General features: G+C 34.7%; 10 protein-coding genes and 1 long non-coding RNA gene across 19 annotated transcripts; 5 read left to right on the top strand and 6 right to left on the bottom strand.

Moving 5' to 3' along the window:
- Window positions 1-30,257: 30,257 nt before the first annotated feature.
- On the bottom strand, window positions 30,258-32,838 carry LOC110804015 (F-box/LRR-repeat protein At4g14103-like). The gene is made up of 4 exons (XM_022009568.2): window positions 32,641-32,838; window positions 31,123-32,276; window positions 30,878-31,030; window positions 30,258-30,728 (listed from the first exon to the last, which is right to left on the bottom strand). Exons 2-4 carry the CDS (start codon window positions 32,203-32,205, stop codon window positions 30,390-30,392), a joined length of 1,575 nt encoding a protein of 524 aa, XP_021865260.2. The 5' UTR covers window positions 32,206-32,276; window positions 32,641-32,838; the 3' UTR covers window positions 30,258-30,389.
- A 2,593-nt stretch (window positions 32,839-35,431) lies between these two features.
- Window positions 35,432-38,426, bottom strand: LOC110781053 (F-box/LRR-repeat protein At4g14103-like). The gene is made up of 4 exons (XM_056834919.1): window positions 37,709-38,426; window positions 36,190-37,343; window positions 35,945-36,097; window positions 35,432-35,851 (listed from the first exon to the last, which is right to left on the bottom strand). Exons 2-4 carry the CDS (start codon window positions 37,270-37,272, stop codon window positions 35,504-35,506), a joined length of 1,584 nt encoding a protein of 527 aa, XP_056690897.1. The 5' UTR covers window positions 37,273-37,343; window positions 37,709-38,426; the 3' UTR covers window positions 35,432-35,503.
- An 866-nt stretch (window positions 38,427-39,292) lies between these two features.
- Window positions 39,293-42,928, bottom strand: LOC110804025 (RING-box protein 1a). Its single transcript, XM_022009582.2, has 5 exons — window positions 42,717-42,928; window positions 42,573-42,623; window positions 42,420-42,479; window positions 39,639-39,710; window positions 39,293-39,533 (listed from the first exon to the last, which is right to left on the bottom strand). Exons 1-5 carry the CDS (start codon window positions 42,838-42,840, stop codon window positions 39,496-39,498), a joined length of 345 nt encoding a protein of 114 aa, XP_021865274.1. The 5' UTR covers window positions 42,841-42,928; the 3' UTR covers window positions 39,293-39,495.
- Window positions 42,929-44,993: 2,065 nt separating this feature from the next.
- LOC110804032 (aldehyde dehydrogenase family 7 member B4) lies at window positions 44,994-54,027 on the bottom strand. Of its 3 annotated transcripts, none has more exons than XM_022009599.2 (16): window positions 53,871-54,027; window positions 53,610-53,746; window positions 52,783-52,869; window positions 51,173-51,304; window positions 49,118-49,190; window positions 48,866-48,888; window positions 48,704-48,767; window positions 48,517-48,562; window positions 47,692-47,872; window positions 46,573-46,749; window positions 46,296-46,460; window positions 45,883-46,023; window positions 45,651-45,748; window positions 45,388-45,537; window positions 45,214-45,284; window positions 44,994-45,132 (listed from the first exon to the last, which is right to left on the bottom strand). In XM_022009599.2, the coding sequence occupies exons 2-15, from the start codon at window positions 53,742-53,744 to the stop codon at window positions 45,230-45,232; spliced, it is 1,527 nt and encodes a 508-aa protein (XP_021865291.1). In that variant the 5' UTR covers window positions 53,745-53,746; window positions 53,871-54,027; the 3' UTR covers window positions 44,994-45,132; window positions 45,214-45,229. The 3 variants fall into 3 exon arrangements, with proteins under 3 accessions (XP_021865291.1, XP_021865286.1, XP_056684718.1); XM_022009594.2 differs by having other exon boundaries at window positions 44,994-45,139; XM_056828740.1 differs by lacking the exons at window positions 51,173-51,304; window positions 52,783-52,869 and having other exon boundaries at window positions 44,994-45,139.
- Window positions 54,028-54,866: 839 nt separating this feature from the next.
- On the top strand, window positions 54,867-57,684 carry LOC110804046 (cation/calcium exchanger 4). The gene has a single exon (XM_022009606.2). It carries the CDS (start codon window positions 55,364-55,366, stop codon window positions 57,320-57,322), a length of 1,959 nt encoding a protein of 652 aa, XP_021865298.1. The 5' UTR covers window positions 54,867-55,363; the 3' UTR covers window positions 57,323-57,684.
- A 98-nt stretch (window positions 57,685-57,782) lies between these two features.
- Window positions 57,783-61,151, top strand: LOC110804076 (guanine nucleotide-binding protein subunit gamma 3). 2 transcript variants are annotated; one of them, XM_056828754.1, is made up of 5 exons: window positions 57,783-58,924; window positions 60,419-60,471; window positions 60,602-60,646; window positions 60,744-60,794; window positions 60,941-61,151. In XM_056828754.1, the coding sequence occupies exons 1-5, from the start codon at window positions 58,823-58,825 to the stop codon at window positions 61,149-61,151; spliced, it is 462 nt and encodes a 153-aa protein (XP_056684732.1). In that variant the 5' UTR covers window positions 57,783-58,822. The 2 variants fall into 2 exon arrangements, with proteins under 2 accessions (XP_056684732.1, XP_021865334.1); XM_022009642.2 differs by having other exon boundaries at window positions 57,803-58,924; window positions 60,899-61,151.
- LOC110804065 (uncharacterized) lies at window positions 59,059-60,334 on the top strand. Its single transcript, XM_022009634.2, has one exon. The coding sequence runs from the start codon at window positions 59,544-59,546 to the stop codon at window positions 60,084-60,086; it is 543 nt and encodes a 180-aa protein (XP_021865326.1). The 5' UTR covers window positions 59,059-59,543; the 3' UTR covers window positions 60,087-60,334.
- Window positions 61,152-62,026: 875 nt separating the features above from the next.
- Window positions 62,027-67,479, top strand: LOC110804054 (subtilisin-like protease SBT1.4). Of its 2 annotated transcripts, none has more exons than XR_008921150.1 (4): window positions 62,027-62,600; window positions 63,530-64,125; window positions 64,766-65,632; window positions 65,728-65,864. XR_008921150.1 is itself a non-coding variant. In XM_022009624.2 (4 exons), the coding sequence occupies exons 1-4, from the start codon at window positions 62,038-62,040 to the stop codon at window positions 67,108-67,110; spliced, it is 2,316 nt and encodes a 771-aa protein (XP_021865316.2). In that variant the 5' UTR covers window positions 62,027-62,037; the 3' UTR covers window positions 67,111-67,479. The 2 variants fall into 2 exon arrangements, 1 of the variants encoding a protein (XP_021865316.2); XM_022009624.2 differs by lacking the exon at window positions 65,728-65,864 and adding an exon at window positions 66,249-67,479 and having other exon boundaries at window positions 64,766-65,060.
- A 1,003-nt stretch (window positions 67,480-68,482) lies between these two features.
- Window positions 68,483-72,393, top strand: LOC110804085 (subtilisin-like protease SBT1.4). Its single transcript, XM_022009651.2, has 3 exons — window positions 68,483-69,230; window positions 69,855-70,450; window positions 70,973-72,393. Exons 1-3 carry the CDS (start codon window positions 68,665-68,667, stop codon window positions 72,148-72,150), a joined length of 2,340 nt encoding a protein of 779 aa, XP_021865343.2. The 5' UTR covers window positions 68,483-68,664; the 3' UTR covers window positions 72,151-72,393.
- A 12,995-nt stretch (window positions 72,394-85,388) lies between these two features.
- Window positions 85,389-87,296, bottom strand: LOC130460935 (uncharacterized). Its single transcript, XR_008921161.1, has 2 exons — window positions 86,781-87,296; window positions 85,389-86,332 (listed from the first exon to the last, which is right to left on the bottom strand). It is a non-coding gene; the product is annotated as an uncharacterized lncRNA (long non-coding RNA).
- A 14,593-nt stretch (window positions 87,297-101,889) lies between these two features.
- LOC110804091 (uncharacterized) lies at window positions 101,890-109,960 on the bottom strand. Of its 5 annotated transcripts, none has more exons than XM_022009679.2 (8): window positions 109,830-109,960; window positions 108,921-109,239; window positions 106,404-106,601; window positions 104,955-105,227; window positions 104,177-104,279; window positions 103,906-104,024; window positions 103,613-103,771; window positions 101,890-103,132 (listed from the first exon to the last, which is right to left on the bottom strand). In XM_022009679.2, the coding sequence occupies exons 2-8, from the start codon at window positions 109,221-109,223 to the stop codon at window positions 102,323-102,325; spliced, it is 1,965 nt and encodes a 654-aa protein (XP_021865371.1). In that variant the 5' UTR covers window positions 109,224-109,239; window positions 109,830-109,960; the 3' UTR covers window positions 101,890-102,322. The 5 variants fall into 5 exon arrangements, with proteins under 5 accessions (XP_021865371.1, XP_021865378.1, XP_021865364.1 ...); XM_022009686.2 differs by having other exon boundaries at window positions 109,798-109,937; XM_022009672.2 differs by lacking the exon at window positions 109,830-109,960 and adding an exon at window positions 109,682-109,821.
- Between the last annotated feature and the right edge of the window lie 9,761 nt (window positions 109,961-119,721).

Below are 119,721 nucleotides of genomic sequence, written 5' to 3' on the forward strand. Positions count from 1 at the left end.
TCAGTAACCCTCTCACCAAAGAAACCAAGAAAATCTCAGTCCCGTTTCCTATAACAGTCGGTTTCGTCGAAATCAACGACGTTTCGTGGTTCGGGTTCGTTCCCTCTATCAATGACTACATAATCTGGGTAGTAATAGGCAAACCAGTAGTAAACCTAAGTATGTATGTATACTCAATGAGGGATAATGATAACACAATATTATACGCATTTTATATGTCATATTAGTCCATTGTTTGTCATATTTCTTTCATATTTTAATCTTAAAGTGTTATTATTCGTTATTTTCGATGTTTCTCTCCTCGTGTTTGTTTTATTTTGTTTTGTAGGAAATAGCTCAAGTTGGTAGACCTCGGAGGAGATGTTGATAGCGTGAGTACGAAAGTACGATGTCTAGGAGCCATCCACGTTTACAAGGTGTTTACGTTGTGATACAAACAAGAGTTCAAGACAAATACAAGATCACCGGGCAGCCAATACCACGGCGTACCCGTGGCCTACTTTACATCCCACACCCGAGCCGTGACACTCTTCTTTCGACCCCGTATTAAACGTTTAATGAGCTAATTACTAGAGTTTAATAGTTAGTATACTTCTTATTATAATTAGGTATAAATACAAGTAGTATAGAAGACCTAAAGCTTCTTCGGTCATTATAAAATTTCGAACGCCGCTTATTGATTTGGGGGACGTGCTCTTTGTTCGTATTTTTATTGCTCATTGACGTGAGCTTTGGTGTGGGTGCTGAACATTTTGAGAACAAACGAATTAAGTGTTCGTTGACCTTCATATAGTTAACATAAATCTACAAGTATTCTTCTTTTCCTTCTTCTCTTTTATTTTATCTAATTAGTTATATTTTCTTTTTGTTTTAATTATTAATCATGTTTTCCTTCTTAGCTTATTTTGTTTGTTTAATTAATATGTGTGAGTAGATTTATAATCTAGGGTTGAGTAAACCCTAATTATGATTAATGTATGATCTATTCTTTTAAATCCCCAATTTAATTATTTAATTGTTCTTGCTTAATTGATTGTACAATCTCCAATACTAGATTAGGGATAATTAGTATTGTTATCATTCCATTGTCTTTATCGTAACGGGAGTTGGGTTTTGACGGATTTGAATATTTCAATTAAGGACATGAAATTCTCCACGGGAGTAGGTAGAAGGGATTGTTAGGAAATTATGGTATTGAGTTTAATGTCTTTAATTTGCATGATTCCACGGGAGTAGGTCTTGATTGCATATTAGGGAAGCCATTGATACTCGGGAGAGGTTTATGGTATTATTTAAGGTTTACCTTTCCTCGTGAACATTTATTTAATTAATTTGGGGTATGAATTTATCTTTGCATTAATTATGCTAGTGGTGATACTTAACTCTAGGTGTTTTTAATCCTTGATTTTAGTCTTATTATTAATTACGTTCTTAGCTAGAATTAGTTTGATAATCCATTCTCAATCGTTGATTGGTTACTCGCTTAGTATAAATTCAAGTCAGTTTAGCTAGTTTTCAATACATTAGTCTCTTGGGATTCGACCCTTACTTGCCCGACTACATAGTTAGGAGGTCTAGTTAGGTTAGTCGTTTTAGGTCATGTTGTTTCTCATAGGGGCATCGAAGTTGATAGAGCAAAGATAGAGGTCATTGAGCGCTTACCACCTCCCAACTCCGTAAAAGGGGTAAGGAGTTTCCTTGGTCATGCGGGCTTTTATCGTCGTTTTATCAAGGACTTTTCAAAAATTGCTCGGCCTCTAACCGAACTCTTATGCAGAGATGTCCCCTTTGTTTTTACTGATGCTTGCACTGAGGCTTTTGACAGGTTAAAGCAAGCTCTCATATCTGCCCCTATCATTCAGTCACCTGACTGGAATCTTCCATTTGAGATCATGCGTGATGCCAGTGACTATGCAGTGGGGGCAGTGTTGGGCCAGAGGAAGGATGGCAAGCTACATGCAATCTACTATACGAGCAAGACTCTTGCTCCAGCACAAATGAACTATGCCACAACAGAGAAAGAGTTATTAGCAGTGGTGTATGCTATGGAGAAGTTTCGGTCCTATCTGGTTGGATCGAAGGTGATAGTTCACACGGATCACGCAACACTGAAGTATTTGATGAGCAAGAAAGATGCTAAGCCTCGTTTGATTCGTTGGATTTTGCTACTCCAAGAATTTGACTTGGAAATTAGAGACAAGAAGGGAGCCGAAAATGTTGTTGCTGATCATCTCTCCCGACTTGTCCTTGAGTGTGAAAGTGACGAGGATCTCCCGATTGATGATTCATTTCCTGATGAGAAACTCTTAGTTATAGCTACTACAGAGATCCCATGGTATGCTGATATAGCCAACTATCTGGCTTGTGGTACTATTCCTCACGGTTATTCATCACAGCAAAAGAAAAAATTCTTTAAGGAGGTGAGAAGACATTTCTGGGACGACCCTTTTCTTTATAAGTCTTGTGCAGATGGGGTGATTCGGAGGTGCATTCCAGAAAATGAGGTACCATTTATTATTTCACATTGTCATGAATTACCTTGTGGAGGACATGCGGGTACTACTAAGACTTCTGCGAAGATTCTACAGTGTGGTTTTCACTGGCCAAGCCTTTTCAAAGATGTTCATCAACATGTCAAGTCTTGCGATCGTTGTCAACGAACCGGCAACATCTCTAAGAGGAATGAAATGCCTCTTAATAATATTCTCGAGGTTGAACTGTTTGATGTATGGGGAATTGATTTCATGGGGCCGTTCCCTTCTTCCTATGGGAACAAGTATATCTTGGTTGCTGTGGACTATGTCTCGAAATGGGTTGAAGCGATAGCTACTCCAACCAACGATGCTCGTGTGGTAAGCAAGTTCTTTAAGAAAACTATTTTTCCTCGTTTCGGCATACCACGAGTGTTGATCAGTGACGGAGGCCAGCATTTCTTGGAAAATCGGTTTGAGGCGATGCTTAAGAAATATGGAGTACATCATCGTGTGGGGTTATCATACCACCCACAAACTAGTGGTCAAGTAGAAATTTCTAACCGGGAAATCAAAACCATCTTGGAAAAGACGGTTGCGAGAACAAGGAAAGATTGGTCTGCGAAAATTGATGATGCACTTTGGGCGTACAGGACTGCTTTTAAAACGCCTATTGGTACGACTCCGTATAGACTTGTGTATGGCAAGGCTTGTCATCTTCCTGTTGAGTTGGAACACCGTGCGTTTAGGGCTATCAAAGCTCTTAATTTTGACTCTCAAGCAGCAGGCGAGAAGAGACTCCTACAACTTAATGAGCTAGATGGGCTTCGACTAGATGCTTATGAAAGTTCAAGGTTGTACAAGGAGAAAACGAAAAGATGGCATGACAAGCATATTTTGAGAAGAGAGTTTAAGGGAGGCGACTTAGTTCTCCTCTTTAACTCTAGATTAAAACTTTTTCCTGGCAAACTCCGCTCTAGATGGTCGGGACCGTTCTGAGTCAATAAGGTTTTCCCGTATGGTTCGATAGAGCTCTGGAACAGACAGAATGGAACTTTTAAGGTGAACGGTCAAAGAGTGAAACACTACAGAGTTGGAGACCCCATTGACGAGAGTGTTGACATTACACTTTCCGAACCTTCACCGGAATGAATTGCAAAGGAGGTCGAGCTTATGACCTTATAAACAAGCGCTTTTGGGAGGCAACCCAATTGATTTCTAACCAATTTAATCTATTTTTTTTAATTTATTTATTTGTTTATTTACTTTCTGCATTTATAAATAAAAAAAAAAAAATTAGAAAACCAAAAAAACCCAAAGCATTTTGTTTTATACTAACATTTCCTACGTTAGATTAATAAGTAGGATTCACTTTAGTATCTTTCATCTTCTTTTTATTATTTACCTTTTTATTTATTTATTAATTTTTTATCCTTAGGATTACAATATAGTGTTCATTTGTCCTTTAGTGTAGTAACTTAATTTCTTTTCTCTGTTTTTCTCCTTTATTTATTAGAATACTACTAGGATTTACTTTAGTTAGTAGACTACTTTATTTTCCTTCTTTCTTTAGGATCAGCATATATGAAGTGGTATTATTTTGTCTTCTACTGTTTGTTTTCTTTTACTTTTGTTTATTTTTCGTGTCGTTTTTGCTGTTGTTGCAGATTGGCCATTATGACTTTATGTATGAGCAATAGTAGTGAATTCCTACATTATAGGATCAGGCCTAGTGTTTACTCTATTTTTTTTTATTATTTCTTTTATATTATTTTCTCTTTATTTAATGTTAGTCTAATTCAGTTGTGCGTTTAATTTTTTGTTTTTTTTAGTTGGTGCCTTCGTCTTCTCTATTTCTGTTGCAGGTAGCAAGCTACGACTCGCAGACCCCTGTGGGTTATCAGTAGTAGCAGCTACGGAAGCCAGTACAACCCACTGTGGTACCGCGGCCCAAAGCATCTCGCCACTGGGTGGCTGTGATTCTAACTGGTGCTTGATAGTATTAAAGAAAAGAAAAAGAGAGAGATTAAGAGAAAACTACAGCAAAGTTCGCGGACTCACCGTGGCATGGAGATACAAGCCCCGGCCCGACTGTGGCCCATCGTAAATCAACATAAAAAAAGGGGGTAATGAGTCCTAACATTAGTGAATCTCTTGGCATCCTATTCTCTTCAAGTTCTCCTCCTCCTTTAAAGATATCTGTGATTTCTTGACTTTAAATGTTGACACAAGAACCGCCGCAGCAGCAGTGTAGCATTCTGATTTCACCCCTAATCCAGACCAATTGAAAGAATTCGAACCCTAAGTCTTGAACTCCCTGTTCGATTATCGATAAATTGCTGGAATTATTTGTGCCTTATCTGGTTTGCTTTAATCAATATCTACTTCTGGCTGAAAACCAATATAATCGGTACGAGTATATAGCATAAATCCAGAATTCTTGAGAAGAATATTTGTAGGCGGTGGTGCACACTTTCAATTTCGGTGAACAAGGTGAGTGGGCCCTTTAAGTTTTGAGTGCCTGGGATAGTCTCAAATTGTGCTATACCTATTTGTGGGGCACGTGCAGAGCATTTAAGTTTGGCACTTTGATTTTAATTATTGTGATCTGGGCTCGAGTATTGCATCCATGGCTCCATCTAAGCAAAAAACGTCCCTTGCATCTTCAAATCCTAGGGTGAAAAAAATTTCTAAGGGTAAAAGCTCCGTTTCTAAAGCTACATCTTGTGTATCTAAGGGTAAAGTATCAACTCCATCATCAAGTGAAAAGGAACAAGTGGTAATTAATTACTACGATATTAAATTTGTGGATGATGAACATAAGAAGAAGTATGAGAGATTATTTCTGAGAGGAGTAACTACTACTCGTTACTGTGACATTGATGTCATAAATTCCTTGCATATTGAAGATGATATTAATTGGTTATTCTCTAATGTTGGTTGGGGTAAATTTCTCATGAATAAATACCCAACATATAAGAGAGTTACATTGGAATTTTTGAGCTCCTTAAAGGCAGTTACGTATGCGGATTCACGTTGTGGTGATGGCATGATCACTTTCCAGATGTACAACGAGACACACACATGGACTGTAGCAAAATTTAATGAAGTTCTCGGTTTACCCACTACTGGACCCCGACTGACACCTAAGCATTGGTCTGCTGTACCTCTTTGGCGAATTTTAACTGGTGAAAATGACTATGACTCGAAGGAGAGCTCGATAACTTCAGTTCGTCACCCAGCTCTACGGTATATCCTTAAGGTATTCGCGAGTACCATCTTTGGCCGAAAAGAATGGGGTAAGGTTCGCAAGGCAGAATTATATATGCTCCATCATATGCTTCATGCTCAACCCATCGATGCAGGTGCTTTCTTAGTACGACAAATGCAAACTTTGGCAAACACGACCACCGGTGGAGGAGTCTTTGTGCAAGGGGGACTCATAACCCCAATTGCGCTTTACTTGGGTCATGCGTCTCTACTTAAGAGAGATGGGGCTATTGACGGTCAGGATGCTGTAGACGTTCCTTCGAGCTGGTTAAAAAAGAAAGAGGGTACTACTATTTGGTGTATCAAAAACGTTGAGGATGAACTTCCTTCCCAGGAGGACATGTCTTTACGTAATGCGGCTAATTGGTCTTTTGATGACACCCAACCAAGCGTTCGAGTACCTATTCTTCCCGAGTCGTTGGTCATACCTAGCACTACTGAGGGTGCTAGCTCCTCCTCTAGCTCGATCGAGAGAGCACTTGCAAAACTCCAAGGATCAGTTGACACAATCATGCAGGAGCAATGCACTATTAAGGAAGACATCTCATCCATGTTCGCACTCTTGGAGAATTTAAACACTTGGATGAAGTCACAAGGGTTTCCAAACCCTTCTCTTACCCCTCCTCAGTGAGGCTTTGTGAGTACCTTTCCCCTTTTACTTACGTTTATGCTTTACTTTTGCACTGCGGACATTGCAACATTTAAGTGTGGGGGAGGGTACCAATATGTACATATTAGTTTTTGTGTTTATTTTACTATTTTATTTGTTAGTTTGTTTTTTTTAGAGTCTTAGAGTCCAAAAATAATGATCATTCCAAACCGATTCATGGAACAAGTAAATTTAAAAGAATATAAATGTTTTTCTATGTTTTTGTCGTGAGTTGATTGACATTGATATGAGTAATTCGGTAAGATGAGTAAATCCTTTCTTGGCAATGGTTTGTGGTAAGAATTATCTTCCGGGCCCCGACTCGACTGATGCATGTATCTTGAGTAACTGGTGAGATCTTTGAGCCATATAGACTGACACATTCAAATCAGTCTCTATTTTTCATGTGTGATTAGATATTTTTCCTCTTTTGTGGTACGATTCTTGGACTTGCCTTGGTACTATTCGAGACTTTGTGATACACGTGCGGGGGGATGACTGGAGATTCCTTTAGTTAGCTAGAGCTTCAGATTTTAGGAATAGGTTTGCTCAAGCAAATTATCGTTTTTTTTATTTTACATTCTCCCCTAGGATGAACCATGTTGAGCTTTAATCCCATTTCTTGACGCCCTACATTACATGCCTTAGAGCCTTTTCTTAGGTTTTGTTCGGGTTTTTGCGGAGTAATGCTACCATTGTGTATGATTTTTATGGAGGTATGGAGATTGTGATATGAAAGAAAAGTTCTGTAATTCGTTGCTCAAATAAAGTTCTATTTTATTGAAAAAAAAAAAGAGAGTTCGAGAAATAAATCATTTCAAATTTCTCGAAGCAAAAAAAAAAAAACAAAAAAAAAAAAAAAAAAGAGAAAAAAAAAAAACAAAAAACAAAAAAAAAAGAAAAAAGAAAAAAAAAAAAAAAAAAAAAAAAAAATTGTCGTGAATAAATAAAGGGTCGTTTTGGTTGTTTAGAAGTAAGAAGGGAGGAAATTGAACCTAAAATTTGGAATTTGTAGTGTTGATCGGAGTATAATTTATTTTCCTTGTTAGGAAATGAGCACCACATTCCCAAATGACATCGTCTCACCCTATTTTAACCAAGCCTACCCTTTTTGAGGAACTCATGATCCCCGTGTATGTATCACCCAATAAGTGGAGAAAGACGAGAGGCAAGTCTAAAGATGAAGACTACATAGAGTCGACGTGCTTGAACGATAAATAGGTTGAGTAATAATTCTACTACCTTTTAAACACATGAGAGACACTATTTGTTTTCTTTTGCACAACTAAAGTGAGAAATTACATGCGTATGACTGAGTTAGGGGAAGGAAGCGGTAAGACTGGTTGGTCGTTGAAGGGTGTCATCAATTTACTGTTTCATTTGATGTTCGTTGAATTGTGACATTTAACATAGTTCTTAAAACAAATGATTTCATGTTTTCAAATTTGTTACTTGATTTCATCTATTGGTTTGGATGTTCACTATTTGGCTTTGTAGGTATGCCTTCTGAAAACCTTCACGAGACCTTACTCGTCCACTAGGGTAGCTTAGGGGTTTAAAGGGCTTGTTGCACATGCTAAGTGCAATCGTGATTCCTACGACAGTGAGTTAGGATTTTATTGCTTTATTAGTGTAGTTTTTAGTTTTGTTTACTCGAGGACGAGCAAAGGTTAAGTGTGGGGGAATTTGATAACACAATATTATACGCATTTTATATGTCATATTAGTCCATTGTTTGTCATATTTCTTTCATATTTTAATCTTAAAGTGTTATTATTCGTTATTTTCGATGTTTCTCTCCTCGTGTTTGTTTTATTTTGTTTTGTAGGAAATAGCTCAAGTTGGTAGACCTCGGAGGAGATGTTGATAGCGTGAGTACGAAAGTACGATGTCTAGGAGCCATCCACGTTTACAAGGTGTTTACGTTGTGATACAAACAAGAGTTCAAGACAAATACAAGATCACCGGGCAGCCAATACCACGGCGTACCCGTGGCCTACTTTACATCCCACACCCGAGCCGTGACACTCTTCTTTCGACCCCGTATTAAACGTTTAATGAGCTAATTACTAGAGTTTAATAGTTAGTATACTTCTTATTATAATTAGGTATAAATACAAGTAGTATAGAAGACCTAAAGCTTCTTCGGTCATTATAAAATTTCGAACGCCGCTTATTGATTTGGGGGACGTGCTCTTTGTTCGTATTTTTATTGCTCATTGACGTGAGCTTTGGTGTGGGTGCTGAACATTTTGAGAACAAACGAATTAAGTGTTCGTTGACCTTCATATAGTTAACATAAATCTACAAGTATTCTTCTTTTCCTTCTTCTCTTTTATTTTATCTAATTAGTTATATTTTCTTTTTGTTTTAATTATTAATCATGTTTTCCTTCTTAGCTTATTTTGTTTGTTTAATTAATATGTGTGAGTAGATTTATAATCTAGGGTTGAGTAAACCCTAATTATGATTAATGTATGATCTATTCTTTTAAATCCCCAATTTAATTATTTAATTGTTCTTGCTTAATTGATTGTACAATCTCCAATACTAGATTAGGGATAATTAGTATTGTTATCATTCCATTGTCTTTATCGTAACGGGAGTTGGGTTTTGACGGATTTGAATATTTCAATTAAGGACATGAAATTCTCCACGGGAGTAGGTAGAAGGGATTGTTAGGAAATTATGGTATTGAGTTTAATGTCTTTAATTTGCATGATTCCACGGGAGTAGGTCTTGATTGCATATTAGGGAAGCCATTGGTACTCGGGAGAGGTTTATGGTATTATTTAAGGTTTACCTTTCCTCGTGAACATTTAATTAATTAATTTGGGGTATGAATTTATCTTTGCATTAATTATGCTAGTGGTGATACTTAACTCTAGGTGTTTTTAATCCTTGATTTTAGTCTTATTATTAATTACGTTCTTAGCTAGAATTAGTTTGATAATCCATTCTCAATCGTTGATTGGTTACTCGCTTAGTATAAATTCAAGTCAGTTTAGCTAGTTTTCAATACATTAGTCTCTTGGGATTCGACCCTTACTTGCCCGACTACATATTAGGAGGTCTAGTTAGGTTATTTTTGATAGGCACGCGACAGCTTTGTCAGATAATACATTGGTGGTTTGGAGTGGTGGGCCGTAACCCTGAAACAAACAATTTCATGGTTAAATATGATATAGTCCAAGGTACTTTGGGACCTGTACGGATTAGTTTGGTTGATAATCAAGGTATCTTGGGTAATAAACCATCTATTGGTATCCTTCAAGATTCAAGTATCTGCATTCTAAGATTCTTTTGGGAAAAATACCTACCTATGATGACATGAGGGTGTAAATGTGTTGTTTACAAAGTCTATGACCTTGAATCTCAATATCTCATAGAACAATAGATTCCAAGAGCTGCATCCACTAAGTGGTTCCTCTCCACTACACTGTTGTGTCCTCTGCTGTTTCTGCTTCCTGGCTGTCTTTTTCCTCTTCTTCTGTATGTCGGTAAAATAGGGCGGTTAGGTGGATTTATAGCAACTTACTATGAAGTATGTAACTAGACATGTTATTTTTCATGAAATTACCTTCGCTTCTCAAAATTATGAAAAATCATCTTTCAACTTAGAACCGACTGTGATGCATATTATTGATAATCTTATTCTAGAATCGACCTCCAATGAATATTCCTACAACGCAGAACGTTCCTGTGGTGCAAACTACAGAACAAAATTCAACAAAGAACATCCCACAAAATGTCACAGTTGGTGTTACTGATCACCGCCGCCAGTTTCATCGCCGTCGCCGACGTCATCGCCGCCATCTCCAAAGTTCATAGTCTTCGCAGCCGACCTAGATTTCAGCAGAGCAAGGGTCTTCGACGCTTTACGGGTCGCCGACCTAGCCAACAGTAAAGAAAGATCCGGCGTCTTTGGCAGATTACGTTGGCACAACTCTCGTGTCGCCGCCACTGGTCCTTTACCAGCGACTAGTCTCGCCATTGCAATCCTTGATCTGGAATGCAATCAAAAAGAGGAATTGACCACCACTGTTTCACCGGATTTATTTATTAATTGGGAAAGACACTTAAATCCGCTGGATTCAAATCGACAGTAATAGTACCACATTTTAGGCAGCTTCTGGTACGATCTTGAAATTAAATTGATTTGAGAGAAGCATGCCATAGCATCCGCGACTATGCTAACACCCACCATTTTTTATTCGAATGACCAAGCATTCTGGCACAAAATTTAGAACTAACAGATTCAATTTCAATCAACTTCAATTCAAACGATAGCACACAAGATTTTCTCCATTACCATTATAATTTGGACATCGGATCGAACTAAGAACTACGATTTAGGAGAAAGAAAATTGTTTATTATAGAGAGTATTAATAAAGAGAAACGCACGGTTATTACTATTCCGTAAATATTTTTATGTAATACTTTTAATAATTTAATAATTATTTACAGAAAAGTTAATAACATAAAATATATTTCTTGAATGAGCTCATCAACACTAATTGATTTAATTTTTCATAAATAAATAATTAAAATAAAATAAGTTAAATGATATAGATTGAATACTATAATTTGAATTGCAATTCAAACCCTACATTAAAATGTTTGATTTATTATATTGCATTATTTTAATTTCCCATAAAAATTAATAAATATACAAAAACTTTTCCCTTTTTTTACAATATTTTAATCAAATAAAAAATATAATGATGAACAAACATATTATTTAATAACTTTTTAATGAAATAATACAATGATTATCATGAAAAAACGATATATATCAATTCCAAATCATCTCGTATGTTAATGCTTTTTTTTTTATTGTCATAAGTTTAGGACATGTACAATGTACGATGATTAATACTCTGTAAATATTATTAATACTTTTAATAATTGGAAAATTATTTACAGAAAAGTTAAAAAACAAACTATATTTCGTAAATTAATGTTTTATATACCAATTGATTTGATTTTTTTAGACATATACTCCCTCCGTTCCATAATGATGTTCCAATTGAGGTTTTTGACACTATTCACAATACAAGAGAATCTTCTAAATTATTTCCACCATATAAGAAAAAACATATTCATGTGGGATCTTGTTTGATTCGTCTTCATGAATATTTTAAAAATATCAAAAAATTATAATTTTTAATATTGTGTAACTATAGATAAATACGATACAAAACATACGTTGGCAAACGTGAAAAAAGAAATTGGAACATCATTGTGGAACGGAAGGAGTAATAAATAAAAAAATTAAGTTGAATTGTGAATTGATATTATAATTCAACTGCATTTCAAAACCATAGTGTAATCCCCCGCAAATTTATAAAGTATTAATATATTTTAACGTTTAATTAATTATATTTAAATGAAATTTGCGATTTTTAGTAATATATACATATATTAAATGTATATTTATTTTAATTAAATGCATTTCAAATATTTTAATGATTTATGAAATCAAACATTTTTAGAATCATAATTCGAAAGCAATTTGAAACATAGAAACACATCGGTTTTGGAAAAGTATTTCTAATCGGGTTTAGACTCGAACACTTTTAAAATTGGAAAAAAAAAAGAAAAAGAATCCTAGTCCTAGCCCAAGTAGTAAAGCCCAAGTAAATAACCCCTAAACCCCAAAGTTTACCCACACACCAAATTCTCTCTCCTCACTTCTCAAGTTTCACGTGAAACTTGATTCACGCCTCTTACTCCTTTTCTTCTCTTCCTCCTTCACGTAACTCTCTCCTCCCATTTTCTTGCTGCTTAATCGCCACCACCATCAGCTCGCAACACCACCAGCGCATCAACCACCTCGCTGCTGCCGCGCCACCCAGTCGCCGGCCAGCCAGCCTCTTATCTCCTCCCTGCTTCTCCACGCACCACATCACCCCTTCTCTCTTCTTTCTTTCTCCACACACGTCGCCAGCTTCTGCGACCACCGCACGACCACCGTGCGGCCACCTGTTGCCACTCCGTCGTCATTGCCGCCAGCCGCACCACCATTGTACCCTGCTGCCAGCCGGTTCCTTCCTGCCTTTCTTGTTTTCAGTTACCACCTCCTCTTCTTGCTTCCGGCGAAACTTAGCCACCACCGCAGCCGCTGCACCACCAGTCGCAGCGCACCACCATCTGCCGACAGTCCCGCGGCCGCGCCGCCCTACCGCCGGCCAACACTCTTTCTCTCTCCTTTTGGTTATTTCTTTAAACCCTAAACTATTTATGTTTTGATTTTATTTTAGTAAGTTAATTAATGTTTTCATGCTTTAAATTTATCGTTTTAATTATCTAAATATAGAATTCAAATTTATATATTTGCATAATGAGTTTATTAAATTTCAGATTTATTAATTTTGATTGAAATAAGAGTTTTAATTATTAAAACATGAATTTTAAGGTTTTAATAGTTTTGAAATCATGGTAGGATGATTATAAGTTATTGAAGTTATTGTTTTTATAATTTCAAACATGTTAATTATGTTTTGGAGTAGTTTGAAATTAGTTCATGTTGCTGGAAATTTAAAGAACGATGTTTTTATAGAGTTTTAATGAATTTCTAATCATTAATATAATAATTACTATGCTAGGAGGTTTAGCAGTTGAGTTTTGATGTTGGGGAATGTTCTAAATATGTTTAGGATGTATTTAGAATGCTTGGTTATGGTTGTGAATTAGTAGAAGTTGATTGGGGATCTTTATTGGTTGTTTTAGGCGGAGAATTCTCTTTAGGCGACTTTTGAAAGTGTAAAGTGGCCTATCAGTTTGTTTACACAAGGTACGTACATACCTGCGTGCTTGGAATGTGTGCTAATTGTTGAAATCATGTTGATATTATTGTTGAACTTGGTGATGTTGATATTATAGACAAACTTGGTTATATGGAATGTGCATGTTTAATACTGTTGGACAAACTTATTGAACTTATTTTGCACTATAAGAACTGTAACATGTTAGTATGGATGTTTGATACAAACATGTTGGTTGGGAACACTAGATTATTCTATATGATTGGGTTGGATCAATTGGTTGTTGTTCCCTTTCTATCTATTCACTACTTTATAAGGGCGGAGGACCTTGTTTAGTAAGTTGAAACTCTATGCCCATATACAGGGTTGCTCATGGTTAAAGGAAAGGTTTGTTAAGTTGGAATGAGTCTTGATTGATGCTTTTATGATCACTTACTTAATTCCAAGATAAAAACAGTTGTGAACAAATGTGAATTGTCTGTCTTATGTAATGGTTGAGTCATAACGGAATCTCAATTTGTAAATCATGTAAAGTGAAACTGAATAGCAATAGCTTTAGACTGTGCACGTCTGAAGTGACGGACAAACAGGAGTTGGGGTTCATGGTGGTAGCCCATGGCCTTTTCTGGGACCGGATTGATCACCGTGTCCTATTTTTATTTAAACGTTCCTCGATATCGCAGGTCACTAAGGTTACGGAGTCGCGCCCGTACCTCGTCTTCCTTAGTGAAGACTTCTGGATGGTCAACTCGGTCCATTGTCTATTTCAACTAAAATAATATTATGGTTATTAAGCCCAGCTTAGTCTAGTCAAGTATAATCGTCAATTTATTATGTTTTGCCTGTCCTTACTTATATTTATTAGTATCATGTTAGGGTTGTTGGTTTGATAGTATCATGCTAGGATCGTTGTTGTTTTAGTATGTAGTACTCAGCTTTGCTGATTACGTGCTTTGTTTGTGTGTGTTGATCATGGATATGCCTTATTGATCCTGTGATGACCCATCCTTGGTGAGCAGTCTCTAAGGATCAATAAGCGTTGCCCATCTACAGGTTTGAAGATGATGCATCATTGGGATCGGGATTAGAGAGCTTGTAGTTCTATTCGTTTAATTAAGTGATTTAATTTGTTAACTTGGATTTGAAATTTGTCGTACTATTCGTATTTCTTTAATTCAGTTAATTGGTTTGGACCTAATATGTAATAGATTATTTATGAACCTAAAAGTTAGTTTTATGTTTTCCGCTGCAAAATTCTGAATAAGCCGTAACGTTTTCACACGGGCGATAATGCCTTGATAATTCTCTACGTTTTATATTAAAAGATTATTTTAGAAAAGAGAGAATTGTCGGGGTGTTACACATAGAATGAAATGTTTGATTTTTTTTTATACTCTATATATTTAACTAATTTTAATTTCCCGTAAAAATTGAAATATGAAAAAATTTCCAAAAATGTTTGTACAACTTTATAATTAAGTCACAAAAATAATGACAAAGCAACCTATAATTTAATAGCAACATTTTAATAAAATAGTTACAACAATTTTAAATGAACTAACGATCCATAACCTACAGTATCATGTATATTCAAATTTTCAATGCTAATATTTAAGGCATTAATGAAAATTACTTTTAAAATTCATAAAAGTTAAGGTTTATTATTACGTCTTGTAGCTAGGTTTTATAATGTGTAATTAAAGATATATTTTAATACTCTGTAATAAATTTATGTCACTAATTATTTTAGTAAACATTATTATGTCATTTATGGTTCCATAAATTTTTAAAATTTTATTTCATACCATTTAATTATTATTTTGGTAAATATCTTAAATTTTTTAGAAATAATCTAATTAGAATTAAAAAAGTTCACTTTTTTAAATGAAATATTTCATGAAAATTTATTTTTGGTAAATGTAGTATTTTATATAATAATAATTTGATAATATTATGTTAAGTCCCCATTTTCCTTATTACATAAAATTTCCTCATTTATGTTGGCGAAATTATCGTTCTCCTTACAAAATCGATCACCTAAATAATTTGGAATGACAAATCAAAAGTAAAATTTGTTTCTTTGTTAAATGAAATATTTCATTAAAAATTTAACTTTGGTAACTATATCTGTGTAGTATTCCACAAAAGAACTCAATATTTTTATGTTAAATTCCTATTTTAATTAATGTCTTAAAACTTTCTCATTTAAGAAAAATTGAAAGACTTGCCAACTGTAACGAACGATTTGGCGTCTTTGGAAAAACGCGTTGGCACAACTCTCGTGCCGCCGCCGCTAGTCTTTCACCAGCGACGAGTCCCGCCATTAGAACCCCTGGAATGCAGTAAAAAAAAAGTGGAATTGACCACCACTGCTTCACCGGACTTCTCTCTAGTAACTAGCCAAGAAATCCTTGGTCGAGAATTCTTTATTTACACTAATATAAACCTGGTCCACCCTAACTTAGCGTGGACCAGGACAGTGGAGTAATCTGGTTGGGAAATATGTGTTACTATCACGTTATAATTATTTCTTGATTTAAATAATACTCTCTCCGTCCCAAATTACTTGTTACACTTACCTTTGCACAAAGTTTTAGGTGATACGTGATTGTTTGGTTATCAATTGTTATTTTATTAAAAAAAATAGATGTGAAAGGAGTTAGTGAGGTATTTTTTTTAATTGAATGAGAGATGGTGTGGTGACAAAAAAAAAAAGTTAGTGGGAAGAGAGAGACAATAAAACAATTGTGGGGTCATTCCTAATTTAAAGGTGTAATAACTAATATAGGACGGATGAAAATGGAAAGTGTAACAAGTAATCTGGGACGAAGGGAGTAACTATATGCGTATTACATTAACAATGTGTTTTAAAGAGTTACTATATGTTTTCTAGAGTTTATATGCGATTTGTGTCTAGCCCAATTTATATACATTTTAATTTTTTTTAATTTTTCAAAATTTCAGATATGCATTCTGTTCATTTCTCTCTCTTTATTTATTACACCCCACCTTCAACCCCTAAAATGACATGGTCCCCGCTTATTTCACCTATTAAAATATCTATCAAACTCCACTTTATTTCATTCAATTATTCTTCTTAATACCCGTATTCGAACAAGTATATCCCTTACATATGGAGGGGTTACAACTTAGACGAAGGGTAGGGCCCACTCATGCAAAGATGCCCATCCTTACTTCAATTCATGCCGTTATAAAAGCCCAACCTCCCCACTAAAAAATAGTTGCTCTCCTTTTATGCTCCACTAAACTCTCCTTACAATATGGCTTCGTTTTACTCCGATGCCCTCCTACATAAACAACCCCTTGCCACCCACTCTACCACCGTCACTTGGCCAAAACGCCCGAAGATCCGACTACACAGGCGTGGCCGGAGACTCCCAACAGTCCACCTTGGCACGAGTAGTAAACCCCGTAGAGGCTTCTTCCTAGCTCGATTTTTACGACGAATACGTGTTAGATGGCTAAGGCTACAACATTCTTGTACGTTAAAGAAGCTTAAGAAATATTATAGGTCATTAATCAAAGATTTAATTGAAGCAAATGCGGCGGCGGATTATCAACAAAGAGTTTTTATGGATACTTCTTTTGCTGTTCCTGTTGTTGGAGCTTCTTTTTCTACCTACCATGGTGGTATGGGCAACCCCAGATCTATCTTGATATGATCCAACATTTCCAAACTCATTTTAATATTGATTTTGGAACCATCAAGGTTCTTTTAGTATATTTTATACGTCATTTTATCATTTCTCACACATATTTTTAAGTTTTTATTTAATTTGTAACGCATTGATATTGTAAAGTGATGGTATTTTATATTGTGTGCCAATGGTATCATAAACTAGTCCGTATCTCATAAAATAATATTTAGGGTATTTATTGACATTGTTGAATGATTTATATTCAGGTTCAAAATAACTTAGCTAAAATGTAGGACTTCTAAGTAGATGATTGTGTACCATCATCACTAAACTTATGAGTAAATTTATATTGATAACCTGTAAATTTGTAAGGGACCCATAAAGTATTAAGTATTAAAAAAGGTCAACTGCCTAGGTCATTGGGCCTTTAAGTTAGCTTTCTTAATTACTTAATTAGTGGTAGCAAACACATGCAATTTTGTGTTGCGTAATGCTATATTTGTTGTTACTGGCACTGCTATAAAATATTGGTTAATGTTAGCTGATGAGTCAATATCATGTGCTTGGTTTTCGATATATCGAAGCAATATATGACTAGCAACATTATTTTACTCCCAATAATTTGCTTGTTTTAGGATCTCATCTAGCCTACTCTTTAATACGTTTTTCTCTTGATTGTATATCTAAGGTCCGGTGTGATAGAGTTATGAGAAAGCTTGATTGTATTGATGTTAATGTTGGAGTATTTATACAAGTCTAAGAATATTACAAAGTCAATAATTTCCTAAATAAGAAGATATCCTATAATAATATCTATACAAATATAAAATATTGTGATTGATTATAATCCATCACTTACTACAATCAAGGATATATAATCTCCTTGATATTATCCTCAATACGGTGCACCTGAGTGTATTTTGACAAATGATAAACTTAAGGAAGATTTTCACTTCTTCCCAGCAAATCAACTTTGAGAAATGTTGATTTCCTTAGAAGAAGTGAAATTTTTCCTTGAATTTATTACCTCCCGTACATTTTCCCTTAAATGATGTTGTTGACTTTGTACGTATTGAGGAGGTCATTTATGTAAACAACATTTTAGGTTTTTCCCTACATGTTTGTCGCTAATTCAACTACGTTAAATTAAGAATATTTCCTCTAGTTTTACCTAAAAATACAAATAAAACTTGGCTAATTTCCCTTCATCCAATTTACTAGTATTATATACTCTATTTAGAAGGTACGACAGACGTTAGTAGTAGGTAGCTAGTATGATAAGCTTTTATGTTTTTCATTGTAAGCATTATTGTGCGGAAGCATCTGGCCATCGTAGGCCGTGAACGGGCGCCCTTTGCGTTTCCCTCAAGTAGTCAAGTACTCAAGTGTGTCTAACTTTATGCTATTTAATTTCTAGCTTAGTATTACTACCAAGCTTCGCAATTAGTTTTAATCACTACTTGCTTCTAATATGTATGTACTCCGTACTTGATAAGGAGCGAGAATCTAATCTAATATATATAAATAAAGGGGAGTTTTTTGGAGAGTATTTAGAGCGTCCACGTAGGATTTTCATGTCATCACACACTAATATTTTAGGTTTATCAAAAAATAAAATTAAATAATATATTAGAGCCCTGCCATAATTAAATTTCGTTAGAATGTTAGGCACCAAATCCTACGTCTACCTTTTCGTATATTATGTTAGAGTCCTGGCACCAAACAAAATTGTTGGAATGTTAGCACCAATCCTACGGCCATATATATATATATATTATATTAACAAATATTTTAGCTTATGATAAAGATTAGATTCCAACAAAATTTATCCTATTTCTACCAGCTTTTTGTATATATATCCCTCTATTTCTTTAAATTACCCATGACTTCATTATGCCTTAACGAGTTTGTCCCAACATCTCTTCTTCTACCTCCTCCTCCTCCTTATCCTCTACCACCTCATGTTGTTGTCGTAGGAAGATGGTATTTTTATGGTACCAAAGCCATGATATAAGCGAACCCCGTGCGGTTGTGTCAGGATTTGTGTCTTTTACACGATGTGGGGTGTTATGTTCTGGTTGAGAGCTTCTTGGTTAGGAGGATTCTGGTTAGGAGGATTGATGAGATTTTGATTAAGAAGTACAACTTGAAGCGTATGAATACGATTCAATGTAAATGGGATTGATTTGTAATCTTCTGTAAAAATGTCCTAATTCACTAATTGTATTGTACGTAAAGCTTCATTAATTAATGGATACACACAAGAATGTACCGATGTACGCTTGATGTTTAAAACAATTACTCCATGCTATTATACTTCTCCCTCCGTTTCATAAAATTCATCACTTTTACATTATGCGCGCTCCTAAATCGTGTATTAGTAAAATCTAGATTTTAGTCGTTTATTAAATTGTTCATTTAAAATAAAAATTTTATTACAATTGTTAAATTTTATATATTAGATTAGATTAGTTTTTTATTTTGAATTGAATTGAATTGAATTTTAGATTTATTTTTAATTAGTATAGTGTTTAATTTTAAATGGAATTGTATATATAATTAATTAGTTCATTAAAAATATCTACGTGGCAAAACAATCCAATACGAAAAGTGAGTCAAATAATTAATAGGCTATACTCAGTCTTAAAGTTTTTTATTTTAAAAAGGAAAAATAATCAAGAAAAAAAGATAGAATAGTCAAATTAATAGTACGATTAATTTATATTTTGAGATAATTATCAAGCATGTAATAGAGTTTTATTTACATTAAACCTTTGATATTTGGATCAATATTTATATCATAATTTTGAGTTATGATAATTATTATCATCATCATAAATTGGAATGGATAGGTAGCATAGTTAATATAAATTATTATCTTTAAAGTTCAAAAAGAAAAAAAAAACAATCAACTAACTACTACGTCGAAAATGAAGCAACAAAAAGAGTATATACTTATACAAAATATATGTAATGATTTTGTTGAGATCACATGAATAACGAGTCCTGTCGTATTTAGAAACTGATAATAAAGTTTTCGTTGGAGACAAATGAGCTTCAAACCCCTTAATATGATAAGAGGCAGATTTCAACAAACCACTTAATATGATAACATGATAAGAGATAGATTTCAACATATAAATATATTTTATTATCTTATGAATGTGATAAAAGATAAGAGATTACAACAAACATGTGAATACATTTTTTTGTTTTGCCTGAAAAGTGCAATGTTCAGTAGTTAATTTTTCCAATGCCATAGTAATTTTGGACCTTTTGGTGATGTCTTTTATTTATGGACATTATGGTTGTGTTGACTCGCCTAGGTCTCTTTAAGCAAGGAAAGAAATAGGTGTGAGCTTAAGTGGACGCCTAATATAAAGAGGATTTCAATGACATCTCACTTCAGAAGTAACAAATAAATCAGAAGAATATCAGTAATTACTCTTATTACTCTTAACTACAAAGTATTCCCTCCGTCTCTTTTTGTTTTTTTTACGTTTGCTATTTTTCACGCGTTTTAACGAATAATTAATTTGCATTAAAATTTCTCAACTTTTTTATTTAAACGAGATAAATTACGTTTACTTATAATGTTTTCACTTTTATCAACATTTTGATATTGGGAAATGAGAAAAATTTAATGCCGCAATGGAAAAATGTGAGAAATTAAATGACCCAATGAATTTGATTGGTTGAAATAATAATCTTACTAGAGTTGTCCCATGAACTAATCATTTTATAAGTTCATTTTTTCTATGAGTGTAATATTTTAAATCGATCTTAAGAAAATATTTATGCTCCAGTTTGAATAGGGACCTATTTTTAACTTTTCATTATAGGCATAATTTATAAAAAACACCTATGTATAAATGACGACATGATAAGTCAAAGATGTACGAAAATTGACAAACCCGTGCATCGCACGGGCTTCAAAACTAGTTAACTAATATAGAGTGAGATTTAACGCCATATCCTAAAATTACGAAATGGCTCCATAAAACGAAGAATACGTACTAATTTACTATGTAGCACGTCATTTTATTAGCCTTGTTTTTTTGGTGTAGAGAGAGCCACAAAGGACAAGGCGACAAATGTTGTAGATGAGATTCGGTCTCAGTTCTTCAGTACGGGTGGACACGAGCCGAACAGAACCGGATTCTAATATGGCACGGATTGGTTTGGTTAATTTTTCCCGAGTTCGAACTCGAGCTCGAACTTGTCTCGCGCTTAAAAATCCTTATCGAGCGAGGCTTGACAAGAATTCTTCGAGTTCAACCGAGTTTCAAGCTTTTTCGAGCTTTGATTCGATAAACCGATATACCATATTCTACCAACATGTACAATAGTATTATTAATAGTATTTTGGTTCATTAAGTAAGAGTTTGGTTCGTTTAGTTATCGAACCATAAATTTAAGCTCAACCTTGATTCATTTACAAAAGAATCGAGCTCGAGCTGAACTTTTATCGATCCAATTCCGAGTTGTTCACGAACAATCATGTTCATGTCCACCCCTAGTACCACCCATCAAAATTTTACACTACAAAAATTTGTATCTTTTATGACAACCTAATAACGACGGGTAAAAATCCCGTCGCAAAAGCCCGCAAAAGGGCTTTTGCGACGGGGATAACAACCCAACAAAGACGGGAACAACCGTCGTAAATGTCTTTTACGACGGATTAACGACGGGATTTTCCATTAACGACGGCCCCCTTTTATGACGGATTCGCGACGGAAAATCCCGTCGTTAATCAACAATTATTGACCTTTAGCGACGGAATTTCCCGTTGTTAATAGTACAATTTCTTGTAGTGTTACCAATTAAGCTAATTGACATCCACATCGTATTAACCTTGTTTTAATTGTGTAAAACATTCTTTTCGCATAACTCATATCATGATTCCACCCAAATAACATAAAAAATTATCAAAAACTCAACTTTGTATACGTAGGGCGTAGTTTTATAATTTGGGGTAGCGAAATACGTGAATATTATATTATATTATATACTCCGTACTTCATACTTCGTACTCCCTCCGTCCCGGAATACTTGACCTGTTTTCCTTATCGGGCCGTCCCTTAATACTTGACCTGTTTCTAAAAATGGAAATATTCTAACAATATTATATTATTTCTCACTCCACCCCTATTAACCCACCTACCCCTACTCCATACAAAAAATAATTAAAAATTCAACCCCTACTCTCCCCCAACCCCACCTCTTAACCCACCTCCCACTAACTATATTAAAATAATACCCCACTATCATCTACTACCTATTAAATTAAATAAGTCAATTCAAGTCCCTTAAACTCTGTGCCGGTCAAACCGGGTCGAGTATTCCAGGACGGAGGGAGTATATAACTTTCCTAGAAAAAAGGTTGGCACAAAACACAATTAAGATATGGACAGATGAGATCGGCAAGAGTATGGCCGAGATGACTACGAAACGCAATAGAGTCGTCTTTCATAACTCAGATATTCAACAACTAATTTGATAATATACTCTTAACTCACAAATTAGCATCAATCTAAAGATAATATGACAAAAGTTATGATTACAACGTATTAAAATATTGTAACTGGTGAATTATAGACAATAATAGATTGTTCTACGTAGGTAATATTTTAACACCATCAATTTCTGGCTCTTACATTTCTAAGGGGTCAAAATTCACTATTTTTACTAACACCCTAGTCCGACATGAAAGTTAAGTTATGATGAACAAAGAAAAGTGTTCATAGCATTTTTAAGAGGAACATTCTAAGATTTTATTCGAGTTTTCCTCAAGGAGTAAAGTACTAAAATATACGGAATCCGAATCTTTTGCCCTACAATCTATGTGCTACATGTGTGTCATTTAATTTTTCGCATTGGTTAATATTAATATCATTTTAGATATAAAAATAAAATTGGTTGACTGATTACAAATATCAACCAATAGAATAAAGTGGCATGCAATTTGCATATGGAATACAGTATTTTGGCTCAGGAGAGTGAGGTATACGTACTTAGATTAATCTACATAGGTCAAGTAAACTAACGAGGCAGAGAAAGGAGATGACATGAAGTTTCCATTAAAGAATTAGAACCACCGATTGTCATTACATACAATTATACAACTCTACGTAACATGATAATTAATACTCGCAATGCTAATCGTATGTGCTTACGTAAGGAGTGCTTAAGTTCTGACCCTTTTTTTTTGACGGGAAGTTCTGACCCTTAACAAATTTTACATATTATATTAAGGTTGCAATTTATGTTTAATTAATAGATGCTATCTCTATAGATAGATCTTTACCATGATATCAGTTTTTAGCCAAAATTTGTACGACTATGCTCCTTTATTTCAACGGAAAATAGTTTTTTGTAGAAAACACAATTGTAAAATAGTTTCCTAAAATAGTTTCCTTTTTTTTCCCTTGCGAGAATAGCTAGTGAGAAAAAAGAGAACAGAAGTAGAAAGGATAAGATAGATGGGAGCTAGGACAAAAACAAATATGTATAGTATTGGAGTAACCGTTCTTTCCAAAGGAAAAATGGTTTCCACCCTTGCAAAACTTTAGAAAAATGTTTTCCACCAACCCTAACAAACAGAGGAAAAAGGAAAATTTGTTTTCGGAGAAAATTTTTCGTCGAACCAAACAAACCTTAATGGAAAATCAAATTAATTTTAGTACTTTTATTCTTGAAATTATGTGCATAATTATACTAATGGAAATAGGCTAATTATACTTATCTTCTAAATATAACAAGACTTTAAATGTTCAATCTTTAACAAAAGTGTTTGTTGGTCGGAAAATAGGTTTGCCCGCATAAAACTACTCACTTAAAACTCTTTGCTGAAAGTGGTTTGTGTTTTCTTTTTTCATTTAACCAAACTAATCCGGCTTTCTAGTAAAAGTAGGCCGAAAATACCCCTCTTGAACTGCACTCCTTACACGATCATCCGCCTTATGAACATGTTCTCAATTAACCTTATAGATAATGCTCCTGTAGAAAAACCTACCTAGTTGTCGTATCTTGTAAATCGTCTAATGTTGATGAATATCCAGTGTTTGATACTTTTGTAAGGACGAGATAAGGATATAAGAGTCTGTTAAAATTAAGACCGAGTCAATCGAGCAAGACTCACGGTGGCACGCGGTGGCTTCAGCATATGCCGCAGAATGTGACATGCCCCAAGCACAGGATCCAGAATGAGCTATTGTATCGACCACCTTGTTCCAATATGGTGATAGTCTTTATTCCAGGTTGCATCAACCTGTAAATGAAAAGGGGTATGGCCATCCGCTTGTCACCCTATTTCAACCTTCCAATTAAAACCCCGGAGGCTGCATAGGGATTACATCAGTAAGACCGAAAATCAAACAATGTCGTTGTCTAAACTTTAAAAGGGTCCCCAGCTGCTGCAAAATCCTCCTGAATATGGGTGACCACAATGTCAAAACTTCATATCTGATTCCAGAACACTCTATTATTCCGAGTAATCGAAAGAGCCCGACCATAAAGATAAATAAAATATAGCACTCTCTGACCATTATTCCCATCCGAGCTGATAAATAACATGATATAATAGAGAATCCATTATTGAAAGGAAAGATTCTCATCATAATTAGAGTGAATGCTTAAATATTCACTCATCCAAACCTGTTGCGCTAAGAGACACAAACAAAACACACGTTGTAGATCTTCCTCCTTTAAACCACAATGTGTGCACGTAACTTCGATATGTATTTCACGATCCAGGATATTAGTGCAAATTGCTAGTCCACTCAAGAAACACTTCCAATGGAAAGGTTTCCATTTTTTCGGGATTTAAACCCCTTACAAGATTTTAAAGAAATTCGTTGGGGATTGCGAAGTATCCAGGGATAGGTGTTTTCCCTGCGCGCGAATCACACATGAAAGCATAACCTGACTTCACATGAAAGTGGTTTGTGAAAGCAAGGAGAAAATGTTTATCTGGTGTACGTTAAAAGTGGTCAAATTTTCTACTTTGCCGAGGGTGAACAATTAACCAATAGACAATTACAAAAAGTCTAATGTACGGAGTATATAAATAAAGGAGACACATTTGTATAATTATTAGAGCGTCACGTATGAAATCTAATGATTTCGGCCAATAAAAAAATAAAATAAGATTTCTAATTTATTTTTGTATCAAAAAAAGCCGAGTGTCACTTGGATAAATATTTAGGTGTCACGTAAATATTTTTAATTAATTAATAATATATACAACTCCATCCAAAATCAAATACTCTAATGATTAAAAAAAAATCTAAAATAAAATTCAATCCAAAATCAAACACTAATCTAAAATAAAATTTTATCCAAAATCCATCACTAATATAATATTTTGACATTTTTGTAATGTTTGTGAAGATTACATGGAGCGAACGACCCATAATTTTTTTTCCTGAACTCAATTATCTAAACTTATTTTTTTAATGAAACACGTGAAAAGAAGGTGAACAGGACAAAGACTAAGTTAATTTATTTTTTAATCAAAATACTATACTTCAATTTACAATTATTCAAGTTCTTGTGTGGAGTATTTACTTTAATAAAATTCTATAACTACTGTTAAACTTTATATACATGGCTTTACATGTTAACCTTTGCTTCCCCCCTTAAGCTTAGTTTTATAAAGTTTGGCATTCTTTCTATGACTTGATATATTTAAATAGCTTTGTACGTAACCTCTTTTAAAAATATTTTTAATTCAATTTGTCAAAAATAATTTCCAACTTAAAAAAATTGATTTTTGATATGTAAATAATACGACATGATAAATGTTGATAAAAAACTAATCGTAAGAAAAAAAATCATAAAAATTAGTTCAAATAAGTTTAAATTAAGTTATACAACATGGCTCAATGTGAGTTTCAATTTCAAGCGTATTTTGCGCTCATTCTCAGTTTATATACATGCTTTCAATAACAATCAACGTGAAAAGAAATTTGAACATCATTATGGAATGGAGAGAGTACATTATAATTTTTTTTGTAATGGATAAACATGTTAAAGGGTTACATAATTAACTTTATACATTGTTAGAGATTTTAAAGGGTGGTTTTTTTTATTAAAGAGAATTTTTTTATTACCAAAAAATAGATTAATGTTTCATTATACAGGGGTAACTTTTAAACATTTTAAGCTAATTTTTACTATGATGTACCATATGTTTCGGCCAATGAAAAATAATAGTTCTAAATTATTTTGGAATTAGAGAAGTCGATTACCACGTAAATAAATAATTAGGTGCCATATATATAGATACTTTAATTAATCAATTACTGAGAAGGAAAAATCAGTAGGTGGATATTAATGAGAAAAAAGAAGGGGGATTTTGAAAAGATAATATATAAGCCATTGCTTTTTCATCTAATGGTCGATATTGCTCAAACTCTACCTTGTAGAGTTATTTTAGAACTCTAGAGGATCCAAAACCCTAATGTATACAACTCCATTCAAGATCAAATAGTCTAATAATGAAAAAATAAATATAAAATTAAATTATTCAAAATCAAAATCAAACACTAATCTAATGTAATATATAAAATATAGTAGTTGTAATATGAGTTTTATTTTAACTTAACAATTAAATAGAATCCGTGCATTGCATGACCTAAATTCTAATAGTTAATGCTATCGTAGTTATTTATTATTTGTTTTTTATTTAATTAAAATTATTGAAATATTTATGTATATACATTTGCAAGACAATTGATTGATTGACTTTTTTTTATCATTTTATTTATAATCCGTAGAAAATGACTTAAACTATTCAAATGTATATTTAGAATATCAAAAAAGTATTTTCCTACGAAATATAAACAAAACACGAAGTATATGTTTAACTAATATGGTTGTTCTTGAAATTTAGGAGGCCCGAATTGAAATATTAAACGTGAACACCTTTTAAAATATTAATTCAACTTATAAATAATTAATTATATTTTTTTCATCAAAAACTCATAATTCCAACTTTTAAATAGGTTGAATTTTTTTATCAAAACAACTTGGCTAATTTAATATTGCATATTAAATTACTCCCTTTCAACCAAAAAAATCATTTTATTCATTATTTGTACACCGTAAACATTTTTATGTAAAATTGTTTCTTTAAAAATGAATTAATGTAATTGACTATTTTTTGGTATACGTAAATAATTTTATGTAATTGTTGCTTGTAAAACTTTCATTTCACAAATGAATTTATTGCAAAATATTTTCACGGGATCCGATTTGAGGATAGCACTAACCACAGTCAACTCAATCCGGTACGAGATCCGAGATCACCGAAATGGCTACCGACGTCGAGTCGACGCCTGCCACCCAGGATTTCCACCAACTTTGAAACCAGCACCGATCTCTGTTACGTTTTTTTTTGTCAGCATGATGTATTTGTATGACATCAAGTTCACGCTTGAAAATAAAACGCTAGTTTATTCTTTCTTGTATCTACATGTTATAAATTGTCAAGAGATGAATCTAAAAATATGAGTTATGAACATAGTTATGCATTGAAGATTTGTGTGACGAGTTTCAGTTTATTTGTTATTTCTCTGTTTTAAATTATTAGAATTAATGTTCGATGTAGATAATTTGATATGAGGAATTAGAATATTTATGAAGGAAGGCTCGTACTAAATTAGAATATACGAAGAGTTGTAGTCGTTTCATGGTATTAATTGGAAATCGTTTTTGCGATTCTATTACTTTTCAAGTAAACTTAAGATTTACTTCTATGTTTTAAAGAGTGATAGAAGGAAATAGTCGAGTTTGAACGATACCTAACCAATAAAACCCGACTATTAATTTATTTTAAAATGAAGGAAAATACTCCTTAAGATCAATAAAACTTTCCTCCCCTCTGCCTGTGGACGTAGCTAACACATTGTTAGTGAACCACGTTAAATCTCTGCGTTACGTTCTTTATTTACGATATTTAATCTTTCTTTACATCCGTTATAACAAAAACTTTCCAAAGTAGACTTGAAAAAAGTTATGTAACACTCAAACCTTTCTCTCAAGAGTAAATTTATTTTCCTTCACTTTCCCTTAATCAAGGATGTCAAGTTGCCACCGTCTCAATTCATTGTTAATTTATACTTCCTTTGTCCCTTAATACTTGCAACGTTTTAACTTTTTGCATTATTCACATAATTTCACCCTATTTTATTTCTAGTATATGAAAATAAATGTTAGTGTATAATATATTTTTGGCATCATCTTAATATATATTTTCAAAGTATTAATATTTTCATAAATTTTAATAATATGTGGTTAAAGATATTGTTGATCAAAGTTCTGCATTGTCAAGCGTGTCCAGTCAAAACGGTGCGAGTATTAAGGGACATAGGGAGTAATAAATATATAATATAATAATACAACTAATTAACATCTATACTAATCTATTAAAAAGCGTTGTAAAAAATGTATATGTGCCACGTAATACTCTTCTCTTTACGCCACATCATCCACTCACCGATTGTTAGGACAACAAAAAATAATGAAGTTTAGCATTTACTTTCATTATTTAGTAATTAGTAGGAAACAATAAGTAGCAAAGCTACATTTATGGTTTATTCATTGAACAAATTATTACGGAGTAATTTATTTTGAGAATGTAGAACCTTCAAGCCATATCAATAAAGGCATTATTAATATCATTTTTCTTTAGTTACCAAGCATTTCAATCTAAGTCCATCTTGCCACATGTCGCTTCCTATTATCGATGACATGCCGCATCGTCGTCATTGACATGTCATGCATCTCATATAATTTTCTTGATCACGAAAAAATGTTAGTTATAGATTTCGTACCTACGACCTCTCATTTGTTAGAGACATATTTTAACCACTACGCCACAATTCATTTTGTTGTTTCTTGTACGTGCACAATTATATTGAGTCAATATAATGGGAAAAATGATCTGAATCATTTATTAATAGTCTCGATCACATTACTAATTAGTCATTACTTTTACGAGTTAGTAACCCTTACATGTTAAAATTTATTAAAACATACTCAAATTAAAGCAAGATATATTGTAATGTAACAAATTAAATTGGACTCAAAACGAGTTATATAATAATCTAATTAATCCATTTTTCTACTATCCGGGATATCGCCCGGGGCACTAACTAGTTTATTTTCATTTCTCGAATGATTTATTTAAGTGAATCATGGTTAATCTAAATACCCACTTAGCTATATTACTTTCGAACAAGGAGGAGAGGTGGCCGAATTTTCGCCCCTTTTTCCTTATATTTTCGAACTTTTGTACGTGTAACTTGATTCTATTAAAGTGAATTGATTTGGTTTGTTGGTCAGTAAGTTAAGTTTTGTCAGTGTCAAACCCAATCATTAAAGTTAAGTTTTGTTTCATCTAGAATGAGGGAAATGGCCAACGATAATGGTACGGATGAAGTTGTTAAGCAATTAGCCTTGGTTGCCCAAACCTTAGCAGAGAATAGAAATGTTCTGCATACTGACCTTGTTGGGAAGATGTTTAAGATAGCCCTCAGAGTAATTTGTTGTTATACCAAAGGGAATCAGACCCCAGTATTCTGGAAAACTAGTTAAGGAAATTCGATAAGTTTTTCAACACTGTGAGTTGTCTTGAAAATCTTAGGGTAAATAATGATGTGTACGACCTTAGGATAAAGCTGATTTGTGGTGGCAAACGAGTGAGGTTGCTTTAAGAGCTTTGCCTAATTTTGGTTAAGAATCCTTTAAGAAAGCCTTGAGAGAAAAGTTCTTTCATGATGGAGGTTGGAGCTGGTGTTTCTTGGTGTGGTGTAGTTTAAGTCTTTGATGCTTAATGTGTGGTGTTTTGTGGTGTGCCATTGTTGTTATTGTTGTTGTACACTAGTTTAGTTGGTACTAAAAGATAGGATTTTTTAATTTAAAAAATGACGTAAGCACACCCACGCCGGCAAGTCAGCAAAACTGCCATCAAAACGGTCTTTGTTAAACGTTTCTGTGAAACAGTCTCACACAAAAATTGCCTTTTCTTTTTTATCTTTAGGGGCGACTGCCCCCACCAGTCCCCTCTGTTTCCGCCGATGGATGGACAGATGGTAGCGGTGATTAGTCTTGTTTAACTCACGAAGGATGTGAAATTTTGTTGTTGTTTGCAATACTACTTGTATTTGTTTGTTACTTGTATGAAATAGGAATGGGACAATTGATTGCTATTCTGATGCTTTAGTATTCTGTTTTGGATTTTATTTTTATACTTGGTATGTTGTATGATAATTTTTTATTTTTCATTATTATCGTGTTCAAGTGGTCATGAAATTTTAAAGTGCATGTTAGTATGTAAGACCTCAATATTCTCCAAAAACTATGAAACCTGATTTAATGGACGAGATACATAATTTCTAAATATAGGTTCAAAAAGACCAAAAGTAATAGAAACTAGCCCAAGTTTGTCATTAATTTCCTTACATGTTTAGAAAATGAAATTGATGTGATAAATAAGATCTCATAAATTTATAATAATATAATATAATAATACAAAAACTAATCAACATTGTTTCATAATATCGATCACTGCACTTGAATTAAACAGTTGGGTGAGGCTCTTGGTAAATTTTGCAACTTGCTCTCCAGTCTCTTAGGATCTCTTCTCGAATACCGAACATTTCGAATTACGATTAATTCCTCCAAAACTAGTGCATGTCTCAGCAAAAACTTGATCAAATATATTTCCCGTTTGATACCACCAAAGTAAGAATATATCACAATTGTTTTCAGATAAGACCTGCAACAGCATGGAATAGTTGCTAGAGTTTTTCTGCAGAATTTTCGTTCCATCCTCGCTGCTTCCAAATCATCTTCCACTACCGATACACACCCGTGTTGGTCCACACAGGCATCAGATATACCCTACAAAGTAATTAAACAGCAACATATCAAAGTCACACACCATTGCCTATTGCCTATTGCCTATTGCCTAATGCCTAATGCCTAATGCCTAATGCCTAATGCCTAATGCCTGCCAAAATTCACATAATTAAGAGATGAAGAAAGCAAACCGATGGAAAAACAAGCGTTTCTAAGACAGGTGAACGATTAAGGAAGGCCAACAGCACTTTATCCCAATAGGTGTATCCAACATAATCCAACTTGAGATACTTCAAATTGTGAAACACGGGAAGTTGATCCTCTACTCCTGGAACGTTTAGTTCCTTGAACCAAAAACATGCGAAAGGTTAACAATATATTATATACTAGTGTATAAAACAATGATACTTAATTGACCAGAATTAGAAACACAAACCCCTGTGCAGCAGCCGAACAGATATAAATGTTGAACATTAGACAAGGGTTTGATAAAGTTAAGCACTTGCTTAGTAGATTCCTCAAGTGTTCCCATTTGCAAGTTGGATCCCATTAAGATATCTGCTTTGACAAGACGATCCATGTTTGGGATTGAGTAGTGTAATGCTAAATTATCACTGTACTTAAAATACTCCAAATTAGGAGTATGAATACGCACAAAATCAGTGTTATCAAATTCGTTCTCGAGCATATAGATGTCTAAACACAATCTCTTGAGAGAAGTTGAAGAGATAGTCATGGAATGGATATGGTTAAACCAGGCTATGACAGTGAGGTCTTGGAGCAAAGGGCAGCTTGAAACCAGCCTCGACACAAAGCTTTCTTCTGAGATGAAAGATAGACGGAGGTCCAGTAACTTCAAGTTTGGAAGATGAAAAGATGGCATGGTGTAAGCTAGGTCAAGACCAAGGTTAACATCAAGCTTCAATACCTCCAATGTTTGACAAGTAAAGATTTCCGGGGGAAGCTGACTATGACCGGGTTCCCTGACGTTAATGCAGAGCTCAAGCTCCCTTAAAGTTACACCACCACAACTAGGAGCAGTAAATGGAAAAGAGATCCATGCATTAATTTGTGTGGGATTCAAGTCAGGCAAACAACATTTCTCACATCTGCGCATAGCTGGTTCACAACCTCCGAAGTACCTAGTTCGAAAGTCCTTGCCCATACGAAGACAAAACCTGGTGAGGTACTGAGACTGGTATGATTGGAGGACATTATCCACAAAGTTGACAAAACTGGGGAAACGTTCAACTGCATAAGGATGTCTCAAACAATGGGATATAGGTGAATCATCAAACTCCAGGCTAATCATATGACGGAAAACAGGCCATGTCTTCTTAGACAAGACGCAAGTAGCAGCAGCATCCTTGGTAGGAACCAAACTAAGTATCCGAATTAACAATTCATCAGGTAAACTGGTGAGCCTATCTTCTACTACTGGATTATCGTCTACACATGGTTTCAACCTCTTCGTACTAGTACTAGTACTAGTAGTAAATGGTTTCAATCTCAAATCCATTGAGTGAATCTATAAATATTATCACAGCTTAATTCCCAGAATTATTCAGTTAACAACCGCCCCGAGAGCTTCTGCATTAAATTCAAATTGAAATTTAAATAAGAAATAAGCAAAGCTTTGAATCTACCAAATATCGACAACGGAAATTCAGTGCAATAAGATCAGCAAACAACAAATCAATCAAATCAGAAGTTATTAGCGACCAATTAATCAGAAGAATTAAGCAAACAACATATCAATCAACTCGGAAGTTATTAGCGACCAATTAATCAGAAGAATTAAGCAAACAACAAGTCAATCAACTCAGAAGATATTAGCGACCAATTAATCAAAAGAATTAAGCAAACAACAAATCAATCAACTCAGAAGTTATTAGCGACCAATTAATCAGAAGAATTAAACAACCAATTAATCAATCAATTCATTACGACTTACCTGGTAGAAGAGGAAAACTAAACAATGAATTTTCTCCGTCTTGTGTGTCCCTAATGGATTTTATAAAGGGTTGTAGATTTCTTTTTATTAAATAGGAAAATTTAATGCTACTTTCCTAATTAAATTAGGAAATCAGAAAAAAGGAAAGATTCCCCAAACTGTTAATATGATGAAAGCAAAAGGGGTGTTAATTTTTGTTGAAGAGAACAAAATTAAGAATGTAAAAATAGAATGAGTTTAAAGTAAATGGCGTGTACCGATATGTAGACCTGACAAAATTGACCCGGACCCGAAAAATCAACCCGATTAATCCGATCTGTAATCCGAAATTGATCCGAAACGACGACCCGAAATTCACCAGAAAACCGAATAGACCCGACCCGAAACCGAAACCGACCCGTAAGTGATTTGACCTGAAATGACCCGATACCCGAACGACCCGAACCGAAGTACCCGAACCGATCTTCACCCGAAATCGAATTAACCCGAACCGAAAATAACTGTAAATTTTACATCAACCCGAACTGAACCGAACCGAAAATCTAAAACCGATCTAAACCGAAGAGCAACTCAAATTTACCAATTAATTTAAATATAATATAAGATTTTTTTAGCTTTTCTTAATATAATTATTTACTTTATTATTATTATTATTATTATTATTATTATTATTATTATTATTATTATTATTATTACACAATAACTGGATATCAATATATAAATGCACAAAATCCGTGTGTATTGTATAATATTATGGAATTATATAACCATAGAATCTCATTCATTTCATCCATATACAGTCGAAGTGGGAGGTAATCGTACGCTAAGACTGTACCGAAAATCTTCAAATAGTACCAACGAAAGATATTGGTACAAATATATGCGATCTGAAATTGGGGGCTATCTAAGTATATCACATTACATGTCCTCATTTCATTACATAAAAGAAGATAAATGGCAATACAATAAAGCGACTTAATAAAAAGAATCAAATAGCAACCATAAATTTCATTTATAACGACATTTTTTCCTTGAAGTAATCCTAGTGTTTGGTCTCTATACTAGTTAAGTACTTACTTTACTAAATCATGATAATTTATTAGGGAGTATTATATTTGTACATGTCTCAATTCTCATTTTCTCGACCGCAAATTAATAGTAGAATTAGGACTAAAATCGCCTACTTTATCACTTGTAAAAATTTGAAAATGTAACCTTTAAATTAGTGTTTACTATAACTCTCATACCATAAACCATTAAATTTCAAACCGTAACGCTTAAGTAGTTAAGTCTAAACCTTTAACTTTTTTTGTAATAATAATAATATTATAAATAAACAATAATAGTGTATGACCACCAAAACAAAAGATAAATAAGTTGATCAAAACTCGAAACCCCTAAAATCTAATCCAACCCGAAAAACTCGATATAACCCGAAAAACCCGATATAACCCGAAAAACCCGATCCGATATGAACCGATCTGATACGGTCCGATCCGATATTGACCCGGAATTTTGACACGAACCAGAACCGGCCGACTATAAAAAACCGAAGTAACCCGAAATCTGAAATTGACCCGATCCATACCCGAAACCGACCCGAGAAAAAATAACCCGAAATGACCCTACCCAAATCCAATCCAAACGACCAGTTTTCCAGGTCTACCGATATGTACCGCAACTGCTATGTATCGCTATGTATCTCTATAGTTATATTTATACAATAATCAAATTAAAGTAATAAATCAATTAAATATACGAAGTATACTCTTAGTCCAATTGGTGTTCTGGCACTGTGATAATCTTCACCTCCATGCCTCTCACATTCGTCTTCTTTGTGCATTACCGGTTACACTAAGCGAATCGAAATTAACTTTTTTAAATTAAAAGGAACGGCATTATTTTCATCCTATAAAAACCAGATTATTTGCTAAAATTTTGAACATTTAAATTCCCCCCAAAAATAACATAAACAACTGAAATTTGGAGCAAAATTTGGGTAAAGAAGCTCATCAAGCATAATCTTTGATTTTTTAAGCAACTTTTTACCTTTGATTAATGAAATACGAAGTAATTAATTTGAGCATGGTTTACTCAATTAATCAATTTGGTTATTGTTTTTTTTTTTTTTTTTTTTTTGACATAGGCTTAACATACATAATTTAAAGTTTACACACTATTACAAACACTAAGGTCTTTAAAGACCATTACATCTATTATAATACCAACAATGAAATACATAAACTTCAAAAGGGCAGCAAATTCTTCTCGATTGATCCCTTGATTGTTGATGCAACCTTATTTACACAATCTTCTTTGAACAATTGTGCCAAGACTCCTTATCCCTGTGATTTCTTTATCGGAGATGACATTGATGTTGGCTTGACAACCACTAGGAGGCTCCTTTGAAAACCTGTAAAACTTAAGGGAAAAGGGAAAGAGCGGACGAAAACCAATGTAATGGGGTAGGCGGCCAGACCTTGTGCATTGCACACAAACGTCTAGAATAAACTCGTTTGTTATTGTGTTTTTTGGTGCAATGATTTATGCTATTGTAACTGTGTTAGTTGAGTAGCTTTAATAATTTCTTGAATATTGATAAATTATTATCGTTTAGCGCTTAAATTGGATGAGATGAGATTGATATGAGGAACTTTTGGGGGAAACAAATGTGGAAGAGAAACTTGGTTTAAAATCAATCAAATGCCAGTTTATACAATTTTCAATTTCGTTTTGGTCAATAGAAAAAGTAATCCAAACAAAAAAATGAAAATTAAATACTCTTGATAAATAAGATCTCATAAATTTATAATAATATAATATAATAATACAAAAACTAATTAACATTGTTTCATAATATTGATCATTGCACTTGAATTAAACAGTTGGGTGAGGCTCTTGGTAAATTTTGCAACTTGCTCTCCAGTCTCTTATGATCTCTATGATCTCTTCTCGAATACCGAACATCTCGAATTACGATTAATTCCTCCAAAACTAGTGCATGTCTCAGCAAAAACTTGATCAAATTTATTTCCCGTTTGATACCACCAAAGTAAGAACTTATCACAATTGTTTTCAGATAAGACCTGCAACAGCATGGAATAGTTGCTAGAGTTTTTCTGCAGAATTTTCGTTCCATCCTCGCTGCTTCCAAATCATCTTCCACTACCGATACACACCCGTGTTGGTCCACACAGGCATCAGATATACCCTACAAAGTAATTAAACAACAACATATCAAAGTCACACACCATTGCCTAATGCCTGCCAAAATTCACATAATTAAGAGATGAAGAAACCAAACCGATGGAAAAACAAGCGTTTCTAAGACAGGTGAACGATTAAGGAAGGCCAACAGCACTTTATCCCAATAGGTGTATCCAACATAACCCAACTTGAGATACTTCAAATTGTGAAACACGGGAAGTTGATCCTCTACTCCTGGAACGTTTAGTTCCTTGAACCAAAAACATGCGAAAGGTTAACAATATATTATATACTAGTGTATAAAACAATGATACTTAATTGACCAGAACTAGAAACACAAACCTCTGTGCAGCAGCCGAACAGATATAAATGTTGAACATTAGACAAGGGTTTGATAAAGTTAAGCACTTGCTTAGTAGATTCCTCAAGTGTTCCCATTTGCGAGTTGGATCCCATTAAGATATCTGCTTTGACAAGACGATCCATGTTTGGGATTGAGTAGTGTAATGCTAAATTATCACTGTACTTAAAATACTCCAAATTAGGAGTATGAATACGCACAAAATCAGTGTTATCAAATTCGTTCTCGAGCATATAGATGTCTAAACACAATCTCTTGAGAGAAGTTGAAGAGATAGTCATGGAATGGATATGGTTAAACCAGGCTATGACAGTGAGGTCTTGGAGCAAAGGGCAGCTTGAAACCAGCCTCGACACAAAGCTTTCTTCTGAGATGAAAGATAGACGGAGGTCCAGTAACTTCAAGTTTGGAAGATGAAAAGATGGCATGGTGTAAGCTAGGTCAAGACCAAGGTTAACATCAAGCTTCAATACCTCCAATGTTTGACAAGTAAAGATTTCCGGGGGAAGCTGACTATGACCGGGTTCCCTGACGTTAATGCAGAGCTCAAGCTCCCTTAAAGTTACACCACCACAACTAGGAGCAGTAAATGGAAAAGAGATCCATGCATTAATTTGTGTGGGATTCAAGTCAGGCAAACAACATTTCTCACATCTGCGCATAGCTGGTTCACAACCTCCGAAGTACCTAGTTCGAAAGTCCTTGCCCATACGAAGACAAAACCTGGTGAGGTACTGAGACTGGTATGATTGGAGGACATTATCCACAAAGTTGACAAAACTGGGGAAACGTTCAACTGCATAAGGATGTCTCAAACAATGGGATATAGGTGAATCATCAAACTCCAGGCTAATCATATGACGGAAAACAGGCCATGTCTTCTTAGACAAGACGCAAGTAGCAGCAGCATCCTTGGTAGGAACCAAACTAAGTATCCGAATTAACAATTCATCAGGTAAACTGGTGAGCCTATCTTCTACTACTGGATTATCGTCTACACATGGTTTCAACCTCTTCGTACTAGTACTAGTACTAGTAGTAAATGGTTTCAATCTCAAATCCATTGAGTGAATCTATAAATATTATCACAGCTTAATTCCCAGAATTATTCAGTTAACAACCGCCCCGAGAGCTTCTGCATTAAATTCAAATTGAAATTTAAATAAGAAATAAGCAAAGCTTTGAATCTACCAAATATCGACAACGGAAATTCAGTGCAATAAGATCAGCAAACAACAAATCAATCAAATCAGAAGTTATTAGCGACCAATTAATCAGAAGAATTAAGCAAACAACATATCAATCAACTCGGAAGTTATTAGCGACCAATTAACCAGAAGAATTAAGCAAACAACAAATCAATCAACTCAGAAGATATTAGCGACCAATTAATCAGAAGAATTAAGCAAACAACAAATCAATCAAATCAGAAGTTATTAGCGACCAATGAATCAGAAGAATTAAACAACCAAATTAATCCATCAATTCAGTGCGACTTACCTGGTAGAAGAGGAAAACTAAACAATGAATTTTCTCTGTCTTGCGTGTCCCTAATGGATTTTATAAAGGGTTGTAGAGTTCTTTTTAAATAGGAAAATTTAATGCTACTTTCCTAATTAAATTAGGAAATCAGAAAAAAGGAAAGATTCCCCAAACTGTTAATATGATGAAAGCAAAAGGGGTGTTAATTTTCGTTGAAGAGAACAAAATTAAGATATTTTGACTAGAGCTGATCGTTTGCGGGTTTGGACGGGTAACGGACGGGCAACTTTCCCAAAAATCTGTTCAACGGGCTTAAAAATGCTGCCCTTACCAGTCCGCCAAAAATATATTTATTACCCTTACCCGCCCTGTACATAAAATGCGGGCTGCCCGCGGGCTAACGGGCTTATGAAAGTGTAATACATAATTTTTTCAGCACTAATTAACCTTGTTATACCTACTAGATATTTGCAATAGAGTAAGAGAGTAGAGCAAGAAGAGGAGGAAGAAGAAGAAGAAGAAGAAGAAGAAGGAGGTAAGAGAGTAAGAGAGTGGAGGACTAAGGGTGGCTGGCGGCATTTTTGTGAAATGAAAGTGTTAGTCTATTAGATTGCCTTTGGGTTTTAGGGTTTCTTTTAGGCAATAGGAAGTATTAATTAGTTACTCTAGAAACCTAGAATGATCTACCATCAGAATTGTAAGCAAGTTTACTTCAAAAAAAAAAAAGTAAGTTTATTTTAATTTAGCGGGCTGGGCGGACTTGCCCGTTAATAAATTTTGTGTGCCGTAATCCGCCCATTTTTATTAACGGGCCGGGCCTAGCCCTCCCAACTTTCACTTTTTTTTAAAAAAGCTTTGTCCAAGCCCGCTATTTTAGCGGGCCGGGCCTAGCGGGTTACCCCGCCCATGATCAGCTCTAATTTTGACCACTTTTTTTTTTGCTAATGCTTCATACGAACAAAATAATAATAAATGCTACGGAGTACTCCATTCCTATTTAAATTTCAATTTGGAATGCTTATAGCCTTATATTAAAACGCAAAAAACTTTGATCAAGATTACTCAACAATATTGGCCATACATAAGAAAAAAACATACTTATATGAAGTCCTATTAATTCATTTCAATATAAGTTACAGACTATATTGTTCACTTTGGGTTGACTCCCATCAAGTCATCAACCATAACCCGAGCCATTTAAATAAACGGACTAGCAACTCTCAACCCTAAACGACCCGTTTATCAAACACGCACGTTAGAGCTGATCATCATGGGTCCGGCACGCTAGCCCGGCCCAGCCCGACCCGAAAATTTGTGGGTTTGGGCAGAATATTTCGGGCCCAGCCCGAACTTTTAAAAAAAATTGCAGGCTTTGGACAACGTAAAACAATTTTAGTTATAAATTTGGCCCAGCCGAAAATGGCCAGAAAAGCCCGCTAATTTTGGGCCGAAATAACGGGTTTTGGGCACAAAAAATTGGCCCAGAACTTGGCCCGACCCAACATAATGGACAGATTTTTATTCGCTCGGCCCGACCCGAACCCGGCCCGCCATTTGATCAGGTCTAATGCACATTAATACCAAACACTAAAAATGGTAATGTTGAGACAAACACCCCGAAGGGCTAAGTTTATTAACTGCTAAACAAAAGTTTGACAGCTATTACACCTTCAACCCGCGACTTGAGTTTTGCTGGGATGCCCGTCAATTGTTGACAATAGGCCTTAATAGTTAATACAACAACCCAAAAACAAATCTTACATAATTAAGAGTACGATTCTAATAATAAGCCCACTTTATCAAAACTAATGTCCATATTTCTGAAACTCCCACTCACTATTATCTGCACAAAGAAAAAAAACAGAGAAACCTTCAACTTTTAGAGAGAAAATAGTAAACAGAAAGGCGATAAACAAAGACAAGCACAGCGGGTTCTGGCACCACATACCTAATGGGCATACTTGTCGAGTTTTTAACCAACGGCTGATGCAATGGAAATGGAAGGCATGGTTGCAGACACCTATAACCAAATACAAAAGAATAAGAGAAAGTAATACAATCGCACTGGGACCTGATAATACAACATGCAACAGACTACAAATTTTGTGTCCTTCGCCTAGAGAGTAGAGACATAACAATAATACAAACTGTCCATTAGTTAAAGGATAGGAGTCATAGACTCGTAGGACTATAGGACTCATGATACATTTGACATGAGGAACTAATAAAATGATGGCAATGTGAAGAACTTAAGCTTTACTTTTTGATGATATGGCTTCCAAGTTCCATCTCAGTAGTTAGGGGCTCAAGGCTTGCATACTGATCTCAAGTTCTCAACTAAAGCACAGAAAGAATAAAAGGGACACTTGTATGCTTTAACTAAAGTAGTTTGAGGAATCACTGTCTTTCTCACACATGTTTTGGGTCATTAAAAAAAATGACATCATATAGCCATATAAAGGAATTGAAAATATCCAACAACATAACAAGGCTTATTAGCTTCTTAGACCATTCTATTTAACTGCCATCACGTGTGATCAATATTACACTACGTACATTCTAGGATCTTGTCTCATAAACCGTGAACCAAAAACAATTTATTCCAAGACATTGACGTCCTTGAGCTGCATTGAGCCACACCAGTAATCTGTTTGGTAACTCATTTCAGGTGCCTTAAAAGGTGCTGAAGTTTGAGGGTGCTTAAATGATTAGTTGTGCTTGTAACTACCTGAGATTATATTTAAGGTGCTAAAAGGAGCTGAGATTGTGAAGCTACTCAAACTAGCGTCTGGAAAATAGGACCTGAAATTTCTTTTTTTTTATCCTTTCTACAATGTTTCTATCTTCGGATTGATGAAATTATGGAAGAAAGGTATGCTAGTGGTGGACTATAGTGCTACAAAACTAGGCAGCGGTGAAGTAGGCAGTCGCATTGAATGGGAATGAAAGAGGGACTGTTGCGGTAATGGTGTATGTTAGAGAGAGAAGGGAGGGAGAGTTTCAGAAAATCGTTATTCCTCCACTACTAGCGGAAGAACCGCACAAGCACAGAGCAGAGACAACAAAGTACAACAGATGATCACCGATTCACTGACACAATCTCAAACATTCTGGCTTCGCTAATTCATTGATATTGTTGGAGCTTGGATGGAGAAGATAACGGAGGAAGGAAAGTCAATGTGGAGGAAGCTAAGTTTGGGTTTTGAAGGTGGAAGATGCAACGAGAAATAGAAAAAAGAAATAAGGGGGGAAATTAGTAGTTTAATATTTAATCTTGACTCTAAGTATCGAACTCCAATGGCCCGTATTACTTATCATCCTTCTCACATGAGCCGAAACCATATATTATACATAAATACACGACCTAAAATGTCATTTTAAACTTTTCAGCTACTTAAAAATATAGTTTTGCCAAACATATCTAGTTAGTTAACTTATTAGTTTCAACTACTTATCAATTTCAGTTGCTACTTCATCAATTTCAACTAGTGTTGCCTAAGTTCCATCATCGAATAAAAGGCCGCTAGAAAGGATTTATATATTTGACCAGCAAGGTAAAGTTTAGGTATTTAAAAGCAAAACCAATGGTTGAAGCTTCTGGTGAGCAAGAGTAAAAGAAGTCAACTTCAACCATCATGTTGATCTTAATACATTTTTTGTTATTCTACGTTAATGTAAAATGTTGAAATATATTGAACTATTGAAGCGACACAAAATAGTTACTTTGATTTAGTGATCATTACTTCAATTAACTAACATAAGTGTCCTAAACTCCTAACACTATTAGATTACCAAGCTATGCCACCCTAGTTTCAAACATTAATGGACATAAGGTATAATAGGTTAACAATTAACATAGACAGCTTGAACCTTTCTTCATCATTGATCCAACTCTTTACCAAAGGCCTCACTTACATTTTTGCCAAAAGGTCTCACTTACATTGGCCAAAAAATAAAAGGTCTCACTTACATCTACCAATGTTATGGTAGCACAAATTCCTTACAACAAAAAATCTTGAATCTTTCTTCATCATCCTTCCACTCTTTACCAAGGGTCTCATTATAGCTACCAATGTCCACACTAGCACAAATTCCTAACAAAAAAAGCCTCTAATGTACCATAACTCATGCTTAGGTGTGTAACCCTCAGACTACATGTATACAATTATCACTTCTACAGTTCTATTTGATCACACTGACTACCAAGAAAATTAGACCTAGACAACTCATTGTAGCCTACACCGAAAACCCTAGAGGACCTACAGGAAAAGCACTTTTATATCTGTTCACAAACTGTAAGACCTCCCAAACCAAGGTCAATGTTAAACATACTCAAGGCAGTGCAGGATCCAACAACAATTCTCTTACCAAGTATATGACCATCAAAAGTTTAAACTATAAGAAATACTATCCTCAGTCTGAATAGGGAAAAGTTGAATCAGAGGAATAGACTACACGATAGTCGAACATTCTAACATAATCCATACAAAGGAACAAGGATCACAACTTCATATAGTATAAATAAACCAAACAATAAAACCACACTCAATCAGTAGAGATATACTTATACTTGTTTTGCTTTCGGAAATATAGAGTAGTCAAATTTGACAAAGAAATCATACAAATTGGCTAGGGTGCTAAAATTTCAATCCCATAAACTACAAAAAAGAAACATAAAATTTGTGACAAAGATGAAAACTGAAATAAATTATATAAAAAAGGATCATACCCCAAGCGACAGTGCACTCCTCACTCGTAGCACTAGCTTGATTAGCTTGGCATTCAATACCTAAATCCAACAAAACCACACAAAAAAATTAGAATCAACCACGAAAACCCTAACAAATAAAACCCACAATAAAATCGAACATCTTTTACTCACATAGATCCATGATATGATTACGACAAATTGCACAATTGTCGACAACAATATCTGCAAAAAAATCAAACAATTGAAATCAATCCATCGAAAAAAGAGAAAAAAAATCGGTGAATTGAAAACTAGGATTGAAGAAGGGTAGAGTACCCCAAGCCCAAAGAGCGACAGCGTTCCATTTTTTGATCTCGAAACGCTTAGGTTTCTTAGAAGAAGGGCCGGCTCCGGTGCTAGAACCCTCGCCGGCGGGAACCATAACTACGTCGGAATCCATCGATTTACCGGAGAAAATTGAGAGGAGAGAGAAACACGAACAGATGATCCCCACTTTTATCAGAAGAAGACGGAGTACTTTGACTAGTCTATATTGTCAAATCTCAAGAGCTATTTTTTTTTTTTTTTTTTAAATAGGTAAGAAGAAGGGACCCTAACTAAACCAGCACCTAGCACAGGTGAACCAGCCCAGCTTCGCAGGTCATCGCTTGAGCCACTCCCAAGCATTTTGCAGTTGATGGGGCTCGAACTTGTGACCTCCAAGTCACAATGTGAGTTCCCCACCAACTCCACCAACTTATGTTGGTTCATCTCAAGAGCTATTACGGAGTAATTTTTTTACTTGTCTTTTACCGTGTTAAATATGAATACACTATGAACAATTGAACAGCATTATGAAGTTCGATTTTACTTAGGTAAAAAGCGAGTTACAGATAGTATTATTACTTTATTAGGACTTAAAATTTATAAAACTTAAGGTTAAGGAATAAGGACCTATTTTTTGCTGGTTAAGGACTCCAAAATAAATAAAAGATTAAAAGTTAGGCAAATTTGCGGTAAAAAACGAGTTAAGGATAGTATTATCACTGTATTAGGACTTAAAATTTATAAAACTTAAGGTTAAGGAATAAGGACCTATCTTTTGCTGGTTAAGGACTCCAAAACAAATAAAAGTTAGGCAAATTTGCGGTAAAAAAACGAGTTAAGGATAGCATTATTACTGTATTAGGACTTAAAATTTATAAAACTTAAGGTTAAGGAATAAGGACCTATCTTTTGCGGGTTAAGGACTCCAAAACAAATAAAAGTTAGGCAAATTTGCTAAAAAAGATCTTTTATAATCCAAATTTTGCGAGAAAGGATCTTATATAAATTTTTTTGTGAAATAACACCTTAATATAAATTTTTTTTTGCGAGAAAGGACCTTATATAATTTTTTTGTGTGAAATTAATTTGTTTTTTGCGAAAGACAACCAAAACTAAGTTTCCGGCATTGACTGAGTTTTTCCGGCCATTGACTTGCACTTGAGAAGCACGTGTGGCTTTATTTTGCTAACCACACCCAATTTTCCTCCAAAATTCTAAGCTTTAAAACCTAAAGTTGCAAAAAAAATATCGAAATAAGATCAAGTTTTAAAATCCAGGACTCGGGAAAATTAGTGCATTTAGCCAACTTAAGCCACACATGCTGCTCACATGCAAGTCAATGGCCGGAAAAACTCAGTCAATGCCAGAAACTTCCCTTAGGTCCTTTCTCGCAAAAAAAATTTACATTAAGGTGTGATTTCACAAAAAAAAAAAAATATAAGTCCTTTCTCGCAAAATTTGAGTTATAAAATGTCCTTTTTGACAAAAGTTATAACACCGCCAAACTTTTCTTTCATTGACATGGCTTATTAAAGTTTAGGTAAATTATTAATCTTACCGTTTATTATTCCTTCCAAAGGGCATAACTAAGATAATTTGCAAAAAAATTATTGAGTAGTTATTTTCTGGTGATATGTTAAAGAAACTTTTGAGAAACAATTACTCAATTTCTTAAAATTATGGAACTTATTATGATCCAATTGAACATTACTTTGCCAAAATCTTTACAACCGATTAGACCTTACAAACTACAAACAAAACTACTTCTTTGTTAATGTGTTTAGCCGTTTAGGTACAAGTCGTACAACTAGTTTAGATGAATATAACTTTAAAAGATCAAATCATATTTAATAAAATTAGGTGAAAATTCACATTTCAAAATATTGTAACATATTGATCCCAATTAACCCGGATGTTGTAGATTAATTTGTCAGAAGATTTGTTATTAATATTTCCTCGTGGTCAAATATAATTTCATACATTTAGGCAACCTTTTGTTTTTTTCTCCTAATAATCTCTTAAGCTTTGCAACTTAATGGGAGTAACAAACTAACAATGATACTTTATACTTCCCTCATCCAACCAAACAAGAATTAAGTGTGCAAACATAAGAATTTGGGGAATGAAGTTCGTCATAATAACGCGATATACTAATTCCTCATTTCAATTTTCTTTCTTTCTTTTTCATGTCATATTGTAAAAGTTGTACCGTTAACGATTAAGATGAAAAAACGACCAAATTACCAACCATAAAGCCAGCACAAAGCTTAAAAGTACACAAGCATAAGCCAGATGAAGAATTTCTTTATTTCGCTAATTAACATGGGGAAATAGAGTTGAATGATGATTTGATGTACAATTCTATCAACATAAACATAGATTTTCCCAAGCTGCATTATGCTCTAAGCAAAGCACCTTCATTTCCCTGCAGGCTGCGAAAAAAATGTAACAGATTATTACAGTCAATAGAAAATTAGTAACAGAGGTTTATGAAGGAGATTTTTACCTCAGATGGATGTGATCTAGCCGAAGTTGATTCCCTGTGCAAGCGGTAATTCGCTCCCATAATTAATCGTACTGTAATGGTATTCAAATCAGATTAGTCAACGTGATAAAGCATTGAAAACATGAAAAATAATATTGGGCAGATAAGTTTGATAGGAGTAAGTGATATACGTACCATGTTGCACGTCTCATGTATTGTTTCCAAGAGTCACTTCCTGCTTCCCTTCCACCTCCAGTTGCCTTTTCACCCCCAAAAGCACCGCCAATTTCAGCACCATTTGTCGGTATGTTTACGTTCACAATGCCACAGTCACTCCCTGAAGGTCTGTAACAAACCAAATATGTTATTTTAGAAAGTTCGAGGATCCTAGGTATGAAAATATACACTTGTTTGTTAAAATATAATTTCATACTGCAGAGGACCAGTAGTGCACTAACCCAATCCATCTGAAGATAGCTTCAGGTTTCTGAGTGAAGATAGAGCTACTTAAACCCTGAGGAACAGAGTTGTTTATTTCTATTGCTTCTTCAAAAGTCTGCATACATGCAAATGTAGGATTACTTATGTGACAAAAATGATAATTTACAGTTTCAAGGAAAAGGAAAACCAAGTTTGACAGACAAATTGACAACATACATGTAGTTTACTGGACAATACAAGAATATTTACCTTGAACTTCATAACATAGAGTACAGGAGCAAACAGCTCTTCTTTTACAATATCAGCATCAGGAGAAATTTCAACGATAGTGGGTTGAACAAAGTTTCCTTCGGATTCTATGGCTGAACCGCCTGTAAGGATTTTACCTCCCTGCAAAGGAAAAAACATCGTACTATGATGAAAAAGTCATAAATGACCTTAATCAGGACTGCAGAAAAGGTAATAATGACTTTCATGCAAAAAGACCACGACTTTTGATGTAATGCTAAACAGTAAACCAATATTTGCAGCTCTAGACCAGAGACTAGCTAAGCAATACTGTCAAAAGCCTTCAACATAAACTAAGAGGCTACCGCAATAGTTTGTTGGGGTCAAAGTATTGTAAAAAGGTAAAGTCGTAATAAGGTTAGAAGATTACAAACCTGGGACTTTATGGCCTCAATTCCCTTGACAAAGTTATCTCTTGAAGTTTTAGTATGCAATGGTCCAAGTAAGGTACCATTCTCAAGGGGATCCCCTATCTTCACTTGTTTGTAGACATCAAGCAATTGCTCAATCACCTTCTCATATACGCTTTCATGAAGCAGCTAAGAAAATAGAAAAGGAAAAGAAAAACAGAGGAGCGTGCATGAGTGTCTCTTACGTACTACTCTTGTGAACTGAAACCTGTCATTCAATAAACAGATACTATGTGATTACCAGCCTACGGCAGGTTGTGCAGCGCTGACCAGCTGTACCAACAGCCGCAAAGACAACAGAACGAACAGCCAGCTTAATGTCAGCATCATCCATGACAATTATGGCATTATTTCCACTCAATTCAAGCAAGCATTTTCCAAATCTTTGACTCACAGTTTGTTGAACCATCAGTCCAACCTATCATCAGAATGCAGCAGAAGTGAAACAACAGTTAATTTGAGAGGGACATAAAGAAACCATCACCAATTGACAATAGAACCCTTGTTAAAAGCTAACAGCAGAAGTTTTAGCAACAACTTTTTCAACAAGAACTTAGAAATAGATTAACAAAAAAAAAATTAGACTCGACATAGAATCAGTATATTTTTTTGGTTGGGTTAATAACCAACCGCCATTTCAAAGAAAACTGTGGAGGAACTTTGCCACTGTGAAACAAAAGTTCAGTCGAACTTTCAAGTGCATCAAATATTTTCAACTTTCTTAGAATCATACCAAACATGGAATGTTACCAATGGTTAACATGCATAGTTGATGCAAGTGAATGTGTGTTATTTATTAGCATGTATGATTAACAGGCTAGGATATAAACATGATCATGTTCACTCATTGGCCCCAACTTTTACAACTGATGAGCCACTTTATTCAACAAAATCAGCAAATATTGGCTGGAAACTAGACTAATTTCAAGGCTGAATGTGAGATAAAAAAAGAAGCCATTTAGACATCTTCACTGGTTTTCTGCATCAATGCATAACTAGCCAAACCCATGCAGTTCCTAGGTTCTCAATATGATCAACTTAGTTAAAGTCAAACACTGAACAAATAAACTTTTAAAAGAGAGCAAACTTATCAGCTGTCCTACCCTCGCACAATTCAGATCTATCATGAGTTCACTAAAGTTTACTATATTCCTAGTGTTAGTTGTCTCTTGGTCTGTTTTCCATCCACCACCACTACTTCACAGGACATCCCAGAGATAATCTAGTTCTATTTCAGGAATTGTGACTTATTTTCTGGACATCCAATAATAGTCTACATGACTGTTATTTCTGAATGGAAGGACTAAATTACATATAGTGATAGAAGAAATTAAATATTTGCAAAGACATGAAAATCTACCTTCGAACTTCCTGTAAATGAAACAAGCTGAATGCGTGTATCTTTTGAAATTGCTTCACCAATTTCAGCCCCGCCGCAAAGGGAGGTGAAAATTGCTCCTGGCAAATTATTCTTTTCGAACACACCAGCTATAATCTTGGTTATTGCAATGGTGACCAAAGGAGTTGTCGGGGCACCTTTCCTGAAATAAAGGATTCGAGAAAAGCATAATGTTAGATCTGATCTAAGGCATTAAATTGGATACTATACATGAAAATCCAGTAAACCCCTGTGAGAATCAAAGTTGCTATTCCTTTATACACTCCCCCCCTCCCCCTGAAGTTTAACATCCCAATATCCCACTATTGACAGATGTATGCACCCTCCAAATCAGTGGAGACTAAATGGAAAGGTATTTCCAAACATTTACTGAGCTACCACCAAAATTTCCCCTTTTTCGGGGCAGGGAGGGTGAGAGGTCCAGAAGAGGAGGAAAATAACCAATAACTAAAAGAAATGGTAAAAAGGCGATAACCAAGAGAATTAAGAGTAAGACTATTCATTTTAAAATTTCATCATCACTGTTTCAAAACATGTCACTTACATTGTGCACAATGCATGTGAGAATATAAAGAAAAAGGTGCTAGTTTCTGACATTGAGATACTATACATGATCTCTAGACTCTAGAGGACAATGAAGCTTTAACTACATAAGATCTCACATGCGTAGCTCTACCAGCCATGACAAATCTTGGGGCCAACAATCAAATTAATGTTTCTTGTAGAAGTACACGTCATTCCCAGAGCAGCAGTCAAATATAGAAGAGTGTTAAAGATAAAACTTACCAGACAACACAATTGCCACAAACTAGTGCATTGCAAGCATTCCAACCTATGCAACCAAAGCAATAATATCATTAACAGAAGATGCAAACATAATTTAACATAAAAGAAAGAACAGTTAAGATATTTTGACCCCAACTGAAATGAAAATAGATTTCTTCTTATTGGCCAGAAAGAGAAGAAGACTTACCAAGAACAGCACTTGGAAAATTGAATGCTGTGATTACACCCACTATCCCAAGAGGATTCCAGACCTGTGCTTTTAGTAGTTGTTTAGAAATGTAGAAGAAGAAAAGATTTCTCATCACATTATTCGTAATTTCATATAGAGTAAGATTGATGTGCAACATACCTCCAGCATTGCATGATTTGGACCTGTTATAGAAAGTAACCAGAGTTAAATGGGGAAAACATGGATTGACTACTGGTTAGAACTTAGAAGTAAGAACTTCCATTTGTAACTTCAAAACAAAAGAACTTTGTATCAATAACACGAAAGCTTATTTTCCAAAAACATGAGTTACTCGACTTCTGCTAGATGAACTATACTATTACCAATACACATCTTTTATTCAAAACATTAATTGAGTCATTTTTAACTTACGCTCTGAAGGAATAATTGAGCCATTTAGTTGTCGGCTTAACCCCACAGCAAAGTCACACATATCAATAATCTCCTGTATATGACATTTATTCAGTAGTTAGAAAAGTATACACAAGTCCAAAAAAAGACACGCTCCTGAATATCCAGGAAAGTGGAAACTATACTTTCTAACAAAGGCAAATCTGCCACTGGAAAAAAAAGAGACACTCCGTATGACATAAAACGAATTAATCTCAGACAATCAAAAGTTTAAGGGTTGTCTACATCTGATCCCAGACATGGTTATATAGAAGACTTTGATAATTTGGATGAGTGATTGATTAAGTGATCTTCGCATTATTTTACTTGGTCGAATAAGGCAGATGGATTTGAGTGTATGGATCAAACTGGATATATTGCTGTTAATCGTCTGTGGTTTCTCAAAAAAAAAATCTGCTTCTACAGAGGTTCTTCTTAACTTGAATTCTTATCAATCCTCCTCGGCAATGACCTTGGATACAACTCAAAAATTTATTTTCAGATCCTTTAATTTTTTGAACATGTAGGCTGAGTCCTCCCAAACTATTAGCATTGATGAAAATGTACAGAACTGCAAAGGCTTAAGAATATGAAAAAGTGTGTAGGCGTCTTCATAGAGATTATGTTAAGTATGCAGAGAAAGTCCTTATTAGTCATGCAGCTGTGCCAAGCTCAGATTTTATTTGCTACTGCAACTACTGATCTACTCTGTCAACTGCTGAAAGCCTTAAAGTATACTTTGGTATGTCACAAGAAGTATGAACATAGTCATTATTACGAGAACAAGCTTAAGCAGAGGATAGAGGACTAAAGTTTATGATGTTAAGCTATACGATTGATAGTAATAACTACTCCGTAAAATTATGCTACGGTGAAAACAGTCAAAACACGCTTTAGACCTATGGCATCAAGAGTACTACTAAAGATGACGGCAGAAGTGTGTCTCACTCTCAGGATGTAAAATCTCCATGACTTTCTTGAAATCAATAATAAAAAAAATAAAAAATGTTGGTTATATTTGACCTCTCAACTTTGTGATCGGTGAATCATGGTCCAGGGTCCTGACTTTCCCTGAGATAAGGGTGGTTTTCTGAAGTTCCTAATGACAGACCATAGACCCAATGATAACTCTCACTGCTTGGAAGGTGATGGGGAGTGATGAAGGATGACGTGTGTAGATGGTACCCTTGCTTGATTCTCCTAAAGGTCACAAAAAAATGCCTATAGATAATGTTTTTTAGTGTTATCCCATGCATAGAAAATGTAGCTTCACTCACTCCACCTTTATAGATGGCACGCTGTCAGCAAAGGCCGTTGCCTTCTGTCGCTGCTTTCAGAAGACTCTTCAATGATTTCTCTGATATATCCTGATCTGTAGAAAGTTTCTCCAAGTATGACATTTAATGAGTGGTATTGATCTTAACACTAATGAGATTTACATGAGTGGTATTGATCTTGACACTAATGGTCATCTTCTCAATCTTACTAGTTATACTAAGGTAGTAAGGTGCTTTGTTAATTGTAATCCCCTAATGGTCTTGCTGAAGCTGTGTTGTGTAATAAAACACAGCACAGTTCCTATGTTCTAAAGATGAAAGTTACACAATATGCCTCTATGGCTTGCATGTGTTTTCATCCATTTTCTTCAAGATCCCTAAAGCTGTTTTGCACCAGATAATTTGTTACAGTCTGGTCACTAGTTCTACTCATACTTAAAAGTTAGTTCCCTATCAGCTAGGCCAGGTCACTCAACCAATAGATTTATTTTGTATAGAGACATTATCATTACTGCGACTATATACTACATAAACATCGCTAGACATCCTTCGCCTTATCTTAGTTGTTTAACCGCCACTCCAAGAACCAAGAGCATACATCATTAGGCCCAAGACAAATTGATATTGCCAATCGGGCCAACACACCCCATGAGGGTCCAACCCATAAAACTTCCATAGATACAACTTAAAGCATGTATAACAAGCCTTGAGTTTATTCGTTATACCACAGCTAAACTCTACCACACTAAAAGTACCATACCTGAACTTCTCCTATACCTTCAGGCAGTATCTTTCCCATCTCAAGTGACACCAACCGTCCGAGCTGCTGGAGTTTATCTCTCAAAGCATCACCGATCTGTCTAACAATTTCACCTCTCTTTGGTGCAGGCATCTTACAACAAAGAAAAAGTAGTTACAAACATGTCAAAATATTGCAATAAATATACGGATATTTCATGAAATACCCCCGAGTTTTGCCTTAATTCACCAAATGCCCATCAAGTTCCAATAATTCACCAAATACCCCTCAGGCCCTCACAAATGACTTAATACCCCAAATACCCCTCCATGACGTCATCATCCTCATAATCAACCAATTACGATCTAATTACTCACCTAATCCCTAATTAACCCCCCTAATTCCTAATCAACCCACCCATTAACCCATTAACCCACCCATTAACATATTAACCCACCCATTAACCCACCCATTTCTTTTTCTTTTCTCACTCCCATTCCTTCTTCCATTAACCCACCACCCACCTCAAGGATTTCCATGGCAGCCCCCCTTCTTCACTCTCTCTCCTCACCACCTTCCTTCTTCCCTGACCTTCCCATATCTTTCTCTCTCCCTCCTTCCTTCTTCCATTTACGACTAATTCACACACATCAATTGCAATCCCAACATACAACAAATCAGGTGAAGAATAATAATACCCAAAATCGAGCATTGAAGAATTAGGTGAAGAACATGGCTAATTTTGATGAAAATGAAAGGGGTTTTGTGCGAAAACAGTTGTTAAGAAATTGAGTTTGGGATTGATGGAGGAAAGAGAACCCAACTTCGTTCATGTGGGTTGTTCTCTTCATTTCTTCTGGTGTCGATATCGGTTGTTTTTTTTGTGGTTCTGGGTTTGACGACGGCGGCGATTGTTCTCTTTGATTCTTCCGGCGTCGATTTTGGTGTGGTGTTGTCGGGGGAGGCTGGTGGTGTTGGTGTTGTCGGAGGAGGAGATCCGGCGTCGATTTTGGTGTGGTGTTGTCGGAGGAGGCTGGTGGTGTTGATGTTGTCGGAGGAGGAGATCCCGCGTCGATTTTGGTGTACGTGGTGTTGTCGGAGGAGGCTGGTGGTGTTGGTTTTGTCGGAGGAGTAGATCAGATGATGATGATGAGTGGCGGCGGTGGTGGTAATGTAGGGAGGGAGGACGTGAGGGAGGAGGAAAAGGCGAGGGGCGACAAATGGTAAATGGGGGCGAGGTGGTGGCGACGGTGATGGGGTCGAGGAGGGAGAAAACGGGGGCGATGTGGTGGCGGAAGAAGGGAGATGAAGAAGGGGTGGTGGCGGAAGAAGTGAGAGGAAGAAGATGGGTTAATTAATAAAAATGGGTTAATTAGGAAAAATGGGTAAATGAGTGGGTTAATTAGATGGTAATTGAGTTAATTGAGGATGATGACGTCATGGAGGGGTATTTGGGGTATTAAGTCATTTGTGAGGGGTATTTGGTGAATTATTGGAACTTGATGGGCATTTGGTGAATTAAGGCAAAACTCGGGGGTATTTCATGAAATATCCGATAAATATATGTCCAACTTCCGATACAACATTTTCGAAGCCAAAACAAAAACAAGATAAAGGACAGTATAAACCACCTGCATCCACATCTTTGAAGCTTCTGCACAAGCTTTCATGCCTTCCTCATAATCTTCCAAAGAACCTTCCACGACCTCAGCAATTGGCTGAATCAACACCAGAGAAAATATTTACACAACAAGCAATTAGACACTCTCATCTCTTTCAAGTTTCCCATCATCAACATAGGAAATCATTCAGACTTCCCGCATTACCACCTACTTGCCTTTAATGGTCAAATTTCATTAACTTGACCATTCATCTATCAAACATATGTAACCAATTATCAAGTGTAACATTATTACTAGTTTAATCTTACTAAACACTTTGCTTTCGCAACGATATAGTAATGATCAAACTTCAAAACATCGGACTATAAAAGATTAAAAGTCAAACATAGCCTATTTCGATAACTACAGATTAACCAAGATCAATAAGCATATTAAAAAAACCAAGAAAAAATAGCAGATTGCTCTAGTAAACTACTTCCACCACGCCCCTCATCCCAGATTCCCATCAACTGATCAACCACGTCAATTTTTTTTGGCTAAATGGGTATGATTAACAGAATTACAACTTTAAGAAGTTGGTATTACAATGAAGTTACAACAAAAGTCAATAACCTAAAACTTAATCTCGGAAAATCATGATAAAAAATAACAACCCAGCATACAAACAAAGGTGATAAATCAGACAATCAAAACCCAATTCAACAATACAGTACACAACATATTGCTCTAATTTCAATCTAATCACCCTGATAATAAATTCATCAAAATTACAACAAAATCCATCTTTTTCAATTGCTTTTTACAAATGACAGAAATTCAAGAAATGAGGGTTATACCTGATTATTAGCAGGATTAACAGTTGAGATGACAGGACCATTAGCCTTCCATTTTCCGTTCACATAACACCCTAGATTACGCGGGCTAATATCAATCTCCTTTAAAAATTCATAATCTTTCTTTGCAAAATTCATCCCTGCCAAAAAAAAAAACCAGGTAAATTGATCATCTAACTCCATACCTTTCCAAAAAAAAAAAAGTTGAAATTGCCAAATCAATTGATCAATGATTAAGCAAAAGCCTGAAATGGGCATGCATACTTATTTTCTTTGTTTTTTCCGCTTTTGGTTTATCGTATGGAACTGGAAAAGGTGAAGTGAGTGAGATGGTTAGAAATGGGGCAGAATTGGAGTTATAAATAGGAGCTTAAAGTGGGGAGTGCCGTATCATATTAAAAGTTTAGGATATGAACATGACAAGAAACCAACAAGGTTACAATGACACGTCATTACACCAACAGGTGAACAGGTATGAGTATGACCGTATGAGACTATGATGTGAATGACACTATGGCCCTATGAGTAAGAAAATGAAGTTCTTCACCAATTTATGTAGATTAACGATTTTCTAACATAAACACAATATTTCTCGTTGTTTTTAAATTGACATATTTCGTTTATTACGTTTGTCAAAGTATATTTCAATCAATAATACTCTTTCCATCTTAATCTAATCGCTGAAATAGGCTTTCAGACTTTTCACGAAATTGTATGCGATAAATTCTTATAACTTATCGATTACTCTCTCCGTTTCGAAATAATGGGGACGGTTTCTTTATGTTAGAATAATGCCTTAAATCGGTCTAGAGAGTACTCACTCTGTCCCAGAATACTCGCACCGGTTCGAGTCAACACGCTTACCAATGCACAACTTTGACCACCAATATCTTTAACTACATATTATAAAAACTTATGAAATATTAATATTTTGAAAATATATGTTAAAGATGAAGTATATATTATGTGCTAATTAATTATCTACGTGGCACTCAATTTTTTTAATCCAAAAATAAATTAGAAATCTTATTTTTCATTGGCCGAATCCATTAGTAATCCTAGGTGACGCTCTAATTTTTCAGCAAATATGCATCATTTATATATGTATTAGAAAATATGCCTCTTTTATATATGTATATTAGATTAGATTAGATTTTTCTCATCAATATTAACCTCCTGATTTAGAGTTTTATTAAAATTCTAGAGGATCCAAACTCGTTATAAAAGCCCCTCCGCAATGAGTTTGTAACTCTTCCGATGAGTAAATGGAGATTTCATGATCCATTTTTCACGATCCATTCTTGATAAGCCCACACTAACATTTCAATTTTCACCTTCACGTTTTCCACGTTACTGCTGTTCCAGCTTCTCTCTCATACAGAGTACATCCTACCAACAACAAAAAAGAAGACGCAGACTTTCGAGGAAATTTCCCAGACTATAGATTTCGAAAAATCCAATTTTTCCTAAAACCCATTCACAATTTAAAGACAGAGATTTCCCGAACATACAACGATTTTATTTCAAGATATTCGACGTCCCAGAATTTCAATTTGTAATCATCGGGTAAGACAACACAACTCCTTCAAGTTGATTTTTGCGTTCTTCATTTATACAAAGAACTTGTATAATTTGACATTGTCAATTGAATTCATTTCCAGTCATTAGAAACACTAGGGTTTCAATTTCCCCCCAAATTGAATTGAAACCCTAGACTACTTCAATTTTGTTCGATGTAATTAGCGCGAGCTCAATAAATGGAGCAATTGGGTATTTTTAATCCTAGGAGAAAACCCCAATTTCGTGGGATTTTCAATGGATTATGTGCAGTGATCCTATTTTTCTTTTTCTTCAATAGAGAAGATGTTCTCAGAAATCCTTTACTTAGGCAATCTTCTGTGACTGATAATCGGTGGCCTGTTCGTCTTAATTCCGGTGATGGGTCGGTCCAAGTGGAAATAATCCGGCGTAAGACAGCTGAAATTAGGGATAATTCAACAAATACTGGTAATGGGTCTATTTCAGATAATGCTTTAAGTGGAGAGAATGCTGTGTTTTGTGTTGGGTTAAGGGATCATGTAGGTTTTGATTCCCAGTGTGAGTATCTAAAGGCGCATTCAGAGTGTTCAACTAGCGGGTTCTTTGATTACTTACAGTTTTTTTACTGTGATTGCCGAAGACTTGGGGTTTTAGGGTACGCAATTTTAGGGGTTTGGCTCGCGGCATTGTTTTACCTTCTAGGTAATACTGCGGCCGATTACTTCTGTTGTTCCCTGGAAAAGCTTTCGAGTATATTGAAACTGCCACCTACTGTGGCAGGGGTCACTCTCCTTCCCCTTGGGAATGGAGCTCCTGATGTATTTGCTAGCATTGCTGCTTTTGTAGGTACTGGTGCTGGTGAGGTTGGCTTGAACAGTGTGTTGGGAGGTGCAGTTTTTGTTACTTGTGTTGTTGTTGGTACTGTTTCTCTCTTGGTGGCTAATAAGCGGGTTCAGATTGATCGGAGATGTTTTATTAGGGATCTTAGCTTCTTTCTGGTGACCATCTTGTCACTCTTGTTGATTTTGTTTGTTGGAAGGATAACTGTTGGGGCAGCCATTTGTTTTTTGATGATATATGTTCTCTATGCATTTGTTGTTGCTGCAAATGAGTTGTTGAGAAAGGAAGCACATAGACTTAAATTTGATGCTGTAACTCCATTGCTTCCTGTGAATGGGAGTGCCTTCTCTCTAGGAGGTTCAGAGGATGATGCTATATACAGTCCCCTGCTTGACTTTGAGAGCGAGACTGATGCTCCCAATCTTCATCCTTCCTTGCCACAATGGATGTGGGCTTCAAATGTTGCGATCTACTCACATCAGTCTCTCAGATCAGATAATGAAAGGTCCCCTTGGGGATGGAACGACGAACGTGGTGGGGAATCTGAGAACTCTTCTTTTTCTTGCCCTAAATTTTTCTCTCTTTTGGAGCTTCCTTTGTCTCTTCCTAGACGATTAACGATTCCAATGGTGGAGGAGAAAAGTTGGTCAAAGCCATATGCTGTTGCCAGTGCCACATTGGCTCCTATTCTCATTTTGTTTTTATGGAGCTATGTTGATGTTCCTAGTTCTGTTGGCAAAGATCTTGCCTACGTTATTGGATTGGCAGCTAGTTGCATACTTGGAGTTCTCGCATACTATTACACCACACCAGATCATCCACCACAGAGATTGTTATTACCGTGGGTTCTTGGAGGTTTCTTTATGAGTATTGTGTGGTTCTACATGATTGCAAGTGAACTCGTGGGTCTTTTGGTGGCACTAGGCATTATTTTGGGAATCAACCCGTCAATTCTTGGATTGACTGTTTTAGCATGGGGGAACTCTATGGGAGATCTGGTCTCAAATATTGCTTTGGCATTGAATGGTGGGGATGGTGTTCAGATTGCCTTGTCAGGGTGCTATGCTGGTCCCATGTTTAACACACTGATCGGGCTTGGGATTTCATTGCTACTAGGCGCCTGGTCAGCTAGCCCTATATCATATATAGTTCCCAAAGACAGTAGCTTGTTCTACACAATTGGCTTTCTTTTAACCGGGCTTATCTGGGCTATTGTTATCTTACTCAAGAAAGACATGCGTCCTAGTAAAGTGTTGGGGATTGGTCTTATATCTTTGTACCTGATTTTCCTGTCTTTTAGGATTGTCAGTGCGATGAGCGTGGGTGGTTTACAGTAAGAAACAGAACACATATTCATGCCTTGTTGCTGCCGTGCTGGGAATCAGAGAAGCCAATGAGATGTCTGATCTGCTTTGACGTATTCACACTATCTTGTAGGTATGAGCTTCTGGACTCTTGAGCTGAAATAGCAGCAAATTATTCTTGTAAATGACAGTCCTGTTGTTGTACTTAGTGTCCGCATGTATCCATACAACCATACATACTTAGAAAGATAGCTCTGTCTTGATTGATTATGGGGAAAATTTTCCACGGATATGATCTCTATTTACTCTTTGTAAAACTTCTCACAATTACTTGACTGTTCTGTCAAGTGAATTGGAATTCAATAATGGAAAATAAAACCCATTCTTTTCTGTAACACTTCTTATGCTGGTTCTTGTTAGCATATAAAGAATATTTCTTCTGTTTTGAAGACAATTTCTTTGAGATTATTCTGGCATTTGCTATAATGGTTAGATTTGGTCGTAGTTTGTTGTGCCAATTCCTCCCTTGTATTATTTTAACTTTCTGGCAACAGGTTAAACTTTCAGGTTATTTGATGACAATCTCTTATGACCTGATTAGGCTGATTGGATACGTATGTTGACAACATTTTGCACATCAGTCTTTTTAAGTAATCCTTCTGTCCACGTTTAGTTACCACATTACTAGTACTACCGGATTGTTGTTTGACAGTAACGGTAAGGCCGCCTAGGCCGGTGACGACAGTTATCCACCTAAGAGTGGTCGATTAGCTAAAAAAAACATCGCATTGCTAGCTATTACTAGCCGCCTATCTGATCGTCACTGGTATCCGGCCTAAATTCTGCCATTGGTAAAGTATATAGAGCATCCAATACAGAGTGTGTCATTTGTTCAGTATTAGATGTCACATTACTAGTTTAACTCAGAATCAAGTTAAGAAATACGGAGTACTCTTATTCTTAACAAATTGTACCATTCATATTAGTGTTATCATTAACTATTGTTGCTCTCTCGAGAAAAGAAAAACAAAAAGAACATGGAGAAATGGGAAAGTGGAGAATGCGGCTGTGAGCAAATCCAAGGAAAACGGTTGGATTCCCATTCAATGACGTCATCAACCTATGTAAACTCACCTGTTCGAGTATTTGACACCTCATTTCTTTTCCTCGATATCCTCCAAACAACAAGACGACACCGTCTTCTCCGCCGTGGTATCTTTGTCATTTAATCACCTATCTTTCCAATTCCCTATTTTACCCCTTACCCTCCTCCTCCATTCACTACAAATTCCTGGGTCTTTTTCGGAATTTTAAAATATTCTCTCTCCTGAAACTACCCCTCTGAAAATCTCACGTGCCATCTCTGCTCTGTTTCTCTCCTCTTCAACTCAGTGTCACAGTCCACTATCTTCCTGCTACATAGTCAATGCACCATTTACGACGTCGTTTTCAATCGTCAGTAGCTATATGGTTCCGCTCCAGCGTTGCAGTTTTATAGTAAAGGTGTAAAAATTCTCTGCTAAAACACCAAAAATGGCGGAGCAGCCGATGCCAAAATCACCTCCCGGGTTGTTCGCCAAGCGCCGCCACCAGGCTAAACTTCAGGTTTTGGAGAGAGAAATTGGTTTTCTTGAGGTAATTTTATTCTCTCATTTTTTGTGTTTTTATTGAAACAAACGTTATTTCTCTCTTTTTAAGTATGTAACAGCTGAGGGAATATTCATTCATAGATTCAAATGTATGATTGTATGTTTGTAACATGCAAGTACTCCGTAGTATGCAACTGTGCAAGGAATTTCATTGCTTTATTTGGCTATGATTTGTGTACCCCAACTAGTTTCGTGGCCCCAAAGTCTTGGGGCCGCACCAAAGATCGAATCTTGTCTACATTCAATCATGCCTGTGTAATTTGTTACACGTACTAAGCTTGATAAAAGTGTCCACCAAGGCTGCAGGGTAGCACTAGAACGAAGAAGAACTAGCTTGAGAAATATTTAAGGCTAAATTAATAGTAGAAGTTTTTCTGATGAACTAAGAATCAAGCAATCCTTTTCCCCCCATCTTACAAGACTTATCTTGATAAATATACCTGAATTGTCATTAAAGGTATTCCATTTCTTCATTCCTATGAACCTTTAAGCCTTAGTTCTTGTCTATATAGTTGAATCGTTCCTTCGAAAACTTATCCATCCATCAAAACCAAATTTCTTTCGGAATATATACAAGCCTTTTGCATATTTTGTTTCCCTTCACAATGCCAATGAAACCGACAACCACCATGTCTTCTGAGGCAATGCAGCCGAACCCACCATCTAACGAAGGGGAGAAGCACAAACAGTTAGACCACGAGATTAGAGAGATGGTCTCTTCTCTTACCTCCCGCCTCAATGATCTTCATCAAAGCCATAAGCCGGGAGGGAGTGGGCCCCATATGGGGGACGAAGATGAAAACGGAGTTAGAATCATCACGATTGCTGGGACCAACACAGGGGCTACCATGAAGCGTGAATTGTTGGATCATCACCATAAACATCACCACCACCACCACCACCACGAGGTATTCCCCGATGATGATCAGCCTGAAGGTTTGGACACCTATGTGAACAGCAACTCCCAAGCCGTCAACAACTCGATCATGCTTGGTGCTAGCTACACCAGCAATGATCCAGGTGTCCACATGGACATTACAGATGTAGTGGACACCCATGGCCGGAAGGTCGAGAAGCACGGGAGAAGAGGAATAAGAAAGGGAAAGGAGCCTGCTCAAGCCAACTTACAGTCTGAGTTTTCTGAATGATCATCTGAGTTCTGACAAGGAATCAAACATGACCAAATAATTGCATTTCTTGTAATATTCTAGCCTCCGACGTGTAAGAGAAAATTATGTGATTAAGTCAAATCGAAAACTTTACAAATAGAATGTGTGGATGTATGTGATAGGTTGAGCCGTTGAGTAGTTCTTGATTCTGTTGTGTGTACCTGTTTTTGGAGTTGTACCTCTAAATTCACAATAATGGGAATATCTAGCTATCTTCAGTTTTAAAACTGTGTTATAATGACAGTAATGGAATCAGATTATTTCTCTACTCATGCATTTAACCTAGACACTGTTGATCTCATGAAAAACAGGAGGAGTTGAAGTCACTTGACAACATCCAGCCTACTTCTAGGTGTTGCAAAGAGTATGTATGGCTCGTTGACTGTCTGATTTAGCTAATTTTATAATCCTTCACAGATTTATCTTTTGTTCTTTTGTTTGTTTTCATCTATTGATCTCAGTGTCTTTTTCTTTGATGTAATGCTAATTAACAGGATCAATGACTTCGTCGTTACAAAACCAGATCCCTTGATAACTACGTATGATAATTCTACGCGTTATCTAAAATCTTGTGACTGTATAGTACAGAGTATATTGATATGGAAATAAACTTTTTCCCCTGATGGTTATTTGCAGAAATCAGAAGTCTAGTCCGTCAGACTGTTCGTGTTCATGTAGGAGAATCAGGTACTTTTCTTTAAAAAAATCCCTTGGCTGTTCAAATCTCGGTCTGTTTACAGAATATATGCAAGATCGTACCATAGTATTAATAATATCTGAAACATGACCAGGGGGAAATCATGTTTTAAATCGTCGTGGACTTGCTGTTTCAGTGGATGCTGCCGATCAGATAAAGAGCATCGCCAGCAAGCACGAACAAATTGCTGTTGTTCGAGGGAGAGTTATTGTCCTAAATGTTGTGCCATAAAAGGCTGTTCATGTTACCCTCAGAATTGCTGCTTATTTAGGTTGTGCTCTAATTGTTGCTGTAAGGTAAAGCTTTGCCCCAATTGTGTACCAAGTTGTTGTGGTTCTTGCTGCTAAAGACAATGAATTTTTATATAATTTTCCTAAGTTAATGTTTCTAGGGGTATTATTTCCATATATTCGCTCTCTTGATGGTTTCTTATTCCGCATAGAGAAGGAGTAATGCTTCGTTTTTTCTTTGGCATTTTTCGCATGATAATTTTTTTAGAAGACTTTTTTGTTGAACGTGTTTGTTTTGATGCTACTTTTCTATTGAAAACATAACCATCCTTACTTATCCTTAATTTCATTTTTGCAAGACTAGCTCTCGGAGGTGTTATTGTAAAAGTATGTCAACTCTCAGTCTGGAAAAAAATGTATGAAATTGACTCGTTAAAAGTTTTGGTACCCTTGAATATATGTGCATTTAGTGCTTGAGTTGTTCCACACTGGAGAAAAAATAGTCACTTTATTGTATTAGAAAGTTTCTCTTCCCATTTTTAGTTTTAGATTAAACCTTAATTACTCTAGATTGTAAGTTACGGTACTGATCTAGACACGGTATGTTAAGTTTATTTTCAATCTTCAGTGACCATCATGCTTCTAGGTGTCTACTGTAATAAAATCCGAGGTGTTTTTTATTGAGTGTACTCTAAGTTGTTGTCAATGATTGCAGTATGTTAATGAATATATTTTTCTGGCTGGATTTGGATTTTAATCCGTCGTATAATATTCTAATCCAAGGAGGCAATACAGAGCATATCTGTTAGTCTGTTACCCAAATAATTTATCAAATCAAACCTACTCCTTTTGATTTTATTATTTTTCAATACTCGTTTTGCATTCCATGAATTATGTATTATATTTCCTGCTTCAATATGTTTCATGCACATGACGCAGTCTGTATTCTTTCCCCTTTTAAAAGGGAGAAAAAACCAGAACCTACCAAAAATAGCAAACAAAAATGGCCAATTTCTTTCTCTTATTCGTCTTACTCCTCTCCCTCTTCCTACCCTATACACTATCAAAATCCACCTACATCGTTCATGTGTCGAAATCCCACAAGCCCGCCACCTTCTCCTCCTCCTCCTCCAAAGACTGGTACACCTCTATCCTCAACTCTCTCTCCTCCGCTACCACTACCACCACCCCTAGCCTATTATACTCTTACACTCTCTCCTCTACTGGCTTCGCGGCACACCTCTCCACGGTGGAAGCAGCGGAGCTTCACCGTCACCCTGCTGTCCTTACCATCATCCCGGACAAAGCACACCACATCCACACCACCCGTACCCCACACTTCTTGGGCCTCAAGGAAAGATCCGGCCTCTGGCCTAAATCTCAGTACGCTTCTGATGTCATCATTGGTGTACTTGATACTGGCATATGGCCTGAACTCCCTAGCTTCTCTGATGAAGGGTATGATCAGGTGCCTGCCACCTGGAAAGGGTCTTGCGAGGTGGGCTCTGATTTTCCTGCTAGCTCCTGTAATCGGAAGATCATTGGCGCTCGTGCCTTCTACCAGGGGTAAGTTCTCCAGTTTTCTTATTTGGGTCAAAATCCTTCATTATTGTAATAATATGTTGACTTTTTATCCTAAATTCCAAAGGTGAAAGTATCATGACTTATGAATGAGTATGATCATCAAGCTTTTTTTTTCCATGTCATGTTAACAATGTTTAAATTGAGCTGTCAAATCACGTGTTTATGTCGAGTTATATTAGGTTGATGTCGTTTAACTGGTTTGTCATCTCATGGTAGTCAGTTTAGTATTGTGAGTTCTAGTTTTCAATAGATTAAAATGAAATATACTACGTAGAATGTTATATATACGTATAAACTTTCTACAATAAGTTTTTGTTGTACTCTGAATATTTTCTTCTTCTTTTTAACCTAGTTTTTGTTGTACGAGAGTACTTGTACGGTATTTTAGTTATTAATTTATTATTGCAGCAGTGGTTTGACAGTTCTACTACTCATAGTATCTACTACTCCCTCCGTCCCGGAATACTCGACCCGGTTTGACCGGCACAGAGTTTAAGGGACTTGAATTGACTTATTTAATTTAATAGGTAGTAGTTGATAGTGGGGTATTATTTTAATGTAGTTAGTGGGAAATGTGTGAAGGGGTGGGGTTGGGAGAGAGTAGGGGTTGAATTTTTAATTATTTTTTGTATGGAGTAGGGGGTAGGTGGGTTAATAGGGGTGGAGTGAGAAATAATATAATATTGTTAGAATATTTCCATTTTTAGAAACATGTCAAGTATTAAGGGACGGCCCGATAAGGAAAACAGGTCAAATATTCCGGGACGGAGGGAGTAGTACGTTTAAATACTTCGTAATAAGTATAATCGTCTATCAAGTCAGAAAAGTAAAAGATTTAAAGATTGGAAATGAAAGTAAAGATTAGTTTTAAGATTGAGTGTTGATGGGAACTTTTGTGACCCTTGGGATAGGTACGAAGCAGCAAAAGGGCCAATGAACGAGACAAAAGACTCGAAATCACCTCGAGATACCGAGGGGCATGGAACTCACACGGCCTCAACAGCAGCTGGATCAGTAGTTCCAAATGCGGGACTATTTGATTATGCTCGAGGAGAGGCCTGGGGGATGGCTATCAAGGCTCGCATTGCAGCCTACAAAATCTGCTGGAGTCTAGGATGCTTTGAATCCGATATACTGGCCGCCATAGACCAGGCCATTGCGGATGGAGTACACGTGATATCGCTCTCTGTCGGAGGTAAAAAGGTGGCTCCAAGTTATGACAAAGATAACATTGCTATTGGTGGCCTACATGCTGCACAGAGAGGTGTGTTGGTGTCTTGTTCAGCTGGAAACTCTGGGCCAAAGCCTTTTACTGCAGTGAATATTGCGCCGTGGATTTTGACCGTTGGAGCATCAACCATTGATAGAGAGTTCTCCGCAGTTGTGGAGTTGGGTGATGGGAGGAGTTTCAAGGGTGCGTCTTTGTATGCCGGAGAACCTTTAGATGACAGTGTTTATCTAAAGTTGGTTAATGGAGCAGATTGCGGCAGTAGATTTTGCATTGCAGGTTGGTTATCCGATCCTTTCTTTTCCTTTTTTTTTTTCCTCAATTGATTTGATCCTTAATTTGTCTAGATACTTGTAGCTTGTTTCATGATAAAATTGGGCCTCGGTTCAACTTTTTTCGAATTTCTTGACAAACCATCTGTTACTTGCAAGTTGCAAGGGTTGCAACATGCTGGTTACTTTCACAACAACTTATGACCTATGTTACTTGGACTCGGGTACTAGTGTCGGACACGGGTACATGTCCAGTGTCCGACTCAGCTAAATTGTGAAATTTATCCAGGATTTAAGTCGAAAATGAAGTGTCAGAGTGTGGAGGATCCAACACGGGTAATTGAGGTAAAATAAAGAGTCGGAGCAACTTTCAAGGGTTATTAACTTGTTAGTTCAAAAAATAACTTGCAACAAATTAGTTTGGGACATTCTTACCCAAAACTTACTGCTAGAAATAAGATGTACCGGATGTGTGCTACACCTCCTCACTTATTAATAGTAGAAGTATTACGAGTACAAATTATAAGCCAAGCCCATACAATGCAGTGTAATCTTTGGGATGTATAGTTTAAATGTATGCTGTTCTAGCTAGAATCTTGTTAATTTAGTTGTTGCTGCTGATACCTCGAGGTTGTCTATTGTCACAGGTGAACTGAATTCATCAAGAGCAGCAGGAAAAATGGTGATATGTGACCGAGGAGGAGCAAACAGCCGAGTTGCCAAGGATTATGCAGTTAAACAAGCTGGTGGTGTGGGAATGATTCTGACTAACCTAGCAGAAAGTGGTGAAGAACTATTAGCCAATTCACATATTATCCCCGCCACTTTGGTGGGTCAAAGTGCCGGGGACCAAATCAAGGATTATGTTTCTTCAAACACTAATCCAACAGCTACAATCAAGTTCAAAGGAACCGTAATAAGTCCCTCGCCATCAGCCCCAAGGCTAGCAGCATTCTCTAGCAGAGGACCCAACTCAGTCACACCCGAAATCCTAAAGCCTGATGACATTGATGCTAGTGACTATATTTCCTTTTTATGTTCCGTTGGGTATGACTCCAAAAAGATTGCCATTTTCCTCAAAGATCCTGCTACTATTGATTGTGGAGCAAAGAATTTGTCTATCCCTGGTAATCTGAATTACCCTTCGTTCTCAGTTGTGTTTGAATCTGGCAAAACTATAGTGAGATACACTAGGGTGGTGAAAAATGTCGGACTCTCAGCTAATGCAGTTTATACGGTTAATGTGAATGCACCAACAAACGTAAATGTCAGTGTTACTCCGAGAAAGCTCATTTTCAGTGGCAAGAAACGAACACTGTCGTATGAGATCGTGTTTACGAGCATAAGAAGTGATGAATCGGTCTTCGGAACATCAAGTTTTGGGTCAATAGAGTGGAGTGATGGAAGTCATCGCGTGAGGAGTCCTATTTAGGAATATGGCCCAAAAAAACCACCTTCATCGTCCACATGTCACATTCCCAGAAACCGGGCACCTTCGGGTCCTCCCATGGCTGGTACACATCCATCCTCAACTCTCTTTCTTCAAACTCCACTGAAGAAACGCCAAACCTCCTTTACACATATTCTCACGCTGCTACTGGTTTCGCAGCTCATATTTCGACAGCTCAGGCAACAGAGCTCCGAACTCATCCATCCGTGTTATCTGTCATCCCTGACCAAATTGTGGACGCCCAAACAACCCATTCTCCCAGTTTCTTGGGCCTTTCGGACTCTTCAGGAATATGGCCCAATTCGCATTGGGGATCTAATGTCATTATTGGCGTTATAGACTCTGGGATATGGCCTGAAAGCCTCAGCTTTCACGATATGGGCCTTGGTCATGTGCCCGCCCGTTGGAGGGGTTTTTGCGAGGTTTCCCCTGACTTTCCGGCTACTTCTTGTAATAACAAAATCATTGGTGCACGTACATTCTATCGCGGGTAATCGTAATTTACACTTTTCTTAAATATTCACGTAACTACTTTCTCTGTTTTTTCTTTATCATTCCCGAGCAACAGTTAGTTATACAAGTGGAATACGTATCAAAAAATACATGTCTTCAACTGGTAAACCAACAGCCAGAATCAAGTTCCGAGGGACTATAACAAGCCACTCCCCATCAGCACCAAGGGTAGCTGCGTTTTCTTCCCGCGGCCCCAACAATATCACACCTGAAATACTAAAGCCTGATATTATTGCCCCTGGTGTTAACATCCTTGCCGCTTGGACAGGTGCTGACACAAGAAAGGTGCGATACAACATTATATCTGGTACTTCTATGGCTTGTCCACATGTAAGTGGCTTAGCTGCTTTGCTAAAACAAACTTACCCTACTTGGACCCCTGCTGCTATCAAATCTGCAATCATGACTACGGCTTATAACCTCGACAATTCTGGTAATAACATCACTGATCTCTCAGCACCTTTGAACAAATCCTCCTTGTTTGTTACAGGATCCGGCCATATTCACCCTAACAAGGCTCTCCATCCTGGTCTAGTCTATGATCTAGATACTAGTGACTATGTGGCATTTCTATGTTCCATTGGGTACGACTCCAGAAAGACTTCTCAATTCGTCCAACACCCAACAACCATTGATTGCCGCACTTATTATAAGAGGTTCTCAACTCCTGGTCACTTGAATTATCCATCCTTGCCTGTTGTGTTTAAATCTGTTAACGACGTTGTAAGATACACAAGGGTTGTCAAAAACGTTGAGAGATCAAAGAATGCAGTATATCGAGTTAGTGTGAGTGCACCAAGATATGTCAAAGTTAAAGTTTTTCCTAGAAAACTCGTCTTCAACGCCAATAAACCAACATTGTCCTATACCATAACTTTCACTAGCATCGATGGAATTGTTATTCCGACCAATGGATTAGCGACTTTCGGGTCAATTGAATGGACTGATACAAGTCATCGTGTAAGGAGCCCTATTGCAGCTTATTGGCCTTATAGAACCGCCCAAGAAAACTTCGTAGCTTCAATATAACTCATATCACTACTCTTTTCAAGTTCACTACTCTTTTCAAGTTAAAAATGAGTTTGGGTATGTCATAATTCATGAATAACTAGCTTAGGTTAGCAGGTTACCATTATGAATGAGTTATGACTTATGGTTGTTAGTTTGCTCCATTATATGCTCCTATTATGCATAATTACTTTCTTCATAAGCTCCTCTTGTTGAAATAAAGTTTGTGTACCGGACTATTGGGTAGAGTCTTAGAACGTGTAATTTGGTTATGGTGATCAGACACGAGTCAGTTTTGTCAACTCTACCTACACATACTAACTTATTTGTTTTGCATACCACTTAACATTTATATGAAATTGGACAGTACAAAGAGAAGCTTCTAGGTTTTTGTATGATTGTGTGTTACGAAAAATGCAAGCGTATTGTGAATTGTATCTGCTGTTATTCTTATGTCATGTGTCTATATCCCTAAAGTCAAGCTTTCTCTTATCAAAGAAACTACATATACGCACAAATTCCAAAGTTTCTTGCTTCCTCTAAAATTTGTATCCTTGGAAAAAGATATTTACACAAGCGATTGTCATTTAATGCGCGACTACAATTTTATTTTAAGAAATTGCTAGTTTGAAATTACATATGAATCGAGACGAATCTAAAAAAATCACATGAAGAACGAACATGATTTACGAGGAGAATGATAATTTTTATATTATCTAAAAAAATAATTCTAAAAAAATCATCATGTTCGTTCTTCATGTATGATACTTTTTATTTTATTTTATTCTCCTTGTAAATCATGTTCTTATAAAAATTTTAGATAAATTATCATTCTCCTCGTAAAAAAATAATAATAATATCATAATGTCATTGGAAATGCAATCTCATCAAAAACTTAGTTTTCCATCGTAAATTTTCATTCACATTACCACCATTTAGTTTCTTACGGCAAATGAATAGGAGAATCTATTTAGAGCAAGATCAAGGGTGTTTTGTCTTAAGACTTTCTTCAATTGCCATGTCAACATTTCATTAATATTTAATAATTAAATTGTTGTTAAAACTTCTTAAAATTCAATCAAATTTAGCTCCTCACCCATCAAATTCATTTAAGACTTGTAAATTTATATACAATATTAGTTTTATTATTAAATTTAACTCACACACCAAGTCTTGAGCTGCGTCTTAGTTTTTCAAGACTCAATTTAAGACTTTGTTAAGACTTGTCTACTTCAATGCTACAATTACTATGAGTCATATGCCATGTCAGCACAATTCAAATCTTAAGACATGGGGCTGGTCATGCTTTTACAATAGTTCACACTTTCAAATTATTCCTCCCTCATTTAGACCAAAACAAAATACTCCATTTATGAAACAAAAGGAGTATAGCGTACTTACAAACAACTCAAATACAATCCGTAATGAGAATCCAGGTGAGCAAATCTACCTGTCAAGATTCAAACCCAATCATCTTTTCAGAATCTCCATCACTATAATAAGAATACCACCCAATCCTTAAATATGGGAGAAGAAAAAACTGACTCACCCCACCAAAATTAAAAGTAAAAAGATATGGCAGCAACTTTCTCTCTCCTCTTTTTTCTCTCCCTCTCTCTCTTCATATCTCTTAGCCAATCAAAATCCACCTACATAGTCCACGTGTCAAAATCCCATTCGCCCACCACCTTCTCCTCCCCAAAAGACTGGTACTCCTCCATCCTCCACTCTCTCTCCTCCTCCGCCACCACCACAACCACCCCTCCCCACCTCCTCTACTCCTACACTCACTCCTCAACAGGCTTTGCGGCCCATCTCTCTGAGGCCCAAGCAGCCCACCTCCGCCGCCATCCTGCCGTCCTATCTATCCACCCTGATCGGGCCCATCAGATTCACACCACCCGTACTCCTCACTTTTTGGGTCTTCAAGAAGGGTCTGGTCTCTGGCCCAACTCCCATTACGCCTCTGACGTTATCATTGGTGTTCTTGATACCGGTATCTGGCCCGAGCTACCTAGCTTCTCCGATGATGGGTATGATCACGTGCCTTCCACGTGGAAAGGCTCCTGCGAGGTGGGCCCCGAATTTCCCGCCGATTCTTGTAATCGGAAAATCATCGGCGCTCGTGCTTTCTTCAAAGGGTATGTTTTTACTTTATATTCTGTCGAAAATTTGATCCGAACAAAGCATTGACTTTTTTTAATATTTCTTTTCTGGGTTTGATTGTGCTTGACTACAATTTTAAAATTAAAGTTTGATTATCAGAAGATTAACATCTTTAATCGTAGCTATACTGTTTTTAAAACACATTCTGCTATGTAATCTTGTACTGTTTGCTCTTAATCACGCTGTTATTGGTGTAATTAATGTTTAATTAGTTCTTAGGATTGGCTTGAAAATTGTTATCATTTCCGTAATCATATTGGGATTGATTTGAAAATTGATACTCTTTCTTGCTCGTTGAAGTTCTACCTACTTTCCGTTTATATCCGTTCCATATCGCGTTATACAATGCTTTCGATTTTCTGTACAGGAACTATGTTGTAAGTTGTTACATAGGGGACAATGTGATTTGTGATATAAGGTGTTTGTTGCAGTTCATATTGGTTGATTTTTAAAAAAAATGGACTACTGAGTACTGACCCAGAAAGGGCTGTGCTGCAATCTTAATTCAGGAATCAATTACCCTCAGTTTTTCAAGTGATTAGTTCAATTTTTTAGTATAAATTCGAACATTGATGAGGATATTTATCACCACTGTGTAGGTATGAGGCATCCAAAGGGCCGATGAACGTAACTAAAGAGTCAAAATCACCACGAGACACCGAGGGGCATGGGACTCATACAGCCTCAACCGCAGCTGGGTCAGTGGTTCCCAATGCTGGATTTTTCGAGTATGCTCGTGGGGAGGCTCGGGGGATGGCAACAAAGGCTCGCATTGCAGCTTACAAGATCTGCTGGAAAACTGGTTGCTATGATTCTGATATTTTGGCTGCCATGGACCAGGCTATTGAGGATGGAGTCCACGTGATCTCGCTCTCTGTTGGATCTTCAGGATTGGCACCGAACTTTGATGATGATAGCATTGCTATTGGTGCACTACATGCTGCCCAAAGTGGGGTTTTGGTGTCTTGTTCAGCTGGGAATTCTGGGCCTGATGCTTTTACTGCAACGAATATTGCACCTTGGATTTTGACTGTGGGAGCATCCACCATTGATAGGGATTTCCCAGCGGATGTAGTGTTGGGAGATGGGAGGAGTTTTAAGGGGGTGTCTTTGTATTATGGGGATGGTTTGAATGACAGTGTTTATTTGGAGTTGGTTAGAGGTGCTGATTGTGGCAGTAGACTTTGCAAAGCAGGTACTCATTAACCCTTTTTTTTCCAATTTAGCTCTGGCTGTTTTTCGATTATGTTTTTTAAATGTTAGGTCCTGATTTTAGGAAGGTATCCCTTATTTGAAAGCAACTTGCTAGACTATCTTAATGTAACTACTCAAATTAGACTTATTGATTGCAAATCTTTGCTTTGTTTCAGTCCTTCCAACTATGTTTAATCATACTTCTGTGTGTCTGCACACCAATAAATGTTCATAGGTGAAGCAATATCCTTCAAATTATGTCGATGAACCTTGTGTTACTTCAACTTCTTGATGTGATCTTGTCTGAAATTTTCTGGAAAGAGTGAAAATAGGGTGAATTAATTGTCTTTTAGTGTTAGAGTTCATATGGATGTCAGTATAGTGGTCTAAATCATGCCAAGTCCATAAGTATACGAAGTACCAAGTACAATGTATCGAGATTATTAGGAATATATTATGTTTACAACTCCAGTTTCCTGTTTGGATGTTCAGGCCTTAAGGTTAGTCTATTGAATTGTCGCAGGTGAACTTAATTCATCACAAACAGCAGGGAAGATGGTGATATGTGACAGAGGAGATACTGCTCGAGTGGCCAAGGGTGATGCAGTCAAACAAGCTGGAGGTGCAGGAATGATTCTGGCTAACACAGCTGAAAGTGGTGAAGAACTGATAGCTGATTCACATTTAATCCCTGCAACTATGGTAGGTCAAACTGCCGCGGACCAAATCAGAGACTATGTTTCATCGGCCCCTAACCCAACAGCCACAATCAAGTTCAAAGGAACTGTGATCGGCCCCTCACCATCAGCCCCGAGAGTAGCAGCCTTCTCTAGCCGAGGGCCCAGCCATCTAACACCCGAAATCCTCAAACCTGACGTCATAGCTCCTGGGGTTAACATCTTAGCTGGTTGGACAGGGTCTTCTGCACCTACAGACCTGGAGATTGACCCAAGGAGGGTTAAGTTCAATATCATATCAGGAACTTCAATGTCCTGTCCACATGTTAGTGGGTTAGCTGCTTTGCTTCGAAATGCTTACCCCAATTGGAGTCCTGCAGCTGTAAAGTCTGCCCTTATGACCACAGCTTACAACCTTGACAACTCCGGTAAGAATTTTACAGATCTTGCCACAGGAAAGCAATCCTCACCGTTTGTTCATGGATCAGGTCATGTTGACCCTAACAGGGCTCTCAACCCTGGTCTAGTCTATGACATTGACACTAGTGACTACATCGCCTTTTTATGTTCCATTGGGTATGATTCAAAGAAGATTGCCATATTTCTCAAAGAGTCTGCAACTGTTGATTGTGGTGCAAAGAATTTGTCTACACCCGGAAACCTAAACTACCCTTCGTTCTCAGTCGTGTTTGAATCTGGGAAGAATGTGGTGAAATATACTAGGGTGGTGAAAAATGTTGGAAGCTCAGCTGATGCAGTTTATCAAGTTAGTGTGAAATCACCACTGAATGTAGATGTCAGTGTTTCTCCAAGTAAGCTTGAGTTCAGTGCTGAGAAACAAACACTATCTTATGAGATAGTTTTTACAAGCAATAGTGGAACTTATCTAACTGGTAAAAAACCAATACTGGGAACGTCGAGTTTTGGGTCGATTGAATGGAGTGATGGAAGTCATCGTGTAAGGAGTCCTATTGCAGTGAGATGGATTGAGGGTACTCAACAACATTTCGTAGCTTCGATTTGAGTTCGACTTTGTAACAAAGATGTTAATGGTGAAAACTGCAGAGTATCTTATGTTCAGATTTCGGGTCATGATTATATTGAGCCTGCACCCTTCTCCATTTCTGAATTGTTGTATTGTAAACATTCTTTTTCCACTGTATATTTCCTGTTACATATCTGATGCATGAGTTTACTTCCTTTTTTATCTGTGATAAATTGATAATACAGAACTTATTAAGTTTAGGTTCTGCACTTTGATTTTTCAGTCACTGTGAAGTAAATTTGTAGATTTACCGAGCAATAAATCTTGATGAAATACAAGAGACAGTAGCAAATCTAGCAGTTTCATTACCAAAATAATAATTGCAATAAATCTTGATGAACTACAGGAGACAGTAGCAAATCTAGCTATTTCATTACACGAAGCCCTAAACAAAAATAAAAAATAAAATTGTGCATGCTGCAAGAACATATGAGTGCGAATCCCTATTTCATCACCCTAAACCACTAAAGTAAGGAGCATTCTATGATCTTTGCATTCATTAAATACTATTCCCTCCGTTCCTGAATAAGTGTCACTTTTCCTTTTTTGATTTTCCTTATAATTATCACTTTTCTATTTTTGAACATATACTTTTCCCACTTTTCACACTATTTCATATATTTTTTCCATTTTCCCTTAAATCATGATTACTTTTACTTACACATTTTTCCACTTTCAATCCCCATATCCAATTTTATTTGTAATTTATTAATAAATACGAGTAATTATCTAATTTTTCCTTTCCCAAATCAAAAACATTCCCAATCTTACATCTTACACACTTCACAATTTTATTAAGCTCCTTGCCGTTCCCAATAAGTGACACTTATTTAGGAACGAAGGGAGTATATAACCATTTCTTTAAAATGACCCACCCGCCATTCCCTAGCTCCACCACTAAGTACTCCTCAATATAAAAATTTGATATTATTAACCTACATATTAAGACGAACAAGATAAGATCTCACATTAATATGTTTTGAATTACGTATTGAAAAGAAATTAAAAAATTCTCTTCAATTGTGAATAATGTCAAGATTTTAAAATTCGAGAACGGAGGGAGTATGTAGTCCTCCATACAAGTTATATAATGTTTCAAATTTCGCTTTGGTTACGTATATCCTACTAATTGCGTGAACAAATCTTGAAAGGTTTCGATTTGAACTTGAAAGTTGAAACATTAATAGCATGAAATTAAAAAGCTTATGATCGAGGATCATATGAAATTGACAGAAAATCTTTAAAAATGTGCGTCTTATTTATAATTGGAGAATTGCACGGAGTATATTTGAAGATGAATAAGCCAAGAAAACATGACGAATAAAGCGTATAGATCGATTTGGAAAAGCATATGTATATAAAAAAAAAGCAAATGATAGTTAATTATTTGCTTTAACGATTAGGGAGACATGAATTAATTAATTAAAGAAACATGAAAATTATTTGATCAATGATTTGTATTTTAGTAGATAAGATAAGATTTGGACACGTGAGGTTGCATAATTCAAGTTGCTTAAAGAATATATTTAAATTTTTATTTATTTGTTGTTTGGTCATTATACCAAAAACTTTTATAAATTTAATGTAAGTTGGCATCGGATATTTTAGGATCTTTTGCAAGTGCTTCAGAGTTCAGACTAAGTATTGATCGCTAATCTAATGTGTAATTCACCTGATTTTCATTTATATGAACTAATTTGAATTTACATGAATTGAATTTAGTTAAACTGAACTTATTCGCTTGATGGTGTTAATTAAATCATCGATGCTCTCTATGTGAAGTTGCCGCTTGTTTTGTGATCACGTTGATAACGTCAAGTGATATCGGATATCCTAAATGAAATTATTGTCCATTTGATTAGACTAAGCAAACAACAGTGACCTAATAATAATAAATGAATGAAAACATTGTAAATCATGTGGTTGAAGAACAATGATTGAAAATTAAAATCATTATAAATGTAAATTGATTAGGTAAACTACTTGCCCACGACGGCAAAGGTGAAAACAACTCATGCCCTTGTTGTTATTTTAACTTGCCGCTTGCAATTATAAGTTGTTTTTGACAGATGACGAACTCGACAAAAATCTTAAGCAAGGGCTTGAAGTGTTGATGTAACTAGTTTGAGCAGATCTATTCGAAAAATTTGAAATTCTATCCGATTCGAAAAAGTGGGTACCCGAACCGATATGGTTATCGATTTCGGTACTCGATCAGAAATTCAGGTGTTGGATATGGTTAAGTTTTCCCCAATTTAAATGTTTTTCCCCAAGAGCTCAAAATCCTAAATGTTAATAATCAATGTATAATTTGAGTAAATTGTAATTTCATTAGTGTAGTCAAAATCACGTGCTAATGTTGGTATTTAGTGTTGAATGATATTACAATAATCTAGTTATAAAGTCTTTTTTCTCCAATTGGATATCATAATGGGTACCCAATATCTGATCTGAAATTTTGGGTACCCGAACTTATTGGTCAGTTCATAGATATCAATTTTAGTATTATTGGTTATCAGTTACTCGATCCGATAATGCTATTGGTTCGGGTACCCGACCCATGCTCACCCCTGGATATAACATAGGTATTCTCATATTGCCACGTTAGCTCCAATACCATGCCAAAAACTCAACTCAATCAAAAATTTAAGCTAAAATTTGAATTCCCAAAATGAGTTTCATACTCTATCAGTTTTTATAAAAAAAAACAATCATTTTCTTATAAAATGATTCGTATTCGTAACATATTCTACTGCTCAGATAATTGACCAAATTGGAATAATCACATGTTCTGTAATTTGATTATTCAATTAATGAAGTTAATCATAATTATTTATTTACTTTTTTTAGACATAGAAAACTAAAAAAACCCAAAAGAATTGGAGTACGTAACATAAAATAAAACTAAAGCTACGCAAGACCACGTTGATCCCGACTCCCATTGATGCATTTGGAACGGCAAATGATTTTGACACACCAAATAGTAATTTAGCACTTACTGTTCTTGCACCCTACTCACGTAAAAAATAAAATTGTGTCAAAAATTAACAAAGTGGTGCGAAAAAACATTTTCCTCTTGGAACACGTACTACCTCCCTGCTGTCCACCTTATGAATCATGTAGACCGATTTGAAATTGCTTAATTTTAGCTGAATTTCCCTAGCAGTGTAGCAGAACTTTCTTGTGACACACTGACACGCTGCCATGGCTAAAGGAGTCTGTAAAGATGCTAATATCTTGACTCTTGTAGATGTATTATTACCAATGACCAATCTATGCAAGACCAGCAATCTATGTAAGGAACCAAGGATTCAGCGTCAGTAAGCAGAAGTGGCAACCGCAAAACTACTGCGAGTAATCCACATATGAGCTGGGACTAATTGTTGTTGGAAGTTTTCCTTGTTTTTTTGGTTCTACTACGAGGAGTTTCCACCGCCTTCGACGAGGTAATCTCCCGTGGGAGTTTGCATGGGTACCTCGATGGGCAGCATCCCTCCCAGTTGAGATTTTTTCCATTCCCAAGGCTCGAATCTGAGACCTTGGTTAAAGAGCAAGAGGCCCTTAACTACGCATGTCAACCTCAATTGGTATGTTCTCCTTGTTTTAATTGGAGAATGGGTGTAACTCTTGTTTAAGAAAGTGTGAGAGTGGTACGGGTGGACATATAACACGCACGTGCCGGGCCGGGCTAATATTACGTCCGTCACCGTCATTATTGTTTCTGCCCGTTTTGTTTTACTGTTGGTTATCTTAGTTCTGATTATTTAATCAGAATTCCGTTTTCATTTTACACACAGAAATTATTCAAACACTTTCCAGAAAACTGAAAACACATTCCTTTTCTCTCACACATTCCAGAAGAAGGTTGACTAAAATATAATTTTAACTTAAAAATATAGTATTTACGAACATACATGTTAAAAATCATTAAATTTATACGTAGTAGATAAAAATGGATGAAACATATTAAATTAAAAATATAATTGAAAGGAAAAATAAGACCGTCTCTAAAGTGGTATAGACACGAGAAATCAAATCTCGTGAACGCGTGTGATGGTGATAATGGAAGCATCACTAGAAAGCTGATCGATCAATTGTAAGCGAAACTTTTGATAATATGAGTGAAGATGCAATGATGAATTGATGAGCAATTTTACATCACACCCAACTAAGGGAACTTAACAATTATTAGGGTTTGTGTAACTTTATTTTGTATTGTTTCATTTGTATATATGTGTTGAAAGAGAAACCTCGTGACCATTATTTCCAACATTATTTTAAGTGATTATTGACTATAGCTAGGGATGTCAATGGGGCGGGGCGGGGCGGATGCGGATGTAGGTCCCTCCATCCCCATCCCCACCTAAATTTTTCATCCCCATCCCCGCCCCATCACCCATGGCGGGTACAAAATTAATCCCCATCCCCGCCCCAACGGGTACAAACTAAAATCCATCCCCGCCCCACCACCCGCCTGGGTATCCATCCCCATCTCACCCCCGCCCCATACCCGCGCCAATACCCTCCTAATTTTTCTCATTTAGCAAATATTTGTCACATAAACGGAGTAATGAAAAATTAACTTTAGAAAAAGTACCATATACTAAAAGTAACATATATAATCGAAAAAAGTATCCGCCATAACAAAGAAAATTCAAACAAAAAAACTTAAAAGTCTCATCTAAATTCATATTATCACTTACAAACAAATAAATCCACATCCGCACCATCACACATGGCGGGTATAAAGTGGGGCGAGTGGGGATAGGGTGGAGCGGATGGGGATGGGGATGGGGATGGGGCGGGGCGGGCGGGGATGGGGCGGATTCAACACAAAATCCACACCCGCCCCATCACCCATGGCGGGTACGACTTTTATACCCATACCCGCCCCACCACCCACCAAATCTACCTCCATCCCCGCCTACTTGGGGCGGATGCGGGGCGGGTCTCCCACGAAACCCGCCCCGCTGACATCCCTAACTATAGCTTTATATAATTATATAAAGTGTCTACTTTTTGTAATTAATTTATTTATAATTTAACGGTATTATTATCTTCAGTCTGATACGTTTGACTTAAAACATTGAATTGAACAAAGTTCATGTCTTAATCGCAAAAGGTGTTGCAGTTGAAGCTTGGAATTATCTGCTCTATACAATGGAAAGAGAACAAATTATTTTGTTAGTTCATGTTACATTTGCCAGTCCCTTGTCATCTATGGATCTTGGATTGACCGAATCAACTTGTTCTCTGCACTATCAACTTATCACGTATAGTGGGAATTAAATTGGACAATAATGTTCTGCTCCAGTGGTTACTATATATTAGACCTAACTATTGGTTAGGGTAGCCGGTCCGTTGGTTAAAGAGTAAGGGTTAACGTAAAGACGACTTTTATTGGACATGATTATTAATAGACACATTTTTATTGGACGGGGTCGATACAGGTCAGAAATTAGCCTAATTAATAATTTAACAAAGAACATGGATAATGTAAGAACAAATATTTGAACAAGTTAGTATTTACATGGATTTATCGGCCGTTATCAACCCGATATTGACCCCTTGACTTGTATTAACCCAAACAACTTTGACCCTTTAAAAAGTGATCCGCTATTGACCCTTAACTCGCATTAACCCGACCCGATTTGCCCCTTTAATTAAAAAGTGATCCCGCTACATATCTACCCCTTGACTCGAATCAACCCGACCAACTTTAGCCCTTTAAAATGTGACTTACTATTGACCCTTAATTGACTCTCAACAACCCGGCCAGATTTTTCACTTTAAAAAGTGACCTCCAATAACCCGACCTGCTATGACTCAAACTCTCCGATAACAAGACCTAATTACGACTGAGAATTTACGTATGGTATGACATTATTTCGAACTTGTGATTTATTGTACTCGGACCCGACCTCAGTCTTAATGACTACTATGCCAATTCATCTTTGGGGGGGAAAGCAAAACAATAACATGCAATAAAGAGAAAGGGGATTCTAGACTCTTGAGCTTGGTCTCTACTCTCTAGGATGAAGAGAAGTACTTTTTATATACTCCGTATGTATTAAATCCAAATTACTTTCCAAATTTGAGAAGTTATTGGAGTATGACATGATGATATAAATATTTCACATGCCTACAGGCTACAGTACGTATATAGCGGCTAATTTAGAGGTGTTAGGCTCAAGATACTTAAAATGGTGCATGATTCAGGATTAATTAGCAGTTCAAAGCTCTACGCAGTAGGGAATAATCAATAATGGTGCGATCTGCTCTACTATTTTCTAGCCTTAGAGTGCCCTTAGCTTCTGTGATCGAGAATAATGTACACGGAGACGTGGATTCTGCACCACACACAAGTATAAAATATAGTAATACATTCTCGAGTAAATTAGTACGGAGTAAATATTACTACCTCCGTTTCAGAATGTTCTTTACGCTTTTGAAAATGCGTCCAAATTATAAAAATTTTGACCGTAAATTCTCACCATTATATACATCAAAATGTTACATGTAAGATCTTGTTAGATTGGTCTCGGGATGTATTTTCAGAATATCAATTTTTTATAATTTTTTCACATACGAAATTGGATATATTAGTAGTTAAATATGGCATTGGAGTCCGTGCAAATAGTAATTGTAAAGATCTTTTTGAAACGGGGAAGTAAGAGTATAATTCACACATAAGCCCTTAACGTATTAACCTAGTTATCCCACATTGAATAAATTAGATAGAGAAAGATTGGTTGCCAATTATCAATTGGTTTATGATGGATCCCCATCAGGCTTATATGTGGTCAGACTCTCCTCCGACATTAAGAAATACTATTTTAAAATATTTTTAAAAATGATTCATCTTTGACCGTCTTTCGCCCATAAAAATCATATGTAGTTTTAATATGAGACGGAACGAAAGGATAGTGATCGATTTAGAAGTTGATCGTACATATATAAAAGTGACGGGGTGGTTTATTTTAAGGACAAGTGAACACAAAAATATGGTGAATTGACCAAACTGAATAGTAAGAGGCTAAAGAGCTGTATTGTCTTAAATCAGAACTATTGATGCACATTACCTCTGCCAAAAATGAAATATATGTCCCTGGGAATGACTACATCTGGTACTATACTTGAATTGAATTTATGAGTTAAAACTTAAAACTTAAAACATATAGACACATGATCCAGGTACCTTCATTGGCCTTAATTATCTTCCCCACCACCTCAATTTAATTGGACAACGATTCCTACGGGTGGAACAAACCAAAATTTATTTGGCCTAAGTTTTTAATTATATGTGCATTGTGTATGGTATACATACAAAAAAAAATTACAAATATCTTCTTGTCTTATGTATTATGATTTGATACTCTATCTTTCCGTTCCCTACCATCCGCCTGCTTTCAAATTCAGGGAGTAAACGACTCGAGCCGAATCAAAATGAATACGTTTGTGTTCATCTTTACTTAACTTAGGTGAGCTTGCTCGACTTTAAAATTTTGTTCAAGCTCGATTCGTTAAAGAAATCTTGGGGTCATACTAAACTGTTCATGAACAACTGATTTATTAACTGAGACGAGTTTATAAGTGAGCTTTTTCTTAAAACAGTTTTGGGCATTAAATGTTTGAATATTCCAAAAGTGAAATACAGAGTATTTACTTTTTATTCTACAACTTATTTTGGTAGGTTAAACATTCAAATATAAATGAAAAACTGTACTCCAAATTAATGGAGCTTCAATATAAATTCAAATACGAAGTATAAATGTTCAACCTTATCTATACCTAGTATATACCTAGTCTATAAAAAGGAAAATCACATTTGATTCGAAGTATAAATGTTCAACCTTATCTATACCTAGTCTATACCTAGTATATAAAGTAAATGTAGTTGGTAATTAACCGCATTCTTGTCGAATTTGATGACATGTGTCAACACATTTGATTAGATGACACGTGTCATCCATTCTTTCCTCTATCAATTTAGTTTTTTTTTTCTTTGTTGTTTGATATATTATAAAACTCCAATCGCCTATTTCACTCCATCTTCCTCATATAACATCAATTCACCAATCTATTCATTCAACATTTTCCACTCATATCCTCCCGATTAACACTCAATATTAATACATTTAATTTATGTATTATTTCAACTTTTAAAATTACCTCTAAAATCAAAAGCTCAATAAAATTAGAACTTAAAAAGATAAAATAAATAACCACTATATAACCGCCCGTTCAAGCTAGTTTATTAAAGAAGCTTCAATATTTGTTCAACCTCGACTCGTTTATTAAATAAACGAAGATAAACGAGTTTTACCCAATTATATTTACATTTTAAGTAAAGAAATGACATGCAGTAATAACTAATAAGAAATGAGAAAATAAATTGATTTTAAACTAAGGCGGCATCTTATTTATTTGATTTATTTTGCTCGATCTCTTGAGCCATCATAACAGGGAAATTATGTTATTTGCTCTTAAAATTCTCAGTGCCTTCAAAGGGAAGGTTTCATAGGTAAATAATCCATATTTAGCATCAAGGGTAAATTGGCTACTAAATAACATGAAAAGTCAAGGAATTGCAAATATTATAGATTTTGTAACGATTTTGATGTAGTGCTCCGACTACTTTTCGTATAAACATTTAATGTATATTTTCTATTGGCCATATTTCTTTTTCAGTCCCTCTAATATTAATACGAGACATGCTACATCGCTGGTGGACAGCGACAAAAAGAGTCCATACCCAGGGTAAAATGGTATTTTCGCTACATAAGTTGAAAAGTCAAACAAATTACTAAATATCGGTAATATGACAGTAATTGATACAACAATGACAGTATTTAAATATAACAATGACAGTATTTAAATATAACAATGATAATACTTATATAACACTTGTATACATATTTTTATCTATTCATTTAATATGCAACACTTTTATCCATTCATTTAAGTGATCCCTTTACTTTTTCTATTTCATTACACTTGTATACATAATTTCCTTTTTTTGGATGATTGTGACAGTATTTTAATACAACAATGACAGTATATATATAACAATGACAATACTTATATTACCAATGACAGTATATAACAAGTTAGCAACACTATTTAAGTGTGGGCCATCTTTTCAACCTTTTTTTTTTTTTTTTAAGGGTGGGTATGGATTTTTTTTGTCGCTGGTGGACAGCGATGTAGCCAACCTCATATTAATACTCCATCATAAGCTAAAATTTGAATTTTTCATAGGAATTTTTTAAAAAAATTATATTTATATGATGTGTAGTACTCGTTGATGTTAAATTTTAAATTGAGAACGACAATTATCGTTTTTTAACCTAATTCCTTTAAAACGCCTCTCATCAATATGTTTGTTTAGGTACAAATGTATATGAGTAAATCCCTCTTAAGTATTTGAATTACATTGAAAAATAAATTCATGTAAAATTATATTGAACCACCTAACAAATGCATAAACCGGTGTCTTACTTATATTTGTCATGTATGCATGTTTCTTCAGTTTTGTACCTTGTGTGTTACTTATATTTGTCACATTGTATTTAGGCCGGAGTGTTACATAACATATTTTAAGTAGGGAGTTTGGTATGAACAAATTATACTTATTGAACGTTTCCATTATTGTTCTCACATAGCACATGATAGAGTGCACGTCATATTTTTTTATAAATGTTTTCTTTATTGTACGTTTGTACAGTTGTACTATGCCATGATAAATGTCGTCGTAGCCTATTGAGTCTGCTCATGTGTCATAACCTATACTCATGGGTCATTCTTCTCATTCATGTCGTGTTGGTGTTTGCAAAACATATTGTACTCTTCAAGCTAGAGGGGTCGATCTCTTTCATGTTTAATCATCTTTAAAATTACCAAATATATTTTTGTGACAAGAGCACCATTGTGAACAAGTGCATGACTAATTGACTACTACATCACCTTCTTTTGTGACTTCACTAGCATTATATACAAATATATTTTAAACAAAACGGCAGACCCTTTTTCCCTCAAAAAAAAAAAGTTAGACATTTAAAAAAAAATATATAATCTCATATAAAGCTTTAACAACCATATAGAAAATGCCTATCAAACTTTTTTGTTTTATGTCAAATTTCCCAACTTATTGGTTTACATATTTGTTTGTTTACTATCTTAGACTATCGAACATATGAAAAATGATTTTGGCACACTCACTATGATTCTGTGAGATGGCGATTTCACACTGTGCTCATATAAAGTGTGTCAAAATCAGTTTCAAAATGTACACTATGTATATGCTTATATTAACATTCTTTGAGTTAGTAGTACATTGGTAAAATCAGAATAGATGTTTCCAGGCAACCACCACAAAAAAAAAAAATCACTGAAACATTTTTCTATATGTATGTAATTTTAGCAGACCACATTGACAATCACAAAATTTGTTCCTATGTCCACATTCTCCATAATGATAATCCGTACTAAATATTTTTGTTGATAACCTGTAGCTGCCTCTACTATTGTCCCAATAACGAACAAATGAACATCGCCATCGCAACAACTGTTTTTAGATTTCAGACCCCTCTCCTTTAATTTGGTACTAGTGTACTACGTACCAATATCGTTGCATTGCCAAAAGAAATATCATATGCTTGGAAAAAAAATCTTCAAGTACATGATAAGCTACGTACGTTATCAATTGCTAGTGTTTATCGATCACCTTGAACTCCTACTGATAAAATGCCTATGAAAACAGCAAAGAAAACTCATACTCCCTCCGTATTTATTTAAGAGATACACTTGGTCGGGGCACGAGTATTAAGAAAAAGAATTAAATGAAATAAAGTAATAAAACAAGTGGGGTTGAGTAGATATTTTAATAAGAAACACAAGTGGGGACCATGTCATTTTAGGGAGTGGGGGTAGGGTGTATTTATATTATTTGATTAGATAGTGGGGTTGATAAGTTACTAAAAATGGCAAGTGCATTTCTTAAATAAATATGGCAGGAAAAGACAATTGTATCTCTTAAATAAATACAGAGGGGGTAATAACAACCAGGAACGTACAATAATATATACACAAATTTTTACTGACTGCTAGTCAGTCGGTAATTGCCCAAATACCGACCCTCCGTACACAGTCCACCCTTTGTCAACTATTAATAGTCCGTAAATTTGTTATGCCTGTTTTAAGAACTTTATTGACTGTTTTAGGCGGTCAGTAATGACGCGTTTTGTTGTAGTGAAATTCATCTACAAGAATGTATGGAGTTCTGATGCAACACGAGTAACATGAAGTTTAAAAATGAGTTTGTACTAGACCTGATCAAGATGAGCCTGGCCCGCTGGCCCGCCCGATCCAACCCGAAATTTGGCAGGTCCCGGTCCGGAAGTTTAAAAAATTTGGGTAACGTAAATTTTTAGTTATAAATTTGGCTTGGCCCGAAAAGACCGATGTTTTTAGGCCCGTAATAGCGGGTTTAGGCATGAAAAACCTGCCCGAATTTTGGCCCGGCCTGATGTACGGACTGATTTTAAGCTTCGGCACGGCCCGAACCCGGACCGGACCGCCTTTTGATCAGGTGTACACCTCTATCTCCTTACTGTACTATAAAGCGAGGGAATCAAACATTATGCTAGAATCAATGGTTGCAAGGCTAAACAACTTTCTTAATTAGTACAATTGTTTAACTCCATTATTCAAGTTATCTTTGTGAAGGAAACAAGGAAAAAATATTCAGCTTAACAAGTCATTATCCACAAAGATACAATAATCGCCTTGTGAACGAGGTTACTACTTAGTAGCAACAATAGAATCCACGCCTCTAGCTAGATAAAGCACAAATGACATGATCATTGTGGCCTACCGCGTTGCTTATTTAATAACTTTAACTTCTTCGTTCATCGAATAAATCCTCTGTCTTCCGATCTGCATTGATTCCATTCCACATACATCAAACAGGAAATACCCCTTTGGCGAATGAGTAACCTAAATTTAGTACGGAGTAATGTTTAACAACATTGTCTTTTACGGTTTTACCACACGAGAAACTTGCAAACACTAAAAACCACATAAACAAGCACTAAAAAAGTAGAGCATATAAGATGCACCATTCAATTCATCTTTCTATATTGTCATTTCCAACTTAAGAAGATGCACAAAAAATGTAGAGCATATTAGATGCACCGTGCACTCTCTCACAGTTTTTCCTTACATGTGAGTGAAAATGTTGTAAGGATTATCAATTGGCATAAAAATATCCTTATGAACATAGTGCACCTAATAATTTTCCCCAAAAGAGCCCATTAAACTTGTTTTACATTCTTTCCCTTCAAGAAAGTGTAAGAAGAATAACTAACTGAAATAACTATTCTTACTTGTTACTGCACACGGTAACTAGCTGAAACAACTATAAAGATTCTCAATCGTACTTTGATAGAGTATCTCACAGCAGACCAGAACACCTAGGAAAATAAAGAATTCACCTTTACATGAAAGAAGAACTACAACTTTTTAACCAAAATGACTAATTAGAACCAATTTAACATATCATCAAAAGTGTGTACACAAATAATTGTCACATTTGACAGCGTAATTTGAATTAGTAACGTGACCGCAAAGTCTAGAGTCTAAACTCTAGAGTGATACTAATTTTTCAATTTACCTCAAGATGATACTGTAACTGGAGTCTAAAGGTCATAAAACCCTCTAGGCTCTAGATAGATTCTCAAGAGCAGCAACAATATCCTGCTGACTAACAACAACAAGTTTCGAAACCTCGTCACAGTGGCTCATCCAAACATCCTCTCGTTCTTGGATACACTTGGAGTTAGGTGTACTCAAATGTTCTTTTTGTACTCGGTCCTAAATTAGATCCAATGCTTCTCTTTTTCATGCTATTTTATTCTCACATCACTAACTACAATAAATACCTATTTCAAAACGGAGGGAGTGTAACAAACACCGCCGAACAAATGCATATCATACAAGTGGAAAGTGTTTATGGGACCAAGTGTACTAATAGTACTTTTGCAGTGACTTTAGATTTCTCTGCACCAACTAAAAGTCTAAAGCCATTTCTAAGTAAGTGTAGTGCAAGACAAAGATCCCTTGTCAAAAACAAAGGCCAACATGTGAAAAAAACACACACTCATTGATCAATCCATCTTCCAATTGCAAGAACAAAGATTCTCCCAATGCACAAAAAGTCATCTAGAACAAGAAATTCTTTATTAAATAGTACTTCATATTATAATATTTTATAACTTTATGTACACAAAATTGCATAAACTAAAACTAAAATTTGGGGGAGGGGATAATGCTATTGCTAGTCAAGGGAAATGCACCATTTTCTCCCTAAGCAAACCATCACTTCTAAATTTAAAGTCCTTCTTTTCATCTATCTTTTTTTATTTTATTTTTCACTATTTCTTAGTTGAGGTTACCCTCCATTAGCATCTCAATTTTGTACAATTTGACACGAAAATCACAGTTAATCACTCAATATTTCCTTGTGTCACACACATACGGATCTTATTTCTTCACACGGCCACACATCACAAACATGTTACGTCATCCACCATCAGATCGAGTTGAACTTGAACCACCTAATAATAAAAATAATTATTATTATAATATCTTTCAAAGGTCCGCGAAGCAACTCTCGGACCTAGAAAGAATCGCCTGTCTCTGCTCAAGGGTTTCCCTAGTGGGACTCGCGGGGGTGGACCGATGACCACCGCCACGTGGACAATCAAGGCTGCGGCGCAGAATATGGCTCATCGCACTGATGAGGTGGACGGTCGGATCTCCGCCGGCCGGCGGGGATGAGGATCGGAAACTCCTACAAACGTTTAAGAGGCGATTGAGCGCCTCCTCGGTACTAATAAGCTTCTCAGATCGATCAACCTCGTTTTCGACAGCTTCGGAACAAAGCCCACAAACCCATTTACCCATGTACCCTTGTCGGATCCTCTCAATGTAAGCAAGGGTGCATTCCTCTGTTAAACCGCAACATTCACATTTAATGAATTGCAGTTCATTTTGGGATTGGATTGGAACTGTTGTTGTTGTTGTTGATGATGATGGATCTTGTTGGGTTGTTGATACTACCATTGGTTCACTCATGATTGCTGACATTTTTTATCAAACCCTGCAAAATAAATTAGGATCAAAAGTTACATCTTTATGAATTTTGCCTGGTCCAAATCAAGATCTAAGATTGATAAAAAAAAAATTGAATTTAGAGGAAAAAAAACCCAGATGTGAATTAGAATTAAAACAATAAAAATTGGTAAAAATGTTTAGCAATTAAGAAAACCCGGATGGGAAAAGTGATTGGATTAACAAGATTCAAGGTAGAACAGAGAATTTTCTTAAAATGATAGCAAAAATTGGTTGAAATATATGTTGAAAGGAAAAATGAATAAGATATATGACTACATTTTGTACTGAACTTAATATAAAACCAAGATGTAAACTTTAGGGTTCGTTCATCGTTTTATGTATTGATTATTTGATTTTTACTAACAAATGAAATGAAAATTCTATTAGCAAACAAAATTAGTTGAATAATTGTGGAAAAAGACAGAGGAATTTACCTGCACGAGAGAAAGCTGATCAATTTGTCAAAGTTGTTAGAATTTTTGAATGATTTCGGCAGGAATTTTTGTGGGTTTGGTGGAAAAAACGTGAAAAAAATTAAGGGGGAAATGTAACCTATCTTTCTTTCTCCCACTCTCCTTCAACTTTCTCTTCGTCACATAAGAAAAACTCAAATTCCAAAAACATTATAAATCCAACTTTTATTTTTATTTATGCTAAGAATATGTCAGAGAACTTAAATATCTCTTCAATCAGTTCGTTAGATGATTGATTTCTTGAAGGATGATTGGAGAGAGAAACATTAAAAACAGAGTGACATAAAAAAAATTAAAAAGAAAAAGAAATGTTGAATTAAAGATTTTTAATGGGCTTTTTGCTTGTAATTTGAATCTCAATTTTTTCTCCTCCACAAAAATATTCACTTGGATTTGGAGAGTTTGTTTAAGAGAGAGAAAGTAGGAATTCTAGAAAGAGATTTTGGAGAGAGAAAGTGGGAGAAGGGAAAGGGGGAGGGGGGGAGAATTAAAGGGGGAGTTGAGCTTTTATTGAGGGAGGGAAAAAATTGGGTCCAATCATTGATTGATTAAAAAAATAAAAAATTACTAATAAAAAGTGAGGAACCAAAAAGAATAAAATAAGAATAATATTTATCTACATCAGCATCTATGCTGGCATTAAATTTGGCCGTGGATTAAGTGGACTGCCAGCTGTGCATTATTGTGTAATGGGATTTCATACCAAATTTTAGATTTTTTAATTTTTAATATTTTGTGAAAAAAAAATTTGAAGGAAGATAATGTACTTCGATTAAGTAAGGGATAAAGTATATGATACCACCATGGTTATTAAAATCGCGATTTAAATCGTAGAATCGGAAGATTCTACGATTTAAATATTGTCAACGATTCGATTTACGATTCTACACGATTCTAAACTTTTTTCTTGACTAGCGAAAACCTCATAAATTTAAATCACGTTGAGAAAGTTATTAATAGATAAATATTGTTAATTATTGCTTATTTAGATATTAAACAACTATATATTTAAATTATTAAGTCTTTTACCTATAATATAAGCATTTTAAATATAATGAATTTCAGAATAAAATCTTGATTATCTTACGATTCTACGATTCGATTCTAAGTGTCTCTTCCAATTCAAAGTAGAATCACGATTTTGATAATTAACCTTGAATACAACGATATTACATAGGGAAAGATCTTCGGAGGACAGTGATGTTTTACACTTGTAGCTTAACAAGGTGATATGTAACAAAATTATTGTCCTTTTAACATGATAACTAATGAAATTAAATAATAATTTAATTGTAACTGTATTATTTTGTAAAGACTTTGTCTCCACTTGTATGCTGAGTTGGAAATGGAATTGTATGGTTGGAATTTTGATAAATTAAAAAAATAGAACTGATAGTGGGAATAGTATGAAGGTTTCGTGAATTTGTGGAATTTAGTTAGTTACTTTAGTGATGGGATGTGGATTGTAGAATAAGTATCTTAGTGAAGAATAGATGTCAACTTACTAGAGACAAAAATCATAAAACTTGAAAAAAATTAGATTTAAACAATTCTAACTAATATAATCTTTATTTACATGTTTTTGCCAAATAATACTCCGTACTTCTTACCGGGAGTCCGTCAAATTCTCCCATTATGAGTCCAAGCATGAGTACTTTTCCCATTTTACAATAAATGCATCATTTTGATTTTTTATAGTACTACTCTCTCCGTCTTTTTTTGTTTTTTACGTTTGATATTTTTCACGCGATTTAACGACTATTTAATGTGCATTGAGATTCATCTACTTTTTTTATTTAAACAAGAAAAATTACGTTTATTTATAATGTTTTCACTTTTATCAAAAATCTGACGTTGGAAAAATGAGAAATATTTAATGTCCAATGGATTTAATTGGTTAAAATAATATTTGGGCACAAAATAGAATATTAATGCATTATGTGACAATATAATAGGAAATGTAAAGAACAAAATGAAACACCCAAAATGCAATACGTAAAAAACAAAAAGAGACGGAGGGAGTATTTATTTATTAATTAATTTTGAACCATATTTATTATAACACGTAAATATATATGTGTTTTCTACTCCCTCCGTCTCTTTTTGTTTTTTACGTTTGATATTTTTCACGCGATTTAACGACTATTTAATGTGCATTGAGATTCCTCTACTTTTTTATTTAAACAAGAAAAATTACGTTTATTTATAATGTTTTCATTTTTATCAAAAATCTGACATTGGGAAAATGAGAAATATTTAATTTTCAATGGATTTAATTGGTTAAAATAATATTTGGGCACAAATTTTGATAGAATATTAATGCATTATGTGACAATATAAAAGGAAATGTAAAGAACAAAATGAAACACCCAAAATGGAATACGTAAAAAACAAAAAGAGACGGAGGGGTAATTGTTATTAGGTTAATCTCAATATATATTTTCAAAATATCTAATTTTTATATTTTTTTATTAAAATATATTGTGAGATGGAGGAAGTATGATATATTGATAGTTAAAGTTAATATAGATATTGTGAAACACTGAAACGGGGTAAATATGATATGGAAGGTGATGGAACCAATTGATAGTCCTTTTCCACAAATATTTTTATTTCTAACGTACATTCACTAATGTAATTATATTTCTTATATGTATGACAATTTTTCCTTTTCTTTTCTTACCATTTTTTTCTTCCTGGTTTTATATTATGTTACTCGATCCGTATCTTTTAGAAAAAATTGGTTTGACATATTTTCCTTTTTGAATGCCCTCTTTATCATTTTTGTGGGAGGCTTTATATACTATTACCCAAAAATCATTCCATTAATTGTGCAACTTGTTATAGATCACCAAAAATTAATTATGGAATTGAAGTTATTATGATTCACCAATCAATTGATTGGTTGAGATAGACATTGGATAAAACCTTACATGAATTTCGATTTCAGTCAACTTTTGATATGTTATAGCACTTATATAAGTTGTACTATTCTCTCTAACTTAGGTTACACGGCGGTTAAAATTTTGCGTTGACAAATAAAAAGTCAATATTGTGCACTTAAAAGAATTAATGGAGGAAATACATGAGAATCTTATGGCTGATTAAAGCAATCAATATACTCTCTTCGTGCCATGATTTCCTTCCTTAAAGGAATGGTGAGAATGTGAGATCTTACTAAAAAAAAAAAAAAGTGGGATTATTTCAAGTTTTTAAATAAGGTATTGATTCTGCTTACATCTATCAAAAATGGTAGCCACTGATCATGATAATGAAATCACACCAATAGTCTGTTGGTTCAGTGGTGATTGAGGCTGAATTTGGTAGGGAGGACCCGTGTTCGATCCCCCGCAATAACAATTGAGAGGGGACTGAAACCTATCCACTCAGAACTCGCCCCCGAATCCGGATTCACCCTAAGGGTGAACCGGATGGTACACCAAAAAAAAAATGATAATGAAATCACAAATTCTTATTTATAAGCGATGTATAATAAATATTGTAATTTAAAGTAAAAGTTAACTCAAAATGCTTGCTAGTTACCCTTATAGAGTGATAAAATGTTTTATTTTTGTTAGAATATGTCTTAAACCAGTCAAGCATATTACTGCAACGCCCCAGCACGGAGACGATATCTATTATTCTGGATTAGAGTTATCTGTTTTGGGCTTATTTTCTGGGCTTTTCCGCATCTGTCTAGAGAGCACTGTATAAACTCTCGGGTCATAACCTAGTTGTATTATGTAATATGTACTTCTCAACATCAATAAAAAATTTCCTCCCCTCTGCCTGTGGACGTAGCTAACACATTGTTAGTGAACCACGTTAAATCTCTGTTTTCTCTATTTACGTTATTTAATATTTATTTGCATCCGTTATACCTATTTTAATAAAAATATTTATTCGAAATCACTAAGAATGTATAAAATTATTCATTTAACACTTTAAAATGTTTATCTATCAACTTCTTTTTATATAATATAAAAGTTAAAAAAAACATATTAGAAGTTAAAAAAAAACTAGTACCTAGGACAATCTTAAAACTCTAACTCCACAAAACATCAGGTATTTAGAATGTGTATTTGGTGGTTGTTTACTTGATTTGGCAGGAATGAAATGTCAGAAGGTTTCAAAGGTTGAAGAGGTTACATGACAACATTGTGAAACAAGCTCATACTTGGATTTTTGTATTGTCACTCCTTGTGGTTAATATAATACGGAGTATCTATTTACCAAACAAAAAAATATAAAAAACTAGGTAAAAGTTACAAAAAATTTGGTAAAAGTAATTCTAGTATACAATAAATTTGTTGTACACCTTATACGTATTAGAATTTTTGTAATGAAATATTATCTCCAATCATGATAATGAACATTCTCTCCGTTTTGAATGTTAGTTCCTTTTGAAACTCAAGACAATATCCAATTATACACTTGTTACGTGAATCTCAATAGAATCTAAAACATGTGGTAAGAGAGAAAATAATTATGGGGTTTAACGGGGATACAAGATTACTTTTTTTTTTTTTTGAAGGGAGGATACAAGATTACTTGAGAGTAAACAATTAGTGAGTCTTTTGAATATTTATAAGGATATAATGAGGATAAATGTTGGACAAATAAATAAAGATTTTAAACAGGACTAAAAAAACAACTTAATACGGAAAGAACAAATAAAGTATATATATTTAGACAATTTGTACGTTTTAGTGTGAATAAGCCACAAGGAGAATGCAAATTATAAATTGGAAAATGGATATTTGAACATGATGTCCATCACTCTTGACTCAATTTTAACCGTTAGATCATCAAGACCTCATTAGTATATTTAGACAATAATTACAATGTACATCGTATCATCATATCTTAACGATGTTGCTTGAGCGTTTAGAATTCATTTTCTTGCTATTTTCTTATTTACTTTCATTAATTTGTGCGTAATGACAAATATTTTTGGGGTAATTATTACTACATGAAATTTTGTAGGAAAATGATTGATAAATAATGGAAATTAAATAATGTACTCCGTATATATAAGCTACTTTCAAGGTATGCTTTTGATTTTTTGGGTTAAAAAAGTACATGGTGGGCATTGTTTCGCATGAAGTAATAAAATCGTGAAAGCCATAATTGAAATAAAGGCACGAGGATATACCAATGTGCGGATCCGTTGCTCGATCCTTACCTTTAATCCACAAGTCATCCTAATTTAATTGGTTATAGTTTAGTGGCGGACTGGCGGTACTAGGATTCTCTGTTTAAGGATTTGAATTTTTTAGACACATATAATGAAATCATACATTAAAATCCAAAATACACATTACCAATGATAATTAGATGGTACACATGTTTTATTACAATAACACTAAAAAAATTACAATTAAATTCGGCGACATTCATGTTTTGAAAATGATCTTTAAGAGAAGTAAGAAATCTTCATCTGTTGAACTGCTACCTTTGATATAGAGTTTATATATTTATTTATCAAAATGTAAAAGAAAAAAATGGCAAATAAAAAACCGTTGCTTTGGAAATCGAACTTGTATTTCTTTGGTTTGATCATGATATGTTGAAGCGAAAACCACTAAAGCGCCAGTTAATTAATTTGTGTTAAATTGCTGCTTTTACTTTTAACTAACTTAGTTTTAATATTTTTTTTGGACAAAAAAACCTATCAGAATTTTCCTGGTCTAGTAAGGATTCAGTTGAACCCATTGAGTTCTTATTAACTAGCATCGTCACTGTTATAGTTCTAACCTATCATATTTGGACTTGTGAATATATCCGGCGTGCACTAATTGGTGGATGGATTAACTCCATTACAAAAGATTAATGAAAGGAAAAGGCAATTTATTGTAGGCTATTAATTAATGGGGAAGAAAGGGACATGCTTGATTTTATATATTTGAGATGCACTCAAGTTTGAGATAAAAGAAAGAAAATTTCCCAAAAATATGTCTTAATCTATAACATGTTCCAATCAATAAATGTTGAATTAGTGCATGTAAAATTGTGGTGTGTACTTTTGGAGAAAATGCTTGAAATGATAAACTATGATGATTATCTCACATGGGGGAAGAGATCTTAGTGACTACCACACACTTCTATTTATCTAATTTCTTTATATATATATATATATATATATATATATATATATATATATATATATATATATATATATATATATATATATATATATATATTATTATATTGTCAAATTTCTCGTAAAAGATTATCTGACAGTTACTCAGTAAGTATCAGGCGGCATTTAACATGTCACCCTCCTCCTACCTATTTAACATATTACGAAGTATTAAGCATGATATATCAATTAAATAAGTGTCAAATGATCTGACATAAGACCGGCGGTATTATATTATAACTTATAAGGCCAATCATAGTTTTCAAATAAAAATAGATTTATCACACTAACGAAGACATACGATGTATGAGTTATGCCAATAGTGGTGGTTAAGTGTTAGATGACAAGTGGATGGAAATTAACAAATGTAACGTCATGGTGATCATACTCAAATAAGGGTCATGAGAAGAATACTTTTATTTTTGTTTTCCTATTTGATACTAGTCCATTCAATAGTATTAGGTTGATGTTTTTCTTAGATGTCTTAGTTTTCTTTTAAAACGCTTGAGGAGAGAAAAAAAAGAGTTCTTAATTAGCCATGTCAAGAACAAATAAAGAAACACGCTTTCTAATAATTAACATACCTTGCTAATTGCTATCTTTAAAATAAGAAAATTCTTGCACAATTCACATCCGTTGGCACTAAATTGTTCCACTAAAGTCGGTTCATATATTCATTTCGCCTTATTTCAAAAACTTATTAGATATTTAATGGCTCATTTAAATCACGGAGTAAATAGGGGAACGTACAAGGCTTCATTATGCAGGTGCATAGGGGTGGACACGAGTCGAATAGAGCCGAACTTTAATAGCCTCGGCTTGATTTGGTTAATTTTTCCTGAGTTCGAACTTGAGCTTGAACTTACCTCGAGGTTAAAAATCTTTATCGAGCCAAACTTGATAAGAATTCTTCGAGTTCGAATCGAGTTTCGAGCTTGTTCGAGCATTGATTCGATAAATTGATAAATCATATTCTATCAACAGTTACAATAATAATACTAATATTTTCTTAATCTAACATTATAATAATATTTTTCTTGGACAAGTTATGTAAAATATTATCCCTTATTTGTTATTTAATTGATAGTTTGGACAATGGTACTAAACGATATATAAAAATCTCATAAATATGCATTATTATTCTTAAATTAACGAGCTAGCGAACTTTCGAGCCGAACACCATTGAGTTTGAGTTTGGTTCGTTTAGTTATCGAACCATAAATTTAAGCTCAAGCTTGGTTCATTTACAAACGAATCGAGCTCGAACCGAACTTTTATCGAACCGATTCCGAGCTGTTCACGAACAGTTCTGTTCGTATCCACCCCTACTGGTGCACCTTTAAGGGAGGGAGACTGGCATAGAATAACAACGTCAGAGAATCTATCTCACAAGCATAAGGTTTGCTAGTTGCCTACTTGATCATCAGCCGGTCAAATGATCATGCACCACTTTGACCGTTAATATTTCTAATTATCTATTAGTAATTTTTATTTTTGTTTGATAATTTGAAAAGTAGACATTGAGACTAATCCAACTTTTTTTTATAAGACGAAGTACCATTTATTTTTTATATATGTGTAAAAAGAGAGTCAAAGTTAATCTATGAATAATGAATAAAGTAAAAGTGGTGCAACTATTTCTAAACGGAGTAAATATATATAATAGAGTCAAATTTCTATATATAATTCATTTTGGAAAGTTATTTTAAAATCCAAAATTACTAGGCTATCACTTGGATCTTATAACCTCATGTCCTTGTCCAATAAACGCCATGTCATGTGTAATAAAAAATAAAAAATAAAAAAATCTAACTTGGCCCTAACCTTATACCATTTGGGTTACCCTATCTAAATATCTAATAGCCAAATCTATTACGACAATACCCATTTATATATCCCGAACATATAATCTTATGGTGAAAATTAAAATTAAAGAATAATCCTAAGTACTTTCCCCGTTTGAATTTAAATGCAACACTTTCATTTTACATGAGAAAGTTTAAACAAAATGGTACTCCATAATCGAAAAAAGAGAATTTACACATTTAGGCCAATGCTAGGATTGAGTATAATGAACTGGCTGTAACGAAATCCCGAGTTGGTCCAGGTCTAATCCTCAAATTAGTGAAAATAATGCCTGCTAATTGGATTATTTATATAGATTGTATAAACACTACTTTTAATTAACTAGTTGTTGGACCGTGCGCTAACGCGCACGATCCCCCAAGGTATACAAACTTATTTTGCATAAGTGTTACGTAAAAGAATATATGTCATTTACAAGTTTACGTTAATCCTAGATTAGCAATGCTAAAGTTCGATTTGCATGTAATTGATAATACGAAATCATAAATACGTTTACAACATTAGTGTCATTGATATTGTAGCATTCCACAAGCAACATTAAAATCACTACAATTGTTATTGTAGCATTCCACGGGCAACATTAGCAACGTGCCTCTATATTAATGAAGCTATTTAATGAGGAAAGGCATAAATTTTACAACCCGTCATTAGAAAACCAATAAAGAATCACAAAAACCTCTAATTATATTAACACAAGGTCGCATCTTCAATCGTGACAACATTAATAAGGCAAAGGTTATAACCGTAAGTACTCTATTCTTAAGGAAAAGACAAAAATATAAACATGAAGGAAATTGGGGATAATTCAGGTAATTCACTATTGTGTGAATAGTAGCCAAAGTATGAGACTTTATAAGTGTTAGGATTACTCTCATTATCACTAACTAGCATACGTGTCTTTCACCCATTCTCTTGATTATTGGTTGATTCGATTGTTTTGCCTACGCAATCATCATTTGGTCTTAATTAATTACTCCGTATATGCTTATTGTTAAAATGTCAATGATTGTCCTTTAAAATAAAACAAAAGACTTAGTAGAACATCTTTATAATCTATACTCCTTCGTTATCTTTCCCCGTAATACGCTCCCCATTGACCTGTGAATTAATCTAGTAAAAAAAATTTCATTTTTTAGTTTGCTTTCAATGTTATGTTTATTTATTTATTTACTTGAATTAAACAACACTTGGACAAATCGGTCTAGAAACTTCTTGCAATATAACTTGTTCAATATGTTTTTATTATCATATTAGTTGACAAATTTGTGTTGTACCTTGTCATATACTACCTCCGTTTCAGAAAGTTCTTTACGCTTTGGAAAATGTGTCCAAAGTATAAAAACTTTGACCGTAAATTCTCACCACTATATACATCAAAAAGTTACATGTAAGATCTTGTTAAATTGGTCTCGGAATGTATTTTCTGAATATCAAATTTTTATAATTTTTTCCCATACGAAATTGGATATTTTAGTAGTTAGATATTGCATTGGAGTCCGTACAAATAGTAACTGTAAAGATCTTTTTGAAACGGAGGTAGTACGTAGTAAGGAGTATTCAATTGATTAGTTTTCTTTTTGTATATTTAGTGCATTCTTATGGGAATAAAACCAGTCTCTTTTAGATTAAAAATAAGGGTATGTAATATTCGATTTATTTTGACTTATTTCAGACATATTACGTTCAAATAAACAGAGCACAAGAACATGAGAACGGGTTCCAACCAAGCAAACTTGGTGGAGTAATGGAGATCTCAACTTAAATTTAAAGCTATAAGTTTGAGGATCGATCACCATCTGCTTGTGCAACAGTGCTGGAATTTATTTAAGGCATTCTCTTACCTTCTCAATATCTTCTACTTTCAAATACCAATTGAGATTGGCATGAGTGGTTAACGGTCTCTTGCTCCTTAACCAATGTATCGGATTCGAGCCTTGACTATTAGAAAAAATCTCAACTGGTAGGTATGCTGCCCATCGAATTACCAATGCAAACTCCCGCGGGAGATTAGTCCATTCGCCGAAGGCAGTGAGAACTACTCGTAGTAGAAAAAAAAAACTTCTACTATCAAACGTCAACATGTGTAATTGGATTAGATTACATGCGCGAGATTTCTATACGTTTAGTAGTAACGTCGTTCTCTGTACCAATTTTTTCTTTAATGAGAAGGGTTTTCAAGATAATCTAATATACATATATAAAGGAGGCATATTTGCTGAAAGATTAGAGCGCCACCTAGGATTACTAATGGTTTCGGCCAATGAAAAATAAGATTTCTAATTTCTTTTTGAATTAAAAAAATCAAGTGCCATGTAGATAATTAATTAGGTGCCACGTAGATATTTTAATTAATTGATTATTAATATATACAACTCCATCGAAAATCAAACACTCTAATAATTAAAAAATAATCGATTGTCACGTAGAGAATTAGTTAGGTGCCACATAGATATTTTAATTAATTAATTAATTACCAATATATACAACTCCATCTAAAATCAAACATTCTAACAATTAAAAAATAAATCTAAAATAAAATTCAACCAAAATCAAATAATAATCTAAAATAAAATAAATAAAATTCAATTTAAAAGTCAAACATTAATCAAATATTAGAGCGCCACGTAGAAAAATCTAATGGCTTCGGCCAATGGAGGAATATTTGCTGAAATATTAGAGCGCCACCTAGGATTACTAATGGTTTCGGCCAATGAAAAATAAGATTTCTAATTTCTTTTTGAATTAAAAAATCAAGTGACACGTAGATAATTAATTAGGTGCCACGTAGATATTTTAATTAATTAATTACTAATATATACAACTCCATCGAAAATCAAACACTCTAATAATTAAAAAATAATCGATTTCCACGTAGATAATTATTTAGGTGCCACGTAGATATTTTAATTAATTAATTAATTACTAATATATACAACTCCGTCTAAAATCAAACACTCTAATAATTAAAAAATAAATCTAAAATAAAATTCATCCAAAATCAAACAATAATCTAAAATAAAATAAATAAAATTCAATTTAAAATCTAACATTAATCCAATATTAGAGAGCCACGTAGAAAAATCTAATGGTTTCGACCAATGAAAAATAAGATTTCAAAATTAATTTTGAATTAAAAAAGTCCAGTGCCACGTAAAAAAATGATTAAGTGTCACGTAGATATTTTTTGTTAATTAATTATTAATATTACGCATATACAATTTCATCCAAAAACAAACACTCTCATAATAAAAAAAATCTAATATGAAATTCAATGCAAAATCAAAAACTAATCTAATCTCATATATAAAAGTGGTATATACATAGGATTTTTATTTAAACATAACAATTTAATAGAATTCGTGCATCGCACGGGCTAAAATCTAGTAAGTAAATAAGCCGCTCTTTTAACATTTTACGGCTTTCATAAGCTTAACCATTCTTTTATCCAAGAGTGAGTAAAATGACCTTTATTTTAGGGACGTGAGTAAAATGACTTAAGCTATATTCGAGAACGTCACCCTTAGGAAAATCCTGGTTAAATATTTTCAAGTTCAACTTCAAGAAACTCAAAAAGTCATTACAGCCTAACATTAGTAAGTTTTCATTTAGAAAATATGTTTACGCCAACTTACCGTATACGAGTCAATTTAAGATCACATATCCAAATGATTTGGCAACGTAACTCAAGTTTAATTAAAAGATTTGTAGTGCATTGCTCAAATTACTATAATAGGATCTGAGAAGCTAGTAAACGACGTAAACCATGTTGTAATATATATGTCTTAATAATTTTAGTCACGGCGGTTGAATCATTAAGTATATATTAACCAATAAAGTCTTGACTTAGTAGTTAAGAACGTAAACCATGTTGAAAGTTATGCTTATGGCTGCATCCGCACCTAAAAAAATTAAGTATTCCGTATTTAATTAGAGAAACGTTTCTAATGTAATCCTTGGGTGATTTATAAGACAACACTTCCATGATCGATCGAGTTGAACTTTAAAAAAGAAATAGTTTAATTATTCGTGGATTTCAGTATCGTAGTACTCCGTACATTATATCCTTACCATATGTCATATACTTCGTGTGTATATATATATATGCACAATTTACGGTTGGAATAAATTAGGAGGGTGTAATTAGCTACCCTGTCGGAGACGTACATAAGATCATTAAAGACAATTACAAGCCCAGACGTACACTCATGCAGCTTCATGAATCATGATGTTTAGATTTGAATGAAAACATTGATAGTGAAGTGGCACCTAAGAATAACACTAGGCCAAGCCAGATAATGAAGGAAAATAATGCAACAAAATTATGTGTATCATTTAGTACTACAAAACATACATAACTTGGAATGTGCCCCCTCCAAATGTCCAATTATATGTTCGATTTAACAACCAATGAGGTCTTTGCATTTGAATTTGTAAATCGAAAATAATAAAGTTCGTAACATGCGATCTTTAAGCCGTGTCACAATGATAATATGATATGTTATGTCTCATGATTTAAATTGGAAACTAAAGTATTTAACTAATATAATCTACTATACATGCATGTTAGGAAAAAAGGTAGGAAAATCTTAATATTCTAATTTGTTCCTTTTTTTATATCGACACCTTATTTACATTTTTTCATAAATGTAGTAATCCATATATAGAGTACGTTTTCGCATAGAATTGATAGAACTCACTAAATGGGCTCCTAATTATTTTCATTTTTAATTGAAAAGTCTTCAGTACAATGATAAGACAAGCCTTTCTCTTCTTTATTAATTATCATTTGTCATCAATCATGAATTAGGAGAAGAAAAGTCCATCAGAAGAAAGAAATCTAGAAAAGGACATCTATTCTGTTATGAGCCACTAGAGACATTATTATTCAAGAAATATTATTTAGCTTGATTTTCTTTGATTCATTTTTGAACTATTCAATTTCTTTTTGTAATTTCGGAATTACTCAAAATTTATCACAGTATTTTTGCACGCGATACTTGCAATACATTTTACATTTTATATGATTAACTGTGGTATAAAGAGACATTTTTAATTGGCTAGATTAGTTGTAGTTCAAATAAAAAAAATGTGTGGTTACTAGAAAATTTTGATGATAAATAGTACTCCGTAATTGGCTAGTAAATAGAAATATTGTTTTAGTTTTTTTGTTTATTTTTTTTCCAAATATAGATAAATTATTATTATGTTTTTCATTTATACAATAAGAATTTTAAAAAAGTGGATATCAAGCCCTTGAGGTTTAGCTTATAAGTAGTACTTCGTATAATAGATATTTCTCATTTTGGTTATACGGAAGAAAAATAATCCTATTTTCCAGGTATTGCCGGAATAGATCTTAAACAATGCTCAAATTGACCGCAATAATGCGAATTTATAAATTATTAATACTCTGAATATTCCTTCGTAGATTTAATTTTTGAACTCAACAAGTGGGTTAGATGGACTTTGAGTCTTTGAGAAATTGATACTCCATCTATACTACGGAGTATATATTAAAAGACGTATAGGATAAATTATACGTGATACGTGGTACTCCTAAAACTTTTTCCACTAAACTATTACATGTCACATGTTTTTCTTAAAGAAAAAGACAGATATAAGTAATGTGAATGGTATTAATGTAGTAACCCGGGAATCGACTGGGCCCAAAAACTATTTTTTTTAATTAGTTTGTGCGATCACAAGTTTATTTGGTTGTTAGATAACTTTATATTAATCTATTTCTAAGCCAATCTCTAAACAAATCACCAATTAATGTTGAATTTATAACTAAAAAGCATACTGATAAAATAAATTCATGAAAAGTTGACATGGGGAATTTCCATGAAAACCCGGAAGAAATAGCTAGAAAATTTGAATGAACTCTCAAATGTTTCCATTTGGCAGGTGATTCTGTTGTCCGAAACTTCTATCATTTTCATTTATCTGAACAATTTAAATGTAAAATGTATTTAATTAACCCTTATTTTTCCTGAAGTAAGGTGAATAAAACACACTCGTACAACCGTACTAATTACTAATCACATCAAGTGCCAAGTTGGTAAATTGTTTAATTGAGCATTATATCCCAACCGTACTAATCACATCATACGCTGTAATACTACAATGAATCATGGAGATCTGTATAATTTAAGGTAATGATCGAAATCAAACGATGGTTATTAACTTATTATTAATAGGATTAGGACGTGTTTGTTGCATCTAATAATTACATCTCTTTCAATCATTATAACTCCAAATAAGTCAAGTTTGTCCGTCTAGAATATGTAATTAATTAGTTAATTTTCTTCGGCTAATCATGCACTAAATTATTTATATTTCAAGTTTGTAATTTTCATCGTTGATCCGATTTAGATAGAGGGGAAAGGGGAAAAGATAATTAAGGAATTAATTAATTTATCTATTAAATTATTAATAATTGACGGATCTAATCTAGTATATATATAAAGGGAAATTTTTTGGAGGGCATTTAGAGCGCCACATATTATTTCCACGTCATCAAGTACATATAACTAATATTTATTTCAGATTTATTGAAATAAAAATAGATAATAAAGACCCGGTAAAAGATAAATAAACACTTAGTAATTTAAGGAGTCAACTATTGGTAAAAATATAATAAGAGATAATTTTTTCAATGAGTCCAAATAGGAGTCAACTACTGGTAAAAAGATAATAAGAAATAAATTTTGTCAGGAGTCTAAATAGATAAATAAATGCTTAGTAAAAGATAATACTCCATGCTCTATGTAATGCAGCTACTGCTAAAAAGATAGTATGAGATAAATTTTACTAAGAGTCAACTACCATGCTCTATGTAATGCAGCTACATTACCCCACACGCAAATCAAATTTAAAAAAAATTAAAAAAAAACTCATTAACGAAGGCTATTATGACTAACTCAAATCCCGTCCTTTAAGTGAAATATTCTACGACATGTTATATTGCTATCTTATTACCGACATGAAAAGTAACAAATTATGCAATCCCCTTGTAAATTACTTTATTGATCCGTTGATCCGTACATCGCACGGGCATGATTCTAGTTCTTAAAAATTCCAACCTACAAAAGAAACTTTATAATGAACGTTCTGACTCCAGAGATTTACTGTACCACCTTACAAACCACAATAACCAAAAACTTCAGATTAAGATGAAAGTTATACTGCCGAAAGAAAGACATACTGAATACAAGTATTACACTGCACAGAAGCTTTCTTAGCTACAAACGGCTGTTGGCAGATTCCAGCAACCAAGGTCACATAACACCTTAGTAATTTTCTATCCAATTAACTCCTGTACATGATTAGAAGTTAAGACCCTTTCACATGCTGTAAGGCTGCTTAGTCTCTGAATTCCTAAACGTGCATTTGATTCATCCCACACGGCCACTAATCAGCGTTTTGGCTGACTTAATTGGTTATTAAGAAGTTAGTACAAATATTTACAGTGTAGTTGCCTGAAACTTTCCCCTCATAAATCTACCCCAATTCCTTGATTATAATGGTTACCTTCAGAAGCTTCATCCTCAAATTCCCTGATGAGTTTTTCCATCTGCCTTCTGTATAAGGGCATCAAGTGATCGCTAATCATGCTATGTGAAAGCCTCAATTTACTATACAATACCCTCGGAGTGAGGAATATCCCAACTTTACCCTCTATTGACTGCCTACTTCCGCTATCACTCGATGAAACTTCTTCAACTTCATCCTCTGCAACTTCTTGAAGATTCATGATGTGCATTATTTTTCCTGGTGGGAAAAATCTATGCACTTCTTTAGCTTCAGGGGCCGAGCCTTCAGGTTGAGTAGCGCCAACCTCTTCCATTGCCGCCTTTTCCTCTTCTCTTATTTCCTTCTCCACATCAACATCTCCTTCAGCTCGATCATAAAGCTCGTGCTCAAGTTGTTGCCACAACTCAACTTCGGTCATTAGATCTTCATTTCTAGGGCTTTCAATAAGGTCCTCACCATCTGCAACATCAACATCAACATCCAACTCATTCTGTATATGTCTCGTCTCGGAATAAGAACATCCAACCTCTGAATTCCACTCGGATGAAGATAAAGGAAGTTTGTGAGTCTTGGAGGTGGATTCACGTGAAGATGCAATGAGAGGTTCGGAAGTCTCAGTGCTCATAGGAACAAATTCAGAGGATTGTTCTTGCGCAATTGATGGAACAGCGTTGGCACGTCTCCGAGGTCCAATGCATGACCAAGAAGAAAGCACTGTGGGGCGTCTCAATGCTGCATGAGCCATGCTCTGGGCTCTTCTCATGACAGCCTAAATGAAATCACAAAAGCATTCAAGCACTGAAGCACCAGTTCAAAAATATGGGCATCTCAAGCAAATTAAGCAGTAGTTCCATATGATATGATAACAGTAGTCTAAACACGTGTGTTAATTAAAAATAAAAACCTGAGTTTTTTCATTGGTTCCTTTAATTAAGATCTAGTAATTTTTCATGTAAACCCTCAATCTGGAAAAAAAAATTGTCTAATCGTACTTGAATGTGCATGACAGAGGGAGAGGCATCACCACACAAGGTAAAAATTTTAGGCCTCTCAAGAACTTCAGGTTATTATTATTGCTTTCATCCCCAACCCCCCACTCCGGGTCCCAGAACGCCTAAACATTTTATCAGCTAGTTGATCATTACAATTACGTTCTATATGCAACTTTTTGGTATAGCTCTACACAAAATGTTTTAAATACAGTGAATTGCCACCCCCAGAGTGTTTCAAAATCCAGAAATAAGAGTACCTGAGTACCACTGGAAACTGGTCGGAGTACAGCACCAGCACCGGCAACTTTTGCTCTAGCGCTAGCACCCAGTGCTGAAGCAGAACGATACACAGTGCTGAGTATCCTTGTCTGCTCAATTTGATTCCTCAAATCGTTCAACCATGCAGAGGCTGTCACCTGAAAGTAGAATTTGTTTACCTTTTAATATACACTTGAGCCTAAAGGTCAAACTCACTAAACACAGTCCTTGCTTAATCCCGCAATCAATTAGAATAAAAGCCCAAAAATAAATTAACAAAGTAGGAACAGACCTCTGCACGCAAATCGTCTACTGATGCCGCTGAGAAGGTTGGGACTAAATCAGCCCCATTTATAATGGAAGTAATTACATCAACGCCTGATTCTGCCAATTCCCATGTCATGCAAGCCGCTGTTTTGAAATATCCAGTGAGTACAAGAAAGGCTCACAAATAAAATAAAAAGAAATAGAAAAGCATGAAATACACCTATCCGATAATCCTTTCAACTTTAAGATTTATAAACAAGTACAGAACTTAAGAAAAAGCAATCTTTATGGCAAACCTGGAGCAAATGTTACACATGATGTGGAAGATAGTTCCTTCTGCTCACGTAGTATGAAAGTTAAAAGAGCGGCAGTCCCCCCACCAAGAGAGTGCCCTACAATCTGCAAGCCAAGTGTAAGTACATTCAGGTCATGAGACTAGTCACTAGTCCCAACAATAAATAACAGAGAAATATTTTCTAGTTGAATGATGAAGTATTAGGCTTCCAGAATACTACAAGTCTATAAACATTCCTGCACATACGTTGCATTATCTGTAAATTAGAAGACAATGCAAGAAGCAAGTGAAGAACACATCTCATATGGACATGTCAAGCAATGAAGAAGCATGGGGAAAGCAAATATTTTGTTAGCTGCAACTTGTTTCACCATGTGTAGATCAAATCAAAGAATTAATTCACATTTTAAATTAAGATTTCGCAATGATCAAGCCGGAGAAAACATAATGTTCTTTATCAGGAAGGTATGAAAAACAATAAGACCCCCTCAAGACCCAAGAGCCATATATAGCACTGGTGAAAATTATAATTGAATCCACACCTAGAGAGTTGAGTCCTCTTGGGTGCATGAAATGGTGTAACCCAAAATTGTGAATCAGTAAATGCATGAAGGTGCGTCTAGAAAACCAGTAAACTGAGTCAGATTAAATTAAACTTTATTTAAAGACAAAATGTAGTGTAAGCTCCAACCACAGAGGCTCTTCAAAATGCACCAGAACATAATTTTATGGTGAAACTAAGACTAGCAGAACAGCAATTAGTCTAAACAAGTCTTCACCTTTAATTTATAATCAGGATGTTCGTCAAGAGCTTTGATAACACAGGGTGTTGCTAACTTAGCGATCCATCGAGCAGCTGCAACCATTCCACAGTGTGCATAACCTAAAACTAAATCGGTTACTCCTCCTTCATGGACAACAGTATGATGAAATGGCACAACCGCGCCAGTGACAGCTGTCAGAGTATCTTTGATACTGTGAGTTCCACGAATCAGTAATAGTAAACACTTTGCTTTGTGATCTACAAGAATTGTAAATGCAGGTTTCAAAATCTGCACAAAATGTCAAGGTTAGCTCCATTTAGTTGGTCCCACCCAGAGAACTGCAAAATTATACATCAAATATGCTTCACCACTTGCAAACATCAGCCATTATCTACTAATACCTCTTTCTTTCACTGGTCGCTGACTCAGTCCCTTCCCTCTGGTCTGTACTTTACCCAGTTTAACTTCGGTAAACGAGGTTTTAAAAAGCCAAAAACATGTCAAGTAATCCGCATGAAGAAGTTTTGTCTAGCTTCACAAGCTACTGACTTACTGAGGGGCTAGAATGGTCCCCAACCCCAACAACAGGTTTAAATAGGTGCCAGTGTTGTCCCACCTTTAAACTAAAAATATTTTTCCCTTGAAAGAAGGGTGTAAATTTCTTTATATGGTTTAGTGAGTCGTAATGTTGGATAGTTTTAGGCATCACATATGTACACTCTGTTTTGAGTTTCTCATTCTCTTTCCCTATTCCATGCAAAGTATATAATTCATCCTCTTTCTTCGATTTTAACTTGAATCCTTCATTCTTAATTTCCAAACCTGGCACATTTCAGTTATTTGAAGTTCATACAAATCCTAAATATTGACAGTTTAACACCTTGAAATCAAGGTAGAAAGTCTAGATCCAGAAACTTTGGCTGCTAACTTTCAATAAATGAGTTTCTTTCCCGTACGCAAATAATTGATACAAGTACTTTTTTCCCTCATTGTTGTTGTTCTGAGTGGTTATAGTAGAAAGCTAAAAATCAATCTCTTTAATTGCTCCCTTTGTCCCTTTATTAATTAAATTCAAAGTCAAAGTTTGGTATAATTTTTACTAAAACACATTCTGAATACAACATAAACAACATGTGTATGTGGGATCTTGAAGATTCACGTTGATGTGTATTTCAAATTAATATCTACTGTCTTGGAGACCTTGATAATGGCTGTTAATTTCTATAAAAAGAGATGGAGGGAGTGATTTAAAAATACTATGTTCATCATATAAACTGATGGATTCTAACAAAAGCCCCCTGACAAAATCCTAGCTTCGCCCTTGGTTAGGATGCACATGAAACAGAGAATTTATAGTTACTTTTTTAAAATAATAACAATACAAACACAGAAAATGGAAGCAAAAAAAATGAACTAAACAATATTAGTTGATTTAAAAGATTAGGAGAGTGCACCGTCAATTACCCCTGCTTTAGGTTCCTGAAGAAGAACATCATCTACCGTATAGCCAGTCTCCTCCAAAAACAGTGAGAAAGGCTTCTTGGAAAAATGCCAGCAAAGAGTTAGCAAATTCACTAGATATTTGAGTTCTACTGCTAATTCAGGCCCCTTTAATTGTACACTGTCATTTCCTCCAAATACATCCTGGACACATAAGTTCCCCTGAAAAGAAGTATTTCGTCAGACAATTAGTCAAGCAAGATCCAAACTCTAGAACACATCCAGGCATCCAGGTAATCAAAGGTACACTAGTATTACCCCGATAGACAGCAGAAACTATTAATAAGTTACACACCAAATTTAGTTATTCTTCAAGCAACAAAATTTTAAAAAGCAGGCCCTGGATTAGAGGGAGCAAAGAAAACAGGAAACCAACATAACCACATAACCTAAGAGCTTGAGTCACCTAATTAAAGAAACCAATGGAAGTTGGATAGTACCTAATCATGGCTCATGAGGGGGAATAGAAAGAGTTAAGCATATACTCCCTCCGTTCCTGAATACTTGCAACACTTATCTCTTTCGGCCGTTTCTAAATAATTGAACACTTCCTCTTTTGGCATGAGACCACCATTTTTTTTATTGTTTCTCTCTCCTTTTTACCCCACTTGCATCGATTCTTTGTTATTTTTCTGTTATATAAACAATTAAAGTATCACCATTAACCCCACGTGCACATTAATTTTTTCATTTTCATGTATAACCAACATTTCTAAAACTACGTCCAAACATAAGTGTTGTGGACTTGTGGGTATTTGGAAATGGAGGGAGTAGTCTTCAAGTACAGGGGATGAACAATGAGTATACACCATGGACATTAAAGAAACTTGAGTCACCTAATCAAAAAACCAGAGGAAATTGGACAGTCCCTAATCATGGCATAAAAAGAGATAAGCACATAGTCTTCGAGTGCAGGGGATGAAAAATGAGTACACAACATTGGACATACAAAATCGTATGAAATATTTGAGTCGGAATCATGATGCCACTACGGACCAGATTATTAATTTCAACCTAAGAAACCCTTTGGACAGTCCTATTTGGGAAGAGAAAGACAAAACAGCTGAAGTAGTGTACCGGTAAAAGAGTGAATTTATTTACTACGAGTACTAAAAATCAAACAATTACCGACCTATCAATGTTAGGTGTGCCGACTACCTTGTGCGGAGTTAAGGCCTCAATCGTTATATGGTGAATCGTTAAACAAAAAATGGTTCCCTGCCCCATCGGAACATCCTTCTCAAAGAATAGCAGCTTTAAAATTGTAATAAGATCACATGAATCTCCAGCTCGCAGGACAGGTCAACTAACTTTGAAACACGTTTTTCATATTAACACTAACTTCAACATACAAGAGCAATTTTCTCACTAATTTGAGCTCCTTAAATAAATATGAATTCCCTATCAAACCAATGACATTCATTATTGCTAATCTGCATGTAAGACACAATTATAGCTCAAGCAAATCTAGGTGACGTCCATTGAATAAAAGCTTCTGAAACAATCAGAAAGACCCAATGAAGCAACACTAAGCATAACTAGCAAAAGGCTAAGATCATGCAGTAACAAGGGTTGTCAAGGGTCATTTGGCCCATGATAGACTTCGACAACACCCCTCCCCCGCCCAACCGACTAGACAAATTATTTGTATAATGTTGGTTGACATTTGCCTTTCTATATACTCCCTCCGTCCCTTAACACTCGCACCGGTTTGACCGGTGCGGAGTTTAAGACACTTGAATTGACTTTTAATTTAATGGGTGTTAGTCGATAGTGGGGTATTTTATTAATATAGTTAGTGGGAAATGTGTAATGGGTGAGGAGTGGGGAGTGGCGGGTGTGAATTTTTAAATGATTTTTTGTAGGGAGTAGGGGTGTAGGTGGGGTACTAAGTGTGAGAAATAATATAATATTAGTAAAATTTTCCATTTATAGAAGCGGTGTGAGTATTAAGGGACGGCCCGAAAAGGAAAGCGGTGCGAGTATTAAGGGACGGAGGGAGTATTATTAAAAAAAGTTCCTCACAACAATACTCATATACGAAATACATACATATATCATTTTTAAGTAACCCCTATGTCTCCTTGATGAATACAACCATTGACTTACCTAAGAGGCAACAAACTTGAAGCAATACAAATCACCACATGCACATTAGCACAAGATATAAGCTCGAACAAAATCTACTGACTTCAAGTCTTCAAGGGATATGAAACACGATAAATTTCGAACAATATCAATCACCACATGCACATTAGCACAATATATAATAAGCTCGAACAAAATCTACTGACTTCAAGGGATATGAAACACGATAAAGTTCGAACAATATAAATCACCACATGCACATTAGCCCGATATATAATAAGCTCGAACAAAATCTACTGACTTCAAGGGCTATGACAAGAAAATTTGAACACTAAGCTGTCGCATACTGATACAAAACTATCAAATAGAAGAAAAACAGACATGGAGGCATACCTGCCTCTTCAATAGAAAACTAATGCCAAATGCCAAGTCTCCAATAGGCCATTTCCCCAAAGTCTCAGAATAGGTAAACCGAAGGGTTTCCGATAAGGTCGAAATAGTCTCCAGCCACGTTGCCGGGGCTCGAATTAGTCTAGTGGAAACCCTCTCTATCCCTAAAGGACCATTATTTCCGGTGACAACCGCTACGCTTTCTTCCTCGTCAATTTCGACCGCCCCGGATTGCAATTTCTTATTTAAAGTATAATACAATAGTGCAGCTGCACCAGCAGCTGATGCCATTGTTACTGTTGCCATCAGCTTTGAAGAATCTCTGCATATTCAATTCCAAAAATAAATCAACAAAATACTCAAAATTAATCACTTTATATCACAAACTGCACTAAAATTCAAATTCTTAATTAAAAATTAAACCGTTTTCAATCAAATTGATGAAACACAAATCGAATTCAACTAGTAGCAATAACAGTATCGAGCAAGAGAGCTTCACCTGAACATAATAATTCAAAAAACACGAGAAAAAAATGGCAAAACCCTAAAAAAATCGAACTTTTTTATAAGACCAACAAAACTTGGATAAAATTATAATTAAGAGCGGATTGAAGAGAGAGAAATTGAGAGGGAGAGCAAAAACAAACAAAAAATAATTAAAAGCGACGTAAAAGGAGAATTGAGAGGAACCTGGCATAAAAGTTCCGAAATTTTTGGATTTAGGAAAAAAAGAATATGCGATTTGGGTAATATCTCTTACTTACTCTCTCTCTCCTAAATTGCAAAAGGGGGTTTTGGATCAAAGCAAGGAAGTTGAGGATAGGAAATTGAAGGTTAACGTAAACTGTTTTTTTTTTCTTCCCTATAGTGAGAAAAGCACCTGAATTGTTAGAGTAGAAACTAGAAACCGACCTCTACAGTTCTACCGGCTACGCAACAACGCGGGCTCGAAGTTAGATATCAATCCGCGAAATCACTTTAAATCATAATACTAAGCATTTAGGTACCTTTCTGTTATATATTACGGAGTACTTATTTTTTTTATCTGATTTTATTATCTCTTATTTTATACTCTGTATTCTCTTATCGGCTTTTATTGAAAATTTTAAAAACATTTTATCTTATACTTCGTATTATTTTATCTTAAGTTATTAACTTATTTTATCTTATCTTATTAAATCTGAAATAAGTAAAAATAAGTTGAAAAGAATGGAGTCTTATAAGAGTTAAAGAGTACTCTCCGTCCCGGAATACTTGACCTGTTTTCCTTATCGGGCCGTCCCTTAATACTTGACCTGTTTCTAAAAATGGATATATTCTAACAATATTATACTATTACTCACTCCACCCCTATTAACCCACCTACCCCCTATAAGTCAATTTAAGTCACTTAAACTCTGTGCCGGTCAAACCGGGTCGAGTATTCCGGGACTGAGGGAGTACAAAGTATTGCTTAGTACTTGTAAACTGTAATCCCTCCTCCCAAATTTCTATTTGACTATTACTTACTTAGTACTATAACTTTGTACTTATAAATTAAAAATTCTATTTTGACTATTGTTGATGATTTATATGTAAGATAAAACGGTTATGTGTTATCTTATTGTTGGTGATTTATATGTAAGATAAAACGGTTATGTGTTATCTTGTTAGATAATAATTTTTCTTAAAGAAAATTAAAGATATTATTGATCAAATTGTGGATTAACATGCGTAAAAGTGATCAACGTTGCGAATAAAAAACAAAAAGATAGAGTATATCAGCAGTAATTTTGACACAAAAAAAGTACTTTGTCACATCCATTATAAGAGCATGAATATTAATGCTATATTCACATATATAAATACTAAAATTATTAAAATGGTTTGCCAAAATCATTTTCCGGAATACACGACGCTGATGTGGGACTAGGGGTGTTAAATTCAACCTTCAAACGAATAATCAAATCTAGTACTTAGACTCTTTATTGCATACCAATGGCAATAGCCAAAGGCCCAATATACGCATGTCTTCTTATATTAAAAAGTCGATGGATTGCAAAAAAAATTGCGTAATTTTTGTTCCATTTTACCCTTCCATCCCTTTGTTTATTACAATCTCTTTTAACTAATTTAATTATTTTTATTTTTATTTGCTTGATTGTCAAGCGTTGATTAAGAATCAGGTTAAGTACTTTTCTGCATTTCTTAAACATTGTATTATGGTTGATTTTACGCTCTTCAACACATGACTTTGACTCTTAATGTCTCGAACTATGGAGTACTAGTTTTTTTCTTTTTTTTAAAAAAAGGGAGAATTAAGATATACTTTACATAATGTGCACTCATAAATGGCCCCTACGTGGTTGTCCAAGTAATTTATTTATTTTGGATGCAAATGAGCCCGGTCCAAGTTTTTTTTTTTTGGATGCGAATGAGCCACAAGGGCGGGGATGATAATCGGTCCCAGGATCACATGGAATTGGGATAGAAGCTATAATCAACTGAGTTATCTCTCACTTGCAGTAAATTATTAAATCACTAGAGAATATCCTTAATTTTGGATTGTCGGATTACACCTTATGCATACGCGTTTAAAGATATGTCGACACTTTATTTGAGAAATTAGAACCTTGCCTCCAATGAATCGAGTGGGACATATAACTATAAAACTAATTTGAGAACTTTCACACAAATCAATTTGCAAAGCAATTTCAATGGAATCTATACATGATTAATTAACCACAGTCTACAACTACCACACCATCAAGCAAGACTTGCTTTGTATTTTATTCTTTGGTTGGGCCTCGATCACATTTCTTTTCATTTTTTGCACCAACAACATAGGGATAATTAAGAGACAAATTTGAGTATTGTAGTGTCTTTAACGCACTTGCACGTCCATCTTTACTGCCTATTTTGTTCTTTTGCCATTGCCCCTTTTTTAATATTCTCTTTGATGTTATGTGCACATTGTTGTATTATTCTGATTCATTCAGGATATGAAGAATCAAGTAGTGAATGAGATTTTGTTGAGTGGTAGTGTCGCTTCGGCTACTTGTACACTTGTATATTGTGTAGTTGCTCCCCTGCTAGGGAAGATTGTGTACAGAGACTATATCTGTAGGCACGGAAAATTCGTTAATGTTCCACGTTGGATATTATTTGGGTCAAAGAGTCAAAGTATTGACTCGGTAATTATTTGACGGTCAATGAAATTAATTTTGGGTTCCTAAACTAACTTGGCCCATTTTAGTTATTTAAATTAAACTCATTTTTTCAATAGTTAAAACCCAACAAAAAGGATTAAAACTATTTAATAGGCCATGATTGTTAAGTCTAACTTAAAAGCCCAAAGCACATTTAAAACCCTAGAGGTCCCCAACTCTATAAATAAAGTGTCGCAGTTCTTTTGCCAGACGGCAAATCTAAAACTCTCAAATATTCTCCATTTATTCGAGAAGATCAAACTAGTTCGTTGAGTTTATAATTTTGCAAACTTGAAATTTGTGTTTATAATATTGTAAACAAAAATGCAAGATGAGAAAGAAAAATAGATTGTCATTGATATGTGACTGTGAGGGCAGACATGAGACCATTATAAACTGTTAGGAAAGAAAAATAGAGTAACTCGGAAAACTAAAACTTAAACAGAGATTTCCCTTCTAAAATTTTTGTGGTGTCGATTTTAAAAACTGATTTTTTCAAGGTGTTAAAAGACAAATTATCCTTTGTTTTATTAACTATCCTGTAAATAATCGTCAAATTATTAAAATTATTAATAATATTTACAGAGTATTAATCATAATACATTGTACGAGTCCTAAACTTAACTTACGACACTAAAAAAAACATTAATACTATATTTTTTTTAACAATACGAGATTATATGGATTTGATATATAGATCGTGTTTTCGTGATAACTATTGTAATTATTTCATTAAAACGTTATTAAATACTATGTTTGTTCACCATTATATTTTTCATTTGATTAAAATTTTGTAATAAAATTTTTCAAAAGGTTTTTGTATTATATATTAATTTTTATGGTAAATTAAAATAATGCAATGTAATAAATCAAACATTTTAATGTATGGTTTTGAATTGTAGTTCAAATGATAGTATGCAATACTGAAAATTAAATCAATTGGTGTTGATGAACTTATTTCAAAATATATTTTATTTTATTAAATTTTCAGTAAATAATTATTAAATTATTTACTACTCCGTACAACTTTACAATTTTCTCATTTTTAAATTAATATATTTCTTTCGTTTCTTAATCGTTTAAAGTTATTCAGAGTTCATTAATTTTCTTTTACTATAGGCATTTCCTTGATAACGACATTTCAAAAAAAATCGTTTTATAAATCATAAATATTTTAAAATTTGACAAATAATATTTAATTTATTTTACCTTTTACAAAATGTTAAAAGCAAGATCCTTATGGAATCCTTACACATAAATGAGAAAAATGGATTTTGAATAACTTAAAACGATTAAGAAACGAAAGAGATATCTCAATTTTAAAATGAGAAAAATGTAAAATGATAATAAATACAAAAAAATTAGAACATTAAGGTAGTAATTTAAAATAAATTTTTCATAAGGTTGTAAATACAAAAGTGGTGTGTTTTTAAGGTAGTAAATACCAAAAATTCCTTATTAAGTTATTAAAAGTATTACATAAAAATATTTACGGAGTAGTAATTAAACAAGCAGGTTGTTAGCGGTTGATTTTGAATTCATTAAAAGTTTTTTTTCTTCTAATTTATACATTTCTATACCTCCTTGATGAATTCTATTTTTTTTGTTTTATAAGGTGTTTAAATATAATAAAAATTAAGTAAGTTATTAAATTACAAAATTGGTTTTTTCAAGGTATTAAAAGAAAAAATATCCTCTATTTTTTCTGATATATATGGTTTTTTTTTCTGAACAGTCTCCCTAAACTTTTCACGTGAAATTTGGCATACACAAAGACAGTAGAATCTGGGACTTGGATGAAAAACTACATAGATTTGTTGTTCACAACCTTAAAGTGCAGAACAAGTCCACCGATTTTGGTGTTGAATTTGATTATTCAGTATTATTCTTTCATATACGTCTTTATGAAAATATAAAAGAGATAGAAAAGTTACACTAACCCATTTTTATGGTGCACTCAGTGCCTGGAAACTGAAATCTGATTTGAAAACATGTTGGTTTGGACTTTCTATGGCATCAGACCGAATTTTTTTGACGCATCAATGGGAGATACATGGTGTAATGCAAGCAGAGTTAATCTTCGAATAATATGTACGAATTATATTTTATTTTATTGATTTTTCAGTAAATAGTTACGTATTACATAAAAATATTTACGAAGTGGTAATCATCGTGCGTTGCACGGGTATTAAAGTACATTCAAACAGTCAGGTTGTTAGTTATTATATTGAATTCATTAAAATCTTTTTTCAAATTATACCGAATTTTTTTTTACGCACCAATGGGAGACCCATGGTGCGATGTAAAAAGAATTAAGATTCAAAAAATATTGGTACGAAGCCTTCAGACTACACCGTAGCTTTCAAATCCATAAAAAGCTTAAAACTATTGGTAAGGTACTATAGGAATTAGAGTACTGTTACATAAGTAATTATAAACTATTATCTTATTTTGCTTAATAATTATACATATTTTAATGCAGCTCAAGGACTTGATATGACCAAGGTAACTTTTCAAGATAATAAATGTTGGGAAGGAACTAATCTTCATATTTTTATTGAACTGAAACAAATGCTGGGGAAAGAGTCGGTGGTCAGTGCTTTGGAGTTGAGAATCACTGGTTGTTATATGAATTTCAAATTCATGTGGACTCGATACTGAATCTGTTGGACAGAAACCAAAAATAGAAATGGGAGAAAGGTGGCTTCGAAAGTCATGACAAGATTCTGTTTAGTCGCAACTACGAGCGAGGGGGCAACGCCGAGGTGGTTAATTGAGTATTTTTTGGGTATCTGAGATCAAGGGATGGGATTTGGTCTAGCCAAGTGATAAACTAAGAAAGATGCATGTCAATGTGTCAAGGATGTAAACTTGAATAAGTGAATCGCAAGCACTTTATTGGCTTACAAGTATCACATTCTTTACAAATTTTTGATAGCATAAGTCTCTGTTGATATAGTTTAAGACCATAATGCCATTTGATAACTGGGTAAATCTTATTTCTTCTAATGTTTACATCTAGGTAAACCTCTGAATTTTAACAGAAATCCTTCCCAAATTCAATTGAAAATTACGGCATATTGAAAGATCAAAATTTTCATATCACATCCGATCCATGTGAGATAGACTCAAAAACCATAAATTCACAAATTTTCAAACACTTGTTCTTGCATTCCTCAAGAGTCATGGTTGTATTATACCCGCAGATGATACAATTAAACGGTGTACTCATGATCATCACTGCTTTTCGAGGAAGTTAAATACCTATCTACACCAGTAACAAGGTTATTCATTTCAGGAAGTTGGGAATCACACAGATAGTCGAAACTTTGCCACAAAAACTTATTTGGATTGTTATCATTCTCATCTCTAAACAAGGTTTCCTAACTCAAGAAACTGTGCAATTGAACTTAAATAAGTATTTTAAATAAGTATTTTAAATAAGTATCTTGAACAAGTTCATTACCCTTCATGTGTTGTTGATAAGTACCAGGAAGAATTAACAAGTGGACTTTCACGATTTGCAACCTAAACAACAGTTCGAGCTGGGACTTTTTTGAACCAGATTCCAATATATTTTCGAACTGATTGAGTTACACACTTACACTTATCGTGTCTCGGGTAAAGAAGTAGTAACAACATAAAGGAGTAACCACACAAAAAAATTAAAAATGTCAAGTTGCTTTCATGTTGCTCAAAAATTGTTTTCAAGTAGGAAAATACGCTGCATAGAGAAGACTCAACTCACCCAATCCAAATAAATGGTGAATGCAGAGAACTAAATAAGAAAGAATGCTTTATGCTATTGACAATCAGACCGATTTGAAATTACTCAACATACTCAAAAATATAATCAGGATATATTCTCTAATTCTCTTTCTTTATTATAACCTTCTTTTTTGGGAATCGCCCTAGAGTGAAGTTCTCGAACCTTCCAAGAAGAATAGTCTAGTAATACTTTAAAAAGTAATTAAGCTAGGCCTTAAGGGTGCTTGGTTCGCGCGTTTTGGATATGAAGTACTCCGCACGGATGAAGTTTTTTTTATCTTATTTTAACAAAGGCTAACTATATAACATTATGAGAAATTAGGAAAGTAAATTAAATCTCGTGAAGCTCCAGTTGCAAGAATATGAGTTCGATCCACCCGTTCCCGCTCTACCTTATTAACATTGTACCAATAGAAATCCTTACATATGGTCTTGATTTCTTCTCGCTAGAGCCCAATGAAACTGCATGCAGCTCCTGGAAATCCTCGTCCAATAGCATTTGCACAACAGTTGAGAATCAGTAAGAATTGTAACATTCTCCAAACCTACTCGTCAAGCCCACTTCATGCCATAGAGGCTAATCATTGCTTCAACTTGTATGACACTCTTTGTAATTTTTGAAGATTTAGACTATTAGAGTAGGCAAAATCATACATAGTGTTTGTTTATGAAATTTTTATTTTCTAAACTCATAGCTCATATTCAGAAGGTATGAGTTTCAGAAATCCGTAGGGAGATGGCCATATGGGTATGGATCATACTACATCTTCATATATGAAATAAAAGAAAAAAAATTCATTACAACCAAACAAAACACATGGTATTAGGATCAACTTTCAACCCTATACTATTTTTTTTCATTAATTTAAGGGTATTAAATATCAAGTTCCAAACCCTATACAACGTCTATGCATGGTTTCATTTCTGATTCCAAACCCATAAAAAATCCACTTACAATAATAAAATTTGAATCAGTTGGGAAATCATAATGCTAAATATAAACCAATTCACACACATTTTGTACTTCCTCCCTAGAAAACTCGCACCGTTTTGACTAGACACGGTTGCCAATGCACCACCAATATCTTTAACTACATATTATAAAAACTTATAAAATATTAATATTTTAAAAATATATTTTAAGATGAAGCCAACGATATATTATATACTAGAAACAAAATAGAATCAGTGAATTATGTGAATAGTGCAAAAAATCAAGCCGGTGGGAAACTGAGAATATTCGGGGACGTAGAGTGTACCTTTATCTTAGTAACTCATTTGGAATACTCAATACGTCATCACCATACCAAATATATCTAATTCATTTTTCATAATACGACTTTGGTTAGTATAATATGGTTTTAACAAGATTTGAATTCATGATCTCATGGTTTAACATTAAAGCCTTAATCACTGAAGTATGTCATATTACACGTTATCATTTACAAACAAATTTCAATAAAGGGCATAATAACAAAAATAAAAAAGAGATTCATTGATTAATTTTTGCACGACGGCAAAATCATAGACACTAGTTATTGGACCTGCACTAGCGCGCACGATCCCTCAAGGTATAAGAAAAAATTGTAGAATGTTCGTTAAAGGTCATTTACAAATTTATGACAAACGCTAAGAAAATAAAGCTAAAGCTCGATTTGCTCCTAATTGATAATATGTGATTATAAGTACGTTTACATGAGGCGTCATTGATATTTTAACATTACACATGCAATATTAAGCCCTCCAAAATTGTTATTGTAGCATTCCACATGGAAACATTAGCAAGGTGCTTAGGTTGAAAATGGAACGGGGAGCATCTCAGAGAAAAGCAAAGACAAAAAAAGAAGGGTGAAAATAGATATTACCCTATTGTTAAGAGTAAGACAAAAAAAAAACAAAGAAGGAAATTGAGGGTATGTAGGTAATTGAACTTGGGTGAATAGTAATAGAAGTTCAAGACTTTATAAGTGTTAGAATTATAGTTATTTTTTTTGACGGTGCATTATAGTTATCGTAAAATAGTCTTGGGTGTCGCATGTGTCTAAAAATTATTATTCGTAATATACTAAAATTACAATAATATTTCCAAACGCTTGAGTTTTACAATTTAATTTCCTTATCTAGTTATCTTATCGTATAAACTAACTAGCCCAAAACTCATACAAAGTATGCAGTATAAACATATTAATCTTGAACTTGTCGTATATGAACTTATTAAGTATACATTTATTTAAGTTTTAACCACATAAATTTATCTTATATGACATATTAGACTTAATTAAATTTATACTTCGTATTACTTGAATTTTTTACCTCTGAAATAAGTGAAAATAACTCGAAAATACCCTAAAAATCTAACCAATTTGCATTTAACCCCTGCATTATTAATTTATTATGTTATGTTATGAGTAGTAAATTACAAAGTTTAACTCCAAAATGCCGACTTCGAGTATCTTTTTTCTTGTGTAAAGTAAGTAGACAGTGGAAGTGGAGTGGAGTGGAGTGGAGTGGAGTAGCGTGGTTTGGTTGTCTTTATTCTTCTTCATTTGGTCTGAAACTACTCAGTGCAAAGCTATGCACAACGCACATGATCATCAATCATAATCATTAACCAACAAGGCAAGTTATCCATTATTCTCATTCCCATACTACAACTAGTACAAGATTAAAAGGACAATTAACGCAAATCTGGACCCACTTTCCGCTTAATCCTCATTAATTAATTAAGGCTTAGCTTTTCTACAAGTGTTTTTATTTACTATTTATTACTTTACCTTGACTTTTGGTTCATGCTCTAGTCAGTAGTCACTAGTCACTACTCCCTCCGTCCCATAATATAGTGCCCGTTTGACCAAAATCACGGTTATTAAGGTAAATGATAACATTGATAATAAAAACAATAATGATTTGTACTTTCAAGATAAAGTACATGTTAGTTGGCAAAAATGGAGAGATAAATTATAGATTAAAGGTGTGTAGATAATAAATAGGCCTAAAAAGGACAAAAATCAAGCACATGGGTTGAATAAAAGTCAAAAAGTACAATTTTCAAAGTAAAAATTAATGGTTTAAAATAGAAATAGGCACATCATTTAGGGACACCATTTTAGGAAAACAGGCACTATATTATGGGACGGAGGGAGTAGTCACTAGTGAGTCCAATTGTATGACTACTCGAAATAGCTATTGGCCTATTGTCCTTTCTCTAGGGTTACCTCAACAAAAGTAAAATTAAAATGTAGATTTGATATGAGGTTTTGGTATCACTATTGACTATTCTTTTCACCCTCTTTTCTCTCATTTTTAGAAAAGTAATTATTCCACTTCTACTTATAGTTTTTGATAATTTTTTTTTTTTTTAAATTGTTGTATATCGGGATAGATAGACGAGCAAACAACTAGTCAAACGGTCAAACCCATTGATGATTGATGTAAATATCTTATCAAACCAACTAATATGAAAAGTTAACAACTGACACGTAATTGTTAATTGTCAAACAAAACACTTATACACTCGTACATTAATGATATTTTGGCCTAATGGTTAAAATTGATGACCTGCGTATGATACGAAACATGTTAGAATTAAATCCCCTTCCTTATTTGTAATTTGTATTGCTCTTGTGCTTCATTTGTACCCAAAACATAAAACAGAGCCTTAATATGTGCCTAAATACTCGTGATTTACTACTAGAAAAATAATAAAAATACGGAGTATTATACAAGCTTCCATCTAATCTATAATAATATATTAAAAGACGGTGTGGAAAATGTATATGTGTCACGTAGTACTCTCTTCGCACCACATCATTCACTCACCAAGTATTATGTAATGGACAACCAAAAAT

This window comes from Spinacia oleracea, chromosome 1, assembly GCF_020520425.1.
Source record: "Spinacia oleracea cultivar Varoflay chromosome 1, BTI_SOV_V1, whole genome shotgun sequence".
NCBI classification, from domain to species: Eukaryota; Viridiplantae; Streptophyta; class Magnoliopsida; order Caryophyllales; family Amaranthaceae; genus Spinacia; species Spinacia oleracea.

What these genes read in the sequence shown, in the direction of transcription:
- LOC110804015 (XM_022009568.2), bottom strand. Translation starts at nt 32,205, where the DNA reads ATGGATTTGAGATTGAAACCATTTACTACTAGTACTAGTACTAGTACG. An exon ending in TGTTCGGCTGCTGCACAGGG is followed by an intron (nt 31,031 to 31,122) that starts GTTTGTGTTTCT and finishes TTTTGGTTCAAG; the next exon opens with GAACTAAACGTTCCAGGAGT. An exon ending in AAACGCTTGTTTTTCCATCG is followed by an intron (nt 30,729 to 30,877) that starts GTTTGCTTTCTT and finishes ATTACTTTGTAG; the next exon opens with GGTATATCTGATGCCTGTGT.
- LOC110781053 (XM_056834919.1), bottom strand. Translation starts at nt 37,272, where the DNA reads ATGGATTTGAGATTGAAACCATTTACTACTAGTACTAGTACTAGTACG. An exon ending in TGTTCGGCTGCTGCACAGAG is followed by an intron (nt 36,098 to 36,189) that starts GTTTGTGTTTCT and finishes TTTTGGTTCAAG; the next exon opens with GAACTAAACGTTCCAGGAGT. An exon ending in AAACGCTTGTTTTTCCATCG is followed by an intron (nt 35,852 to 35,944) that starts GTTTGGTTTCTT and finishes ATTACTTTGTAG; the next exon opens with GGTATATCTGATGCCTGTGT.
- LOC110804025 (XM_022009582.2), bottom strand. Translation starts at nt 42,840, where the DNA reads ATGGATTCCGACGTAGTTATGGTTCCCGCCGGCGAGGGTTCTAGCACC. An exon ending in TGTCGCTCTTTGGGCTTGGG is followed by an intron (nt 42,624 to 42,716) that starts GTACTCTACCCT and finishes ATTTTTTTGCAG; the next exon opens with ATATTGTTGTCGACAATTGT. An exon ending in GGAGTGCACTGTCGCTTGGG is followed by an intron (nt 39,711 to 42,419) that starts GTATGATCCTTT and finishes ATTTGGTTATAG; the next exon opens with GTGTCTGCAACCATGCCTTC.
- LOC110804032 (XM_022009599.2), bottom strand. Translation starts at nt 53,744, where the DNA reads ATGAATTTTGCAAAGAAAGATTATGAATTTTTAAAGGAGATTGATATT. An exon ending in TTAATCCTGCTAATAATCAG is followed by an intron (nt 52,870 to 53,609) that starts GTATAACCCTCA and finishes GTGTTGATTCAG; the next exon opens with CCAATTGCTGAGGTCGTGGA. An exon ending in CTCAATTATTCCTTCAGAGC is followed by an intron (nt 48,889 to 49,117) that starts GTAAGTTAAAAA and finishes TTTCTATAACAG; the next exon opens with GTCCAAATCATGCAATGCTG.
- LOC110804046 (XM_022009606.2), top strand. Translation starts at nt 55,364, where the DNA reads ATGGAGCAATTGGGTATTTTTAATCCTAGGAGAAAACCCCAATTTCGT.
- LOC110804076 (XM_022009642.2), top strand. Translation starts at nt 58,823, where the DNA reads ATGGCGGAGCAGCCGATGCCAAAATCACCTCCCGGGTTGTTCGCCAAG. An exon ending in ACTTCTAGGTGTTGCAAAGA is followed by an intron (nt 60,472 to 60,601) that starts GTATGTATGGCT and finishes GCTAATTAACAG; the next exon opens with GATCAATGACTTCGTCGTTA. An exon ending in TGTTCATGTAGGAGAATCAG is followed by an intron (nt 60,795 to 60,898) that starts GTACTTTTCTTT and finishes AAACATGACCAG; the next exon opens with GGGGAAATCATGTTTTAAAT.
- LOC110804065 (XM_022009634.2), top strand. Translation starts at nt 59,544, where the DNA reads ATGCCAATGAAACCGACAACCACCATGTCTTCTGAGGCAATGCAGCCG.
- LOC110804054 (XM_022009624.2), top strand. Translation starts at nt 62,038, where the DNA reads ATGGCCAATTTCTTTCTCTTATTCGTCTTACTCCTCTCCCTCTTCCTA. An exon ending in CAGTAGATTTTGCATTGCAG is followed by an intron (nt 64,126 to 64,765) that starts GTTGGTTATCCG and finishes CTATTGTCACAG; the next exon opens with GTGAACTGAATTCATCAAGA. An exon ending in CCCTCGCCATCAGCCCCAAG is followed by an intron (nt 65,061 to 66,248) that starts GCTAGCAGCATT and finishes ATCAGCACCAAG; the next exon opens with GGTAGCTGCGTTTTCTTCCC.
- LOC110804085 (XM_022009651.2), top strand. Translation starts at nt 68,665, where the DNA reads ATGGCAGCAACTTTCTCTCTCCTCTTTTTTCTCTCCCTCTCTCTCTTC. An exon ending in GCTCGTGCTTTCTTCAAAGG is followed by an intron (nt 69,231 to 69,854) that starts GTATGTTTTTAC and finishes ACCACTGTGTAG; the next exon opens with GTATGAGGCATCCAAAGGGC. An exon ending in CAGTAGACTTTGCAAAGCAG is followed by an intron (nt 70,451 to 70,972) that starts GTACTCATTAAC and finishes GAATTGTCGCAG; the next exon opens with GTGAACTTAATTCATCACAA.
- LOC110804091 (XM_022009658.2), bottom strand. An exon ending in GTTTTCTATTGAAGAGGCAG is followed by an intron (nt 106,602 to 108,920) that starts GTATGCCTCCAT and finishes ACTTCTTTTCAG; the next exon opens with GGGAACTTATGTGTCCAGGA. An exon ending in ATCCTGATTATAAATTAAAG is followed by an intron (nt 104,280 to 104,954) that starts GTGAAGACTTGT and finishes CTTGGCTTGCAG; the next exon opens with ATTGTAGGGCACTCTCTTGG.